This window comes from Ranitomeya variabilis, chromosome 5 (assembly GCF_051348905.1).
Source record: "Ranitomeya variabilis isolate aRanVar5 chromosome 5, aRanVar5.hap1, whole genome shotgun sequence".
NCBI lineage: Eukaryota > Metazoa > Chordata > Amphibia > Anura > Dendrobatidae > Ranitomeya > Ranitomeya variabilis.
The window spans coordinates 69,361,612-69,478,559 of NC_135236.1; the positions used below are offsets into that span (position 1 = coordinate 69,361,612).

The 116,948-nt window shown below is 45.5% G+C and overlaps 3 protein-coding genes across 4 annotated transcripts in view; 2 read left to right on the top strand and 1 right to left on the bottom strand.

The window, feature by feature from the left end:
* The window catches only part of PBDC1 (polysaccharide biosynthesis domain containing 1), a 10,566-nt gene extending 6,383 nt beyond the window's left edge, over positions 1 to 4,183 (bottom strand). Inside the window, exons 1-4 of the mRNA XM_077262139.1 lie at positions 3,945 to 4,183; positions 1,702 to 1,767; positions 625 to 684; positions 66 to 206 (exon numbers count right to left, since the gene is read on the bottom strand). Of these exons, the coding sequence (XP_077118254.1) occupies positions 66 to 206; positions 625 to 684; positions 1,702 to 1,767; positions 3,945 to 3,983 (306 nt within the window). The 5' untranslated portion in view covers positions 3,984 to 4,183. The remainder of the gene's footprint in view (positions 1 to 65; positions 207 to 624; positions 685 to 1,701; positions 1,768 to 3,944) is intronic.
* Positions 4,184 to 31,958: 27,775 nt separating this feature from the next.
* NPM2 (nucleophosmin/nucleoplasmin 2) lies at positions 31,959 to 36,428 on the top strand. 2 transcript variants are annotated; one of them, XM_077260789.1, is made up of 10 exons: positions 31,959 to 32,084; positions 32,408 to 32,477; positions 33,098 to 33,183; positions 33,302 to 33,424; positions 33,500 to 33,593; positions 34,843 to 34,976; positions 35,587 to 35,621; positions 35,898 to 35,928; positions 36,103 to 36,155; positions 36,228 to 36,428. In XM_077260789.1, exons 1-9 carry the CDS (start codon positions 31,974 to 31,976, stop codon positions 36,145 to 36,147), a joined length of 729 nt encoding a protein of 242 aa, XP_077116904.1. In that variant the 5' UTR covers positions 31,959 to 31,973; the 3' UTR covers positions 36,148 to 36,155; positions 36,228 to 36,428. The 2 variants fall into 2 exon arrangements, with proteins under 2 accessions (XP_077116904.1, XP_077116905.1); XM_077260790.1 differs by having other exon boundaries at positions 35,590 to 35,621.
* A 17,711-nt stretch (positions 36,429 to 54,139) lies between these two features.
* On the top strand, positions 54,140 to 115,327 carry DMTN (dematin actin binding protein). Its single transcript, XM_077262140.1, has 17 exons — positions 54,140 to 54,297; positions 76,432 to 76,482; positions 95,325 to 95,383; positions 98,895 to 98,969; positions 99,239 to 99,394; positions 103,290 to 103,334; positions 105,891 to 106,002; positions 106,091 to 106,147; positions 106,230 to 106,370; positions 106,453 to 106,556; positions 106,637 to 106,742; positions 107,413 to 107,450; positions 107,549 to 107,597; positions 108,362 to 108,369; positions 108,456 to 108,521; positions 110,189 to 110,269; positions 114,218 to 115,327. The coding sequence occupies exons 3-17, from the start codon at positions 95,366 to 95,368 to the stop codon at positions 114,329 to 114,331; spliced, it is 1,170 nt and encodes a 389-aa protein (XP_077118255.1). The 5' UTR covers positions 54,140 to 54,297; positions 76,432 to 76,482; positions 95,325 to 95,365; the 3' UTR covers positions 114,332 to 115,327.
* Positions 115,328 to 116,948: the final 1,621 nt, after the last annotated feature.

Here is a 116,948-nt window from a genome sequence, read left to right on the forward strand (position 1 = left end):
GTCATAGTCATGCAGGAAAGAAAAGGAAGAAAAAAAAAAACCCATGGCAGATGTTACTCATTTACCTCTTTGGCTGCAGGAGACTTCAGATCTTCGGGGTCGATCACGTCAATACGCAGATCAGGAAATTCTGTTCGGAAAGCTGTGTAGATCCCGTCATCTAAACGGGTCAGTTTCAAGAGGCGAGGGTCAACGGAAGATATCAGCTGGGGGCGACAATGTAAGAGCACGACTACTACCTGGGATTATGGCTACTGCTCATTATTCATTTCATGCATCAAGCGGGAACTGACCCTCATTAAGAAAAAAAAAAAACGATCTACCCGTTTTATGCAGTGATTTAGACAGGCCAAGAAACACTCGTCTCCTAATTATCTGTCTGTCTAAATGGGAAATCATTGTTCTGCTGAGAAGTGCTGTCAGTCGCTCCAAACAGGCCATCAAAGGGGATATCCAGGACTTTGTGAAAAAAATGTGTTCAAGCACGGCCAGGTAGTTGCCTGTTATGCCTGGCCAACTATTCGCCAGCACAGACCGCTCCTGCCGCTGGATTCTGCTGACGTCACGTCAACAGAGCAGCAGCTTCTCTACCGCTCCGTCGACAGGACGTGACAGCTGACTTACATTGAAGTACACCTCTGCGTGCTGATACGCCTTCATGGCCCAGACCATCTCCACGTTGGGCTGCAAAATAAAAGACAGGTATTATTTATGGAGCCCCAGATTTTTCTGCACCACTTGCAGTAACTCATTGTTCATGGGTAGACTACATGTTTTGGTTTTTTTCCGATAGTTTTATATATGTTTGATGGTATCAAGCCGGGCACAAGGCCAGCAACTTATTAAAGAGAACAGTCATGTAGAATAACTAAGATCGCTATTATCCACAGGTCCAGCACTAACTCTCCACTGCTGCTAATGTCTGTGTTACGGCTGCAGTGGTGGCGCCACATCACCTCTGCGACGTATCACTGTGCTCAGCTCAGCAGCCTTACTAAGGAAGTATGTTAAAGGGGTTGTCCATCCCTAGGCTGCATTATGCGCTGTGAAAATTCTCCATGATCACAAGTGTGCGATTTGCATACATGCAGTCACGTGCAGACTAGACGTGGCCATTGAGCGAGGCAGGACATGTCTAGTTGGAATGTGACTGGAAGTATACAAATCGATTACCTGTGGTCACATGACCGGCTGACCGCCAGCACCAAAAAATCCTCACAACACGCAGTGCGCACCCTGTTAGGATTCACAAGTCTCCAGTCACATAAAGTGACTGCAGACTTGTACCTGGGGCCAGACAACCTATATAACAGGTCCTAACTAGTGATGCGCGAACATGCTGGGATAAGGTGTTGTCGGAGCATGCACTGGTGCTAACAGAGTGACTTTGGCGTGCTCGAATAATATGTTCAAATCCTCGCGGTTGGATGTCTTGCGAGTGTTTGACATCCACAACACATGCAGGGATTGTCTAACAAACAGGCTTACCATGCATGGGTGGTGGCTGTTGAACAGCTGTGAGGACTAGAACATAGTTTTCGAGCATGCTGAAAACACTGTTAGCACTTGAGCATGCTCAGATAACACCATATTCCAGCACGTTTGCTCATCACTAGTCCTAACCAACATAAAAGTAAGACCACGATAAACTAGCAAATCCGTCCCCTGTACAGAAGCATGTCCTGATTACTACACACTTACGTCATTGCCATAAGATTCTGCAGGAAGAGATAGCGCCTCCGCCACGGACATCGCTTCTGCTGCTCCCTGGAAAACAAAAGAAAAAATAAGACGTGCAAGATACTTTCCTAATGTCGGTTATTTTTGTTATGAGTTTATACAGTGAATCCAGTGTAAAGTATGAGCACCCTCCTCCCCAAATGAACAAGAAGAAAAAAAAAGTGCACTTATGGCGGATGTCACCCTGCTTTGTGACGAGTGAAATCTGCAGCAAAAAACCTGCCCCAGTCCCGGGTCTCACATCCACATCTCCGGACCGGTGCAGATGAAAATTTTTATTTATTTTCCATCTCATCTCTGAGGCAAGTACAGTAATACGTTACAGATCACACACCAGGGTAAGTCCGCAGCGCCTCCGCCCCGTGTCAACATACACTGGTCCTTGCACACAGCCAGGGATAAACTTTCAGCCCAACTTACAACCCAGGACATTTTTGGGAGGTTCCATTTTATATTAAATGAGGCATCTGCTAACATTTTTTGTGCTTCCCGTTATGATATTTCAAGCATATATTATTTATTGTTTTTCATTCAGTGACTTTTTATTAACATTTTGCTTCTTTTTTCATTTTTTTTTATAACGGCTCTTGAGATTTTTTGTGTTTTCCAGACTTGTGGGGTTTTTTTTAAAATCTATTAATCAGTGAATAAAACGCTAGCGGTATTTTGTTTGTTTTTTTCCTATAATTAAAAAATGCTGAGAAAACACTCAAACGAATACTTTTAGCCATCCCATTGACTTGTACTGTAAAGTACAGAGCGTCTTCAGTTAGGGGAAACCACGAACAACGGTCGGGCACTTCTGTTAGACGCTTGGCGTCTCTGAAAGACTGAAGATATGAACAGCAGTGTCATTTTCCCATACAAATTCCTACACAAGGAAGATGATAATATTTTGTTACCACCATTTTTTTTTTAACTAAGCTGGCAGAGAGGGAGGGCGGCCCGCAGAGAGGGAGGGCGGCCCGCAGAGAGGGAGGGCGGCCCGCAGAGAGGGAGGGCGGCCCGCAGAGAGGGAGGGCGGCCCGCAGAGAGGGAGGGCGGCCCGCAGAGAGGGAGGGCGGCCCGCAGAGAGGGAGGGCGGCCCGCAGAGAGGGAGGGCGGCCCGCAGAGAGGGAGGGCGGCCCGCAGAGAGGGAGGGCGGCCCGCAGAGAGGGAGGGCGGCCCGCAGAGAGGGAGGGCGGCCCGCAGAGTGGGAGGGCGGCCCGCAGAGTGGGAGGGCGGCCCGCAGAGTGGGAGGGCGGCCCGCAGAGAGGGAGGGCGGCCCGCAGAGTGGGAGGGCGGCCCGCAGAGAGGGAGGGGGGCCCGCAGAGAGGGAGGGGGGCCCGCAGAGAGGGAGGGCGGCCCGCAGAGAGGGAGGGCGGCCCGCAGAGAGGGAGGGCGGCCCGCAGAGAGGGAGGGCGGCCCGCAGAGAGGGAGGGCGGCCCGCAGAGAGGGAGGGCGGCCCGCAGAGAGGGAGGGCGGCCCGCAGAGAGGGAGGGGGGCCCGCAGAGAGGGAGGGGGGCCCGCAGAGAGGGAGGGGGGCCCGCAGAGAGGGAGGGGGGCCCGCAGAGAGGGAGGGCGGCCCGCAGGGAGGGAGGGCGGCCCGCAGGGAGGGAGGGCGGCCCGCAGAGTGGGAGGGCGGCCCGCAGAGTGGGAGGGCGGCCCGCAGAGTGGGAGGGCGGCCCGCAGAGTGGGAGGGCGGCCCGCAGAGTGGGAGGGCGGCCCGCAGAGTGGGAGGGCGGCCCGCAGAGTGGGAGGGCGGCCCGCAGACAGGGAGGGCGGCTCGGTACAAGGCCAAAAATCAACCTCTCATTGTGAACAGAGGGGTTTTGTTTGCTGGATTCATGAAATAAATCCTAGATCACCGATAACTTGTGGCGCCTTTATTGTCTGCACTATATGGCAGCACTCTGCCCCATCATGGCGAAATACAGAGGAGACGGCACCCAGCGCAGATTCCTGGGGTCTCAGCATTTTTGATCCCCACAGAAAACTATGGCAGCGATACTACACAACCAGTGTGAATACTCTGCTCCTGTGCATTTCTATAGGGTTCACGTCTCCTGGGGAACAACAAGTGTCAGAATAGCACTGGGGGAACACGTGTTTCTGATCACCCCAGCATGGCTGCGGTACAGCTATGACACACGTCACAATGATGCCCTCTGCAGAGACGCCAGGCTACGAGAACAAATGACCATAACAAAGTTATACATTCTCACCAGCGAGCTCAGGCCACCCAGTTCTCCCGGCGCCGCCATATTGGTACTCTCTGTGCAGTGTTCTGCCCTTTCCTCTCTCAACCGGAAGTGATTCTCTTCTCATTACGCTGAAGCCTGTTCCGCCATCGATACTCTTCCATGCGTAGTACGCATGCGCACGGGTAGTTCACTGGTAGGCTCGCCGCTGAAAACTTGTGACAATCGGCCCAGCCAATGATAGTCCAAGCAATTGAGCGGTTGCTGTGGAAACCAGGGCAGTTTTTCTTTGTAGAGTCAGTGGGGCGGTCACGTGACGAGGAGCGGAGTTTTCCCGCCTTTTGTGCGCCTTTTACCTCACGCGTTGTGATTGACGCTTAAACTGAGGCGACGATAAAACATAAATGGCGCTATTTTAGTGGCAATGGTTTATGCTGGGAACACATTGTTTTTTTTATAAGCATCATATATGGCCTCGATCACACGTTTTTTGGTGCATTTTTCTTAAGTCTGTATAAAAAGACATACATTTTACGAGATTTGCAAGGCTTTTTAGTTATTTGTTTAGTTATATATATGCATAAATCACCCCTGGTCTCGTTCTGTGACATTTGATATCCCTGAGTCTGTAAAAATCCCACTGTTTATTTTAGAGCATTACGATTCCTACATGGGAAACTCAATATACATTTTTTAATAAAATAATAAAATTGAGTTTTTTTGTCACTTTATGATCAAAACGCTGTACGCAGTCTTAGCTTCTTCTGTAGCAATTCTGAAGCATTTTTTCTGCACGTCTTTTTGTGCTTGAAAAATGCAACATTTTTCAGCGTCCGTGTTGCTTAATTTTTTCCCTATTTTATATTAGTTTTTTCAAGACGCAACCTATTCATTATTTCGGCATATCTGCAGCGATTTTACTGAATTTTTTACTCATTGCGATCTCCATGTGTAAAAAGGCGCACTTATATAGCGCCATTAACTCCACAAGCGCTTTACAGACGTCCCAATTGGGGCTCACAACCTAAATTCCCTGTCAGTATGGCTTTGGAGTGTGGGAGGAAACTGGAGAAACCCATGCAAGCTTGGGGAGAAAATACAAACTCCTTGCAGATGTTGTCCTTGGTGGTATCTGAGCCCAGGACCCCAGAGTTGCAAGGCTGCAGTGCTAACCACTGAGCCACCATGCCACATAATGCGGGTCTTAGCCCCTTCACGACCTCGGATGTGTAGGTATGGAGATCATGATTTATGCTACACAGCCCTGCTATGTGTAGCACAGGCGATCGAATGATCCCAGCTTCAAGTCTCCTAAGGAGACTATTGAAGTAAGCAAAAAAAAAGTTCAAATCACCCCCCTTTTGCCCCATTCAAAATAAAACAATTAAAAAGAATGCACACATTTGGTATTGCTGCATTCAGAAACACCAGATCCTTTAAAATATAAAGTAAATTAATTCGATAGGTAAATGGCCTAATGAAAAAAATATATAGATGCCAGAATTAAGTTTTTTTTGGTCACTGCAACATTGCAATAAAAGGCGATCAAAACATCATATCTACCCCAAAATGGTATCACTAGACAACGTTTTAAAAAAATAAGTCATCAACCAGATCCTGAAACATAGAGACATTTTACATTTTTTTTTTTTTTTTACAAACATTGGATAGTTCATCGCTTAACCCCTTTCCAAATTTGGGCGTAATAATACGCCGATGTCGGACAACCTCCCTTTGATTTGGGCTCAGGCACTGAGCCCACATCTTTCCCGGCACATGTCAGCTGTTTTGTACAGCTGACATGTGCCTCTAAGGCTAAGTACACATTAGTGTTTTCTGTGCGCAGCGTATCATCTGCATGAGCAAACGCATGCCAAAACGCATGCTTACGCTGCATTTTTTATCCACATCATCTTACGCATGATGCAAAAAAACCACTGCATGTGCTTGCAGTTCTATGCGTTTTGGCATGTGTTTGCGTTGTTTATGCGCATGCGTTCGATATTTCCAGGAGAACGGACAATGCGTTTCCAGTAGAATTTCCTTGACATAAGCCACACACAATGGGCGTGTCTCATGGGATTTCTATATACACTCTGCACAGATGCAATCCTCATCTTTTGGTGCTGTATCCAGCTGCAAGATGGATTTTAGCGTGGAGAGCTGCAATTTTAATCTTGATTTATCATTGAAATTGGCTTTTGCATTTGCTGTGGTGTCACGTACCCACTTCTCAGCACGCGACTTGGGGTTGCACCTGCAAGGGTTAGTCTATCTCCCCTCTCTCAGTCCAGCATTCAACCTCTGTCCTATGCTGTAATGGGAGCATAAATCACACACTGACCCAGGCCACACACCCGCTCATACACGCTGCCACCACTCACTGAACACACGGGCGATGAGTCCCGGAAATATTACTACTACTGTCTGCCAATCATAAGGCTATGGATTCTTTAGAACATGCAAGGCTCAACTTATTAAAGTTTTAATCTTTAATAGAAAAGGTACAGTGCTTACAATAAAAAGGGTATATAAATATGGAAATAAAATGTGACATACAAATATGCAAAACAGTTATAAAATAAACGGGAGAAAACTTACAGAAATATCTAACTTTGTAGTCTGCATTCTGCTCCCTGAGGGGGGACGAATATGGAATGGAACGCATCAGCTTGGCTGTCCCTCAATCTGTGAACCTCAGTTCTATGTGTACAGGCCTAATTTATAGAGTTACCTCGGAGGTCAGATTTCTAGACGAGCCTCTCATGTTGGTATTATAATTGCTTGTTTTTCCACTGGACCATGGCCACTCCACCAATGAATATATTATTTTCTCTGAAATTCTTAGGGTACCGTCACACAGTACCATTTTGATCGCTACGACGGCACGATCCGTGACGTCGCAGCGATCGTATGAATATCGCTCCAGCGTCGTAGACTGCGGTCACACGTTGCAATCACGGCGCTGGAGCGATGCCGAAGTCCCCGGTAACCAGGGTAAACATCGGGTAACTAAGCGCAGGGCCGCGCTTAGTAATCCGATGTTTACCCTGGTTACCAGCGTAAACGTAAAAAAACAAACCGTACATACTCACCCGTCGGTGTCCTTCAGGTCCCTTGCCGTCTGCTTCCTGCTCTGAGTGCAGCCGTACAGTGAGAGCAGAGCGCAGCACCGCTGTGATCTGCTCTCACTTTCCGGCCGGCACTCAGAGCAGGAAGCAGACGGCAAGGGACCTGAAGGACACCGACGGGTGAGTATGCACGGTTTGTTTTTTTACGTTTACGCTTGTAACCAGGGTAAACATCGGGTTACTAAGCGCGGCCCTGCGCTTAGTTACCCGATGTTTACCCTGGTTACAAGCGAAGACATCGCTGGATCGCTGTCACACACAACGATCCAGCGATGTCAGCGGGTGATCAAGCGACAAAAGAAAGTTCCAAACGATGTGCTACGACGTACGATTCTCAGCAGGGTGTCTGATCGCAGTAGCGTGTCAGACACTGCGATATCGTAACGATATCGCTAGAACGTCACGAATCGTACCGTCGTAGCGATGGAAATTTCAATGTGTGACGGTACCCTTAGTGTAAGTTCTCACAGATAGATAGTACATAGAAGTTGTCAGGCTGTACACGGTCCCATTTGTTATCTGCCCTTTGAGGCCTCAGAGGTGTTAAATGTTTCCAATTCTGTCTTTTCATGACTCCATCTAAGCAATTTCCCATTGTCCCCAACTACTCTGTTGAGCCAACTCAGTGGGTTATGATCTGTTATCACAGTGAAGTTGCACCCATAGAGGCATGGTTGCAGCTTCTGCAGAGCCCACACAATTGATAAACATTCCTTTTCAATGGTGGCATAAGCCACTTCTCTGGGGAGGAGTTTCCTGCTTTGGTAGAGAATTGGGTGCTCCTCACCTTGCTGGTTCAGCATCTCGTCTACCTGTTCCCTCATATGTGCCTTCACCTCTGCTGACACATGGTATGCAGACTGCCGTACTGGGGGATTAGTACCAGTGTCCACATGGTGAGCTGCTAAGTGCATCCTCCCTGTGAAAACTTCGGTGAATTCGCTGAGCACCCCCGTCAGCTCAGACCTCTTACTGTGGGATATCTCAGGGTTAAACTCTGCTGACTCCAGGGAATCCATGTTCTGAGTCCCAGCCCCTACATCTAGTAACAGATCAGCCTCCCCCTCTTCAGGCAGACTACAGACCGGTAAGACACAGGTCTCCCTGTCATGATGAGCCTTCAACATATTTACATGGAATACTTTGTGACGCTTTGCATGCTCATCTAGAGTCACCACATAATTAACATAATTTAGCTGCTTGTGTACAGTGTATGGTCCCTCCCATGCGGCCTGTAATTTATTCTGTAACATAGGGACCAACACCCAAACCTTCTGCCCCTCCTCGTAGGCCCTCAGTCTGGCATTACGGTCGTACCAGACCTTCTGGTTGATTTGGGCCTGGGTCACGTTCTCATGGGCCAGGTTGCTCAGTTTTTGCATTTTTTCTCTGAGCCTCAGTACATATTCAACCACTGAGACTCCCGTAGTTTTGGGGTCGTCCTCCCAACAGTCCTTAATCAAATCAAGTAGCCCCTTGCCCATCCTCCCATAAACCAGTTCAAAAGGGGAGAATCCTGTAGACACCTGGGGTTCCTCTCTGTACGCAAACAACAGATGGGGGAGGTACCGCTCCCAGTCTCTCCCTTCAGTCTCCACTAGCATTTTCAGTATTTGTTTTAATGTCCGCAGAGTCCATTGGTTTGGGGATGATAGACGCTGGCCACAAAATGCTGCACTTGTATTTTCTTACAGAGGCTTTCCATGAGACTGGACATGAATTGGGTTCCCTGATCAGTTAACATTTCCCTGGGAAACCCACACGAGAGAAAACAGTCATTAAAGCATCCGCCACTTTGCTCGGATGGAGGACAGTGCCATAGCTTCTGGGTATCGTGTAGCATAGTGCATCACTGTGTGGATGTACTTTTTGCCAGAGCTGCCAGGGATTGCAAGTGGCCCTATGATATCCACAGCCACTCGCTGGAAAGACTCATCGATCACAGGCAGTGGTATCAATGGAGCTTTCTGTATATTCCCGGACTTTCCAACTCTCTGACAAACTACGCAGGATCGACAGTAATTGGCAATATCTGTCCCCATCTTGGGCCAATAGAAGTTGTGTGTCAGGCGAGCTTTAGTCTTTTGTATTCCAAAGTGTCCGGCCAAAGGAATTTCTTGAACAATTCTCAATAATTGTTCCCTAAATAGATAAGGAACGACCAGCCGCTTTTCACAGTCCCAAGGTTCTGTAGTATCCGTGGGGAGTGTCTCTTTATACAGTCTGCCCTGGTCCCAGTATACTCTCTCTTTGTCAGAAGCAGTAAGGGGTCGGTCTGCAAGACATCTGAGCTCTTCCAGACTGACATCGGTCCACAGGGCTCTGAGTGTCAGTCTGCAGCCCCTGGCCTAGTGTGACTGCCAGGCCCTGGTCTGAAGCTGAGTCCAGTGTCGATTATCAGGGACCTTGGTGGGTCTGCCATGTGAGGAGGCTCTGGGGCCACAGTATGGGCCTCCCGTTTGGGCAGTTCTGTCTGAGACTCATCCTCTAATCTCTGGGGTTGATTCTGTGCCGCAGCCTGACTCCGGGTCACAGCTGCCACATACGGACATTCCTGTGCATTGGTACATTTTCCCTCCTCGCACGGGATCTCAGGTGGGTCACTTGCTTCCACCTTCTCTGTAGCATTTACTTGCAAGGGAGAAATATAGTGGGACACCATCCTCCCCAGGTCTGTACCTAGCAACACATTGGTGGGAATAGCCACTGATACTCCCACTTCTCTCAGTCCTTTCCCTGCTCCCCAGTCCAGGTACACATGGGCCATGGGCACAGCAGGGCTGACCCCTCCAATCCCGGTTATAGATATAGTCTTTCCTGGTATGATATCAGCAGGGGTTACCATTGCTGGAAGCATCAGAGTCACCTCTGCCCCAGTGTCTCTGAGACCAATGGTGACTTTATTGCCAACAGTGATAGATTGACAGTTCTCATTAGCCCTCACATCAGAGCCGGCCACAAAGAGGACAGACGGTGGGGACACAGACGGCTTTGTGGTTGGGCGTTTCTCCCTATCAGGCCAACAGCGCTAACATGTCCCACTTTGTTGCAGGAGAAACATTGGCGTGCATCGCCTAGAGAATGTCTAGTCCCCGGGACCCCATAGGAGGTGGGCTTGGACAGCACTGGTGATCGGCCGGCAGAGGGAGAAGGGTCCCCGTTTGGCTTTCCTCCCTTCCAGCTGAATCCCAGTGGCTTCCACATCTCAGGAATCCTGTTAGCCACATAGCAGTCAGCAATCTTTGCAGCCTGATCTGCAGTTTGTGGCTATCGATCACACACAAATTGTCGTACATCCGTGGGGCACATGTGAAGAAATTGATCCTTGACCATAAGATCCGTTAAGTCCTCAAAGCTGTTAACAGAAAGTCCCCTGATCCATTGGTGGAACGTGGTCCTCAAGGTGCTCACAACATCCGCATAGCTGTCAGTTGATCCACATTATAGGTTTCGGAACTTTCTCCGATACACTTCTGGGGTTAGGTTGTATTTCCTGATCAGGGCCTCTTTTATGGCCTCATAGTTCCCATCTAGTTCTGGTGGGAGGCCAGCAAAAGCTTCCAGGGTTTTGCCTCTCAACCCTGGGGTTAGATACTGTGCCCACTGTTCGCAGGGTAGATGTTATTGCCTGCAGGTTTTTTCAAACCCCCAAAGGAAAGTTTCTAAGTCCGTATCCTTCTCCATCACAGGGAAGTTTTCGAGACATGGTCTCCTTGGATTTATGTCCTAGGAGGGGGTTAGCTGAGGACTGATACCCCTCTCTATTTGAGCCATCTGAAGCTTGAAAGCTCTCTCCTCCCAGCGTTCTGCTGCAGCAGCTTCTCGGTACTGTAGAATAAGCTCCATGCGTAGATTGGGATCAATTGTTCCCAGCTCTTTGTTACGATTCATACTCACCGCTCCGTTCCTGGCTCCCGGCATGTTGCTTCCGCTGCCGCCTCTGGTCACTGCGCCCGCTCCTCTTCCGGGTCCCGGCGCACTGTCTCTTCCTCCTCCTGGGCTGCGTCACCTTCCTCCATCGCCGCACTTCCTCGCGCTCCTGCTTCCGGTCGGTGCCACGCTCCTCCTCGGCGCGCGCCTCCTCCTCACTGTGGGATGTCTGCTTCTGCGCAGGCTTCGGCGCTAGATCCTCCTCCCGGTCCCGGATTCCTGCGCCGGATGTTTTCCTCCACGTGGGCTTCCAGCAACCTATCCCTGTGGAGAGCACGGTATTTCAGGCCACCTCCCCTGCTAGGAGGTGCCTGAGTGTCTTTAACTCTTAGCTCTTGTTCTCCGGCCGCCTTCGTCTCTGAGCTCTGTAACTCCGTACTGGTTCTGCGCTCGTTTCCTCTTTGCCTTGTGCTCATTCTCCAGCTCCTACTTGGTTAACCTTCTCTTCCTTTTTTCCTACAGTATCGTCCCCGTCTCTGGTCATCTTCAGCTCATTCCAATTCCCGTTACTCCTGGTTTTCGTCTCCCTCGTTTCCTGGATTCCTGCTTTGCCCCCTCCTCTGTTTATCCTCCTATCAAGAGCCGTCTCTCCTGGTATCTGCTACCGTGGTTAGGTAGTCTCCGGGCCTGCTCCTAAACAGTCCCTGTATAGGGGTTGGTTAACACCGGGTCTGCTCGTCTGGAGGGTCGCCTTCCATGGTCCAGAGGGTCCACTCTTGTTCCTGCCTCTGTAATCGTTACAGCACACTCAGGCCATGGACCCCGCAGGTGCCCCGTTCTCTGCTCAGAAGGAATTGGCGCACTTGCGCGACAATCAACAGCGCATTATGTCCTTCATGAAAAACATGGAGTCCCGCCTGACTTCTATACAGACCGCCGACCCGGTTAATGCTAACCAAATTGCGGGTCTGCAGCAAGAACTTTCCCAACAGCGCGATACGCAGGCGCGTATGCTATCTTACATGGCTTCCATAGACGATCGCTTATTTAATTTGCAGTCTGTCTCCGCGGCTACCGCTCAGGTCCCGCAGGACTCTAATTCTTCGCCTCATCCGCCGCCTCGCCTTGGCAAGCCTCCTAGGTTTAACGGGGATCCCAAACTCTGTAGGGGATTTCTGAACCAATGTCGTCTCCACTTTGAGCTTCTTCCCCAGCAATATCCCACTGACCGAGCCAAAGTGGCTTTTATTGTGTCTCATTTGGAAGGAGAGGCTTTGGCCTGGGTCAATCCCCTGTGGGAGCGGGATGATCCTGTAGTCTCTCAATTGGCCTCTTTTTTAGAGACTTTCCGCAGAGTTTTCGACGAGCCCGGACGCTTAGCTTCTACAACTGAGTCGCTTTTCAATCTTCAGCAGGGCTCTCTATCTGTTGGCCAATATGCCATTCGCTTCCGTACCCTGGCTTCTGAGTTAGGGTGGAATAACGAGGCCTTGGTTGGCGCCTTCTGGCGAGGTCTGTCCAGTCGTATTAAGGATGAGTTGGCTGGACGAGATACCCCAACCTCTTTAGAGGACCTCATATCCCTCTCCACGCGCATTGATCTACGCTTTCAAGAGCGATCTCGTGACTGAGTCCGCTAGAGAGAGGAGGTCTGTTCGCTCTCTACCACCCCTCCGCAGGTCAGGGAGTCCCAGGCCCTCGTCGTCACCTACAGCATCTGTACCGGAACCTATGCAGGTCGACCGAGTCAAGATGGCAGAGCAACGTCGTCGGGAGAGACGTTCCCAGGGACTCTGCTTTTACTGCGGTAGCGCTTCACACTTACTACGGGCATGTCCTGAGAGGCCGGAAAACTCCTCCGCCTAGGACAGGTAAGAGAGGCCTCCCTAGGTGATTCTGACTCCTCTCAACCTTTGTTCTTGTCTGTTTTGCTTGTTCTCAATCAAAAGCGCTTTTCTGAGCTCGCGTATGTGGATTCGGGCGCGGCAGGCAATTTTATCAGTCTTGAGGCGGTTCGGAGGCTTTGCGTTCCAGTTCTTTCTTTGGACCCCCCTCGTCTGATTACCTCCGTGGATGGGAGACCCTTGCAAGACGCCATTACCATGGTTACGGAAGAGATTGAACTGCGTATCGGGGCTCTTCATCGTGAGAAGATTACTCTCTATGTCTTACCTAATCTAACTCATGCTCTGCTTCTAGGTCTACCTTGGCTCCGTACGCACGAACCTACTCTGGACTGGCGTTCGGGTGATGTGCTCCGTTGGGGATCTACATGTCAAAGACAATGTCTTCTTCCCGTTTGTCCTGTAGTTCCGCTTCCAACTGATTCCATTCCCTCCGGACTACCTATGCCATACTGTTCGTATATGGATGTCTTTGATAAAAAAGAAGCCGAGAGTCTTCCTCCGCATCGGGCCTATGATTGCCCGATCGAGCTTCTTCCCGGCTCCACTCCTCCCAGAGGGAGAATCTTCCCGTTATCTCCTGCCGAGACCAAAGCTATGTCCGAATACGTCCAAGAAAATTTATCTAGAGGATTCATTCGAAAATCTTCTTCCCCCGCTGGTGCGGGATTCTTCTTTGTCAAGAAGAAGGACGGATCTCTTCGACCCTGCATCAATTACCGGGGCTTGAACAACATTACGGTCAAGAATAAGTATCCTCTGCCTCTTATTCCTGAGCTCTTCGATCGACTAAGGGGGGCGCAAATCTTTACGAAGCTAGATCTTCGGGGTGCTTACAACCTTGTTCGAATCCGCTCTGGCGATGAATGGAAGACTGCCTTTAACACCCGGGACGGGCATTACGAATACCTAGTCATGCCATTCGGCCTCTGCAATGCGCCCGCAGTCTTCCAAGAATTTGTGAATGACATCTTTCGGGACCTTCTTTATTCCTGTGTTGTGGTGTATTTAGACCACATCTTGATTTTTTCAGCTGATCTACCTTCTCACAGAAGAAGCGTCCGTCTGGTTCTGCAACGTTTAAGAGAGAATCGTCTTTACGCCAAGTATGAGAAGTGCCTCTTCGAACAAGCTTCCTTGCCCTTTTTGGGATACATCATTTCGGATACTGGTCTCAAAATGGATCCTGAGAAGGTGAGCGCCATTCTGAATTGGCCACGTCCCTGCAGCGCCCCAGAGTCCTGGTCGTTGCAGTACTGATGCTCCGCCGCTAAGGGGGGCTATGGTACGTCTGATGGCACTGAAGGAGTTCTTCTGACCAGGTATCACAGTCACCAATCCACTTCACAGTCTGGCCTCCAGGGGGAGCTAAGGGTGCTATGTATTAGGCCACTCCTCTCAATCTGGTAAAACTGGGGGTTAGGCAGAAAGTTAGACAGAAGCTGACTGGGAATCGAACAGGCAACACCCTGTGGCAGAGGGTGTTGCGGGGAGAGACTCAGGGGGGTCCCTGTCAGGGGTGGGATCCTGACAGAGGCCTAGCGAACAGAGAGAACGTTACGGGACCGCGCCTGCACTTGATCGCGGCGGTACCCTAAGAAAGGACAAGAAGCGAGGTATATTGTGCTGAGTGAGAAACGAGATCAACGCAACTAGGAGAAATACCAGTAGGAGTCGTGCTGTAAGACGAGGCAACATCCTACTGAGGCGCGTAGCCGGTGGCCGGAACGCCGAGGAAGTATTAGGCTCCAAGCAATACTTCAAACCTACGGCAGGACAGTCAGCTATAGGCGGGCTGTCTCACACAAATCACCTACGAAGACATAGGGGGCAACAACAGGAGAGGGGCGACGCTAGGGTCCCGGAAGAACTCCGAGCCTACCCGTCATACGGGTGCGTCCTAGCCATATCATCTGGGGGACGAAGCAGAACATCATAATCGAGTTGTGAGGGAACTTCAGAAACAGACACAACAGTTGTGAGGACTATCCCGTAAGCACAGCAGGGGAGGACCACAACACACAAGCGCTAGAAGGAAGGCACAGATTTCCACCTGCAAAGGGAACTCTGGAGGTGCCATCGGACCGGCTGGACTTGCGCAGCCCGGTTAACCGTATTCCGGACTGAGGACCCTGGGACCTTCAGTAAAGAGGTAAAGAGACTGCAACCTGGTGTCCTCGTTATTTACTGCGACCTGCACCGCACCACCACAACATCATCACCATTCCCTCCACCTTCATTGTACGCCCCTCAGCAGGGTCACGGACCAGGTCTAGCCACCGTGACAACCCCAGCACAGAGACTCAGAGGCCCGGTACCGGGTACCCCTCGGCCCTGCGACAGTTGGGGCGCTACATCCCTATGGAACAAAAGCCATCCAGCGGTTTCTAGGGTTCGCCAACTACTATAGGCAATTTATTTCACACTTCTCCTCTGTAGTGCGGCCTCTTACTGCCCTCACCCATAAAGGTTCCAACCTGAAGACATGGACTCCGGAGGCTGAAAAAGCCTTTATGCTTCTGAAACAGTCCTTCTCCGCCCCAGTATTACACCATCCTGAAATCAATAAACCATTCGTTCTCGAGGTGGATGCCTCTGCCACAGGTGCCGGAGCGGTGCTTTCCCAAAAAACCTCTACGGGTCATCTGGTTCCCTGCGGCTTCTTTTCCAAGACGTTTTCAGCTTCGGAACGTAATTACACCATTGGGGACCGAGAACTCTTAGCCATAAAGCTGGCTCTGGGGGAGTGGAGACATCTTCTTGAAGGAGCCGTTCATCCTTTTGTGATTTTTTCTGACCTCAAGAACTTGGCCTATCTTCAAACCGCGCACAGACTCAATCCTCGGCAAGCTCGATGGTCCCTGTTCTTTGCCCGATTCGACTTCGAGCTTCGTTTTCGGCCTGGTGACAAAAATGTCAAAGCAGACGCTCTGTCCAGACTTTCGCAGCCAGAGGACTTCGATGAGGAGCCAGCGCATATCATGGATCCCAGTAAGATCGTTACTGTAGCCCCTTTAGGGGTGATCTGTCCTCCTCCGGGTAAGACTTTAGTCACTGAAAATGACAGAGAAACAGTGCTGCGTTAGGGACATTCCTCTAAATTAGCAGGTCATGCCGGAGTTAAGAAAACTCTCCTTCTCGTCTCCCGCTACTATTGGTGGCCTTCATTACGACAGGATATCGAAGAATTTGTTGCCTCATGTCCCTCTTGTGCGAAGTGCAAAGTACCAAGACAGTTACCTCGTGGAGGGTTGCTTCCTCTTCCAGTGCCTTCTAGTCCGTGGCAACACATCGCCATGGACTTCATTACCGACTTACCGAAATCCTCAAGTTGTACAGTCATCCTTACTGTGGTAGATCGGTTCTCCAAGATGGCCCATTTCATTCCCTTGCCTGGACTTCCCTCAGCTCCGGAATTGGCGAAGATCTTCATTTCAACTATCTTCAAACTTCATGGTTTTCCTCAAAACATCGTGTCAGACCGAGGAGTTCAGTTTACGTCTCGTTTTTGGAGGGCGCTATGCAAGCTTTTGAAGGTGTCTCTAGATTTTTCTTCTGCCTATCACCCTCAAACTAATGGTCAAGCTGAACGAACGAATCAGATTGTGGCGGCCTATCTTCGTCACTTCACCAATTCCCACCAAGATGATTGGGTAAGCCTTCTGCCTTGGGCCGAATTCGCCTATAACAATCACTCTAATGAGTCTTCAGCTAAATCTCCTTTTTTTGTCGTCTTTGGTCAACATCCGAATATGCCTCTTCCGATTTCTTCCACAACAGGAGTTCCAGCCGCAGACTCTTTGACTTCAAATTTCTCAGCAATATGGGGTGAGGTTAAGAAGGCTCTTGAGATGGCGTCTGTTAAAATGAAGAAACATGCTGACAAGAGACGTTTAGACTCTTCTCCATTCTTGCCTGGCGATAAGGTTTGGCTTGCCTCACGTTACATAAGGCTCAAGATTCCTTCCTATAAACTTGGTCCTCGTTTCATCGGTCCCTTTGAGGTTCTGAGTCGGGTCAACGAAATCGCCTACAAGCTGAAGTTGCCTGCCTCGCTCCGTATTCCCAATACTTTTCATGTCTCTCTGCTCAAACCTGTTATCCTTAACCGCTTCCATCCTTATTCCTGTACCTCTCCTCAGCCTCTCCATGCCGATAACATTTTTGAGGTGAGGGATATTTTAGCCATGAAGAGGGTTCGTGGGAGAGAGTTTTTCCTGGTGGATTGGAAGGGTTTCGGTCCTGAGGAGAGATCGTGGGAACCTCGAGAGAATATCAATGCACCTCGTCTTCTTAACAAATTTCTCGCTAAATTTAAGAGAGGGGATTTTAAAGAGGGGGGTACTGTTACGATTCATACTCACCTCTCCGTTCCTGGCTCCCGGCATGTTGCTTCCGCTGACGCCTCTGGTCACCGCGCCCGCTCCTCTTCCGGGTCCCGGCGCACTGTCTGTTCCTCCTCCTGGGCTGCGTCACCTTCCTCCATCGCCGCACTTCCTCGCGCTCCTGCTTCCGGTCGGTGCCACGCTCCTCCTCGGCGCGCGCCTCCTCCTCACTGTGGGATGTCTGCTTCTGCGCAGGCGCGCAGGTTTCGGCGCTAGATCCTCCTCCCGGTCCCGGATTCCTGCGCTGGATGTTTTCCTCCACGTGGGCTTCCAGCAACCTATCCCTGTGGAGAGCACGGTATTTCAGGCCACCTCCCCTGCTAGGAGGTGCCTGAGTGTCTTTAGCTCTTAGCTCTTGTTCTCCGGCCGCCTTCGTCTCTGAGCTCTGTAACTCCGTACTGGTTCTGCGCTCGTTTCCTCTTTGCCTTGTGCTCATTCTCCAGCTCCTACTTGGTTAACCTTCTCTTCCTTTTTTCCTACAGTATCGTCCCCGTCTCTGGTCATCTTCAGCTCATTCCAATTCCCGTTACTCCTGGTTTTCGTCTCCCTCGTTTCCTGGATTCCTGCTTTGCCCCCTCCTCTGTTTATCCTCCTATCAAGAGCCGTCTCTCCTGGTATCTGCTACCGTGGTTAGGTAGTCTCCGGGCCTGCTCCTAATCAGTCCCTGTATAGGGGTTGGTTAACACCGGGTCTGCTCGTCCGGAGGGTCGCCTTCCACGGTCCAGAGGGTCCACTCTTGTTCCTGCCTCAGTAATCGTTACACTCTTGTAAGGCCATTTGTAAAGTAAAGTCCATAGGCTCCTCAGCACTGGCATTGCTGGCACTTCCATCAGGTATCTCCGGTGCAAGAGCTGGCATTGCTCGGTTTCTCTGAGAAGGACTCTCTCCAAACTGGTGCACTCCTCTCAAGGATACCAATTCTTTAGTACAGGGCTGTGGCTTGTGAAGAAAAAGAGAAAGACGGAGAAGATGTTGTTGTCGCTATTGGCAACACCCCATCATTGAATTACGAGCGAGCCGTGGAGCCTACCACTTGCATACCTCCCAACTTTTGAAGATGGGAAAGAGGGACAAAGTTTGCGGCGCTTAACGCGTGCCGCGGCAAGTTTTAGGCCACACCTCTGACCACACCCATTTATAATTATTCACACCCATATCCACATCCCAACCACACCCATTTAGCACTGCTGATCACACTGTTTCATATACAATAATTATAAACAAAAAAATATGGCCACATAGTGCTCCATACTGTATAATGGCCGCACATGATGCTCCATGCGTGGGAAAAGTTCCCAGGCTCGAGTTCATATGAGGACATCCAGCAGAGGGCGCATCACCGCGACTCAAGGTAACTACAGGACATTCCCCTGCTTTCCATCCATTCCCCAGGGTTTTACAGACAGGAGCGACTGCATTAGCACAGCTCCTGGCTGTAAAATGATTTAACCCCTTCAGATGGATTTACAGCGTGGGACTGACGGAACGACGGAAGGTATGGGATATTGTTGATTTTTTATGTTACCTTTTTTACAGGACGAGGGTCTTCAGGTGGATTACGAGTATAATAAAATATTAAAACACCCTATGTCTTTATTTCATTAAAATACTTTTAAATAATGTGTGTGTGTTTTATTAACCATTTCGTACTATTGGATTAATAATGGATAGGTGTCATAATTGACGCCTCTCCATTATTAATCTGGCTTAATGTCACCTTACAATAGCAAGGTGACATTAACCCTTCATTACCCTACATCCCACTGCTACACGGGAGTGGGAATAGAGTGGCGGCCAAGTGCCAGAATAGGCGCATCTTCCAGATATGCCTTTTCTGGGGTGACTGGGGGCAGATGTTTTTAGCCAGGGGGGTCCTATAACCATGGTACCTCCCTAGGCTATTAATATCTGCCCTCAGTCACTGGCTTTACCACTCTGGCGGAGAAAATTGCGCTGGAGCCCACGCCAATTTTTTTCCGCGATTTAACCCTTTATCTTACAAGCTGTAGCCCAAATTTTGCACATACACACTACTAACAGTAGTGTGGAATATGCAAAAAAAAAAAAGGGATATGAGATGGTTTACTGTATGTAAACCATGTCTCATATCCTGTCGGGTTTGTGAAGGAGAAATGAAAAGCCGGCAATTGAATTACCGGCTTTTCTGTAATCTAGAGCTGAATTAAATATAAATACAGTATATATATATATATATATATATATATATATATATATATGTGTGTGTGTCTCAATGACATATATATATATATATATATATATATATATATATATATATATATACACACACTCACTGGCCACTTTATTAGGTACACCTGTCCAACTTCTTGTTAACACTTAATTTCTAATCAGCCAATCACATGGCGGCAACTCAGTGCATTTAGGCATGTAGACATGGTCAAGACAATCTCCTGCAGTTCAAACCGAGCATCAGTATGGGGAAGAAAGGTGATTTGAGTGCCTTTGAACGTGGCATGGTTGTTGGTGCCAGAAGGGCTGGTCTGAGTATTTCAGAAACTGCTGATCTACTGGGATTTTCACGCACAACCATCTCTAGGGTTTACAGAGAATGGTCCGAAAAAGAAAAAAAATCCAGTGAGCGGCAGTTCTGTGGGCGGAAATGCCTTGTTGATGCCAGAGGTCAGAGGAGAATGGGCAGACTGGTTCGAGCTGATAGAAAGGCAACAGTGACTCAAATCGCCACCCGTTACAACCAAGGTAGGCCTAAGAGCATCTCTGAACGCACAGTGCGTCGAACTTTGAGGCAGATGGGCTACAGCAGCAGAAGACCACACCGGGTACCACTCCTTTCAGCTAAGAACAGGAAACTGAGGCTACAATTTGTACAAGCTCATCGAAATTGGACAGTAGAAGATTGGAAAAACGTTGCTTGGTCTGATGAGTCTCGATTTCTGCTGCGACATTCGGATGGTAGGGTCAGAATTTGGCGTAAACAACATGAAAGCATGGATCCATCCTGCCTTGTATGGAGCATCTTTGGGATGTGCAGCCGACAAATCTGCGGCAACTGTGTGATGCCATCATGTCAATATGGACCAAAATCTCTGAGGAATGCTTCCAGCACCTTGTTGAATCTATGCCACGAAGAATTGAGGCAGTTCTGAAGGCAAAAGGGGTCCAACCCGTTACTAGCATGGTGTACCTAATAAAGTGGCCGGTGAGTGTATATATATATATATATATATATATATATATATATATACACTTTATATATGTTTTAACGAACATTTGAGCCCATAAATCCATTAGATGTCGGTTTTGCAAGCTTGCGAGAAAATATCGCAGTACGGATGCCATACGGATTACATACGGAGGATGCCATGCGCAAAATACGCTACCACACCCTGCCTACGGATGACATACGGATCACTATTTTTGGAACATTTCTGCGTATTACGGCCGTAATATTATTTTCATACACTGAGTGTATGGGGCAGAGGGACGCCGAGGAGAAGCCACATCACATCGCTCTGGTAAAGTGTTTTGTCTATTTGACTTTGTAGGAGCTTAATTGTTACTAAAATTGTCTCAGCAATTAGTTCGTACACCTCATCTATGCTGTCATTACTGCTACACAAGATAGTCTATATTTTAGACATCGGTTTATTACGTTGTCAGCGTAGCCTAGGGGGTTTTTTTCAATTTGACTTAGTATTAGAGCAGGAAGTCAATTCATTTGCAATTAGCTCCTCTCAACAATTGCATACACTATTATACCGCAGTGCTATAGTAAATTGGTGGCTTCCCTATGGTTGTTTTGTCCCTCTTTTAATGGTATCTTCACTTTTTTTCGTTAATTTATGTTATATGTTAAATTAGTTTTTACTTTTTTTGTTCAATAAATTATATTTTATATAAAAAGCACCACCTGTTTTGGAGTTTACTATTTAGTGGAATTTCCAAAAAAAAAGTGATCTATGTATTATATATTTAGTGGTACTTGTTTCCCCGGCTTAGGGGTATCATACTGAGGGCAAACTTTTGTGAGTTATCCTTCCTATATTTGTATTTATTTTGCCCTGCACATTTATAGTGTATTCCTGAGTGACTGCGGCGTGGTGTATATTTTCCGTTATCCTTGTCTGTTCTAACTGAGGGTATTGGAATATTACCTCTTCACTGGGTGGAGGGCGGTGGTATCAGCCTAGGGTTAAAACAGGAGTCAGGGTGAGGTTCGAGGCCTGGACATGCACACCATCAGTGTAAACTCCAGGTAGAGGGTCAGTCAGGATTTCCCTAGTCTGAGGGAAACTGCAGGGGCCCGGGTTATTAGCTCTCGCTCACCTAGTCTCCCCGTGACACTTCCGTTGTTATGTCCCACGATGTCCTCATATGAACTCGAGCGTGGGAACTTTTCCAAGGCTCCAGTTCATGAGGACATCCAGCAGAGGGCGCATCACCGCAACTCAAGGTAACTACAGATCACCCAGCTTTCCTTTCAGTACACGGGGTTTACAGGCACGAGCGAGTGCATTAGCACAGCTCCTGGCTGTAAAATGATTTAACTCCTTCAGATGGATTTACATCGTGGGACATAACGACGGAAGGTATGGAATATTGTTGTTTGTTTTTTTGACTTTGCTTCAGGACGATGGTCTTCAGGTGGATTAAGAGTCTAATAAAATATTACAACAACATGTGTCTTTATTTCATTAAAATACTTTGTAATCATGTGTGTGTGTTTTATTAACCATTTAGTACTATTGGATTAATAATGGATAGGTGTCATAATTGATGCCTCTCCATTATTAATCTGGCTTAATGTCACCTTACAATTGCAAGGTGACATTAACCCTTCATTACCCCATATCCCACCGCTACACGGGAGTGGGAAGAGAGTGGCCAAGTGCCAGAATAGGCGCATCTTCCAGATGTGCCTTTTCTGGGGTGGCTGGGGGCAGATGTTTGTAGCCAGGGGGGGGCCAATAACCATGGACCCTCTCTAGGCTATTAATATCTGCCCTCAGTCACTGGCTTTACCACTCTGGCGGAGAAAATTGCGCGGGAGCCCACGCCAATTTTTTCCGCAATTTAACCCTTTATTTTAGCAGCTACAGCGCCAAAATTTTGCACATACACGCTACTAACATTAGTAGTGTGGAATATGCAAAAAAAAAAGGGATATGAGATGGTTTACTGTATGTAAACCATGTCTCATATCCTGTCGGGTTTGGGAAGGAGAAATGAAAAGCCGGCAATTGAATTACTGGCTTTTCTCTCTAACACCGGTGCGTATTTCTCGCAGGTCACACTGCTGGTCCGTGTGTAATCCGTATTTTTTTCGCCCCCATAGACTTTCATTGGCAATTTTTTTTGCGCAATACGGTGACAAACGCAGCATGCTGCGATTTTGTACGGCCGTACAAGACCGTATAATATGGATCAGTAAAATACGGCTGATAGGAGCTGGGACATAGGGAATCATTGGGCCGTGTGTTATGCGTATTTTACGGACGTAGTTTATGCGCTCACACGCTAGTGTGAGGCCGGCCTAAGAAAGAATAAAGAGCCTACAATTCCCAATTAGCTACTAATATCAAATAAATAACAAATGCTATGAAAATATTTTTTGGGAAAAATTTTATACAAAGCTTTATTAGCACATCAAATACAAAAAACAGGCAAATAAGTATACACAATAAAACCCAATAATACTGGACAGGTAGATTAAATGATGATGCATACAAGCAGTGATAGGCTATCCATAACACAGGGGTTCTCAACCAATACTATCATATACTAAAGTTAGAAAAATGTACCTGTGAGTAACCTCAAAAAGTATCCAAGTGGGTGAGCTCCATATAGTAGCAATCAGCCCATCCCTTATTCAGTACATATAATGTGGTATAGTAACCACAACATCAAACCGTAACATGTGAACAAGTATGGAAGCAAAAAAGGACGCTGAGAATGTAAATGCTCACCCATAGGACAGCACTAAGGACTGCACAGATACCCCAACACGTGTTTCGCTGCCGCTTCTTCTTTCAATCGGTGGCGTGATGGGTGCTGCAAGCTGGAGGGGTGCTGCACTCGGCTGCGTGGTGTGTGCTGCAAGCTGGAGGGGTGTTACACTCGGCTGCGTGGTGGGTGCTGCAAGCTGGAGGGGTGCTGCACTCGGCTGCGTGGTGTAGCTGGGAACTGTAGGAGGTGCAAGCTGAAGGGGTGCTGCACTCAGCTGCGTGGTGGGTGCTGCAAGCTGGAGGGGTGCTACACTCGGCTGCATGGTGGGTGCTGCAAGCTGGAGGGGTGCTGCACTCGGCTGCGTGGTGTAGCTGGGAACTGTAGGAGGATAGGTCACTTGCCACTGGTGCTGTGCTGGCTCTTGTGGCTGCTGAAATCTTGACTGCAGTTGGGACTGCTGCATGTGTAACACCCCAGGTAACCAGTTGTTACAGTGGTGTTGCCTTCCTCACTGGGAGGGTGATGCCATGCTTGGAAGCGAGGAAGGATCCCTTTAAGGGCTCCTTCTCACTTGCGAGAAATACATCTTAGTCTCGCAGGTTAAAACACTGCTCTCGCGCCGGCACTCCAGAGCGGAGTGTGAGGCTCCATGTATTGCTGTTCGGCCGCATGCTCCGCTCTGGAGTGCCGATGCCAGAGCAGTGTTTTAACATGCGAGACTCGGACGTATATCTCGCAAGTGAGAAGGAGCCTTAACAGGTATTCAGCACATGTAACACTGTTCTGACTCCAGGCCAGAAAGGGGATCTCGAGACCCAGTTTCGGGGGAACTTCCCTATATAATCTGGCTGGAGGAGGAGTTAGAGAGTAAGTCTGAGGAGAGAAGGAGCAGACAGAGAGAGTCTGAGAGTGGAAAGCTGGGGCCGTGCAGACAAGTGGTGGTTCTGCAGCTCCTGGAAGGAGAAAGAAACAGAGCAGCCTGTAGGAGACTGATAGGGGAAGAGAAGCAAAGGAGAGTAAAGAGCTAGAAGGAAGCTGCGACTGAGCTTCCTCCATGCTGAAGAGCAGAATACCGGTAGCCGAAAGACCAAGGTTGTGGGGGTAACTGTATGCCCCACGGCAGAAACACACGGACAGGATTGCAGGTCGCCTGTCCACCATTAACACCCAAAGGCACAATAACACATAGAGCCCGGAGTCATCACGAGAGACCCCTGTAAAGGGGCTCGCGTTACCTGCCATGCCGGTAGTGTCCTACTAAAAGGGACAGAGAGCAAGTGAGGACCTTGTGTAAGGCCTAAGGCAGCAAGGGACTACACCACAGTGCTGAGAGGAAGGCTTCCAACCCCACCTGGCTAGGGGGATTCCTGAATCGCTTTCAAGCCGGCCGGACCACACCAGTACCTGTGATCCGGTAAAGCGACTGCATCCTTGTGTCCTCTAGTTCTTTCTGGCACTGCATCATCTTTATCTACTACACCGGGAGCCCTGGAGACCCAGCTTCACCTGTGGGAAGCCATAACATCCCTGCTGCCATAACATCACCCCAGTGGACCCCTTTAAGCAGCGTCGGTCATCCCTGACCGAATACCACAGGTGGCGTCACAAACAAACTTTATTCAGCAACCCCTTTAAAGACCTTCCCTTTTACTTAGACGCCCAGGGCCACGGACCGGGTCACTGCCACCGTGACCTCCCCTTTAACAACGGACCAAGTACCGAGTAACCCCTAGGCCCTGGTGGACGTTCCACATGGCCTTGCTGTAAGCAGCCTGATAGGCCTTCATTACATAGAGCTGGAGATCAGGCGGCAGGTTTTCCAACACGCTCAGTACTATTGCGGAAAAAAAATGTTGCGCCGGTCTCTGAAGGTCGGCTTCCAGGCGGTCTAGGCATCTGTGAACTTCCTGGAAAAGTGTGTTCATCTGAGTGAATTCACTATCCAGTCTTTCTTCAACTGCCCTCATCCTTTCCTGGAAGATCGAGCTTAAGTGAATAACCTCGGGCATGATTGACCTCTCCCAGGCCCTCTGCTGCTGACGAGAAGACCCAAGAAAACCAGTGGCAGAGGGCTGGGAGATGGGAAAACCTGATGGACTGGCTGCCTGTTCCCCAACCTGTGAAGCCTGTCTGGTTGCTCCATCGCTGGTGGATGACTGGGACTGTACGGTGGCTGTTCGATTAGGGTCCGCTCCAACTGAGGACGATCCAGGTTGTGTGGTGCTGCTCCAGGTTCTGTGTGGAAAAGAAATTACAAACATTACTAAAAAAAATAAAATAGTTTAGATAATAGTAACAACACAAAAGATACTCACGTTCGCTGAGCAACCGCAGGCCTCAGGAAAGCAAGCACGCGATGGTATTTGTATTTTGATATCTTTGGCGCAGCACCACTTTTAACACGAATCTCCTCTCTCATTTCCTTGTTGAAACGATCCTTCATCGGATGCCAACGGACTTTGACTCTCTTCACTGTGAAGGGGGAAGAAAAAAAATTAATAAATCAATTGAAAAAAAAGGCACCTACATTTACAGGAAAACAGACGCATCAGACCACATTGCAATACTTACGAAAATCCTTTCAGTCTTGTGGGGTGGCATGGTCACATTTTCAAAGCTTCTATACTTACATACAGAGTCTTCCCATCCACAGTCTTGAGAGTTCTGGACTTGTGCCTACACCCCCTTTTATACACCTGGGATTTGGGAGGTGAAGAATCATCATTTCCTGGACATGCTGTCTGAAGTATGCATGCGTATCGAACGCATCCATGCTCATATCCATGTGTACCAATGCGTTCCCATAGACAGTAATGCGTTGTTTTGACGCACTCATGCACATGCCTGCACATATTTGACGGATCAAAAAATGCAACATGTTGCGTTCGGCGGGTGCGGCGAAACGACGAATGCGCACGCATCCGCACCCAAACTGATGCAAGCGCATGTCCCTGTGTACACAATGTTAAACATAGGTACGCAAGACGCATGCAAGTCTATGTGGATCTGTACGCAGGCATACCCTGCACACACATACGCTAATGTCTACCCGGCCTAACAGCCGCCGGTGGAGTCGCGATCCACACGTGGCTGTTAATCTGTTAAATGCCGCTGTCAATCTCTGACAGCAGCATTTAACTCGCGCTTCCGGTAAACGCGCCGGAAATTACGCCCATCAGTGACCCCGTCACGTGATCGCGGGTCACCGATGGGTTGGCATGTCTCCAGCATACCTCTATGGTTGTCATAGCCAGATTGCTATAAGCGCCGCTCGTTGCATTTTCTCAGGCTGAAGAGTTCATTTGAGATCATGCCCACGTCGTTTTTTTCTTTCATCACTCCTCACTTCATCACATGGCTGCCGCACGTGTGCCACACGGATGTGTCACATGGACATGGATTTCTCCGTTACCGTGTTTACTGGTTTTGGAAATGTCAGGACCTGTGAAACCGGCCTAACTTCCTAACAAAAAAATGATATTTCATAAAATCGCGCTGGTGTAAAGTAGATATGTGGAAAATTATATTTATTAACTAGTTTTTGTGACATAACTCCCTGATATAAAGGCAAAAAAAAAATAAAGTTTGAAAATTGCACAATTTTTCAAATTTTGGCCAAATTTCTTTTTTTTCACATATAAACGCAACTTATATCAAACAAATTTTACAACTATCAAGAAGTACAATATGTCACAAAAAACTTTCTCAGAATCAGTGGGATTCGTTGAAGCGTTCCAGAGTTATTAGGCTACGTTCACATTTGCGTTGTGCGCCGCAGCGTCGGCGCCGCAGCGCACAACGCAAACGAAAATGCGGCAAAACGCACGCTAAAACGCTGCGTTTTGCGCCGCATGCGTCGTTTTTGGCCGCAAGTTGGACGCAAAAAAAATGCAACTTGATGCGTTTCTTGCATCCAACGCTTGCGGCCATGCGGCGCTAAACGCAGCACAACGCATGTCCATGCGCCCCCATGTTAAATATAGGGGCGCATGACGCATGCGGCGCCGCTGCGGCGCCCGACGCTGCGGCGCTGACCGCAAATGTGAACGTAGCCTTACCTCATAAAGTGACAGTGGTCAGAATTTAAGGGTATGTGCACATGTTCAGGAATTTTCGCGTTTTTTGCGCTTGTTTTCGCGATAAAAACGCTATAAAAACGCATAAAAAACGCTTAGATATGCATCCTATCATTTAGAATGCATTACGCAATTTTTGTGCACATGATGCGTTTCTTTCCACAAAAAAAACACATTGCGGGAAAAGAAGCATCATGTTCATTCTTTTTGCAGATTTTTTTGCGGATTTCCCATTGTTTTGGAGTGTCAGGGAAAAAATGCAAAAAATCCACATAAAATCCGAAAAAAAAAACAAAACGCGTCAAATCCGCTCAAAAAAAAAAACGCAAAAAAAACGCATGAAGAATTCCTGCGGAAAACCTCAGGTTTATGTCAGGAAAATTCTGCATGCATTCCGGACGTGTGCACATACCCTTAAAATACGTAGGTTTTTTTATGAACACTTAATTGGATCCACTCTAAAATACACATCAAAGAGAATCAGCAGTGCAAATCTATGGGTCAATGATAAAAACCTGACCGTATTTGGATGCCATCCAGGAGCTGTCCATTTTAGGCTGCCGTCACACTAGCAGTATTTGGTCAGTATTTTACCTCAGTATTTGTGAGCCAAAACCAGGAGTGGGTGATAAATGCAGAAGTGGTGCATATGTTTCTATCATACTTTTCCTCTAAGGGTATGTTTCCACGTTCAGGAAACGCTGCGTTTTTGACGCAGTGTTCAGCCGCAGCGTCAAAAACGCAGCGTCCAGATGTTACAGCATAGTGGAGGGGATTTAATGAAATCCCGTCTCCACTGTGCATCAAAAAACGCATGCGTTTTTCCCGCAAAGACGCACATGCGTTGCGTTTTTTCAGAACGCAGCATGTTGCTACAATGAGCAAAACACGCAGGAACACCGCAGGTGACCTGCCAGTGACCTCAGGTGCATTTTTGGTCACGATTTTACCTGCATAAGGCCATGTTCACACTTTGCGGTGTGCTCTGCAGGTTTATCCCGCAGCGGAATTGATAAATCTGCAGGGCAAAACCGCTGCGGTTATCCCTGCAGATTTATCGCGGTTTGTTCCGCGGTTTCCGCTGCGGGATTACTCCTGTACTATTGATGCTGCATATGCAGCAATATGCAGCATCAATAGTAATGATAAAAATAATAAAAATTGGTTATACTCACCCTCTGATGTCCGGATCTCCTGGGCGCTGCACCCGGCGGTCCGGTTCCAAAGATGCTGTGCCGAGAAGGACCTTCGTGACGTCACGGTCATGTGACCGAGGCGTCATCACGGTCATGTGACCGCGACGTCACCACAGGTCCTGCTCGCACAGCAAACCGAAGACCGGACGGCCGCGGGCAGCGCTGAGAGGTGAGTATAGCATCATTTTTTATTTTAATTCTTTTTTTTTACACTATTTATGCTTCCCAGGGGCTGGAGGAGGGTACCACCCGCACAGTAACCGCTTACTTCCCGCAACGTGGGCACAGCCCCATGCGGGAAGTAAGCGGTTCAATGCATTTCTATGGGTGCAGAATCGCTGCAATTCTGCACAAAGAAGTGACATGCTGCGGGTTTTAAACCGCTGCGTTTCTGCGTGGTTTTTCCCGCAGCATGTGCACAGCGGTTTGCGGTTTCCATAGGGTTTACATGTTAATGTAAATGCTATGGAAACTGCTGCGGACCCGCAGCATCAAAATCGGCGCGGATCTGCGGTAAAAACCGCAAAGTGTGAACATGGCCTAAAATCCCGACCAAAGCCTGAAGCAAACCTGACCGTGGACACATACCTAATTGTTCCACTCCTGGTTTTGGCTTACAAATACAGATGTAAAATACTGACCAAATACTGCTAGTGTGACGGCAGCCTCATAAGCAAAGGTGGGGATACTTTTATTAAAACATTTTTTTTCTCATCAGGGAAAAAAACTGATGAAAAGTATGAAACTTGGTCAGTTTTTCTCACATGTCAAAAAAACCTGACGTCTGAACAAGGCCTAACTGCTCAATCACACATATGATTTTTATGTATGAGTGCTGTCCGTTTTGTTCATGGATTACACTCATACCTATGGCAGTCTATGGGGCTGTTCACATGCCAGACTGAGAGGCTCATGCAAAATCATGGAGACATAGCCGATATTGATCCAGGTATCGGAACTAAATCTACGATGCAGGTCTGTGGGTCCGTGAAAATAATCTGAAAGCATCTGGATGCCCTCCGTGTGCTGTCTATTTTTCCTGACTAATAGGAGAAGGTGGAAGAATCCTTTTTCTTATCAATGAAAAAATCTGACAAAATTTATGAAAATCACTGATAAAACTCAGTCTGCTTTTCTCGTACCTCAAAAAACTGATGCCTGAATGAGGCCTAAGGGTATGCGGCGTTTTTTTCCGCGCAGATACGCTGCCGATCTGCAAGTGACTTAGGCTATGTGCACACGTTGCGGATTTTGCTGCGGATCCGCAGTGGATTGGCCGCTGCGGATTTGCAGCTGTTTTCAATGCGGTTTACAGTACCATGTAAACCTATGGAAAACCAAATCCGCCTTGCCCATGCTGCGGAAAATACCACGCGGAAACGCTGCGTTGTATTTTCTACAGTATGTCAATTCTTTTTGCGAATAGCGCAGCGGTTTACACCTGCTCCACAATAGGAATCCACAGGTGTCAAACCGCAGGTGGAATCCGCACAAAACCCGCAGGAATTCCGCGGTAAATCCGCAGGTAAAATGCAGTGCTTTTTACCTGCGGATTTTGCAAAACAGGTGTGGAAAAATCCGCACACGATTCCGCAACGTGGGCCCATAGCCTTAGGCTGTGTGCACACGTTGTGGAGTTTGATGCATTTCCGCAGCATTTTTGGACGCACGTAATTGCATCAAATTGGCAGTGTAGTACAGTAACAATGATAGTAAATGGGAATTTGAGAATTGCTGTGCACATGCTGTGGAAAAATCCGCGCTGATTCGCTGCAGGGTTTTTTCTGTCAATTCTTTGTGCGGAAACGCTGCGTTTCTGCACCCATTGACTACACATTGAATAAGGCAAATCTGCACATCAAAAAAACGCATGACAAATCACAACAAATCCGCAAGTAATCTGCAAGAAATCTGCATAAATTCCGCATTAAATCCACAAGCATTTTGGCCTGCATTTTCTGCTAACAGATGCAGATTCTGTGCGGAAAATTCTGCAGGCCAATCCGCAACATGTGCACATACCCTTACTGTACAATGTAAATCAATGGGAAAAAAAATGCTGTGCTAATGGTGTGGAAAAATCCGCACGGAAAACGCAGCAGATTCAAAAAAGGACCATGTCAATTCTTTTTGCGGATCTTCAGCGTTTCTGTACCCATTCCATAATAGAAATACGCAGGGGTAAAACTGTAAGAAATTCGCACAGAATCTTCAGCAAATCCGCCAAAAAAATGCACAAAATCCATAAAAAAAACACGCAGATTTTGACCTGCGTTTTCTTCCAAGAAGCGCGGAATCTGCACAGAAAATTCCACAGTCTAATCCGCAACGTGTGCATATAGCCTAAGACTGCAGGAGTTTTTAATTCTGCACATTTTTTCACGTTTTAAAATTGATGGATTAAGGCTATGTTCACACGTTGGGTTTTTCCAGCGTTTAATGTCAGGGTACATTTGCCTCTTGTGCATGCTGATAAAGTTTAGTGCATAAAAAAAAATCTGAATTATTTAACTTCATCAGGTTTTGGCACCAAAACCTGCAATTTTTGTAGCCTTTTTGCACTATCCATTGCTTACAATGGGTGAAAAATGCTGAACAAAAACACTGACAGGAGTGACATGCTGCATTTTGCAAAAGCACAACGCTTTGACAAAACAGGAAAAAAACAAACTGTGTGTATGAGATTTTTGAACTCTCATAGACTTTGCTGGGACTGTGAAACGTAGCTGGAAATGTGCATAAAAAAGCCACTGCAAAAACACAACGTGTGAACATAGCCTAAGGCTACTTTCACACTAGCGTCGGGCTCGGCCCGTCGCCGTGCGTCGGGCCGAGGTCCCCGACGCTAGCGTTGTCCCCTCCGCACAACGGGGGCAGCGGATGCATTTTTCCAGCGCATCCGCTGCCCCATTGTGAGGTGCGGGGAAGTGCGGGGAGGTGGGGGCGGAGTTCCGGCCGCGCATGCGCGGTCGGAAAAAGCGGACCGTCGGGAGCAAAAAACGTTACATGTAACGTTTTTTGCTCCCGACGGTCCGCCACAGCACGGCGCAACCGTCGCAGGACGGTTGCGACGTGTGTCATTGCGTCGCTAATGTTAGTCAATGCAGAAAAAACGCATCCTGCAAGAACTTTTGCAGGATGCGTTTTTTCGGCAAAACGACGCATTTGCGACGTAATGCAGTTAACGCTAGTGTGAAAGTAGCCTAAAGGTTATTTTCCCATTTTGTGGTTGCTGAAACTTCTAGTACTAAGGACTATATCTGATATAGCTGAGACCCAGCTCAGTGTGCTATCTATCCCAGTGCAGGATACTACCTTCTGGATACTCGTTTTGGCACAGTGAACTGTTTTTCATATACTTTAGATTTGTCAAGTATTTGAAGCAGTTTTTGACATGGATTTTTGGAGCAGATGCCTTCAGAATTCAATCTCCCCTCCCTCCAAAAAATAAATGTCTGTGTGCACATACTTTAATACAAAGCAAATTTCTTTTTATGAGTTTGACTGAAATTTGTGCAAGGACAGAGTTAATTTATTTTACAGCAATAATGTCTGATCAGGGTCAGGTGGCTGCCATTAGATATATACAGCTGCAGGTGCTGCCTGATATCCTCTGGTCTCACTCCTTTAGTCCTGCAGTTTGTTGTGGCATCAAGAGGGTATGTTCACATGGGGATGTGCATGTTCTTTACTGATTTTCTAGGTGGAAAAATCTGCGGCGTATAGCACACGACTGATCATTGAGATCTGCCCTGTGTCAGTCCATGATTCGGGTGGAATCCGCACTAATTCTGGAACCAAGTTCTGCCAGACTTGGTGTAACTTTTGCTGCTGCAGCTTTTCCATTGCGGAAAATCTGCACCTTTTTATAAGTTTCTGTGGATGTACCCTACGACTAGGGGAACGCCTAAAGCCTTCCTGTCTTGGAGGGTATGAAAGGTGCAATGTGACTAAAAAAAAAATACATGTATGTGTTCTACAGACTGCTGTAACAATGGCCTCTACACTAAGTAACACCAGCAAGCTGGAGAAACCAGTGTCTCTCATATGGGGTAAGTGTGAAAACTTTAACTTTGACTTCTTTTTTTTTTTTTTTTTTTCTCATCACATTTCTGAAAATATGGCAGGCAGGGAACTGTCCTTTTTCAGTAGCTTACAAGCTCAGGTGCCCCTTCCTCCTCAGTGCGTCAACTACACATGCCCCAGTGTGACTAATGGGGTCGTACCACGTTTTTGGGTCCTGTTAGACTGACGTCATTCCTCAGAGCTTGTGACCAAAAAATTAAAGGTAGTAACTGCGAGAAATGTATGTGCAATGCACACCATAAGATGTGATTCTTGTGCCAAATTACTTTTTTTTTTTTTTTTTTTTTTTTTTTCATGGTACAGAAGTAGATGTTTAAACTGTTTGTTAAAACTTTTTTTTTTATAATTAGTGAACTTTGTAAACTTTCTTAAAGTAAAATAATTTCTTAGTATGATTTTCCTATATGAAAACTGGGGTCCCTTGGACCTCACATGACTAGTAGTCACACCAAAATAGTTACACTAACTTGAGGTTAATAGGAACAATACGTAAGGGCCTATAGTCAAATATCATCATTCCTTTATTACATTGTATCAGCACTCCCCTATAATATGGCAGCGCTCGGCCTTCTGCTTGCCTTCGCAGGGTGTGAACTGAATGAACAGAAAAGGACCTTTGTGTTTAAAGTGTCAGATGACGACAAGAGTGAGCACCAGCTGGCCCTGAGAACTGTGAGTACTCATGGATTGTGTGGGTGGCCACAGTTGCGTTGATTGACTCGAGGTGTCTTTATTAAAATGTTGAATCCCAATTAAGCTGTATCGCCTTAATGATGACCCATTCTTTAAGGTATGTCTAGGGGACAAGGCCAAAGATGAATTTCATGTAGTGGAAATAGTCCCTCAAGCAGTGGAAGGGAGTGATGCCCAACCAGTTCCCATAGCCACCCTAAAGCCAGCTATTCTGCCCATGGTAAGTAGCTTATGGAGAATCCTTACAGGAATCCTCTTCGCCAATGTCTAATTATAAAATGGATCTTGGTTGCAGGCTACTATGATGGGCATTGAGTTAACTCCTCCAATCACTTTCCGCCTGAAAGCTGGATCTGGACCTGTATATATTAGTGGTCAACATATTGCATGTAGGTATCTTATCATGGACCACTGTCATCGTTCTAGCTTCTCTGGTACATTTGGAGGCGTAGCAAGAATGGCGCAGTCATATGGCTGTATAAATCGGACGGGCTGGCTGCTCTCCCGACCAGAGCATGACGTGTCAGGAGAGCTTCCAGCCAGTCTATGCACTGCATTTCAACTGTTGTCCAATTTATGACTGACTGTGCCCTAATAGACAGTTGCATCCTGTAGCCCAAAAATCAATTTCCCCTACATGAGGAGACCGAAAATATTAAAGATGTGCAATAGTTGAAGCTGGTGGGCCACAATGAAGTCTATGGGTTGTGCCATTGAACTGGTCTGTGTATAAACTTTTGATCCCAAATTACAGTACCTCCTTTTCTGACTGGACAGGTGATGACTTGTGAGTGTTCAACTACTGAGACCTCAGAATTACTAGACTAGGGCTTTAAAACTCCCCTGATATAATGGGATAGCAATACTAAAGGGTCTCCATATCAGTCTGTAAGCTGAAAGATCATTCAACTGATGTCTCTCTGCCCCTCATACAACCCCATATATACAAACACTTGGCCGAGCGCTCCTATCTCAGATCTGAAACCAGAATCCTGAGTGACTTCTGGAGAGTGACTTCAGCTGTTGGAAATCTGACATGCTGATCCTTCTCTCCCCTGACATTTGTCAGGAGGCCACCATACACATCGGACTGTCAGCTAGTATCTGTATATTTGTGGTGCCTGATATCATGAGGGCAACACAGGAAAACAGACAGCACATCTGTGCCTAAACCAGGGGACTTGTCTCTCCTGATATGGCTCCATTTATTGTAAAGAAGATATTGATAGATAATTTGATCACCCCCGTTCATGCCAGTTTCTCCCAGCTGGGATGAAGACTGCAACAATTCCAAAATTTAGGCCCAAATCGGAGTTGCACTTAGATTTTGCAACTGTTTGAAGCCTTTACTCCTGAATTCGGGCGTGAAAAGCTTTGAAGGTGCCCATAGGTTTTGTTTGTTTTTTTTTTCTGTTTATGGGGATTTCATAAAGTTTATAATTCAGATGTCTCTGCATGGAATGGGTCAGTTTGTTTTGCTATTCCATATAGCAAAACTAAAGCCTATACCATCCAGGTGATGTGCTTCACCCACCAAAAAAAAACCCTCATGGACTCTAGTCTAACATGTACACTGCAGGCTTCTTGCCCCTAAGGCTCTTTTAACACTGTTTGACAAACACTGAAATGTGTTCCTAGTGGAAGAAGACTACACATGGGCAGAAGAAGAACAGGAGGAGGAAGAGATTGAAGAGGAAGAGGAGGAAGATCCTGAATCTCCCCCAAAAGCAGTAAAAAGGCCAGCAGCCTCTAAGAAGGGGAGCCAGGCTAAGGTAACCTGCCTTGGTAGTATCACTTGTCTAGAAATGCGTGTGCTCATGACTCGCTAGCCAGCATGGTCATGACTCGAAGGGCTCAATGCTCCACTGCCTCCTGCCTTGCTGGGGAGGTTAGGTGGGGCTTTTTTTTATTTATTTTTTTTTGGCTTTGATTGTGCCACTTAAATTCCTTGTATGGAATATCTTGTGATTTGAAATGATGCAAAAATGAACTTGGACCATTGTTGCTTTCGGGAGTTTCTTTTTTTTTATGGTGTTTGCTGAGTGGCAAAAATGATCTAGTAACTTTATTCTGCAGGACAGTATGGGGATATGAAAAATACCTTGTTGAAATCCACTTTCCTATTAAATAAATTGGTTTTGAGACTGAAAAAGAGCATGACTAGTTCTGAACCCTGACACTGGAGGCATATTCCAACTGTACACCACCTGCACCCACCATGTATAGTGCAGGTTCAGTTCCTGAGCCTGCTCAATACATTAGGACTTGATGTGATATACATGGAAATATTCAGTGGGAATGTGTGGTTTTTTTTTTGTTTTTTTTTTAAATTAAATTGTACAATGGTCTTATTGCTTGTTGCTAACTTTGTTTTTGTCCTAGAAGAAGAAAATGGACAAAGATGACAAGGAGGATGAGTAAGTATAGTATTATGGTGCTACAGCTTGGATCTGAATAGGTGCTGGTTTGTAAGGCTGTATTCACACTACAATGTCCCACAGACTCCAAACATATCCACAAGATAGAAGTTAATCTTTTCTATAACTTATTTAATGTGGGAACCTATGGGCATCCTATACACTGAGGTATATATGGAAATCCTCCTGGCTGAATTTGGTGTGAACAGAGCCTAACATGGTTTACTATACTGGTAAATGGTACATATAGGAATGTGACTTTTTTTCTTGTTTCAGAAGCTCTGAAGAAGACAGTCCAGCAAAAAAGGTACATGTGCACTCCCTGTCTTGGCTGGCATCTGTGCCAGGCAAGGCCTGGGTGAAAAGATAATGTAGATATAGGATAGTCCTGTGAGGTGGGGGAATGGCTCAGTCCTTTACGACTTATCAAGTGCGTAGAGAAGCCTTGTTTTCCTCTTAAGTGACAATCCGTATTTTTCAGGGCAAAGGAGCCGGACGGGGCAGAAAGCCAGCAGCTAAGAAATGAGACGCCGGGTAATGTTTAACATGTTACGATAAGGAATTGGTCCACACTGCTGTAGGCTAACTATCCCCTCGTCTCTGCAGGTGCCGGATGCCTTTTTGTCTTGTCCATTGTATTTTACTATCCAGACCTCCATCCAGTGCAGATATCAACGTTTGCAGAACAATCAGAGCCTCCTTCTTACCCCTTGGACACTGGCAGGCTGGATATAGTCGTAATGTAATATTTACACCCGTCTTGTAACCTGTAAAATAAAAAGTCCCTTTGCTATGGGAAGAAACCTGCCTGTTTGTGGAATTAATATTTTTTTCGCTCTGTTGGGGTGGGCAGTGTGTGCTGAAGATTAAGTCCATGCTGGCGCCATGAAACTTAAATTGTCGTTCTTACCTTGGGCTAGGCCATCAAAATCAAACATGCAGTGCTGGAACCCCTACCCACTCTGCTGTTCTGAGTGGTGGCAGGGAGTGATCAGTTAGAGCAGAACTATAGTCCTGTCAACTATCGGGGCAGCAGGGTGATACTGCTGATCAACCCCCACCAATCTGCAATTAATGACCTAGCCTAAGGGTACTGTCACACAGTGCAATTTTCGTCGCTACGACGGCACGATCCGTGACGTCGCAGCGTCGTATGATTATCGCTCCAGCCTCGTAGACTGCGGTCACACTTTGCAATCACGGCGCTGGAGCGATGCCGTAGTCCCCGGGTAACCAGGGTAAACATCGAGTTACTAAGCGCAGGGCTGCGCTTAGTAACCCGATGTTTACCCTGGTTACCAGCGTAAACGTAAAAAAACCAAACAGTACATACTCACATTCCGGTGTCTGTCCTCCGGCGTCTCAGCTTCTCTGCACTGTGTAAGCACCATAGCCGGAAAGCAGAGCGGTGACTTCACCGCTGTGCTCGCTTTCCGCCCGGCAGGCGCTCACACAGTGCAGAGAAGCTGAGACGCCAGGGGACAGACACCGGAATGCGAGTATGTACTGTTTGTTTTTTTTAACGTTTACGCTTGTAACCAGGATAAACATCAGGTTACGAAGCGTGGCCCTGCACTTAGTTACCCGATGTTTACCCTGGTTACAAGCGAACACATCGCTGGATTGCTGTCGCACACAACGATCCAGCGATGTCAGCGGGTGATCAAGCGACGAAAAAGTTCCAAACGATCTGCTACGACGTACGATTCTCAGCAGGGTCCCTGATCGCTGCTGCGTGTCAGACACTGCGATATCGCTAGAACGTCACAAATTCTGCCGTCGTAGCGATCAAAATTGCACTGTGTGACAGTAAGGTTTGGCCATCAATATAAAGTACCAGATAATCCCTTTAATGAGTGCTTCCCTTCCAGTACATAAGTGTAATTCCAGTGTTAACCACAGGGTGGCAGAGCTGTAATGTTCCACAGATGGTTACTGTAGTACAGATGCTATACCTAGTACATAGTGTGCAGTGACATTCTCCAGAAGAGATGCTATATTATGCTTCCATACATGTGGAGACTGATGGGCATGCACAGTTGTGGTGCCTTGATAAATGATGGAGAACCGCTCAGGAGAAAATTAGATGCTCGTTCTACAACATGACGGCACTATGCTGTGGGACAACCCCCCCCCCCCCCCCCCCCCCCCACTTGAGACTACACGCATTAAAGAACTGTGCAGTCATAAGGTAAATTGTGATGTAACTGTGCAGTCTTTCTATGCGACTGCAAAATAATTTCAGGTTTTCTTCATGCCAATGGCAAGACAAGCGGTCATGTGACTGCAAGGATGCAATTTCTATACTTCAGCCACATTCAGACTAGACATGAAGTTTTGCTCAAAACAAGTGAATAGAGCAAAGCATGCCTAGTTGGCATGTGACCTTAGACTCGCACTGCCTGCATCAGAATATCCTGATGGCATGCAATGCGAGCACGGTGAAGATTCACAGCTGCAGCCACGTAGAATGACTGCAGACATTCACAACGACTTTTTTTTTTTTTTTTTAGCATTCTTATGTTAAAAAAATAAATAAATAAAAATAACATTGGATAGGACAACAACCCCTTTAATGCTCCTAAACAAAGACAAATGTAGTAACCCTAACTTGTCAGATGGTGTGGTACTTGGCCATGTTCTTAAAAGTTATGAATTGTTACAGGTGTTCATGATCAGAACCATTAACATAGGAATACAGCGCCATCAGTAGAAAAAAAAAAAACACATCACCAGAACAACCATTAGTACATGAATACATCACCAAACTTGGTAAAGTGATCAATCATAATGTCAGGGCAGCCCTATATGCAATTGCTGTATAATGCATAAAACTACAATTCCGGTATGTCCTTAATGGTAAGTTGATATTTGAGCTGTTAAGATCAAGCGGTGGACCATACAGAAACCACAGTACTGATGAGATACAGCCAGTATTACATTTACATCCATGTAATCTTATAGATGACATTTTCTCCAATTAGTCAGTATTTTCTTTATCTTGACCAGATGCCACGATGACTTTTCACATTCACAACTCATCTTGGTAGACTTCTCTTCTCTAAGCTGCTGCAGCACATCCTGACAGTGCCCTTACACTGTTATTTTTGACTATAATGCTCCTGAACAAAAATATCTACCCTATGCTGTGCCCTTGAATAATTGTCGCTCAATATGTTCCCTGCATAAAGTGTGACCACACTGTCCCTTTTATTTACAGTGCAAAGCATCCACACTTCCTCCTTTCCATACTGGAGTTGCCTCCTCTGCATGCTGCCTCCTCTCCATACTGTCCCCTCCATGTTGCGTCCCTCCCAAATTACTGTTCCCTCGTACGAGCACCCCCTGCCCCCCATGTTCAATACAAGTCCTTACAACTGCAGCTCCGTAAAGTGCTTACCTTACCCTCCTTCATTGCCACCTCTATGGTGCAGTGGTGACGACAGCAGCGTGATTAGTTCAGCATCGTGATGACCTCATGACATGCTTGTCGGGGTGGGGAGCAGATTAGTGTTCCTCTGCTACTGTCTCAGAGCTTTTGTCTTAAAAAAATGTGTCTATGGCTACTTTCACATTAGCGTCGTGCACTGCACGTCGCAATGCGATGTTGCGGCGCACCGACGCATACTGTGGAAGCGCCGCACAACGGGGGCAGCGGATGCTGTTTTTCAACGCATCCGCTGCCCCATTGTGAGGTGCGGGGAGGAGGGGGCGGAGTTCCGGCCGCGCGTGTGCGGTCGGAAATGCTGGACACAACGCACCAAAAAACGTTACATGCAACGTTTTTTGGTGGCGACGGTCCGACGCAACCGTCGCACGATGGTTGCGACGTGTGGCAATGCGTCGCTAATGCAAGTCAATGGTGAACAAATGCATCCTGCAAGCACTTTTGCAGGATGCATTTTTTCTACAAAACGACGCATAGCGACGTGCAGTGCACGACGCTACTGTGAAAGTAGCCTAAAGGATGCAGCTTCAATTGAATCCAGAAAGAAGGGAACCAGCGTTCTCACAATTCTGAGCCGGCTGTCAGTTTAACAATCTGTTTGGAGAACCATACCCATCCCACTCATCTTCTGGAGGCGTCTAAATGCTGCCCTCTGCATGTCCCCTCAGATCTCTACCTGAGGCAAGATACTCATCTCACCTTACAACAAAAGATGCCCTGGCTATAATGCAAGGCCAAGAATGTGATGATGAAACTGCAGAAGACACTCTTTTTGATGCATATGGCAGAAGATAATCCTCTATCATATGAATCAAAAAGAGCAGTAATTGCGGTATCAAATCATGAATTTGTCAGTAGCTGGCATCAAACACAGTTTAGCTTATGTCAGTTACACTGGACGCCAGCTAATATCAATGATGTAAAAAATACTCATGCAGCTTTGCTGATATAGATGCCAAAAGATAAAATTGGGCTGACAGACTACTTTACAGGTCTATACAGTGTATGCTAAACGTACAGTGCTGTGCAAATTAATTGGGACAAAGCATTTTTTAAGTAAAATCGCAAGTTGGTTACCAGTCAGTGATTCAAACCAGTTAAATATATAATAAATACATCTTGGTCAACTAGCCAGTGGAAAAGGTAATTTTCAGAATTAGTATGTAACAGTGCATTGTAACATTTTATTTTTTTACTTTGTCTCAATTAATTTGCACAGCACTGTAGAATAAGCTTGATGATGTGCCAAATGCAGCTCAGCTGAGCATAGTAGAGCTGTGCTGGAAGCCTGTGTAACTTTACATTTTAATTAGCCAGCCAGCGTCCAGCAAAGCTCTGATTCTTCAATTCAGAGAAGGTTAATCAAGAGCACACAGGAGAGGAAGGGGTCTGCAGCACTGAGGAGAAGAAGGGTGCTGCTGGGAAATGTAGTTTTAGCATTGCAAGAATAGGACTGTGCATTCAGCTATGTGAAGCTGGTTGCACAGAGCGCAATAGGGGCAGATAGAGATGAAAAAAAAATACAGAATTTTTATGTTAGGTTTAATCTATACAGTATATTAATAACTACGGTACGCATTTACTGTGTTCCGTGTAAAAATATGGTAATTGTGGAAATAACTAGGGATGAGCAGACTCATGTAAGTTTGGGTTCTCATACTTGACCCCAACTTCATTCCAAAGTTCGGTTCGGGTACCAGAACCAGAATCCCATTGACATTTTTCTCTCGATCTCTCTCGTTTGGGCTCACTCGTCTCTAGAAATTATCTGATAACGAGATTGCTGAGAAATCTAATATACAGAACAAAGTATGAGTCTAATATTAGGCCTAGTGGCAAGATTTCTAATTATTTTTATTTAAATATAAATACTAATAAGAATGTTAAAAAAAAAAAAAATGTAGAAAATACAGTATATACTCAAGTATAAGCCGACCCGAGTATAAGCCGAGACCCCTAATGTTGCCACAAAAAACTGGGAAAACTTAATGACTCGAGTAGAAGCCTAGGGTGGAAAATGCAGCAGCTACTGGTAAATGTCAAAAATAAAAAGATACCAATAAAAGTAAAATTAATTGAGACATCAGTAGGTTAAGTGTTTTTGAATATCCATGTTGAATCAGGCGCCTCATATAATGCTTCATACAGTTCATGATGGGCCCCATTAGATGCTCCATATTAAAATATGCCCCATACAATGCTGCACAAAGGTTAATAATGGCCCCATAAGATGCTCCAGAGAAACATTTGCCCCATACAATGCTGTATAAAGGTTGATTATAGCCCCATAAGATGCTCCATAGAAACATTTGCCCCATACAATGCGACATAAGGGTTGATGGCCCCATAAGATGCTCCATAGATTATGCCCTATATGCTGTTGCTGCGATTAAAAAAAAAAAAATCACATACTCGCCTCTCGTCGCTCTGTCTTCGGCTCTCTGACTGTTCAGGCAGAGGGCGCACACTAGACATGTCATCGCGCCCTCTGACCTGAACGTCACGGCTGGAGGACGCGGAAGACGGAGCGGTGCCCGGCGGTGGAATGGGGACAGATGAACATCGCATGGCTCACCCTCCCCCGTCATACTCACCCTCCCGGCGCGGTCCCTGGCAGCTTCTCACTGACAGATGGTCTCTGGGCACCGGCAGCTTCTTCCTATGTTCAGCGGTCACATCGTACGGCTTATTAAAGTAATGAATATACAGCTCCACCCATATGGGAGTGGAGTCGCATCCATATTCATTACTTTAATGTGTGGTACGATGTGACCGCCGAACATAGGAAGAAGCTGCCGGGGACCATCAGAGATGCAGGGACCGCGCCAAGAGCAGGTGAGTATGTGACAGCCGCAGCTCCACCTCCCCTGCCGACCCCCTGGGACAATGACTCGAGTATAAGCCGAGAGGGGCACTTTCAGCCTAAAAAAATGGGCTGAAAATCTCGGCTTATACTCGAGTATATACGGTAAATATACATTTTATATATATATATATATATATATATATATATATCTCTGAATCAAACAATCGGTCATTTTCTGGCACCACCTGCTCGGACGCATTTGTCTTGTGATCACCATTTGGCGCTCAGATCCTTAGGGTAAGTTCACACAGGGCGTTTCAGCTGCTTTTTACAGTACCAGCAAAGCCTATGAGATTTCAGAAATCTCATGCACACACATTGGTTTTTTGTGTGATCAGTATTTTGTGCTTTGCTGCGTTTTTTTGACATAGGGCATGTCACTTCTTTCCGCATTTTTTTCAGCGTTGTCCACCCATTGACTTGAATGGGTGTTGCAAAAACGCAGGTATCATTATTTACTGCGTATTTGCTGCTGAAAATTCAAGGACATTAGCATGGCCAAAGAGAGAAAAAAAAGGCACCTAAACCTGCATTTTTGACGCAGCTTCTTTCCTGCCAAGAAGATCAGGTTTTGCTGCAGAAAAAAAAAGCCGCAAAAACGCCCTGTGTGAACTTACCCTTACACTTGCCTATTTTTTTTTTTTTTTTAGTTTTTAACACAGTAGTTTTAAGAAATGACTGGTCGCTTGCGGTCTAATATATTGTCTGCTGACAAGCGCCAGATTACCAATGTTATTCACTCTTCCTACTGGTGGTTCTAACATTATATCTGATCTGTGTATATACTTGGGGTAATGACTGCGGCTCTGTCAGATGCACAGCTCACACTATTACAGGGCTCGGGTCACTTTAATAAATACAGATACATTTCCAAAGGTTTCACATGCGGTTATCCATTTCGCAATCCATTTGTTATAGGATCCGTCTTGGGGGAATTCATCTCCAGCTAGAACTACCTTCTCAGTGCTTACTGACTGACTATGGTTTCCTCACAATTGCCCTTGAAGAAAATGGAAAGTTAGAAACTGATCTTCTACTGTGACCTGATCTACATTTACACTAATGGTCTATATTTTCCCATATAAGATCATACTGGTTCCAGACTGAATCCCTTGAAGCTTCAGCTCTGGAGCCCGCTCTATTATTCCTTTTCAAGGAGTTTTCCGATTTCAGAAGATGTGTTTCAAGTTCCAGTTTGGATTAAATAAATAAATAAATAAAAATATGGCTTTAATCACCTTCCCCGGGTCCAAAGCTGAGTTTTTCATTACTGTTCCTGGTTTTATGTTGTTGTTTGCAGCGCTGGCATCATGTCTACAGCGCAGCTGTAAATCAGTGACCTCCGCGGCTCGCACTGTCTACACGGACGGAGCTGCTGTGCTCACTTATTAGCTGCAGCGCTGTCGATGTGATATCAAACAACAAACACCATGAGCATCGGCAGAGACTCCGTACTGGACCCAGAGAGGGTGAGTAAAGCACAGGGATTTTTTTTTTTTTTTCTTAAAAACAAACTGTATTTAGGAAACAGAGGTTTTTCTAACCCTTTAACTGCTATTAAACAACTATATGTGTCAAGAGTTCTGAAAAGTTTTTGAATCGTCAACATAATAATGTCTGGTTTTTATATAAAATTCTAAAACTGGTAGGAAAGAACTAACTCTTCTAAATGTACAAAACAGAATAACATACTCCAAGTCTGAAAAGCCCTAGTGAAATCCACTGCAGGAAATCGGCTTCTTCTGGTTCTGGACATGTGTTCTTCATACAGTCAGGATGGAGCTCCTTTCATGTTAATGACTGAATTCTCCTATAACTATTCTACTTGCCTGGTTAATATTTAAGTCTCCTTGCTTGCGGTCACTTTTAGTACAAGTGGTAGACACATACTGGTCTACACTACTAAAGGAAAACGATGATATCCTGAGCAGGTAATTCAGTGCAGTCATGTACATAGATGTGATTATTGTCTGTTATAAGGGGACTGTCCTCTGGTTTTTCCACCAGTGTATAGGACGATTTCCACGGTGTGTGTATGTACCGTATTTATAGTTACAACTTTCCATTAATATGCTTGGATACAGCACTCTGAACAGCCAGCTTCTTTAGCAATGACCTTTTGTGGCTTACCCTCCTTGTGGAGTGTGTCAGTGACTGCCTTCTGGACATCTGTCACGTCAGCAGTCTTCCCCATGATTGTGGAGCCTACTGAAACATACTAAGGGGCCTTTTTAAATGCTTAGGAAGCCTTTGCAGGTTTTCTCTGTCCCCCATGATGGCACCATGGAGAGAGGGGATCCGCCCACCAAGGACAGGAAACCTACAGATAAAAAGGCGGTAACTCTCTCCCGCATCAGATTGGTTTCCTGTCCTTGATGGGAGACCCACAGAAGCCTACCTCGATTCGTTGTGGGATTCTGGGGCCAATCAGTCCGATCCAGGCAATGGGGGTCCCCTTGCCTCGGCTGGTGTGGTGACCCGAGGCACCACCGCTGGGGCTAGTAGGCCTCTAGGGTGCGTGGGGAGAGGTGGCATGGAGGAGTCAAGCGGAGTACCTGTCCCGGGGAAAGTCAAAGCGCACTCAACGAGAGCAGTGGCAACCTCCTGGGCGGAAAGGGCCAGTGCTTCAATTGATCAGATATGTAGAGCCGCTACCTGGTCTTCACCCTCTACATTCTATAAGCACTATAGATTGGACCTTATCTCTTCTTCAGACCTTACATTTGGTAAAAGGGTTCTGGAAGCTGTGGTCCCTCCCTAATGTACAGTCTCTGCAATTCTCTCGGTGGTGCCGTCATGGGGGACAGAGAAAAATATAGTTACTTACCGATAACGGTATTTCTCTGAGCCCATGACGGCACCCGTACATTCCTTCCCTTCACATATAGGTGTGCTAATGCTAATACCTTAATTAAATAGCCATGCGGTATCTCGGTTAAGACTTCGAGTAATGTTGAATTATATGTTATTATTAACTTAATCTCCCATCATGCTCTGTAAACAACTGATGCGGGAGGGAGGTACCGTCTTTTTATATGTAGGTTTCCTGTCCTTGGCTTAGAGAAATACCGCTATCAGTAAGTAACTATATATTTTTTTGTTAATTATTCTAATTTACTGAGACAATGACTTTTGGGTTTTCATTGGCTGTAAGCCATAATCATCAACATTAACAGAAATAAACACTTGAAATACATCACTCTGTTTGTAATGTCTCTATATAATATAGGAGTTTCACTTTTTGTATTGAAGAACTGAAAAAAATTCATTTTTTGATGATATTCTAATTTAGTGAGCAGTACTTGTATACCGTATGTATATATATATATACTGTACACATATAATAGGACTGTGTCTGGTCTGTATATTAGTTTAGTGTATAGGACGCCACATCCAGTATGTGTACATATACATATATATTAGGTCTGCTCTGGCATGTCCCTGTGGTGGTGTCCATGTTCCTCTTCCCCCACCTCCCGCTTTCTCCTGCTTTCTCGTTGTCTCGCTGGTATTTGCTGACTTTGTGCATCCCCAGTTTTCCATTTAGCAGCTCCAAATTCTGTTTTGTATGTGTCGTCATGTCAGGTTTCTTTCTATGTAAGCAGGTTTGTGAAGAAGGTTTTACCATTTCCTCTAAAAGGGAAATCTGAGATTTCTACTATTTATATGTAATTTGCCGACGCTGGTGGCGGCCTCTTCAAGGACCGTGATACGTGCACAGCAATTGATTCTTTTCACAGATCAGTACAACAGATCAATAGATCTTTAGTCCCTGTCACAATAAGTCACCAGAGTGTCAGGACAGAGATGATCTGTCATTACTGACAACTCTCTCGGCGTTTGGTTTAAGGCTGTGTTCACATGTCCAGTTTGTCATCCGCTGTAAAAGATCAAGTATTTAAAAGAAAAATTGGATGCATTACAAACAGATGAAAAAATTGATGCATGCCTTGGTTTCCGTTTTAGATCTGTTTTTGTTCCATTTGTAATGGATCCGTTCTTATTAGAGATGTCTCTGATCACTTTTACTGTTCTGGGCGGTTCTAAAAAATGGAACCGTTAACAGATGACATATCAGATGACCGCCCGTAAGGATCTGTTTCCAATAGACTTCAATATTAATGAAAAAAAAAATGGATCCAGTCACTTACCTTTTTTTCGGCCAGACACAATGTTTTCTTTTTATCCAGCTACTAAACTAATTGCAGCTGGAAGGAGGCAAATAGAATACATTTTAGGACATATAATTTCCCTTCTAAATGAATGGATCCTTTACTGGATCATTTTATTGTTTTCATTTCAAAACAGATCCAAAACAGAAATAACTACTGATCATGTGAACAGACACTAAGGTGCCCACACAATATCTTTTGAGTGCAGCATACACATTAGGGGGTCGACCAGTCACATCGAAAATGGAAAGTCCTGACTTTGTTTATCTAATGTGTATAGGGGTCCTTCAGAGGGGGCTCTCATTGCTCAGTCAGAGTTGCAAGAAGGCTGCAAAGAGAGGACCTTTGGTTGACCCAACATTCATTTCTATTACATTTCAATGGTTTCTGCGCAATGCCTCCTTTACCCTGATGTGGCACAATAGATAGATAATTGTCAGTGGATCCCACCAAAATTAATGGCATTGACCAACAGGAATTCTGGCCATGCACCACAGACAGCTGTTGGCCAAAGGAGTTAGCTATCCCTACACTATTCCATACACATGTAGTGGTGACTGAACGACACCGCCGGGCAGGACTCAAATACGTACGGCTCAGTAGACGAGGAGCCAGAAACAAAACGCCGGCTTTATTGAAAGACAGAGGATTATATGCTGGAAAATAAGACTAACAGTTCTTTTAATGATAATAGCAATAGTGGATACAAGGAGAGATAGCTGGAGCGTGTCACACAAGCTACACTCCAGTTATGGTAAGGAAAAGTTCAATACAAACAGTATAAACAATTTCTGCAAACTACTTTTCTACCTAGCTTCCGATAATCAGGCCGCACTGCTACTGTGCCGTAGCTAAAGAATCCTGCTCTACACCCTAACACAGTTGAACACTGGTGTCACCCACAGTTCTGTAGCACTTAGGAAAAAGTCTGATAGCTTCTGCTTGGTCCCGATTAAATGGAGCCAAGTTTGTTGTGTTGAGCTCTTCTTTCACGTTAACGGATCTGTCTTCTTCCGGGTCCTAACAAGTCTCGTTCCCACTTTCAATGCTGAGGGATTACTGATACCACAGCATTGATTTCTCTCTCAGGTTGCAGGTGCTCCATAAGAACTATCTTTGCTGTGTGATGCGACTCTTTCCTTCTGGCATGGTCCTGGTGATTGATCCGGTGGCACTAGCTTGAATCCATTAGTTTATTCACCAGTCTCTCAGTGTCAGGACACACTTATTGTCCTGTCTTTGTCACGCAGGCAGCAAGAGTTCCTCTCTTCACTTCCAGATCAGACACTTCCTGCTTCTTTTTCAAACCAGCATACAGTAAGCTGCAGAGGGGGAAGTAGAGGACTAATCCAAGTACATACAAATCAGAGGGGATCATAGTCTCTAAAAAGTCACAGTGTAATTCAGGTTTTGACAAGGGCTGACTCCCTACCCACATGCAAGCTGAGTCGGGCTGAGCATGCATGTACCCTCAATAGGGAGATGGAGATATGCTGCTTCCATTCACTACTTCCATAAGAACAAAAGATCAGACATGTCAAAGTCCTGATTCTCTTTCATTCCTAGATATAATCTGTTGTTGCCTTTCGTCTGCTTTAAGACTTTTGTTAGAGGTCTCTTTGGAGGCTAAAGTTCCCTCATACACATTTGTCAAAACCTGTCGATATCGATATTCCACCAACAATCTAATGTCTGTGGGGGTCCCTGACAGTTGACTTATTATTATCGTTATTATGCGTTTCTTACATAGCGCCATCCTATTCCTCAGCGTTTTACAAACATTATCATGGCTGTCCCCATTGGGGCTCATAATCTAAATTCCCTGTCAGTATGTCTTTGGAATGTGGGAGAAAACCAGAGAACCCAGAGGAAACCCACGCAAACACGGGGAGAACATACAAACTCCTTGCAGATGGGTCCGGCATGTGCCATTTTGGATTGCCGGTACTTTTGTTCTAGAAGAGATAATCCGTACTTAGAGATGTCTAGCGGCGTCTCTATCATAGAGAACATAAAACTGCTCGGCAAATAAATGTGGGCATATTGGTCGGCCAAATCATGGCTTTGCCGACTTCTACCTAACGTGTATGTAGGAGTTATTCTCATACTTGATATGGTTTCCTAGGGCAGTGATGGCGAACCTATGACACGCGTGTCAGTGCTGACACGCGTAGTCATTTTCAGTGACACGCCGGCCGCCGGCCGCGGCCCCATAGAAATTGCTTCTTTCCCAGGGTCTGAAGGAGAGGAAACTCTCCTTCAGGCCCTGGGAACCATATTAATATGTAAAATAAAGAATTAAAATAAAAAATATTGCTATACTCACCTGTCCGACGCAGCCTGGACGTCCGCGAGGGAACCGGCAGCGTTGTTTGCTTAAAAATCGCGGTTTTCCTTCCTTCCTTGAAGTCCCGGCTTGTGATTGGTTGCGTGCCGCCCATGTGACCGAGACGCGACCAATCACAGCAAGCCGTGACGTAATTTTAGGTCCTTCAGGATTTTAAAATTACGTTCCGGTGTTGTGATTGGTTGCGTCGCCCATGTGACCGCACGCAACCAATCACAACGCCGGAACGTAATTTTAAAATCCTGAAGGACCTAAAATTACGTCACGGCTTGCTGTGATTGGTCGCGTCTCGGTCACATGGGCGGCACGCAACCAATCACAAGCCGGGACTTCAAGTAAGGAAGGAAAACCGCGATTTTTAAGCAAACAACGCTGCCGGTTCCCTCGCGGACGTCCAGGCTGCGTCGGACAGGTGAGTATAGCAATATTTTTTATTTTAATTCTTTATTTTACACACATTAATGTTGTTTCGATACCGATACCCGATACCACAAAAGTATCGGATCTCGGTATCGGAATTCCGATACAGCAAATATCGGCCGATACCCGATACTTGCGGTATCGGAATGCTAAAGTAAACAATGGCATCCGATCCGATTTTTTATCGGATCGGATGCCATGCAGGAGGTCTGTGGGTCCAAACAACAGAGCTCCGGTGCAGAGCGTCTAGGCCTGGGACTTCCGGTAGGCCAGGCGCAGCTCCCGGAAGTCCCAGGCCTCTGCGTCGGATCTGTGTTGTTTGGGCGACATTGCGCTGCTCCCTGCTGCGCCGACCAGAAGTCCCAGGCTGCACCGACCAGAAGTCCCAGGCTGCACTTCTGAGGCCTGAGGAGATAGCTGTCTGGACTCAGGCCCTGTGATTGCTGTCTGGACTCAGGCCCTGTGATAGCTGTCTGGACTCAGGCCCTGTGATTGCTGTCTGGACTCAGGCCCTGTGATTGCTGTCTGGACTCAGGCCCTGTGATAGCTGTCTGGACTCAGGCCCTGTGATAGCTGTCTGGACTCAGGCCCTGTGATTGCTGTCTGGACTCAGGCCCTGTGATTGCTGTCTGGACTCAGGCCCTGTGATAGCTGTCTGGACTCAGGCCCTGTGATTGCTGTCTGGACTCAGGCCCTGTGATAGCTGTCTGGACTCAGGCCCTGTGATAGCTGTCTGGACTCAGGCCCTGTGATTGCTGTCTGGACTCAGGCCCTGTGATTGCTGTCTGGACTCAGGCCCTGTGATAGCTGTCTGGACTCAGGCCCTGTGATAGCTGTCTGGAGGCCCTGTGATAGCTGTCTGGACTCAGGCCCTGTGATTGCTGTCTGGACTCAGGCCCTGTGATTGCTGTCTGGACTCAGGCCCTGTGATTGCTGTCTGGACTCAGGCCCTGTGATAGCTGTCTGGACTCAGGCCCTGTGATTGCTGTCTGGACTCAGGCCCTGTGATAGCTGTCTGGACTCAGGCCCTGTGATAGCTGTCTGGACTCAGGCCCTGTGATTGCTGTCTGGACTCAGGCCCTGTGATTGCTGTCTGGACTCAGGCCCTGTGATAGCTGTCTGGACTCAGGCCCTGTGATTGCTGTCTGGACTCAGGCCCTGTGATAGCTGTCTGGACTCAGGCCCTGTGATTGCTGTCTGGACTCAGGCCCTGTGATTGCTGTCTGGACTCAGGCCCTGTGATTGCTGTCTGGACTCAGGCCCTGTGATTGCTGTCTGGACTCAGGCCCTGTGATTGCTGTCTGGACTCAGGCCCTGTGATTGCTGTCTGGACTCAGGCCCTGTGATTGCTGTCTGGACTCAGGCCCTGTGATTGCTGTCTGGACTCAGGCCCTGTGATTGCTGTCTGGACTCAGGCCCTGTGATTGCTGTCTGGACTCAGGCCCTGTGATTGCTGTCTGGAGGCCCTGTGACTACTACAGCAACCATCATCCAGTGAACTGTGGGGTGTCATTGGCCATTACTGAGATAAGTGAGAGGGAGGCATCAGTGATGGCGAACCTGTGGCAGTCCAGCTGTTGCAAAACTACAATTCCCATCATGGCTGGCCATTCAAAGCAAAGGCTTTGGCTGTAAAGACATGATGGGAATTGTAGTTTTGCAACAGCTGGAGTGCCACAGGTTCGCCATCACTGGAAGAATTCCCCCTCCCCCTCACTTATCTTAGTTCACGGCACCCCACACAAGTTAAATAATAGCAAGACCAACAAAAGAAACCAACTGACAGATGAACAAAGAAGTCACTAAGCAGGTAAGTTAATTCTAATTATACATATTTGTTATTTAAACTATACATGTCGCAAAATTATGTTTTTTTATCAAAGTGACACACCACCCAAGTTATGCTCGGTTTTTTGGCGAATTTTGACACACCGAGCTCAAAAGGTTGCCCATCACTGTCCTAGGGCGATCCACCTTTGTGTCATACTTGTGAATTTAGGAGTCCCCATCAGTACTGAGTACCTAAAATGAGCTGGAATACAAGTATATTCTTCTGTCTTGTTCACTGTTCAGGAAAACAGGGGCTTCATTGTACACAAGAGAATGGCGTCTGCATTGTTTTCCAAGTAACGTACAAATCCCCCATTATTCGCTCCATCCACAGTTTTCAGAGTGCACAGTAGCACTTCATCAGTCCAGGAAAACATCATTTATCCAGGCACCGGACACAAATAAGCTTCTAGCTCTTAATTCCAGCCTATTAGTGGTGAATCCATACTCTTATGTCCTCTGGAGGTCCTTTGTGTCACTGGAGGTCCGCTAGCCCAGATAATGGAATAAGTTGGCATCTTGCAGTTTGTAAAGTGGTTCCATGTGACTAAACAGCCACATGGCTCAGAGATATACAGTGTGCTTTGGTGCAGAACCCTAAATGAGCGATCAAGAAATCACACAAAAGGGGAATAGAGTCACCCGCTGGCTTCTCACCAATACCAAGAATGAGCCAGAAGAGAGCAGGTCACATACTCATGGTCTCCTCCTCAGATACTACAGTAGCAAGCTCTGATAGGGCTCTTACTGCATAACGTATAATAGTGCCCCCATAAGGGAAAGCCATGAGCACATCTGTGCTGGACGCTCTGTTTAAGATAGATGTATTCCCATTTTAAAAAGGACCTATCACTTGCCATTAATGTTTATTTGTTTGTTTTTTTTAACCCGATGTAAATATCGTTGTTTTCCTGAATCTGGCATTGTCTTCCTTTTGTTCCTGCACCACTCCGTTCCTGAGATACGGCCCTCCATTACTTGCATGTAAATCTAGTCTTGTGAGTCAAGTGGGCGTGGCTCTCAAGTAGATGCCTACAACAAAAGAATTGATACCAATCTCTGAGAGTGGCATTTAAAGAGGATCTGTCCCTTGCTAAAAATAATTGAGTCAAATACCTTGTAGAAATCCCTGAGCTCCCCTGATTTTGCCGCTGTTTTCCGTTTTGAGCTGTGTCACTGTATTGCAGAGATATTCACATTTATTGCTTTTGGAGCGCAGTATGTGAAATCTCTGCTTGTACTACAACTGGGCGTTTCTTCAGAGTCTTCTCTGTGGGCATGTGCTTTTACCCATCCCTCACTGGCACTGCCAATCACAGCATCTAGGAGGGTGGGTTGAAAGCACATGCCCCCAGAGAGGACTCTGAAGAAACATCCAGCTGTACTACAAGCAGAGATTTCACATTCTGCACTCCAAAAGCAACAACTGTGAATATCTCTGCAATACAGCAACGCAGCTCAAAACGGAAAAGAGCATCAAAATCAGGGGAGTTCAGTGATTTTTGCAAGGTATTTACCTTATCTTTTTTAGCAAGTGATATGTCCTTTTTAAGGCACATAATCCAGATGGTCCATTACCTTGGGTTCCCAACCCTCTCCTGATGACTTGTTCAAGGGTTGTCCTTAGAGTGTCAAGGCAGCCGGGGGAGGGCCAGCTGAAGGCCTCCATAGCTGTCACCATGGTACTTCTTTGAAGCCCAGCTACTTGTTTAGCATTGGCTTGATCTATAAAAATATATATATATTATATATATATATATATACAGTACAGACCAAAAGTTTGGACACACCTTCTCATTTAAAGATTTTTCTGTATTTTCATGACTATGAAAATTGTACTGAAGGCATCAAGAGAATGCCAAGAGTGTGCAGAGCAGTCATCAAAGCAATAGGTGGCTACTTTGAAGAACCTAGAATATAAGACACAATTTCATTTGTTTCACACTTTTTTGTTAAGTATATAATTCCACATGTGTTAATTCATAGTTTTGATGCCTTCAGTGTGAATGTACAATTTTCATAGTCATGAAAATACAGAAAAACCTTTAAATGAGAAGGTGTGTCCAAACTTTGTTGTCTGTACTGTGTGTGTATATATATATATATATATATATATATATATATATATATATATATATATATATATATATATATATATATATATATATATTTAATTTTTTTTCTCACCACTTAACCTATACAAGTTTGGTATCACTATAACCACATCATTTTTATGCCAAAATGAACATAGTAAAAAAAAACAAAACATAAAACAATGATGGGATTGCATTTTATTTTTTTGCGTTTTTGCTGCAGATTTATCATGGATTTACCGTGTTTTTTTTGCGGATCTCACTGCGGTTTTACAACTGAAGTTTTCTATTATGGAGCAGGTGTAAAACCGCTACGGAATCCGCAGAAAGAAGTGACATGCTGCGGAATGTAAACCGCTGCGTTTCCGCACGTTTTTTTCCGCAGCATGTGCACAGCGTTTTCTGTTTCCCATAGGTTTACATTGTAATGTAAACTCATGGGAAACTGCTGCGGACCCGCAGCTGCGGAAACGCTGCGGATCCGCAGCGTTTTCCGCATCGTGTGCACATAGCCTTATAGCTATTGGAAAAATGGGAGGAAAAAAAAGAGAGCGCAAAAAAAAAAAATAATTGGACGCGGCGGGAGGTTTTATGGTGACAGATCCCCTTTAGGGCGTTACACTGGGCCCTATAACCTGACGTAGCCCCCATTCATAGGTATGTACGCCTATTACAGCAGAAGTCCTGATATTCCTTATCCTTTGCCTACAAATCAATATTACATCTGCCATATTGCTCCCGGGGGTCCTTGATGTGGACAAGCGCCCATCTATGTGATTTATGGCTGCAATGTTCGAATAGGAAGCTATTAAAATGAACTCAGCGGTCAATGATGGTGGTGGGGGGCTCGTATTTTATATTTATCCCACACGTCGACTTAAAATGGCTGATAACAGAGAATAATAGATAGCGCTAAAAATATATAATTTACTTATCTGATTTTTTTAATGTTTTATATCTTTTTTACGTTGGTGTCTGTATTTTTACACATGGTTCTGCGGCTAGTGTGGGCGGCGGGCTAGTCACAGAACAAGATGGCAGGCAATGCTATCTCCGTTGCCTACTGATACAGTGACAGGAGACAAGGTGAAACAATGGCTCCGCAGACAGATGTTCTGCTCCTGTCTGGGAGGAAGGGGTGGCGATGTGCTGCAGGCAGGGAGGGGCGGCTGCTGCTCTGCAGGCAGGGAGGGGACCATCCGTCCTCCCCCGGTGATGCTGAGGATTAGCCGTTGCCATAGTTACAGGAGTCAGGAACAGCGGATGATGCTGACACTGTCTGTACGGCCCGGGAACCCACGGTAACACCACGGTGGGAGGTGGCGGTGAGGAAAGGTGTGCGACAGGACCAGGAGGGTAGAGGAGGGGGCATGGGGAAGTGCGAAAGGAGTTTAGGGTGTGTGTAAAGGGGCAATATGGGGGAGGAGGAGGACCTGTGACTGTGCATCTTGTGACTGCGTAACAGGGAGCTGGGCCTGGTCATTGTGTACGTATTTCTAGGTACGTGCCGGTGGGGTGTGTACCTGTACATATGTGTGGTGTAACGTGACGCATGCTTATATGGCGGTGTAGGCAATGTCATGCTTGTGCCATATGGGAATATTGCCGGTGCATCGTCAGCGGCGAGCACATGTGGAAGACTTTCCATCTTCTTCCCCGTCATGTTTCTAGCTGCTCATGTCGCCGGGTATTTGTCTCATGAGACAGATCAGTCAGACAGTAATGCTGAACAGAAATGTCTTTATGTGTCCTGTGCTGGGGACAAAGGGGAGAGGGTCAGCGAGGGGCGCGCAGGAATGGCACACGCATGCCAGAGCATGAAGGACGGCATGCAACTTTTGGCGTCTTAATGGGAAGGGAAAAGCGGATTGATGGAAATATGAGGGGATATGCAGGGAGTAGTGTATGGTGGGCCTCATATACCGGATGCTATTGTATGTCTACTGTACCCTATATAATCAAGTGTATGTGAATTCTATATGTGGCGGAATATATGTCGTAACTGTAGAATTTATTTGCACAAAAGCTGAGTCACTCTTATTAAATTACATTATTAATTCTGTGCTGATCCTGAGTTACATCCTGTATAATACCCCAGAGCTGCACTCACTATTCTGCTGGTGCAGTCACTGTGTACATACATTACATTACTGATCCTGAGTTACATCCTGTATTATACTCTAGAGCTGCACTCACTATTCTGCTAGTGGAGTCACTGTGTACATACATTACTAATCCTGTACTGATCCTGAGTTACATTCTGTATTATACCCCAGAGCTGCACTCACTATTCTGTTGGTGGAGTCAGTTAAATATATGACATTATTTATCTCATTGAGTACTGACCTTGTGTTACAGCTTATGCTTTAGTCCGTATATGTACAGTATGTACAAGAGTGCCAAGAGTGTGCAAATCAGTCATCAAAGCAAAAGGTGGCTACTTTGAAGAACCTAGAATATAAGACATAATTTCAGTTGTTTCACATTTTTTTGTTAAGTATATAATTCCACATGTGTTAATTCATAGTTTTGATGCCTTCAGTGTGAATGTACAATTTTCATAGTCATGAAAATACAGAAAAACCTTTAAATGAGAAGGTGTGTCCAAACTTTTGGTCTGTACTGTATATATATTTATTTACTAATTTGCTATCTATAACTAATATAAGGCGTTGATTAATGTTAGTTACTTACCGTATTTTTCGGACTATAAGACGCACTTTTTTCCTCCAAATTTGGGAGGAAAGTGTGGGTGCGTCTTATAGTACGGATATAGCATGTGGGGAGGGGGGCAGCAGCGAGTGGGATCGCACTGTTGTCCCACTTCAGGATGCCCCCGCTGCCCGGAATCAGCTGCTGGGGAAAGCACATGGCCCCGCTGATTAAGTGCAGTGAATATTTATTAGCTGCTCCCCGCCCACCGATCAGCTGAGCGGTGAGCCGAGCAGCAAATGAATGCTGCACTTAAGCAGGGACACACAGTTTCCCCAGCACTGATTTCGGGGAGAATCTGTGTGTCCGGGGGAGGAGGAGGCAGCAGCAGGGGCCAGGAGATCGCTGTCTACCTGCCTGTGCTGGACGCTGAGCTGTCTGGTGCACAGGGAGGACCTGTGTGATGTCAGAAGTGGGCGGGCTGGAGCATCACATGGCAGCTCAGAGCCCTCCCTCTTCTGACATCATCACAGGTCCTTCAGACTCCCACCTAGAATCTGCAGCTTCCTCTTATGTCCTGCGCTGTGGAAAGGCAACAGCAACAGGGAGGGCTCTGTGTGTGTGCAGCCATGGGATGCTCCAGCTTTTACCTCACAACAGTGTGGCTGGCTGCCACAATTAAGAGGTCACAAAACACAATAAAGCACTCTGCCACCCCTTTGGTGAACTATAACTCCCAGCATGTCATAGGATCTGCAGGACATGCTGGGAGTTATAGTTCTCCCATGGGATTTTAAAGCAGCACTCCAGTGTTATTTTGCAGTGCTGGAGTGGTGCTTTCACTATAAGCCCTGTGCCCCCATTCTTAGGGCTCATTTCCACATGTGAGGCACACGTCCATATCTCGCATGTGGTAACCAGGCTGTGGAGCCGGCACTCCAGAGCGGAGCGTGCGGCCGCATAGGAACACATGGAGCTGCACAGCTCCGCTCCAAAGTGCCAGAGCTTGGTTTCCACATGCGAGATACGGACGTGTGCCTCGCATGTGGAAATGAGCCCTTATACTCACCCTCCAGCGTCTTCATATCGTACTTCACAGACACCACACTGGTCCCGCAGCTTCCAACATAATAACATACTATTATATATAATAACACCACATATAATAGTATGTTATTTATGTAATTAAATATTTTACCACATTTTTTTTGCTTCAAATATTTTTTTCCCTATTTTCCACCTCTAAAACCTGGGTGCGCCTTATAGTCCGGTGCGTCTTATAGTCCGAAAAATATGGTACATTGCTTTACTTATTTCATATCGGTCCCAAGTAACCTTCTGAGCTGTAATCATAATTCTGCTGGTCTGTCTCTTCTCATGCACCCTTTATAAGTTATTTGCGCTTCATCGTTTTTCAAACATCCTGTTATTTTGTTAGGATCTTAAAATGGATAAAACGTAGCAGCAATTTTTCTTTTTTTTGTTATTTCAAGAAAATTTCTGAATCTTATTTTTTTAAGGACCTAATAAATTTTGAAGGGGCTTTGATGGTTCTATAATATATCAGAAATTCCCCCCCCCCCCCCCCGAGGTGATACCATTTTAAAAACTGCACCCCTCAAATTATTCAATATTGCTGTCAGGAAATTTGTTAACCCTTCAGATGCTTCAGTGGAATTGATGCAAAACAGAATTAAAAAGTGGAAAGAATAAATTAAAAAAAAAACATTTTTTGGGACGCTTTGCAGGACATGGAAAGAAAGGAGCACTTTTTGGAGCAGGAGTCAGCTATAATATAAACCTGACAACCACCATATTTTTACCCTTCAGGGGGCGCTACTTCCTCATCGATACCTTTTTACAGCTATGAGGAATAAGGCCCCTTAATAACCGCAGAAAAAAGGTAAAAAAGGTATATACAGTTAGGTCCATATATATTTGGACAGAGACAACATTTTTCTAATTTTAGTTATAGACATTACCACAATGAATTTTAAACAAAACAATTCAGATGCAGTTGAAGTTTAGACTTTCAGCTTTCATTTGAGGGTATCCACATTAAAATTGGATGAAGGGTTTAGGAGTTTCAGCTCCTTAACATGTGCCACCCTGTTTTTAAAGGGACCAAAAGTAATTGGACAATTGACTCCAAGGCTATTTCATGGATAGGTGTTGGCAATCCCTTCGTTATGTCATTCTCAATTAAGCAGATAAAAGGCCTGGAGTTGATTTGAGGTGTTGTGCTTGCATTTGGAAGGTTTTGCTGTGAAGTAAACATGCGGTCAAAGGAGCTCTCCATGTAGGTGAAACAAGCCATCCTTAAGCTGCGAAAACAGAAAAAACCCATCTGAGAAATTGCTACAATATTAGGAGTGGCAAAATGTACAGTTTGGTAAATCCTGAGAAAGAAAGAAAGCACTGGTGAACTCATCAATGCAAAAAGACCTGGGCGCCCACGGAAGACAACAGTGGTGGATGATCGCAGAATAATCTCCATGGTGAAGAGAAACTCCTTCATAACAGCCAACCAAGTGAACAACACTCTCCAGGAGGTCGGCGTATCAATATCCAAATCTGCCAGAAAGAGAAGACTGCATGAAAGTAAATACAGAGGGTTCACTGCACGGTGCAAGCCAATCATAAGCATCAAGAATAAAAAGGCTAGACTGGACTTTGCTAAAAAACATCTAAAAAAGCCAGCACAGTTCTGGAAGAACATTCTTTGGACAGATGAAACCAAGATCAACCTCTACCAGAATGATGGAAAGAGAAAAGTATGGCGAAGGCGTGGTACAGCTCATGAACCAAAGCATACCACATCATCTGTAAAACATGGCGGAGGCAGTGTGATGGCTTGGGCATGCATGGCTGCCAGTGGCACTGGGTCACTAGTGTTTATTGATGATATGACACAGGACAGAAGCAGCCAAATGAATTCTGAGGTATTCAGAGCCGCCATACTGTGTGCTCAGATACAGCCAAATGCCGCCAAACTGATTGGTCGTCGTTTCATACTACAGATGGACAATGACCCAAAACATAAAGCCAAAGCAACCCAGGAGTTTATTAAAGCAAAGAAGTGGAATATTCTTGAATGGCCAAGTCAGTCACCTGATCTCAGCCCAATTGAGCATGCATTTCACTTGTTAAAGGCTAAACTTCAGACAGAATGGCCCACAAACAAACAGCAACTGAAAACCACCACAGTGAAGGCCTGGCAGAGCATCAAAAAGGATGAAGCACAGCGTCTGTTGATGTCCATGAGTTCAAGACTTCAGGAAGTCATTGCCAACAAAGGGTTTTCAACCAAGTACTAAAAATGAACATTTTATTTAAAATTATTGAATCTGTCCAATTACTTTTGGTCCCTTTAAAAACAGGGTGGCACATGTTAAGGAGCTGAAACTCCTAAACCCTTCATCCAATTTTAATGTGGATACCCTCAAATGAAAGCTGAAAGTCTGAACTTCAACTGCATCTGAATTGTTTTGTTTAAAATTCATTGTGGTAATGTCTGTAACCAAAATTAGAAAAATGTTGTCTCTGTCCAAATACATATGGACCTAACTGTAGGTACTCATTAGAGAATTAAATAAAAGCCATAAAGCATAAATAACATACACATTTGGTCATCCAATAAGGCTGCATTCAGGTCTGTTTTTCTCTCGTATGGAAAAAAAATTATTTAATAGACCTAAGTCACCAAAGAAAAATCTTACTAGCGTAAGGCCAGGTTCACACAATGGTATAAATAATTCATCCAGAAAACTTGGCCAATTTTTTTTTCTCAGAGGATGCAGCTTCTCACTCAGTCTCTCGGCATTAGGGCTCGTTCACACAACGGTATTTTCGGTCCGAGTGTTATCTATAGAAAAAAAACATACCGCATGGACCAATTTTATTCCATGGTGATTGCAGGTAAGCGATTTTTTTTTTCACAGACCGAATCTGCGTGTGTAAAAAATGTCAGCATACGCTAGTTTCTCCTCTAAATTGGATGAGACTCCTCCATTCAAGTCCATGGGTGCGCAAAAAACATCGGATGCCGTACTGAGCCTCTGTATAGACTCCGATTTTTACGGATAAATTGCAATTCTGTAACATAGGAAACTGTAAATGTTCCTGTAAATTATTAATAGATGCTGCTGTAAAAATCACAGGTAAGTGTGAAAAAAAAAATAATTTCTAGATCATTTTTTATACGCTCAAGTGAAACTAGCCTCTCAGGCCACATTCACACTGTCAGTATTTTACCTCAGTATTTTACCTCAGTATTTTACCTCAGTATTTTACCTCAGTTTTTTACCTCAGTATTTGTAAGCCAAAATCAGGAGTGGAACAATCAGAGGAAAAGTATAATAGAAACACGTCACCACTTCTGCATTTATCACCCACTCCTGGTTTTGGCTTACAAATACTGAGGTAAAATACTGACCAAATACTGATAGAATTAACGTGGCCTTAGGCTACATTCACACATCTGCATACTGTCCGTTTATTTTGCTTGCATTCATACTGATCCGTTGCGTTTCATTGATTCATTCACCCATAGGTTTTAAAAACAGGTCGGTGTGTATTATACCCCAGAACTGTGTCCGGCAGACTCGGAGCAGGGCCTGTTCTCATCTGGCCTTCAAAGTCTATGGGATCTGTAAGATGTGGATGGAACTATGAAGACATATTTGTTCTCTGAGTTTTATCTGTTTTTAACTTCTCCATTGTTGAAAATAAATGTGCAAAATAAGATCGATCAGACAGTCGGCCTGCTTCAGTGAAAAAAAAGGGATGACACCTGAGGAAAAAAATCAGTCTATTTTTCAGTCTAATGTGTATGGGGCCTTCTTCAGATACAAAAAATAAATCCAATTTCTGTCTATTGTTCTCGGGAGATAAGCCACCAACAGAGATGTCTGACAGCGGCTCCCTCGTTGAGAACACATGAGAAATCGGCAGAGTGTGCGCTGCGGTGTGGGAATGGTGGCGCGCATGTGTCACCGCTTTTGGCTTTTCCAGTCACCCCATTAAGACGACCACCACTCCATTTTGTAAGTAAGTTATCACCTATACTACAGATAGTAAATAGTAAGGACCCCAGCACCCAAGTTTCCAAGAGATTATTCGGAATGTATTTCTACAAAGCCGTAATACATGTGACGCGTTTCGGCTCCCACTGATCCTTTTGTTTGAAAAACGCTCGGTGTGAGCCGAAACGTATCTACATAAATGATGGTTTTGTTGGAATAAATTCCGAATATTTTCTTGGAATGTCAGTGCTTTGGTATTTACTACTTACTACAAAGTGAGACGCCATCTCTGGACTCGAGCACCTTGCTACATCCCAGTGCTGACTGGATTGCTCTTCGACGACTATACTGCCGATAGATGATAACTTGTTTTCACAGTAATTTAACCCCTCAGCAATACGCATTAAAACGGTGGCCGCTAAGGGAACTTATTCTCTCACCGCCATTTTAAAACGGTGACCGTGAATAAGGCTGCAGCGCCCCCCAGAGTCGGAAAATCTCCAGGGTCTCAGATACCGGGGGTAGCTGAGACCCCAGAAAACATGATCAGGGCTGGATTTTCCAGTGCCCAGTCACATGACCGCCATTATTCTCTTTTCTGTCATGACACACGTCAGAGGAGAGAGAAATGATGCCCCTGAAAACCCCCGATGCCTCCACCATCCTCGGTCACCCATGCTCCGTCCCCCGTCTGGCGCCATCTTCCTGGAAAAAAATATGGTGGGCGCATGCGCAGTACCCAGCAACAATAGGAAATTTTTCCTATTGGTTCCTTTTGATCAATGTGATAGATCCTATCACAGTGTTCAAAATAAAAAAAAATTATAAATCAAATCCCCCTTTGTCACCCCCTTAATTATATAAAAATAATAAAATACATATATATTTTTTTCTATTCTTTGCAGTTGTGCTTAGGGTTGGGTTGAGAACTGTGTTAGGGTTCTGTTAGGGTTGGGGATAGGGTTGGGTTTGGGTTAAAACTGGGGGTTTTCAAAAGTAAAAAGAAATTACGGCTAGTGTTGAGCACAAGTGCTCGCTGCTAGTGATGAGCGAAACTACTCGTTACTCGAGATTTCCCGAGCACGCTCGGGTGACCTCCGAGTATTTTTTAGTGCTTGGAGATTTAGTTTTTATTGCCGCAGCTGAATGATTTCCATCTGTTAGCCAGCATAAGTACATGTGGGGATTCCCTAGCAACCAGGCAACCCCCACATGTACTTATGCTGGCTAACAGATGTAAATCAATCAGCTGCGGCAATAAAAACTAAATCTCCGAGCCCTAAAAAATACTCGGAGGACACCCGAGCATGCTCGAGAAATCTCGAGTAACGAGTATATTCACTCATCACTACTCGCTACTCTAGTTTGCATAAGGTGTTTGGGTATGCACAGAGTATCACAGATCCCCGCATGTTTTTTTTTGGAGTGTCTAAGCCGTGAGACATGCGGGGCAGGGACTCGAGAATGTCACTCGATCACCTACGATATTTAGTGCCTACCTGAGCACCCAATGATGTCTGGAGTAGCGAGCCCTTGCGCTCAACACTAATATGGACATATTCAATAAGACGACCTAATGTTGTAAATTCTGTGTCGTCCCTGTGGGTTGAAAATGCTCACTATACCCCTGGATAAAATCCTTGAGGGGTGTGGTTTCCAAAATGGTGTAACTTGTAGGAGGTTTCCACTGTTTAGGCACATCGGAGGCTCTCCAAACTCAACATGGTGTCCGCCAATTGTTCCAGCAAATTTTGCATTCAAAAAGTCAAACAGCGCTCCTTCCCTTCTGAGCTCTACCGTGCTCCCAAAGGCCTGTTTCACACGTCAGTGGCTCCGGTACGTGTGGTGACAGTTTCCTCACGTACCGGAGACACTGACACTTGTAGACACATTAAAATCAATGTGTCTCTGCAGATGTCAGTGATTTTTCGCAGACCGTGTGTCCGTGTGCAAAACACGGAGACATGTCCACGTTTCTCTGGCAGCACGGTCCGCAAAACGTCCACACGTGCACACGGAGAACAGTGTGCACTCTCCTCCGTGTGCACGTACCGCCACAGAAGAAACAGCACTAGAGTTAAGCTCTGTCCCCTGCTTTTGGTGCTGAAGCCGGCATTCATTCCTTCTCCCCAGCAGCGTTCGCTGGAGAGAAGTAATGAAAAATCAAGGTTTTTTTATTTTTTTTTGTTAAGAATAAAGTTCGGGGTCACCTCCCGCCTCCCACCCTCTGTGCGCCTGCCCGTTTGCATTAATATACTCACCCAGCTCCCGCGATGTCTCCTCTCAGCGCCGACAGCTTGTCCTGTGTGAGCGGTCACGTGGTACCGCTCATTACAGGGATGAATATGCGGCTCCACCTCCCATAGGGGTGGAGCCGCATATTCATCCCTGTAATGAGCGGTACCACATGACCGCTCACACAGGACAAGCTGCCGGCGCTGAGAGGAGACATCGCGGGAGCTGGGTATTTTAATGCAAACGGGCGGGCGCACAGGGGGTGGGAGGTGACCCCGAACTTTATTCTTAACAAAAAAAAATAAAAAAAACCTTGATTTTTCATTCTTTCTCTCCAAGCGAACGCTGCTGGGGAGAAGGAATGAATGCCGGCTTCAGCACCAAAAGCAGGGGATAGCGCTTAACTCTAGCGCTGTCTCCTGCACGGTCCGTTTGGTCCTCAGTCGGCCCACGGACGGCACATGGCTGCCGCACGTGTGCCACACTGATGTGCCACTTGAGCACACGGACACGGATAACTCCGGTATCGATTTCTCCGGTACCGGAATTATCTGGACGTGTGAGACTGGCCAAACGGTGATTTTTCCCCAAATATGGGGTATCGGTATGCTCAGGAGAAATTGCATAACAAATTTTTGGGTCGATTTTTTTCCTGTTACCCTTGTGAAAATGAAAAAAAAAAATTGGTCTAAATTAAATTTTTTGTGCAAAAAAGGTAAATGTTCATTTTTTTTTCCACATTCCAAAAAGTCCTGTGAAGCACTTGAAGGGTTAATAAACTTTTTGAATGTGGTTTTGAGCACCTTGAGGGGTGCAGTTTTTATAATGGTGTCACTTTTAGGTATTTTCTATCGTATAGACCCCTCAAAGTCACTTCAAATGTGAGGTGGTCCCTAAAAAAATAGTTTTGTAAATTATGTTGGAAACATTAGAAATCGCTGGTCAACTTTTAGCCCTTATAACTTCCTAACATAAAAAAAATTTTGTGTGACATATCTCTCTGATTTAAGGGCATAAGAATTTAAACTTTGAAAGCTTCAACATTTTCTTCAAATTTCCATTTTTTCACAAATAAACGCAAGTTATATCGAAGAAATGTTACCACAATATGTCAAAAAACAATCTCAGAATCAGTGGGATCCATTGAAGCGTTCCAGAGTTATAACCTCATATAAGGACACTGGTCAGAATTGTAAAATTTGGTCTGGTCAGGAAGGTCAAAATGGCTCGGTCATTAATGGGTTAAGTGTCTAATGGTGCCAATGTCGGGAATGCTCCACTGTAACATGGAAGTCCGCAGTGATAAGACCTATACCGTTGTACCGTTCAGCAGTGTACACAGTTTCTGGTGGGGTCCACAATGAGAACGCTTCACACCTATTCATGTAGCACTGTCTCAGCAACGTGGAAGGTCCTGACCCACTGAGCTGACTCTTTGTATCCTGGGTGGGGCAGGAGGTTCCTCGCCCTGTGCTGGAATCTACTGCTCGTCATTCCAGACTGTGCGGAATAAGACTCGAGAAAAACATCCCATATCTGAACTGCTGCACAGTAACAAAGCTGCAGTAAGATTCACAACAACCCTGTACCATCGCATCTAATGACGTCCCATGGTGTCACATTGCAATTCTCCGCGACCACGGCAAAGAGTCGCAGATGTTTACAATTATATGTGATCTTCTGTCACTGATCGCAAGTCGTAGACGACTCACTCGCCTTAGACTTCAATGCCGTTATATATTAACGTGTCAGTCAGACCAATCGGTAGAGTACATTGGTGGAGGAAGAAGGGAGAATCAGATTTTGTGAGCCTCCGAGAATCTTTTCCGGCAGACTAAGGCCCTATGATCGCCCTATTTAGTGTGCCTGTAATGGAGCTGACGTTGCCCTTCCCAATGAAATCACATGTACGGTTACTACAGTCATGGGGGTACTGTCATGGGGGTTCAGACAACCCCAGGGATGTGGACATCGATGAGGTTAGTGAGGATTAGAGTTGTTTCACACTGTGTTTAGGCACTGATTCAGTGGCCCGTCAGAGCTTGCAACCGAAAAACAGGATTCGGATATATGTGCCAACAGACCTATAGACTATAATGGCGCTGACAGAGCGAACGTGCGCTCTTTTGAGCACCATTTTCGAATGTATACGCCTTCTGAAGGCAGATACCATGACACAGTCTACTACATCTGAGTGTCCACCTCCAGTAGGCGTACACGCCCGAATATTATGCAGGGCAGAGCGCACCTTCATTCTGTCAGTGCATACATACTGTACAAGTACCGGTTCTTTTATTTTTTAAAGTTTTTGTTTTTTCCTCTCCTTCTTCTGAGTCCTATTCTTCCACAGGCATATGAGAATTTGTGTTTTTCGAGATGATTTATCGTTTTGAAAGACACCATTCACTAAAATACAATTCAGCCATCGTGGTGATTGGGTTTTTTTTTACGTTCATTATGCAGTAAAAGTGCCGGTGCTAGAATCTATTTAAGAAGTTAATTTCCTTCTCCTGGGATAGCAAAAATTGTTGGCAATTAACATTATAGGTCAGATATTGGAATCCTATCATTTTCATCTTTGTAATTTGTGTATGGGATTCGTCAGCCCATACAAAATTCAGAAACTTTGGAAAAGTTGAACATTTTCTTTAAATTTTGCTTAATTCTTCCCCTAAATATAAAACGATGCCAGTCAAGAGCAGAATTGCATTTTTTCAAAATTTCACTACACTTGGAATATTTTTTGCCATTTTCCAGTATAGTATATGGGGCAATAAACGGTGTAGTTGAAAAAGTACAACTCGTCCCTCAAAACAAGCCCTCGTACAGCTATGTAGACAGAAAAATAAAAAAGTTGCGTCTCTTGGAAGAAGGGGAGGTAAAAACGCCAAAATGGAAATTGGCCATATCGGGACAGGGTTAAAGGAAACTTGTGTTATACACATTGGGGATACTGAGAAGCAGCTTAATAATGGGTTGGGGGTGGTATAGAGCGTGAAAAGTACTACACCTTTCTCCCTTCACCCGGATTTCAGACACCTTGTAATACCACTCATGGCCACTACTGAGTGACTGGCGCTGTTCCAGTTCTTCTGCCCCGCTAACCCCTCAATCAGCTGATCATTATGAATGGCAGGAGTGAACCCCCACGATTGGTTGGGTCATCAAAAGTCCAGGAAGGTCACCAAAATTGGCATTTAGAGGCGTAAACTAAACAAAATAAAAATAAATAAAATTTGGCACAGGAATTCAGTTTTGGATAAGGGGATCATCTTTTGGTAATGTTTCATTTCATATTAAAAAGCTAACCTTATTTTTATATTCCTCAGATTATTGGAAAACCCCTTTGAATCTTCTTAAGTGATCTGATTAATGATCTCAGCAGCCGTCCTCTCCCGCCCAGACCCATTTATTGCTCTACTTTCCATTAGACAAGCACTCAGTCGTCCTCAAATCCCAATAGTCTGACATCCCAAAGCACATTTTTATTGGTGTGGAGGTAGACAGGAAGAAGGCTTTGTGTGACCATCTAGGAATAGTGGGAAGGTGTAGAACATCACTTGCCAAAATATGACCTATACCGACCCGGCCTCTGTAGTCTGGACAGAGTTTTTCCTTATTATTGGATTTTGGCTTGGACATTAATATCTCATACTGACTTGGACGTAGTGGTGCAGCTGCAGAATTAATAATGTGTTCCTATGCTATGAGTTCCTAAGCAACAAGATCATCACTAATATTTGTGTTAGGAAGAGACCTGTCAATCAAGCTGAGTCGGGCAGGAAGCGGCTGACAGGAAGCCGCCCTCTTGACTTTTCTCCCGGTTCTCAGGCACAATTTTAAATAAGGATTTCTCTGAACTGTTCCCTCTTCAGAGTGATTGCAATAAGGGAAGCTGTATGACCGACGTCCTTCAAGAATGCAACTATTATCAGGATCTAATGGCACAATTTTGTATTCCTGGTGATCAAGTGTCTTCACAACTTTTATCTGTAGGATAGATGAAAACTTGCTGATCGATCGGGGAACCAGCACTGGGACCCCCTCTGATCCGGAGAACTATCTGGATGGAGTGGTGGCCAGACGCACAAACCCCTCTAGGCCCGTTCTCAGGATCAGTGGAGGTCCCGGAAGTTGGACCTCCATCAAACCAGTTATCACCTATTGTTTTGATAGGTGAGAACATCTAAAGATGGGAATTAACCCTTCAAACCACTGAGAGTAGAAGGCATACACATATCGTGTAATTTTCTTGAAGGAATTTGCCCTGTTCTCCGATATTCTTGGGTAACTCGTGTCAGAAGAGCCCAGTTAGTAAATAGAAACTGTTGACTTGGTTGGCCAAGATTATTATAGAAAAATTCCTATTCAGCAAAAGTAGATTCAAATATCATAAATAGGGTTGAGCGAAACGGATCTGACATTTTCAAAAATCGCCGACTTTCAGCAAAGTCGGGTTTCATGAAACCCGACCCGATCCCACTGTGGGATCGGCCATGCGGTCGGCGATCTTCGCGCCAAAGTCGAGTTTCATATGACGCTTTCCTCGCCATTTTTCAGCCAATGAAGGAGTGTGGGCAGCGTGATGACATAGGTTCCGGCTTGCTTTCTGTGGCGTCACAGGGGGTAAAACCGCCATCTTACTGTTTGGGATGTAGAGATTTCCACAGTCCAACACAACCTCTGCTTTGCAGGGACGAGAGAGAGAAAGAGAGACAGAGAGAGACTTTGCTCCCCCATTGACTTACATTGGGTTTCGTGTTTCGATCGATCTCCGACTTTGCGCGATAATCAGACGATTTGACTTGACTCGACTTTTGACAAACTCGGTTTTCGCGAAACCCGACTCGATCCTAAAAAAGTTAAAGTCGCTCAACCCTAATCATAAATATTCTACTTACTTATCCTGTTTTGTTTGACATGTGCTAGCCATCCATCTAAAAAGCAGCACTTTCCTATAAGTTCCATGTCGGGAAAAATAAAAAAATGTCAATCATCAATTTGGGGTCCTGATGAAGGAGTTAGTTCTAGTCATCACTCGCCGTAACGTTTCCTCTTTTTCAATGAAAACTACGTTTAGATGAGAATTTGAGGCCCCCATTTTGGTATCAGTTGGGTCCCAGAAGTCAGACTCTAAGGCTGGGGTCACACTAGCGTATTGCATCCAATGCGATAGCATCGTATGCGGTATGCTTATGACCCTCGGCTTCTGCTCTGCTGCGAGTTGTCATGAGTCTGTGCTCAAAGCCTCTCGCAGAGAAGCAGATCGGAGCACAGCTGTGGAGGAGGCGGAGAAATGAATTTCTCCATCTCCTCCATTGCCGGGGTCAGCGTATATCGCACCGCACTTGGAAAAAAGCGGTGATGGGAGCTGCCCCATAGGGGAATACTGGTCCGAGTGCTATGCGATGTTTTATCGCATAGCACTCGTCCGTATTCCTCGCTAGTGTGACTCCGGCCTTAATGTAACATTTGTGCCCGTTCCTATCTCCTCTGGTTCCGCTTCAGGCCGGGCCACACCTTTGTTGCAGGCAACATTTGACGAGAGTCCTGTTTTATTCCTGGGAATTTTAGTGCCACTAAATCAGGGAGCTATGGGGTTAATTTTTGTCTGGTTTTGTCCCCTACCTGAGAGCCTTGGACGGGGCTGTTGGCTATTTAAATCCCTCAACCTCTGACGTCCGCTGTCTAATAAGATGGTGGGTGTTATTATTCGCTTTTGCGGTAGCTTACCTGGTGGTGGAGCAGGGTCCCATGTGGCAGGGTCGCTGCTGGTGGAGGTAGCAGCTGCTGCAGGCTTCAGGCTGGTAGAACTGGGTGTTCAGTGGTGGCAGCATTTGGGCCATCGCTGCGGGCCTCAGCTTGGTATGATGAGGTGTTCAATGGTGTGGGGGCTCCGCCAACATTTTGTGATAGCCTGGAGCCCTGTACTTCCATACTTTCTAATGTGGTGGATATTGGCCGCTGGATGCGATGCATGTCCAATTGAGATCCCAATTTTCCGGCAGCCATTTTCCCGGAGTCCGCCACATAGCAGAGTGTGGAAATTTGTGGGGCTTCGGACTTTCAGAAAATATTGGTAGAGCCCCCGCACTGCCGCACACCTTGTCGTACCAGCCTGGGGCCCGCAGCCATCGACCGACTCCTGCCGCTGTCAGAAGCTTCCAGCAGCAGCGACCCTGGAATACAGCTCCACCGCAGCTACAATTCGGATTATAAGACGCACCCTCATTTTCCCCTCAAATTTGTGGGGAAAAATTGCGTCTTATATTATGCAAAATACAGTACTTATTTCATGCAATAAAATGCAATTAATTATGTGATTTTCTGGTTTTTATCTTTAGATTCTGTCTCTCACAGGTGAAGTGTACCTACGATAAAAATGTCAGACCTCTCCATTCTTTGTAGGTGGGAAAACTTGCAAAATCAGCAGCGTATCTTATACTTATTTTCCACACTGTAAGTGGAGGAAAAAAAAGCTAATTTCTGTGATACGATATAATATAACATGTTTTAGATTTACATGTACTACTACGCCAACTACGGCCCAAGTAATCCATGAGTCGTAAGAGGCCATGATGACCACTCGTTATAGGCAACAATGACACTTTTTGTACATCCCATAAAGATGAGAACCTTTAGGCCGTTCTAATACCCATGACTTGTCCCCGGGAGACGCAGCGTGTCCCATTAGTATATCTCTTTCATCATTCTCATCATTGAAGGTTGTTTCCTCTTCTCCACTCCTCCCTCCCGTTATCTCGCCTCTCTCCATCGAATTCTCTCCGCTGACCTCCGCCGCTTTCTCTTTCTCTCTTCCTTTCTCACACATCTGTTGCACTTTCTTCAATGCCATCGCCATGAAAATTTCCGAAGCTTGCCATTCTTTCCCCTTAATCTGACGGGACACACCATGCTCCTCGTGAATCCCCTCCCTGGACAGGACGGTGGTTCTGTGCAGAATGTTCACAGCTTCTGAGTACAGGGAGGGGCGCTGAGACACTGCCTGGATATCTGCAAGCACAGACCAGACCCTACAAAGAGACTGCACCTGCAAGAGACATCAAACCACTTGACTAAGGTGCACCATGCTTGGGAGGACGGGGTGGGCTACAAGGACAGGAAACCACAGAGGACTGCAGGTGGGATGGGGTCTATATTTCTACAGGGGGGTGCGCAGGGATTCTTGGAATAGGAGGATATCATGCTAAATCATTGAGACTGCAAATATTAATAAAGGACGAGTAGAAATTATATTTATCATAGGGTATTAATACTAATGCACAAGAACATGTATGATACATATATATGCGTATAAGCGTGTGATTGGAAAAAAAATAGAGTAAATCGATATATAATGTCAGATCTGTCTTATAAGTGTGTTCGGGGGGAAGCAAATGTGACAACATAAAGTGCGAGAGATACATAGATGACCTCCCCATTGCCGCAAATGAGAGATATATTTGTAAGCCTTTAGCCCTGTTTCTCCTCTCTGTATCTAACCCCTGTGCACAGTTTTCTTTTATTGATGGATGGAAATTGTGACTTTATTCCATATTAATTATTCATCGCCGGATTCCTGCCTATATTATTAACCCCCCCAATCCACTACCATAGGGTTTGTAACATAGAGGTCCACAGCAAATATTACAATGTACAGCAAAGGTGTGCATAACCCAAATAATTAACCCCTTGTGTCTTAAGGAAGCTTCGTTTTAGCCTTTTAAGGTCACTTTTTTTTTTGGGCACAATAATCTGATTACATGTTACTGTTTATCGTACTTAAGATATAATTTTTTTTATTTATTATTTTTTTTAATGTATTTGTCATGTAAGGATTCCACAGATGGGCTGAGATGATAGTTTTACAGGACATGTGACCTGCTTGGGTGGGGCGCCCCGTGGTGTGCGGAGATAAGGGGCAGAAATGTGTTATGGCCACGTGTAACCCATCAGCATGCATGGACACAGGCTTCATGTACTGCTGTAACCCTATACTGGAAAAATCCCGAAAAAATAATGTATGAAATAGGAAATTGTGTTTTATCTCATTTCAGTTTACATAATAGGACTGTTATCGGGGCTGTACATCAGTGTATATAAGGCAATGTTATATCATATATATATATATATATATATATATATATATATATATATATATATATAAAATATATCTATCTACATATCTATCTAGAAATATAGAGATAGCTATATAGATATAGATGTTTCTTTTATATATATATATATATATATATATATATATATATATATATATATGTATATACAATATGTGTATCAATATATACATATAGCACGGATATACGGTCCCCATAACAATAATAAGGCTGTGTTTAATTAGTGCTGGATCCTTCCTGCCCTTTATATTTGAAGGCTTTTAGCCAAGGAAAGGCATGACTGATAAATATTCAGTTTCTGGTCCCATCAAAGAAGGGTCACCTTGTTGTGGCTGGTGGGCTCTCTCGAATTGGCCAATTTGTACATTAAGTGCTTTAATTTATTTACGTATATTTTATATAGCAGTAAAGCAGTCCAAATATCCTATAATCAGTGTTTGCATACATCTCAGCGCTTACAGAGTGCTGCTGCATGCTTTTGTTTGTGTATTATGCAGTCATAGCAGCTTGCACCTGATCACACTTGCTTTGTCTTGTGCTGAAGTATTAAGATTTCCCTCCACTTGAACCCTAAAAAACATGCCCATAGTATTATCCATATGCCACTAAACTTTACAGGGGGCACAATGCAGGAGGAGCCGGATGTTATACACCGCGGGGCTGGATGCTATACCCCAGGGGCAGGGTGGATGAATGAAGCACCTGAATTCGGGGATTAAGACATGCTGCCCATTATTTTTCTCCATATAGTTTTAATATTTTAGAACTGTATCTTTTTTTTTCACCTCATTTATACTCTTTTTAGTCTTATTTAATCCCTCCCTCCCAATTTTCGTTTTTGCTCTTCATCTTGTTCCCCAAGAGCCATACCTGTCTTATTTTTTCTGCCAACATAGCTGTACGAGGGCTTGGTTTTTTTTTGGGATGAGTTGTAGTTCTGAATAACAAAATTCACAATGTACTACAAAAGATTCTACGTGTGGCTGAATGGTAAAAAACTGCAATTGCAGCATAGTTTTTTTTTTTTGTTGGGGGGGGGGGGGTTGATTAAATTGTACAAAACACTTGGAAAAATGATTTCCCAGGTTAGTGTGATTATAGAAATACCAAACTTATATAGTTGCTTTTCTTTTATTTATGTGTAGAAAAATAATTTGTAAATTTGTAGAAATGTAAATATAAATTTGAGTCGACATTTTTTGACAACTCTACATTTATTTTATTTTTTTATTGTCAATGGAGCAGTGTTTGTTTTTTGGTTGCAGAGCTGGCATTTATATTGGTAAAAAAAAAATGCAATTCTGGCTTTTTAATTTTTTTATTTAATCGTACAGGTTAATTAATTTTATATTTTCATAGATTATACTTGAAAGTATGTGGCAACACCAATTTTTATTTTTTTTATTTTTTTTTCTTTATTTTAAAATTGGTAATAAGGGGTGTTTTTAAATGAATACTCATTTTTTACTGTGTTTATATTTTTTAAAAAACATTTTTTTTAATTTGAGTGTTTAGTCCCCTTAGGGGACTTGCACCTGTGATAGTCAAAATGCACATGACCGCCCACTCAATCTGAGAATAGAGCCAATCTACAGTCACATACAGCGGGTACCTCAAGCCCGCATAAACCCCTTTAATTTCCCCTATGACGGGCGCTGAAGGGAAATTAAACACTTTCTTCTGGGTTCTCCCACAAATTACTGCTGACGACTAGATCTCCTGTTTTTAATTTTTAGATTTTTTTTTACATAATCTGGATATGTCAGAAATGAAAAGTGGTCATCAAGTCACTTCCTCCATAGAACTAATGTTGTACATGAAGTGTGCAGAAAAAAACATGCCGATCATATAGTAGCTGAAGTATAACTGAAGCAATGTGGCTCCATTTCCCATGCTTTGGTCCATGGTTACCATCATGTCTATTTACTTTCCTTGTTTCCTCCCTTTACCCTGATATCTCCTCCTCATTGTCCCATACACTGGGAGAGGAAGTGCAGTGCGTCCTGTATGGTCTGCGCTCCGGGAAGGGAAACAAGTGTATGGGATAGGGAAGGGGAGAAAAAACAGCCCTCGGAAAAAGAGCAAGAGGTCAGACAGCAGCACAGGTGGCGTTCTCACTTTCCCCATGTAACCTGTCATTCTCTCCTCTCTCAATGATAACATATCCGCTGCTGAGAATCTACAGTTGATAAATCGAGGGAAAATGTTGTGTATTTTGATGCAAAAATGCTGCTAATTTAGAAATGCTGTTAAAGAGGTGGTATAAAAGGGAAACTTCACTACTGACGCCAGTGGTACGGCTGTATAGGTCTTAAAACAACAATAAAAATGATACCGGTCTTGTAGTAATCCGATGTTCCAGCGCTGAGAAATCAAACTTTGAAGCCACATGCAAGTTAGCCTGGAAGTGCATTGGAGAGGCGTGTCAATGTGCACTGAGTCATAGACACGCCCCCAAAGCACTTCCAAGCTAATTTACATGTGGCTTCAAAGCTTGATTTCTCAGCGCTGGAACATCGGATTACTACAAGACCGGTATCATTTTTATTGTTGTTTTAAGACCTATGCAGCCCTACTGCTGGTGAAATCATCCTGAAAGATTGCTTTTGAAGTTTTTAAATGGGTCAAATTGCTAAGTGCTTGTAAAAACTAACAACTTTTCAATGCTTTTTGTTCTCAATAATGAAGGATTTTTAATACTTTAGTTTACTGCTCATTGCTTAGGTTACCGGCCACCTCTGCATATTGCTAGCATCACATTTCACGTTCACACCAGGCGATGTGCCGCCCTCAACATTCACCAATTCTAAGCTAATTATAAAGGGCCATTAGTTAAAGAAGTGGATAATATATGTAAAATAATAAACACTGGGGCCCAATTTACATATTTTCAAGTCACTTTTACTCCTTGTTTTGGGGTATTCATTAACGTTTTTGCACCTAATTGTTCCAAATGGCGCATGGGGGTTCATGAATATTAAAGTGCGCTTTGCTTTTTTCTTTAACCTTTTTTTGTGCCCTTTTAAAGCAAAACAAATCGCATGTTCTGTTAAAATGTCACAAGCATCTCTAACATTTGCTTAAAAATTTCTGCAGTGCAAAAAAAATCTTGCCGCAGGGGACTGGAGTTGATTTGCACAAAAATGTTGAGACTTTTTTTAAAAGTCGAAATTGTTGATTCGGCCGTAAACATCTAAAAAACAAAAACCATGTTTAAAAAAAACAAAAATAAACCAAAAAAGTCGTAAATAAAAGAAAAATTTGTCACAATAAAAACAGTAAAAAAGAAAAAACTGGTGAAAAACACTAAAAAGTAGACAAAAACAGGTGCAAAAAAAAATAATGAATGAGTCCCTTGAACTTTTTTGGGGCTCCAAAGAGAACCTATCACCTTTTAAATCCTGTGTACTCCAAGGGCAAGAAGGATATAGGGAATAAGAACAAACGGATATTGTGGGTCTGGACTCCTAACCCTAGAATGAGTTGTTAATTGAATAATTTACTAGTAATGATGGGCGAGTATGCTCAATACTTGAGATTTCCCGAGTGGTCTCTTAGTATTTTGGTGAGCTCAGAGATTATGTTTGAGTCGCAGCAGCTGCGTGATTTGCGGCTGTTAGGCTACGTTCACATTTGCGGTCGGCGCCGCAGCGTCGGGCGCCGCAGCGTCGCCGCATGCGTCATGCGCCCCTATATTTAACATGGGGGCGCATGGACATGCGTCGCACTTGCGTTTTGAGCCGCATGCGTCCCTGCGGCGCCCGCGTCCCGAGTAACGAGCACACGCGCTCATCACTATTTACTAGTAAAATACTTCATTTTTGTCCCAGAAAGCTGTATATGAATCTGATCAGCTCCTTGGCTTCTTTACAGTGTGCAGATCAGACAGTGTGTTCAGCAAGACAGGTTCCCCTTAAGTTCAACAGGAAGGACAGAGTTCACTAATCACAAAGTGCTTGAAGGATCAGGATCTGGTGCCACTAGGAAAGAATGAGAAGTCACGCCGGCTGAGCAGACTGCATAGTCCCTGTGGCTATGGGCTGCGGTGGCTTAAGCACTACTGTATGGTAACGGGCTGCGTTACTGATTATCCTCTCTTAGGAGTAATGATTCTGCAGGGGAAAAGCGTAATACAACATCCAAAGGAGCATGGCGCCAGCTTTTTTTATTGCTGGATTTTGTATAAATCAGGGGTAGGCCGAGTTCACACATAGGTGTGATTTCATGGATCAGACTCATCTGCAAATTTTGTTTGTCTGCATCATGGATGGGTGAAGAAGGCATGGGTCAACAATCCAAATGTAGGGAGGGAAAAATTCACTGCTCACCTGTTTCCGTTGCGCTCAGAGTACAACACGATAGATTGCCTGATATGTATGGAATACCACTTCTGCGATTCCTGCTGTCCAATCCCAACTTCGACTCCTGCTGTCCAATCTCAATTGCGACTCCTGCTGCCCAATCCCAACTGCGACTCCTGCTGCCCAATCCCAACTGTGACTCCTGCTGCCCAATCCCAACTGTGACTCCTGCTGCCCAATCCCAACTGTGACTCCTGCTGCCCAATCCCAACTGCAACTCCTGCTGCCCAATTTCAACTGTGACTCCTGCTGCCCAATCCCAACTGCGACTCCGGCTGCCCAATCTCAACTGCTACTCCTGCTGCCCAATCTAAACTGTGACTCCTGCTGCCCAATCCCAACTGCTACTCCTGCTGCCCAATCCCAACTGCGACTCCTGCTGCCCAATCTAAACTGCGACTCCTGCTGCCCAATCTAAACTGCGACTCCTGCTGCCCAATCCCAACTGCGACTCCTGCTGCCCAATCTCAACTGCGACTCCTGCTGCCCAATCTCAAGGTCCAAATTCCCAACATCAAGTTTAGAAACATCAAAATAATGGAAAAGGTTGTAGGACTCAAGAATAAGGGGCGTTGTACAGACGTTGTGGTTTTGTGGGACCTTGGTGGCTTAAAATCCACAGATCCTCTTGTGACTAACAAAACAACTTTATTGAGTGTTTCTACCTCAGGCTTGAGGTCTTTGTTAGGGTCCATAAAAACATACTACTGAGAACATCATCAGATACCATTTATTTCCGGTGTCTTTACGTATAAGTAATTAACATCATGAGATTACATCGTAAAATCCACCATGTCTAACACGACACCATCAAAAAAGCATTCAATACACTACAAGGTGCTTGAAACGCGTGGGTGTCACTATCCGCAAAAGAGATGAAAATGTTGCTTTCCTCATGGACCTTCAGCCCGGGTATAAATTTACTAATATGCAGAAGCACATTGACTTACATTGGTCAGTTTGCTGTTGGTGGGTGGACTGATGTGCCCACTGACCGAAAATAGTTTCTTCTGAACCTAGCTGTACAGTAGATCACCAGTGAAGTCTGTGGGTGCCACAATATGGCTGCATACCACTCGGAGGTTTATGTACCATAGTACAATCCATAGTATAATCACCCAAATACCCCAATTATCATTCAATTGCAGATGTAGCTCTAATTTAGGTCAAATTTCAGAATACTTTGTACTTATTTTCTCCATTTGTTGAAATTTTTCTCTCGAGCAGAGCCAAAGTCGAACTTAGGAGGACACGTGATGCAGAGCGACACACTATCTGGTAAGAACTAAGTGTCAAACTCATATTTTGGCCAAAACCAAAAATAGAACCTACATGTTTTGGATCTGCTCCTGGTCTCAGTTGTCTAATCACAGAATCACAGAATTGCTTCAAATAGATGGAGGTTGTAGCCACAAAATGTGCGTGATGCAGGTCCAAAGGGGGTGACAGCTTGGAAAGTTGACGGTCAGTCAATAAAATAGATTGGTTATCAAACCGCCGAAACTGGTCTATGGTGACGTCCCGTAATTGAGTTCTGGCACCCAATATTCGATGAGAGATGGACCTGGATAACATGATTATCTCTGGAAATCTCTGCTTTTTAGAGGTGACTAAAAATATCTCCATTACTTAAAGGATATGAACACCTTTGGGTGCCTTTTTTTTTACTTTAATCTGTATATTTGTGGTTAAAAAATAAAGCTTTAGATAATTTTCGACCACTGGTATAACAGTGCATAGCAGAGTTCATCTGAAAGCAGTGTAACCCTTATCTTTCCTCCTCAAACATCTTCTTAGCTGGTTTATGACCAAAGCCAATTTCAACTTTCAAGTGGTCATAAATGAGCTTAGAATATTCCTTAAGTTCTGAAGAAGAGAGATAAGGGTTACACTGCTGTCAGATGACATTATTGCCTTTTATTCAAAATACATGTAAGAAAAAAAGAAAAACTCCAATGTCAATATCCTTCAACCACCACCACTTTGAACAGTTGGCCAGGGGAGTATGCAGATGACTATGGCCTCTTTCACACTTCCGTCTTTCTTTTTCCATCACAATGTGTCGTTTTGTGAAAAAAACGGATCCAACAAATGTTTCTGCTGGATCTGTTTTTTTCTCATAGACTTGTATTAGCGACGGATTGTGATGGATGGCCTTCCGTTTCATCCATTGTGCGCTGGATCCGTCGTAAAATTGCTGTCCGTCGGGCGGAGACAACGCACATAGAAACGTTTTTGTGTACGTTGGAAAATCACTCAGTGACGGATCCTGCGCTGTCCGTCGTTGGCTATAATGGAAGCCTCGCTGACTGTCAAAAGCAGGAATCCAGCAACTGATGCCATCTTTTGAAACTGAGCATGCGCGGAAGAATTTCCCGTCAATTTCTCTCTCGCTCTCTCTCTCTTTTTACTATTGATGCTGCCTATGCAGCATCAATAGTAAAAAGATCTAATGTTAAAAATAATAAAAAAATTAAAAAATTGTGATATTCTCACTTTCCGGTGTCCCCCGCAGCATTCCCGATGCTCGCGATGTTCCCGGCAGCTCCCGTTCCCAGTGATGCCTGGCGAAATGACCCCGCTACGTCATCATAGGTCATTGTCTCGCAAGACATTACTGGGAACGGGAGCTGCCGGCAGCATTGCAAGCATCGGGAAGGCTGCAAGGGCCACAGGAAGGCTGCAGGGGACGCCGGAAGGTAAGAATATGAAATTTATTTATTTTTTATTATTTTTAACATGGGTTGTGTTGTGCATGATTTTTCACAGCGGAAAAACACGGCGAAGATGCATACACAACGTGTGCACATAGCCTCGACGGATCCGTCAAAAAAACGGACCCAGTGCATCCGTTTTTAACAAGCTGCACAGGATCCGTCTTTTCAACATTTTGACGGATTGTGACTGATTGTAAAAAACAGAAGTGTGAAAGAGGCCTATTCCGAGGCAGGTCCCCAGTGGACTCTCCCTGGCTTCTCCCCATGACTATCAGGTGTTTCCTATGTGTTAGTGCAGTGCCCCAGAGTCCTGGTCGTTGCAGTACTGATGCTCCGCCGCTAAGGGGGGCTATGGTACATCTGATGGCACTGAAGGAGTTCACCTGACCAGGTATCACAGACACCAATACACATCACAGTCTGGCCTCCAGGGGGAGCTAAGGGTGCTATGTATTAGGCCACTCCTCACAATCTGGTAAAACTGGGGGTTGGATAGGAAGTTAGGAAGAAGCTGACTGAGAATCGAACAGGCAACATCCTGTGGCAGAGGGTGTTGCGGGGAGAGACTCAGGGGGGTCACTGTCAGGGGTGGGATCCTGACAGAGACCTAGCGAACAGAGAGAACATTACGGGACCGCGCCTGCACGAGATAGCGGCGGTGCCCTAAGAAAGGACAAGGTTTATTGTGCTGAGTGAGAAACGAGATCAACGCAACAAGGAGAAATACCAGTAGGAGTCGTGCTGTAAGACGAGGCAACATCCTACTGAGGCGTGCAGCCGGTGGCCGGAACGCCGAGGAAGTACTAGGCTCCAAGCAATACTTCAAACCTACGGCAGGACAGTCAGTTATAGGCGGGCTGTCTCACACAAATCACCTACGAAGACATAGGGGGCAACATTAGGAGAGGGGCGACTCTTGGGTCCCGGAAGAACTCCGAGCCTACCCGTCATACGGGTGCGTCCTAACCATACAATCTGGGGGACGAAGAAGAACATCAGAATCGAGTTGTGAGGGAACTTCAGAAACAGACACAACAGTTGTGGGGACTATCCCGTAAGCACAGCAGGGGAGGACCACAACACACAAGCGCTAGAAGGTAGGCACAGATTTCCACCTGCAAAGGGAACTCTGGAGGTGCCATCGGACCGGCCGGACTTGCGCAGCCCGGTTAACCGTATTCCGGACCGAGGATCCTGAGCCTTCAGTAAAGAGGTAAAGAGACTGCAACCTGGTGTCCTCGTTATTTACTGCGACCGGCACTCCACCGCACTACCACCGCTTTCCACACCCCTTTATTGGGCGCCCCTCAGCAGGGTCACGGGCTGGGTCTAGCCACCGTGACAATCCCAGCGCAGAGACTCAGAGGCCCGGTACCGGGTACCCCTCGGCCCTGCGGCAGTGGGGGCGCTACAACTTGGCGTCACGAACAGGATCTACTTAAGCCTGAAGAATCAGGTCATGTGTGCCTTGGAACTGTGATTTATTGTGACTGGACTGTGACTTATTGCAAAGGCTGTGTGTTGCCACTTGCCGCTAAAAGTTCCCGCCAAAAGCCGCCGCCATTGCAGCGCCACAGGGAGCGCAGAGGAAGAAGAAGGGCGTGCCATGGGAGGAGACTACCAAAGCGGCGCCAAAAGCAGTGACCGCCCCCTCCGACTTCTGCTGCGAGATGATGACCTGCCCGGAAGCAGAGGAGAACCACCCCCTGATTTGCAACGGCGGGAATGAGGCGAAGAGGGAGCTCGACCTTGGAGAAATGGCGGGGCCAGGTGTATGCGTTGCCGCCGAATGCCGGACAGCGATGACGATCAGCAAGTGCCCGAGCGACGGCGAAGAGATACCGGCTTGCCTTCACCCACCAGAGGCGGACCCGCATCCACTGCAGCTGAAGGATCTGAACTCCTTGGAGCCACTGGCGGCGGAGCCGAGCCTACCTATCCCGACCACGGAGCCAGCAGGTGCGGAGCCATGGAGAGCGGAGCCACATCGAGAGGCCACCTTGGAGGAGCCGCGGTCCAGGCTGCAGCCGATTCCAGTGTCCTTGTCAGCGGAACGGATCGACATCGGTGGAATCACATCAGGCGCAGGTATGGAAAGCGCCCCTACTCCCCCGGCCGATTCTGCTCCCCCGACCGATCCTGCTCCCCTGACCGATCCCGCTTCCGCGACCGCTCCTCACCCCAACAATAACTGTTTCCTCTCGGCGGGGCTGGTGGTGCTCAACCCCGACACGATGGGGAAGCTGGTACCTCCACTACCGACCACGATGGGGGAACCCATAGATGTGAGCCCAGAAGGGGTGATCCTCCAGTGGGACACCCCCTGGACCGGGCCAGAAGGAGCTCGGGAGGAAGGCCTCACCCTTGCTGTGCTCACCTGGGAACAATATAAACAATGCCTGATCCTACATTGGAAAAATCGAAAAGACACAGAACAAACTAATGCGCCAAAAGTACAACGCCCGAAGCCTGCGTGCGGCAGGAAAGACGTGGTAAAGCGGGGAACTGTGCTGGCCTTTCACCCAAAGCGGGATTGGGGCTCCATACAGGAACCGGGACTACCGACTGACGTCTTCGTTACCAGTTATAACGTGAAGACTCCCTGCCACAACCAATATGGTGACCCACTATTGCAAAGGGGGGATCAGTGTTGTGAACTCTGTTTTTGGGCTCCCTCTTGTGGTCACAACTGGTACTGTGTGAGTGCTGTCTTTGGGCTTCCTCTGGTGGTTCTTTTTGTCATTCTGCAGGTCTGAGGCAGGATCAGCTGTCTCGTTATCTCTTAGCTGGTTTCCTATTTAGTTCACCTGGACTCTCAGTTGTTGCCTGCTGTCAATGTCTTCAGTGCTATTTTGGAGCTCTCCTGCAGTCCTTCATTATGAGTCTCTTCAAGAGAAGCTAAGTTTTGCTTGGTTCATTTTTTGACCATCAGTGGTCACATGTTTCTTGGTTTATTTTTGTCCATCTTGCTAATATGTGATTTCCTTGCTTGCTGGTAGCTCTAGGGGGCTGAGTTTCTCCCCTCACACCGTTAGTTGGTGTGGGGGTTCTTGTATTCTCAGCGTGGATATTTTGCATAGGGTTTTTTTACTGACCGCACAGTTCCCTATCTGTCTTCTGCTATCTAGTATTAGCGGGACTCATTTGCTTAATCTGTTTTCATTTCTACGTTTGTGTTTTCCCCTTACCTCACCGTTATTATTTGTTGGGGGCTTCCTATATCTTTGGGGTGATTTCTCTTGAGGCAAGTGAGGTCTTACTTTCCCTCCAGGAGTAGATAGTTTCTCAGGCTGCGTCGAGACGTCCAGGAATTTAGGCACGTTCACCGGCTGCCTTTAGTGTGTTTTGGTTAGGATCAGGTTTGCGGTCAGTCCAGTTACCACCTCCCTAGAGCTCGTGTCTATGTTCATAAACTTAGCTAGTCCGTTTTGTGATCCTCAGCCACTAGGATCATAACAGTACAGCAGGCCAAAAAAGTGTTTAATGCATCGCAGAAGTGGGATAAGAGAAGCCCTGAGTACAATTTTTTTTTTCCTCTCTATCTTTGCTGCAGTCTGTCCAGCTTCTCTCATCCCCTTAATGTCTGTGTGGTTTTGTGTTCAGCTGCAGACATGGATATTCAGAGTCTGACTTCTAGTGTGGATCATCTTGCTGCAAGGGTGCAAAGCATTCAGGATTTTGTTGTTCATAGCCCTATGTCAGAGCCAAAAATACCTATTCCTGAGTTGTTTTCTGGAGATAGATCTAGGTTTCTGAATTTTAAGAATAATTGTAAATTATTTCTATCTTTGGGACCTCGTTCCTCTGGTGATTCCGCTCAGCAAGTTAAAATTGTTATCTCCTTGTTATGTGGCGACCCTCAAGATTGGGCCTTCTCTCTGGTGCCAGGAGATCCTGCATTGCTGAATGTGGATGCGTTTTTTCTGGCGCTTGGACTGCTTTATGAGGAACCTAATCTTGAGAACCAGGCAGAAAAGGCCTTGCTGGCTCTTTCTCAGGGCCAGGATGAAGCTGAGGTGTATTGTCAAAAATTTCGGAAATGGTCGGTGCTTACTCAATGGAATGAGTGTGCCCTGGCTGCAAATTTCAGAGAAGGTCTTTCTGAAGCCATTAAGAATGTTATGGTGGGGTTCCCCACTCCTGCAAGTCTGAATGACTCAATGGCTTTGGCCATTCAGATTGATAGGCGTTTGCGGGAGCGCAAATCTGCGCACCATCTGGCGGTGTTTTCTGAACAGAGACCTGAGTCTATGCAATGTGACCGAGTTCTGACCAGAATTGAGCGGCAAAATCATAGACGTCAAAATGGGTTGTGCTTTTACTGTGGTGATTCAACTCATGTTATCTCAGCATGCTCTAAGCGCGTTAAAAAAATCGCTAAACCTGTCACCATTGGTACTATACAGCCTAAATTCATTTTGTCTGTTACTTTAATTTGTTCTCTGTCATCCTACTCGGTTATGGCTTTTGTGGATTCAGGTGCTGCCCTGAATCTGATGGATTTGTCATTTGCCAGGCGCTGTGGTTTTGTCCTGGAGCCTTTGGAATTCCCTATTCCACTGAGGGGAATTGATGCTACACCATTGGCTGAGAATAAGCCTCAATATTGGACTCAAGTGACCATGTGCATGACTCCTGTACATCAGGAGGTGATTCGCTTTCTTGTGCTGCATAATTTGCATGATGTTGTCGTGTTGGGTCTGCCATGGTTGCAGGCCCATAATCCAGTTCTGGATTGGAAAGCTATGTCTGTGTCAAGTTGGGGTTGCCAGGATATTCATGGCGATGCTCCTTTGGTATCAATTGCTTCTTCCACTCCTTCTGAGGTCCCTGAGTTTTTGTCGGACTACCAGGATGTATTTGATGAGCCCAGATCCGGTGCCCTGCCTCCTCACAGGGATTGTGATTGTGCTATAAATTTGATTCCTGGTAGTAAGTTCCCTAAGGGACGACTTTTTAATTTGTCTGCACCAGAACATGCCGCAATGCGGAGCTATATAAAGGAGTCTTTAGAGAAGGGACATATTCGCCGTCCTCCTCCCCTCTTGGTGCAGGATTCTTTTTTGTGGCCAAGAAGGATGGTTCTCTGAGACCTTGTATAGATTATCGTCTTCTAAATAAAATCACGGTCAAATTTCAGTATCCTTTGCCATTATTGTCTGATCTGATTGCTCGGATTAAGGGGTCCAGTTGGTTCACCAAGATAGATCTTCGTGGTGCGTATAACCTTGTGCACATTAAGCAGGGGGATGAATGGAAAACAGCATTTAATACGCCCGAAGGCCATTTTGAGTACTTGGTGATGCCTTTTGGACTCTCTAATGCTCCTTCTGTGTTCCAGTCCTTCATGCATGACATCTTCCGAGAATATCTGGATAAATTTATGATTGTGTATCTGGATGACATTTTGGTCTTTTCTGAGGACTGGGAGTCCCATGTGAAGCAGGTCAGGATGGTATTTCAGGTCCTGCGTGCTAATGCCTTATTTGTGAAGGGCTCTAAATGTCTCTTCGGAGTACAGAAGGTTTCCTTTTTGGGTTTTATTTTTTCTCCTTCTACTATTGAGATGGACCCAGTCAAGGTCCAGGCTATTCATGACTGGACTCAGCCTACATCTGTTAAGAGTCTTCAGAAGTTCTTGGGTTTTGCTAATTTTTACCGTCGCTTCATTGCTAATTTTTCTGGCGTGGTTAAACCCTTGACGGATTTGACCAAGAAGGGTTCTGATGTGACTAATTGGTCTCCTGCGGCCGTGGAAGCCTTTCGGGAGCTGAAGCGCCGGTTTTCTTCGGCTCCAGTTTTGTGTCAGCCTGATGTCTCTCTTCCTTTTCAGGTCAAGGTTGATGCTTCTGAGATTGGAGCAGGGGCTGTTTTGTCACAGAGAAGCTCTGATTGCTCTGTGATGAAGCCTTGTGCTTTCTTTTCAAGAAAGTTTTCGCCTGCCGAGCGAAATTATGATGTTGGTAATCGGGAGTTGTTGGCTATGAAGTGGGCATTTGAGGAGTGGCGACATTGGCTTGAGGGAGCTAAGCATCGTGTAGTGGTCTTAACTGATCACAAAAATCTGATTTATCTCGAGTCTGCCAAGCGGCTGAATCCTAGACAGGCTCGTTGGTCGTTGTTTTTCTCCCGTTTCGATTTCGTGGTCTCGTACCTGCCTGGTTCGAAGAACGTGAAAGCTGATGCTCTTTCTAGGACTTTTGTGCCTGACTCTCCGGGAGTTTCGGAGCCGGCTGGTATCCTCAGAGAGGGAGTGATTTTGTCTGCCATTTCCCCAGATTTGCGACGAGTGCTGCAGAAATTTCAGGCGGATAGACCGGACCGTTGCCCACCAGAGAGACTGTTTGTCCCAGATAGATGGACCAGCAGAGTTATTTCCGAGGTTCATTCTTCGGTGTTGGCAGGACATCCTGGGATTTTTGGTACCAGAGATTTGGTGGCTAGGTCCTTCTGGTGGCCTTCCTTGTCGCGGGATGTGCGTTCCTTTGTGCAGTCCTGTGGGATTTGTGCTCGGGCTAAGCCTTGCTGTTCTCGTGCCAGCGGTTTGCTTTTGCCTTTGCCTGTCCCGAAGAGGCCTTGGACGCACATTTCCATGGATTTTATTTCGGATCTTCCAGTCTCTCAGAGAATGTCTGTCATCTGGGTGGTGTGTGATCGTTTTTCCAAAATGGTCCATTTGGTGCCCTTGCCTAAGTTGCCTTCCTCCTCCGATTTGGTTCCTCTATTTTTTCAGAATCTGGTTCGCTTGCACGGCATCCCTGAAAATATTGTGTCTGACAGAGGATCCCAGTTTGTGTCCAGATTTTGGCGGATCTTTTGTGCTAAGATGGGCATTGATTTGTCTTTTTCGTCGGCCTTCCATCCTCAGACGAATGGTCAAACCGAGCGAACTAATCAGACCTTGGAAACTTATTTAAGATGTTTTGTTTCTGCTGATCAGGATGATTGGGTGACTTTTTTGCCATTGGCCGAGTTTGCCCTTAATAATCGGGCTAGTTCTGCTACTTTGGTTTCGCCTTTTTTCTGCAATTCTGGTTTTCATCCTCGTTTTTCCTCGGGTCAGGTTGAGCCTTCTGACTGTCCTGGGGTGGATTCTGTGGTGGATAGGTTGCAGCAGATTTGGAACCATGTGGTGGACAATTTGAAGTTGTCACAGGAGAAGGCTCAGCGCTTTGCCAACCGCCGTCGAGGTGTGGGTCCCCGACTTCTTGTTGGGGATTTGGTATGGCTGTCTTCTCGGTATGTTCCTATGAAGGTTTCCTCTCCTAAATTCAAGCCTCGCTTCATCGGTCCTTATAAGATTTTGGAAATCCTTAACCCGGTGTCATTTCGTTTGGACCTCCCAGCGTCGTTTGCCATTCATAACGTGTTCCATAGGTCTTTGTTGCGGAGGTATGTGGTGCCTGTAGTTCCTTCTGTTGAACCCCCTGCTCCGGTGCTGGTTGAGGGCGAATTGGAGTACGTGGTGGAGAAGATCTTGGATTCTCGTATTTCTAGACGGAGGCTTCAGTATTTGGTTAAGTGGAAGGGCTATGGTCAGGAGGATAATTCCTGGGTTGTCGCCTCTGATGTTCATGCGGCCGATTTGGTTCATGCCTTCCATGTGGCTCATCCTGATCGCCCTGGGGGTTTTGATGAGGGTTCGGTGACCCCTCCTAAAGGGGGGGTACTGTTGTGAACTCTGTTTTTGGGCTCCCTCTTGTGGTCACAACTGGTACTGTGTGAGTGCTGTCTTTGGGCTCCCTCTGGTGGTTCTTTTTGTCATTCTGCAGGTCTGAGGCAGGATCAGCTGTCTCGTTATCTCTTAGCTGGTTTCCTATTTAGTTCACCTGGACTCTCAGTTGTTGCCTGCTGTCAATGTCTTCAGTGCTATTTTGGAGCTCTCCTGCAGTCCTTCATTATCAGTCTCTTCAAGAGAAGCTAAGTTTTGCTTGGTTCATTTTTTGACCATCAGTGGTCACATGTTTCTTGGTTTATTTTTGTCCATCTTGCTAATATGTGATTTCCTTGCTTGCTGGTAGCTCTAGGGGGCTGAGTTTCTCCCCTCACACCGTTAGTTGGTGTGGGGGTTCTTGTATTCTCAGCGTGGATATTTTGCATAGGGTTTTTTTACTGACCGCACAGTTCCCTATCTGTCTTCTGCTATCTAGTATTAGCGGGCCTCATTTGCTTAATCTGTTTTCATTTCTACGTTTGTGTTTTCCCCTTACCTCACCGTTATTATTTGTTGGGGGCTTCCTATATCTTTGGGGTGATTTCTCTTGAGGCAAGTGAGGTGTTACTTTCCCTCCAGGAGTAGATAGTTTCTCAGGCTGCGTCGAGACGTCCAGGAATTTAGGCACGTTCACTGGCTGCCTTTAGTGTGTTTTGGTTAGGATCAGGTTTGCGGTCAGTCCAATTACCACCTCCCTAGAGCTCGTGTCAATGTTCATAAACTTAGCTAGTCCGTTTTGTGATCCTCAGCCACTAGGATCATAACAGATCAGGTGACCTACACCCGCCACCGGAGTGCGCAAGGATGGTGCGCTCGGAACGTCCAGCGATGTGGGCCTGGGGGGGGTGTCACCTGTTGCCCCGATTATGACCGGTCCGGGCTTGACAGATCTTGTTACTATCGCCACTGTACGCCTTGTTGCGGCTACCGAGCTTGCAGCCAGGGTTAGCCTTCGAATCCAGACACCGGGTGACCTAACTGCACCCGAGAGACCAACCATTGACACTGACACTACATCAGCCGCAGACCAGGGGCCGAAGCCTGAACGGTCGAGGTGTCCACCATCGGCTGATGTCTTGCAACTTACTATGAAGCTCTAGATGCCTTATAAAATGTAAATAGTTAACTGTTTGTCTTCTTGCTGCTACAACCAGATCAGGGTAACTCTTAAAGGGATCCCTTTGTTTACCCGGGATCCCTTCCTCTGCTTTTGCTTTTGTTTCCTGTTTTATCATTGTTGAAAGAACTGCTGGATCATGAACACTGCATGATTACAAACTCCTTGTAAATAGTTTGCACCTTCTTAAAGGTGCCCTCTACTGGTTTTACAAAAGAAAGGACTCTTTGCGAAGAAACTGTTCCTGGAAACAGCACCAGAGTCCTTACTGCATACGGACTTGCAGCTTGAGAAGTTGCACTACCTCATAGAGACTTGGTCCCTTCTTAAAGGGGACGTTCATCGATAACACTTAGAGAATGATGATACTTTAACAGAAGAAGTAATAATGCTGACATGTAGCAGTTATATGTAGTTAGCTAGTTAATTGTAAGGAATGTTTAATAATGTGTTAGAGAATGAGGACAGGAAGTGAACCCGTACGGGGTTAGTTGGTGAGTCCTCCTAGGAGCCATACAGAGATGGCTCGGTGATCCTGAACTGAGAGATGGATGATACTTTCTATACTGTGTATAGTAGCAGAAAGGCAGTAGGCCCGGGCGGAAAGGGGCGGTCCTGCAACAGAACGAGAGGCAGTAGGCCTGGGGCAGATAGACAGGGGGTCCTGCAGATGTAAAGATGGAAAATGAAGAAAAGTTGATTAGCCTTATAGTGTTTTATAAGAAGGTCTTTAGTGGATTCAGTGTGTACGTCCTTAAAGGCAATGTTAAATTATTGTTCAAAAATTTGCACTTAGTAGAATACCCGGTTGGGTCAGAAAGGTTATTTATAGTATGTTATTTAAAGTATTTAACCATGTTTGTAACGTTCAAGTGTCCTCACCTCCCATAAAGGGAAGCTCTGTTCAAAGTTGCTTATTATTATTGCATTTCAAAATTGTATGTCTTTTTGCTGACATGTATTGTTGTTTTCTTCCCAGTCCAGGAGTACTGGATTTAACCGGGGGGGAGTGCAGCGCCCCAGAGTCCTGGTCGTTGCAGTACTGATGCTCCACCGCTAAGGGGTGCTATGGTACGTCTGATGGCACTGAAGGAGTTCACCTGACCAGGTATCACAGACACCAATACACTTCACAGTCTGGCCTCCAGGGGGAGCTAAGGGTGCTATGTATTAGGCCACTCCTCACAATCTGGTAAAACTGGGGGTTGGATAGGAAGTTAGGAAGAAGCTGACTGGGAATCGAACAGGCAACATCCTGTGGCAGAGGGTGTTGCAGGGAGAGACTCAGGGGGGTCATTGTCAGGGGTGGGATCCTGACAGAGGCCTAGTGAACAGAGAGAACGTTATGGGACCGCGCCTGCACGAGATAGCGGCGGTGCCCTAAGAAAGGACAAGAAGCGAGGTTTATTGTGCTGAGTGAGAAACGAGATCAACGCAACAAGGAGAAATACCAGTAGGAGTCGTGCTGTAAGACGAGGCAACATCCTACTGAGGCGCGCAGCCGGTGGCCGGAACGCCGAGGAAGTACTAGGCTCCAAGCAATACTTCAAACCTACGGCAGGACAGTCAGTTATAGGCGGGCTGTCTCACACAAATCACCTACGAAGACATAGGGGGCAACATTAGGAGAGGGGCGACTCTAGGGTCCCGGAAGAACTCCGAGCTTACCCGTCATACGGGTGCGTCCTAACCATACAATCTGGGGGACGAAGAAGAACATCAGAATCGAGTTGTGAGGGAACTTCAGAAACAGACACAACAGTTGTGGGAACTATCCCGTAAGCACAGCAGGGGAGGACCACAACACACAAGCGCTAGAAGGTAGGCACAGATTTCCACCTGCACAGGGAACTCTGGAGGTGCCATCGGACCGGCCGGACTTGCGCAGCCCGGTTAACCGTATTCCGGACCGAGGATCCTGAGCCTTCAGTAAAGAGGTAAAGAGACTGCAACCTGGTGTCCTCGTTATTTACTGCGACCGGCACTCCACCGCACTACCACCGCTTTCCACACCTATTATTGGGCGCCCCTCAGCAGGGTCACGGGCCGGGTCTAGCCACCGTGACAATCCCAGCGCAGAGACTCAGAGGCCCGGTACCGGGTACCCCTCGGCCCTGCGGCAGTGGGGGCGCTACATTTGTGTGTAGGAAAAGAACTGTCAGTCTAAGGGAGTAGGTCATGGAGAAACTACCTGGGACCTGCTTTGGACTAGTCAGCTGAGATGCGTAGCCTCGATTGCAGAGTTTCAAAGTAAAATGTACAAGACTGCAATAATGCAGTCAGTGTTTGATTCATGCTGCTCATAGTTCTGGCAACATGAATACACTGACAAGTTCCTTTTAAGTGATGAGGATTGGTCTACACCATCAGCATGACATGTTAATAGGTCCACATTAGCATCCTGAGATTTTGAGAATGGCTCCCCACCAACTGTCTGAAATGATTAGGATGGGTCCACATCACCAGCCTGAAATGATGAGTATGGGTCCCCACCAACTGTCAGAGATTATGAGGATGGGTCATAGAATCATTAAACGTTAGAGTTGGAAGGGACCTCCAGGGTCATTGTGTCCAACCCCCTGCTCAATGCAGGATTCACTAAACCATCCCAGACAAATGTCTGTCCAGCCTCTGTTTGAAGACTTCCATTAAAGGAGAACTCACCACTTCTCATGGCAGCCTGTTCCACTCATTGATCACCCTCACTGTCAAAAAGTTTTCTAGTATCCACACCACAAGCTTGAAATGATGAGGATAGATCCATATCACCAGCCTGAAATGATGAGGATGGGTCCATATCACCAGTCTGAAATGATGAGGACGAGTACACATGACCAGCCTGAAATGATGAGGATGAGTACAAACCACCATCCTGAAATGATGAGGACGAGTCCACATAATCAGCCTGAAATGATGAGGACGAGTCCACACCACCAGCCTGAAATTATGAGGACGAGTGCTCACCATCAGCCTGAAATGATGAGGATGAGTTCACATGACCAACCTGAAATGATGAGCACGAGCCCACACCACCAGCCTGAAATGATGAGGATTAGTCCCCATGACCAGCCTAATGATGAGGACGAGTACACATGACCAGCCTGAAATGATGAGGACGAGTCCACACCACCTGCCTGAAATGATGAGGATGAGTCCACACAACCAGCCTGAAATGATGAGGATGAGACCACACCACGAGCCTGAAATGATGAGGACGAGTTCACACCATCAGCCTGAAATGATGTGGACGAGTCCACACAACCAGCCTGAAATGATGAAGATGAGTACACACCACCAACCTGAAATGATGAGGACGAGTACACATGACCAGCTTGAAATGATGAGAACGAGTCCACATGACCAGCCTGAAATGATGAGAAGTACACATGACCAGCCTGAAATGATGAGGACGAGTCCACATGACAAGCCTGAAATGATGAGGACGAGTACACATGACCAGCCTACAATGATGAGGACGAGTACACACCACCAACCTGAAATGTTGAGGCTGGGCTTACACCAAGGGTGAGGAATCTTTTTTCTGCCATGGGCCAGAGAAGAGCAAATAAAAAAAAATTGTATTAGCGCCCTATGGAATAGGTGACATTGTAGTATTAGCGGCATAATTACTGATCGGCCATAACAAAAAACAAACACCGGCCTAATACCCTCCTGCCACCAAAATAACTCTTGACCCTTCAAGACATGGGACGTGCGTCATCATTTGTGATTTGTCACTTATTTTATCTTCTGGAATTTTCTGGTGTTTTTCTGCTCCAAATTATTATTATATTTATTTACATAGCACCATTAATTCCATGGTGCTGTACATGAGACGGTGTTACATCAAAATACAAATATCACTTACAGTAAACAAAACTTACAATGAGAGACTGATACAGAGGGGAGATGACCCTGCCCTTGCGGACTTACATTCTTCAGGATTATGGGGAAGGAGACAGTAGGTCGGGGGTTGCAGTAGCTCCAATGGTGTTGAGGTGGTCGTGTGGTCATTGCAGGTTGTAAGCTTCTTTGAAGAGATGGGTTTTCAGGTTCCATTTGAAAGATCCAAATGTGGTGGATAACCGGACGTGTTAGGGCACAGAATTCCAGATGATGGGGAATATTCCGAAGAAGTCTTGGAGGCGATTGAGTGAGGAGCGAATAAGAATGGAGGAAGGAAGGAGGTCTTGGGAGGACCAGAGATTACGTGAGGGAAGATACTGAGAGATTAGTTTGGAAATATACGGAGGAGAAAGGTTATGGATGGCTTTGCAGGTCAGTGTTAGTAGTTTAAACTGGATATGCTGAGAAATTGGGAGCCAGTGAAGGGATTTGCAAAGAGGGGAAGCAGGAGTGTAGCGAAGAGAGAGATTAATTAGTCGGGAAGCAGAGTTAAGGACGGACTGGAGGGGTGCGAGAGTGTTAGAAGGTAGGAGGATGTTGCAGTAGTCGAGGCAGGAGGTGATTAGGGCATGCACAAGCATTTTGGTAGAGTGAGGGTTGAGGACAGGACGGATTCTGGAAATATTTTTAAGCTAGAGGATACAGGAGGTGGCGAGAGCTTGGATGTGGGGTTTAAAGGACAGGGCAGAGTCAAGGGTCATTCCGAGGCAGCGGATTACCGGGACGGGGGAAAGTGTGAATTCATTTATTGTTATAGATAGATCAGGTAGGGAAGGTGTGCGAGATGGAGGAAAGATAATTAGTTTGGTTTTGTCCACACTGAGTTTGAGGAAGCGAGAGGAGAAGGAGGAGGATATGGCTGATAGACACTCTGGGATTCTGGAGAGCAGAGAGGTGACATCTGGGCCAGATAAGTAGATCTGAGTGTCATTGGCATATAGATGGTACAGGAAGCCATAGAACTTTATGAGTTGTTGCAGGCCAAGGGTATAGATTGAAAAGAGTAGGGGTCTGTTATGACCCCAATGGCAGAGGGTCTCAGAAATAGTTTCTAAGTCTGCAAAACACAAAAACCAGCTCATAGGGCAGTGGTAACTGATCTAACCATATATCTAATCCTAGCACCACAAATAACAGTAGCCGGGGAACGTACCTACGTTGGTTCTAGACGTCTCGCGCCAGCCGGAGAACTAACTAACCCTAGAAGGGAAAAGAAAGACCTTTCTTGCCTCCAGAGAAAAGACCCCAAAAGTTGGATACAAGCCCCCAACAAATAATAACGGTGAGGTAAGAGGAAAAGACAAACGTAAGGATGAGCTAGGTATTTAGCAAAGAGAGGCCCACTAGCTAATAGCAGAATATAGTAAGATAACTTATATGGTCAGCAAAAACCCTATCAAAAATATCCACGCTGGATATTCAAGAACCCCCGAACCGTCTAACGGCCCGGGGGGAGAACACCAGCCCCCTAGAGCTTCCAGCAAGGTCAGGAATCACATTTAGTACAAGCTGGACAAAAATGAGAGCAAGCAAATAACCCAAAAAACAAAGAAGCAGGACTTAGCTTAATTTTGCACGAACCAGGACCAGCAGATAGGAGCAAACAAAAAGGATCTGATTACAACGATGCCAGGCACTGGACTAAGGATCCAGGAGGTTTATATAGCAACACCCCTGGACTAACGACCCAGGTGGGTGCAAACTGAGGAAAGAAAATCCCAGAGTCATATCACTAATAACCACCAGAGGGAGCCAAGAAGTCTAATTCACAACAGGGGTCCAAGGACAGAGCCTTGAGGGGCACCAACAGAGAGGGGCGAGATGAAGAGTTAGTATGGGAGTAGGAAACGCTAAATGTGCAGTTGGTGAGGTATGAGGAGATCCAGGATAGGGCAAGGTCTTTGACACCAAAGGAAGAGAGGATCTGTAGTAGGAAGCAGTTGTCAACTGTGTCGAAGGCAGAGGACAGGTCTAGAAGAAGGAGTATAGAGAATTGTCTGTTAGCTTTGACTGTAAGTCGTTCGTAAGTTTGGTCAGGGCAGTCTCAGTGGAATGGCGGGGAAGGAAGCCAGATTGTAGTTTGTCGAAGAGAGAGTTAGATGCAAGGTGAGAGGAAAGTTCAGCATGGACGTGCTGCTCAAGTAGTTTGGGAGCAAATGGGAGCAAAGATATGGGGCGGTAGCTGGACCTAGCGCTCAGGTCAAGGGAAGGCTTTTTGAGAATAGATGTGATTGTGGCATGTTTGAAAGCAGAGGGGAAGGTACCAGAAGTTAGTGATAGGTTGAAGAGATGGGGTAGGGATGGGATTAGTGTAGTGGTGAGGTTGGGGAGGAGGTGGGATGGGGTCAAGTGCACAAGTGGTGAGGTGTGATTAGGAGAGTTGAGCAAGCTGTCCTTCAGTGATTTTGGAGAGGGGTTATAGGGTTAAGGCATTGGTCTGGCATACAAAGGGGTTGAATGTGAGTGTTGCTTGTTTGAGTGCAGTGAAATCATCTTGTGAATGCGTTTTCTTCCAACGCCGTTCTGCAATTCTGGATACTTGCCGAAGCTTTTTAGTGATGTTATTGTGACAGGGTTGTCTGTTAATTCATCGCACTCTGCTATGCATGACAAGGGCGAACGAGTCGATGGCTGATGACAGAGTGGCATTGTAGAAACTAGTGGCAGTGTCTGTGTCGTGGAGTGAAGCTATGGAGGACAGTGGCTGAATACGTAGAGTGAGAGAGTGTGCGAGGGTCTAGATGTGCAAGGTTTCTGCGTTGGGGCACATGTTGCTGAACATGGGTGACAGGTGTGGAGCACAGTGATGAGAAAGTGAGTAGATGGTGTTCAGACAGAGGGAGAGGGGAGGTTGTGAAGTTAGATAGGGAGCAGAAACAGGTGAAGACCAGGTCTAATGTATGTCGGTCTGTGTGGGTGGCTGAGGATGACCACTGAGTAAGTCCAAAAGATGAAATAAGGGACAGGAGTTTGGAGGCTGCTGACTGGTGGGTGTCAATGGGGATGTTGGAGTCACCCATGATGATGGTGGGAATGTTAGCAGACAGAAAATGAAGGAGCCAGGTGGAGAAATGGTCAATAAAGGCAGTGGTTGGGCCCGGAGGTCGGTATATGACGGCTAGTTGGAGGCTGGAGGGAGAGTAGATGCGGACAGAGTGGACTTCAAAAGAGGGGAGGATAAGGGAGGGTAGAGGTGGAATTGGGTTAAAGGTAGTTGGAAGAAAGGAGAAGGCCCACTCCTCCACCATATCTGTTGCCAGGGCGAGGAGTGTGGGTGAAGTGGAGGCCGCCATAACATAGCGCAGCAGGAGAGGCTGTGTCAGAGGGAGTCAGCCATGTTTCAGTGAGGCCCAGGAGTGAAAGATTATGAGAGGTAAAGAGGTTGTGAATCACATGCAGTTTATGGCAGACGGAGCGGGCATTCCAGAGTGATCCAGAGAGAGGGAGCAGGGTGGTGGACATCAAGGGCACAGATTTGAGGAGGGCAAGATTTCAGGGGTTTATGTTGGGTTGGGAGTGATAGAAGGAGGTAATAATGGGAGGTATGAGCTGTGGGGGTCCAGGATTGAGAGATATGTTGCCAGCAGTGAGAAGCAGAGAAAGGCAGAGCAGGTGGGAGGAGAGTGGGCGGCTTGTTTTGTGTTTTATTATGAGAGATCTGAGGTTAAGGAGCAAGTCAGCGGAGGAGGTCAGATGGGGAGGCAGGAGGGAAGGAGAGATTATTACTTGGCTAAAGGGTGCTGGGGTTTGGGGATAGCAAAGGAGAGTGAGGAGTAATGGAGCCAAAACTGTTAGAGCGTATGTCAGCATGATGAGTAAGTGTGGCGGAAAGGGAAATAAATTTAGTACATTTATTAACAGTGGTTAGTCGTACCTTCTGTTCACTTCTGACTCATTTCTGACATATTTCTGCAGTTATCCTTTTAGAGCCATCCTTATAGAAACAGACCACGGTCAAGACCATGGATTTATACCATCTTTCGGGAGCAATACAAAATCCTGCTATATTTTGTCAAACAATGGACTTACCCCTAAAGTGTTTGCGTGGGATTCTTCCCACACTTAGAAACATATATAATTTAGATTGTGATCCCCACTGAGGACCATGATGACAATGTCTGTAAAGTGCTGTGGATAGTTGAGTAATGCTACTTGTGCCACAAAAAAGGAACTGTGATTCCTCAGGTGGGACCAGCAGTACCGTAACCAAAACTACTAGGAAATGTGATTTTTATTGCAGTCACATCATTCAGTGGAATGACGGAGTCATGAAATAATAGTGAATGCCATGTCCGAGATGGCATTGCCGTCTCCTGGTGGGCTTACGACTAGGTACATATACATGTATAAAATGTGGTGTCTCCCGCCATTTGTGATGCCCTTTTTAAATGTGACCCAATTCTTGACTGTCAATCCTGAAGATCATTACTCCAGAAATCATTGTTCTAATAACCAAGGATTAATCCAGATTATCACTATTTAATCCAGGGTAACCTCCGAATAATTACTCACGCAATGTTGATACCCTCTGTTGTACCAAATAAATGTGCACCAGATCCATGACTACTGCATCAAGCACCCAGCGACGAGAAGTAAATGAAATATATGAAACAGTTCACACAATGAACGAGTCCTGTGAATGAATCCTGTTCTTTCTCATCTCTAGATCTCCGGTATACACACACAACACTGAAACTCAACAGCTGAATGGAAAAGTTTCATAAGGTAACATCAATGAGTCCGTACTATACTGACATGGCAGAAGACAAGTCTACAAATACAAATTCTACATCATGATTTTGTTTTATATGAGGTTTAAAGGGAGTCTGTAATTATGATCACCCCCTCCCCCCCAAATCTCACACCTTATATATGGGTATGCAGGTCTTTGAAATGTAGATCTATCCACACCTTTACATCTTCTATCTGTTGCTGCTTTCCTGAGAAATCAGTGTTTTAATTCATATACAAATAATGCATTAAGTGCTCTGGGCGTGAAAAAGCACTTCCCAGCTTCGGCCCTCCTTGGTTGTTTCAGTGCCCAGTACCAGCCCCTTTACCGTAATTGATAGCCTACGCTCTGATTTCCTTGCCTGACTCCTCACATCACCCAGCGTGCTATCAATAAAGCGAAAGAGGCTGGTGCTGGGCAGGGAAACAAGATGGGGAGGCAGTAGCTTGGAAGTGCTCTGTCACGCCCATAGCACTATGCCTCATTTTCATCTTAATTAAAATGCTAATTTCTGGGCGATTTTGTACTATATAATGCAAAACTTTAGTGTTGCAGACAATATATAGTAAAAATAAAAGTATTCAATAAAGCCCAAACACAGGTTGAAAACTCCAGATTGAGACCATAAACTTTAGACAGAAATCAGCTGGCAGATATTTTCTAGTGGAGGCCTAATCAGACCATATGGTCTTTTCCTACTAATAACCAACCATGTTTCCAAGTGATAGTTTGTTGTGAGAGTATTCTGGTATTGTTCCTGGCAGTCTAGAGTTGTCAAACTGTTAATCACTAACTTTATTTGAGGTTTAAACTGGTTATATCTATGGTAGACCATGGTAGTAAATAATGCATACCAAGTGGTCTAGTGCGGTTACAGGTCAACTCTGGCTCACGGGCCAAATCTGACCCCCAGGATTAGTATATTTGGCCCATGATGCCTGCTGGGTGGGCCCCCCATGTGGTATCACATTGCACTTTTAACTGTATTGGCATCTTGGATGGAGACACAGTAGAAAGCGTCAGCTGCCGCTCCATTTGCCATCATTATCCCTCTGCATCTGACGTCTCAGAACAGCGGGCGCGATTACCTATTACAACGTACCCGCTGTACCAAGCAGTAAAGAGCTTCAGAGCACTTGTTGCTGAGACCAGAGCAGCGGGGGAATGAAGAGAGGTGAGCATTTTTTTTTTAAATATGGGGCCCATTATTCTGTATTGAGGACAACACAGGGCCCCATTATACTGTATGGAGCACTTTGTGGTGTCCATTATACTGTATGGAGCACTATGTGGGGCCATTATACTGTATGGAGGACTATGTGGGACCCATTATACTGTGTGGAGGACTATGTGGGGTCCATTATAATGTATGGAAGGCAACTCAGGGCCCATTATACTGTATGGTGCTCTATGTGGGGTCCATTATACTGTATAGAAGGCATCTCAGGGCCCATTATACTGTATGGAGTACTACGTGGGGTCCATTATACTGTGTAGAGTGCTGTGTGAGCATTACAGTTGGGGAATGATACTGTGATGGGGTCACCATACTTTGCTGGGGGGATTGAAGGAGGGGGTACAGTAGGGACATCACACTGTTCATGTGGAAGAATTCACTGTGGGGGTTTTATTGTGTTTGGGGGCACTTTTTTGCATCACACTTTATCTGCATTATTCAAGGTTTTTTATCCTTTGTTATTACATATTTAAATTAGGCCATTGGGCCATATGCTTTTTACTGCTCTTACATAACATATTTTTTATTTTCCAATATTTTATTCTAAGATGCACTTTGTCCATGGGACAACCCCTTTAAGTTTGTTTCGATATGAAAAGGCTCAATTTTATATTTGATAATAAGGAACAACTTCCTCAATTAGGCTAGCATATCGAAAGGATTGTAAAAACTCTCCACGAATAGCAAATGAAGTGCAATTACGACATTTCGGACCACACGTCAGGTATATAGCAATGTAATGAGAACATCATTGATGTGCCGAGGTAGTGAAGAGGTTTAGAGATCCCACATCCCTGGTGGTCTAGGGTGAATGGTTTATCTAGGATGATGGACAAACCAATCGTGAGCATTGCATAGTGCATGGCTTTGACAAGAAACATCAGTACAAGGCAGATGATTGAGGAGATCATTTAGCTCTCCCTAGAGTGCTAGGAATTTTAAGATACAAGACACCCCTCTAGATGACGCCCTAGAAGGGTTTACCACTAGACTCACTGGGGCTATGCATGTAGTCCTTATTGATGGAAGTACAGTGCATATCCCGCACTCTCATGGTACATGTTCCATATTATTATTCCTGGAAATGACATGTCCGGAGACGCACAGACGGGAGGTTATAGTGGGGGATAATCACATCAGAAATGTACGCAGCTCATACGGCGAGTGAGTTTGGACTGTAATGCTTTACATGAAAACATAGCTCCATTTTTTAGTTACTTTGGCCCAAAATTCAAGACATTCTAGACAGCATTGCCCCGGGAAACTCGGGACTGTTGGCAAGTATGATAGATGGCACCATTATGGAGACATCGTGTGACTGGAAACTTAAAGGGAACCTGTCACGTTGTACATGCAGTCTGATCTGATGACAGTCCGGCGTAGAGAAAATGAAGCTGAGCAGAATAATAGATTAATTTGTGGGAAAAGATTCAGTGTAACTTGTATTTTAGTCATTGAAATCCTTGGTGTTTGTACATAAGAGTCCAGTGGGCGGTCCTACTAATGATTGACAGCTGTCTCTGCCTATACAGTAATAAGAGAAGGCTGTCAATCATTAGTAGGCCCGCCCACTGGACTCTTGTGCATACAATCAGCAGGGATTTTAATAAATAAAATGAAAGTTTAATGAAACTTTTCTAAAAATGTCTATCAATCTGATCAGCTCCTCCTGCTCCATAATATCCTGCTGTCTTATTCCATTTTCATCATGATAGAGACTGTTTAGATAAAATGGTGATTGCTAGGCTAAATACATACTTGCCAATATTTTAAGGTTCACTTCCATTAGTTTTTTGCCCAAATTTTTGGGGCCACACCCTCTCAATGACTGTCCTCCACCTCCTTGGTTACATCACCTTTGCCTCCCGTAGACATCAAAACGCAATAAATGATCGAGATTTCCCAACTCTAAGAGTCCGTCAGGTCTCCCCTTTGTCAGGGGATCTCCAGGACATTACGGAACACTTAGCCAAATTTTGGTAAATGTTTGAAAAGTGGAAGTTCCACCTCAGGGAGAATTACGGTGGCTTGATTCTTGTTTGTATTTGGGACTTCTGAATCTTGGCTGTTTCACTGTTTATCCCCTTACCTACTATATGTCTCTATGCCGTAAGTGTCTCTGTACCCCATGACATTTTAAATGGCCCTTGAGAGCGTTTTAATCTAACAGTGTGGCCCTTGGACCAGATAAAGCGTGACACCGCTTCTGGCCACAGGAGCCTGATTTTGGAAGTTTCATCCATGTATGAGAATTGTTCTATTAACAGGTCCCTCTTACGACCCCTGGAAGTGTCACCTCGTCTAGAGGGTCCAGTATACCAGGCTCTCCCTCTACTATCACTGTAAGTAATGCCCCCGTTCATTTACCCTATTAAGCGCATGTTTCTATATTTGTAAATGTTCATTTATTGTATTTCCTAATGGGCTTTAGACATAAAGGTAAATGGGTCAAAAGGTAACGGGATTGTATTCACACAAGGCTCAATCATAATGCAAAAATTACATTAATGATATTGAATGAGATCATACTTATTGATTATATGGGACAGATTCACTTTAATGGCTACTATGCCTTTCACTGTTATTCCCATATTCATATATCTCTTTTCAGGCTCGGATGGACAGTCGCGTCCTGGGTTACAAGGACCTTGCTGCTCTCCCGCGCGATAAAGCTATACTGGATATAGAGCGTCCAGATCTAATGATTTATGAACCACATTTCACATACACCCTTTTGGAGAATACTGAGACTCTGCGGAGCCGAGAGGTAATGGACATATATATATATATATATATATATATATATATATATATATATATATATAAAACTAGACAGTATAGATCAATAGTATATAAAAAAAAATTACAACCCCCTCCCCACAGAAAAAGATAAATACAAATACAAACAAGAAATCCCTCTCGTTATAGTCGTATTCAAGTAGAAAAAAAGTATTATAAATGTCATTAGAACTAAATTCCTAAATATTGTACCTTTAAGTCGCAAATAAGACTTATTTTGTTTAGGGAAATGACCTGAGTGGCTGCTGTGACCAGATGATAGCATGACAGTATATAGGATGGATTATATACAGGTCACAGCAGTTGCTCAGGATTCAGAAAAGCAGCGTGGACAGCAGTGAGAGCAGCCTCTTCTTACCTCAGCACCCCTGGTATCTCCATTTTTAGATTAGATGAACAGCAGTGAGAGCAGCCTCTTCTTACCTCAGCACCCATAGTATCCCCAGTATTAGATCAGATAGACAGGGAGGACAGTAGTGTGAGCAGCCTCTTCTTACCTCAGCACTCATGGTATCTCCAGTATTAGATCAGATACAGGGTGGACAGCAGTGTGAGCAGCCTCTTCTTACCTCAGCACCTCTGGAATCTCCAGTATTAGATCAGATAGACAGGGTGGACAGCAGTGTGAGCAGACTCTTCTTACCTCAGCACCCATAGTATCCCCAGTATTAGATCAGATAGACAGGCTGGACAGCAGTGTGAGCAGACTCTTCTTACCTCAGCACCCATAGTATCTCCAGTATTAGATCAGATAGGCAGGGTAAGTTGCAGTGTGAGAGGCCTCTTCTTACCTCAGCACTTGTAGTATCCCCAGTATTAGATCAGATAGACAGGGTGGACAGCAGTGTGAGCAGCCTCTTCTTACTTCAGCACCCGTAGTATCCCCAGTATTAGATCAGATAGACAGGGAGGACAGCAGTGTGTGCAGCCTCTTCTTACTTCAGCACCTATGGTATCTCCAGTATTAGATCAGAAAAACAGGAAGAACAGCAGTGTGAGCAACCTCTACTTACCTCTGTACCTTTGCTATCCCCAGTATTAGATCAGATAGACAGTGTGGAAAGCGTTGTGAGCAGCCTCTTCTTACCTCAGCACCCCTGGTATCTCCAGTATTATATCAGATATATACGGGAAGGACAGCAGTGTGAGCAGCCTCTTCTTACTTCAGCACCTGTAGTATCTCCAGTATTAGATCAGATAGGCAGGGTAATCTGCAGTATGAGAGGCCTCTTACGTCAGCACCTCTGGTATCTCCAGTTTTAGATCAGAAAGACAGGTTGGACAGCAGTGTGAGCAGCCTCTACTTACCTCTGTACCTCTGCTATCCCAAGTATTAGATCAGATAGACAGGGAGGACAGCAGTGTGAGCAGCCTCTTCTTACCTCAGCACCCCTGGTATCTCCAGTATTAGATCAGATAAACAGGGAGCACAGCAGTGTGAGCAGCCTCTTACCTCAGCACCCCTGATATCTCTAGTATTAGATGAGACAGACAGGGTGGACATCAGTGTGAGCAGCCTCTCCCTATCTCAGCACCCCTGGTATCTCCAGTATTAGATCAGATAGGAAGGGTAATCTGCAGTGTGAGCAGCCTCTTCTGACGTTAGCACGTCTGCTATCTCCAGTATTAGATCAGAAAGACAGGGTGAAGAGTAATGTGAGCAGCCTTTTCTTACCTCAGTACCCCTGGTATGCCCAGTATTAGATCAGATAGACAGGGTGGACAGCAGTGTGAGCAGCCTCTTCTTACCTCAGCACCCCTGGTATCTCCAGTATTATATCAGATATATACGGGAAGGACAGCAGTGTGAGCAGCCTCTTGTTACTTCAGCACCTGTAGTATCTCCAGTATTAGATCAGATAGGCAGGGTAATCTGCAGTATGAGAGGCCTCTTACGTCAGCACCTCTGGTATCTCCAGTTTTAGATCAGAAAGACAGGTTGGACAGCAGTGTGAGCAGCCTCTACTTACCTCTGTACCTCTGCTATCCCAAGTATTAGATCAGATAGACAGGGAGGACAGCAGTGTGAGCAGCCTCTTCTTACCTCAGCACCCCTGGTATCTCCAGTATTAGATCAGATAAACAGGGAGGACAGCAGTGTGAGCAGCCTCTTACCTCAGCACCCCTGATATCTCTAGTATTAGATGAGACAGACAGGGTGGACATCAGTGTGAGCAGCCTCTCCCTATCTCAGCACCCCTGGTATCTCCAGTATTAGATCAGATAGGAAGGGTAATCTGCAGTGTGAGCAGCCTCTTCTGACGTTAGCACGTCTGCTATCTCCAGTATTAGATCAGAAAGACAGGGTGAAGAGTAATGTGAGCAGCCTTTTCTTACCTCAGTACCCCTGGTATGCCCAGTATTAGATCAGATAGACAGGGTGGACAGCAGTGTGAGCAGCCTCTTCCTACCTCAGCAACCCCTGGTATCTCCAGTATTAGATCAGAAAGACACTGTGGACAGCAGTGTGAGTAGCCTCTTCCTACCTCAGCACCCCTGGTATCTCCAGTATTAGATCAGATAGGCAGGGTAATCTGCAGTGTGAGCAGCCTCTTCTTATGTTAGCTCCTCTGGTATCTCCAGTATTAGATCAGATAGACAGGGTTGACAGCAGTGTGAGCAGCCTCTTCTTACCTCAGCTCCTCTGGTATCTCCAGTATTAGATCAGATAGACAGGGTTGACAGCAGTGTGAGCAGCCTCTTCTTACCACTTAATATCCACTGGGAACACATCTTCAAACACATTAATTGAGTCGACGGGCTTCCTACTGCACATTTTCACAGGCATTGGACCTTTTAGAATTTTTCTGTCAGTTTAACAAGACAGGGGCCATTTTAATGTACTATTGTGATTGCCTCCTTAAACAAAATAAGTGTAATTTGCTAATTAATGACGTGTTGAAAATTATTTATAGTGACACATTTTTTTCTATTGGTGGAGAACCCCTCTAATACACTTTTTACCATTGATCATATTTTGCCTCATATTGCAAAGCTAAGGAATATTTGAACAATTATTCGATTCCCAGGACACCACACATTTGCCCCTCCTGCTTCTCACAGTCCTCAGACTCCACCCATTTGTTTCAGACCTGCTCCCTCTCTTGTATAGTTTTAGCAGTAATAAATAGGTATAGTGTACCTTTTAAATACGATATTCTGCAGATATTTGCAAAAATAGTTGAGGTGGAGAACCTGTTGGAGGGGTAGGTTTTCCTTGATGCATATTTCACACTTAAAGGGCTTGTCCCACACCTAGGTCATCCATATCAAATTAGTCGGGGTCCGGTACTTGGCAATCCCACCAGATGATGTTTGCTGCTGGCTCAGCAACCATATAGCCAGTGTAGAGAGCCATAACAGCACAGTTCCATACACTGAATGGGGTCTTTTTATTGAGTACTGTAGCTCAGCTTTTTTTGAAGTGAATGGCAGCTGAGCTACAGGATACTAAACCATCCATTAGGGCCTGTTCACACTACATTCGGCAGTGCATTCATGTTTCCGTCTAAGGCTTCTGTGGCAGTGGCTGAAAAACTATATTCAGATATGCCCCTGACAGAGTTATTGAGTTATTACGCAAACAGACCCAAAGTATAATACATTGGCCTCTGTTTGTCCTTCTTCCTGTTACCGCTTCAGATAAGCACAAGATTTTTCAGATGGAATCCCCAGATGAAGCAAATACAGCGAAACACAGTATATACAGGGCTGTGCATGTTCATATTAGCTGGAAACAGCTGATCAGTTGTGATGACTTCTCTAATATGATGGGACACTTTTAACACCTCCTATAGTTCATGGTCAAGATGATGTTCAGTGGTGCAAAAAAGATTCACAGAGTACACTTGTTTGTTTTCCAGCGATCGCTGTCACCCAAGTCAATATCTCCACCTCCATCACCCGAGGTAAACAGCTAAACATTTGTAGGGTTATGGTAGGGGGCATGAGCAGGTGAGTTTTTTTCGACCCCTTTAACTAGAGTTTTGGTCCTAAAGTACTAGACACATTTTTGTGATTTTGCTCACTTGATGATGCCTTGGTCCTAACTTTTATTTAAATTCTTTGTCTACCAAAATAAAAATAATTTTTTTTTTGGCTGTATTTTTGTGACATATAAGGCCGCATGTACTAAGTTTTTATACATTTTTTAAAAACATTTATTTACAGTAATGTATATCATAAGTAGATTTTTCTTTTTGTTTTAATTTATACATTTATTGTAAAATAGAGCATTAGAATGGACTTGCTTCTTTATTTTGGACTTTTTGGTCTACAGTGCACAAAAAAAATTAAGGGAACACTTAAACAACACAATGTAACTCCAAGTCAATCAGACTTCTGTGAAATCAACCTGTCCAGTTATGAAGCAACACTGATTGTGAATCAATTTCTCCTGTTGTGCAAATCGAACAGACAACAGGTAGAGATGATAGGCAATTAGCTAGACACCCCCCTATAATGGAGTGATTCTTCAGGGGGTGACCACTGACCATTTCTCTGTTCTCATCCTTTTTGGCTGTTATGGTCACTTTTGCATTTCTCTCACCCTAGAGGTACAGTAGCATGAGGCGTTGTCTACAACCCACAGAAGGTAGTGCAGCTCATCCAGGATGGCACATTAATGCGAGCTGTGGCAAGAAGGGTAGCTGTGTCTGTCAGCAGACGTGGAGGGGGGCATAAAAGGGCAACAACCCAGCAGCAGGACAGCTACCTTTGTGCAAGGAGGAACAGGAGCATTGCCAGAGCCCTGCAAAAATGACCTCCATGTGTCTGCTCAAACTGTCAGAAACAGACTCTATGAGGGAGGTATGAGGGCCCAACGTCCACAAGTGGGTGTGGTGCTTATAGCCCAACACCGTGAAGGGCGATTGGCATTTGCTAGAGAACACCAAGATTGGCAGATTCCACATTGTGCTCGTCACGGATTACAGCAGGTTCACACTGAGCACATGTGAGAGTCTGGAGATGCTGTGGAGAGCGATCTGCTGCCTGCAACATCCTTCAGCATGACTGGTTTGGCAGTGGGTCAGTAATGGTGTGGGGTGGCATTTCTTTGGAGGGCCGCACAGCCCTCCATGTGCTCGCCAGAGGTAGCCTGACTGCCATTAGGTACCGAGATGAGATCCTCAGACCCCTTGTGAGACCATATGCTGGTGCCCTGGGTTCCTTTTGATGCATGACAATGCTAGGCCTCGTGTGGCTGTAGTGTGTCAACAGTTCCTGCATGATGAAGGCACTGGTGATATGGACTAGCCTGTGCATTCCCCAGACCTGAATCCAACCAAGCACATCTGGGAGATCATGTCTCGTTCTATCCACCAATGCCATCTTGCACCACAGACTGTCCAGGAGTTGAGTAATCTTTTAATCCATGTGTGGGAAGAGATCTTTCAGGAGAACATTTGCAGCCTCACCAGGAGCATGCCCAGGCATTGTAGGGAGGTCATACAGGCACGTGGAGGCCACACACACTACTGAGCATCATTTCCTTGTCTTGAGGCATTTCCACTGAAGTTGGATCAGCCTGTAATTTGATTTTAAGTATCATTCCAAATCCAAACCTCCATGGGAGATTAATTTTGATTTACATTGATCATTTTTATGATTTATTGTTCTCAACACATTCCACTATGCAATGAATATAGATTTACAACTGGAATATTTCATTCAATGATATCTAGGATGTGGTATTTTAGTGTTCCCTTTATTTTTTGAATAGTGTATGATATGTAAAGTCTCAGGTTACGTGATTTGGCTGCGTTCACACATTGCACTACGTCCCACCTGCAGGGAAGAATGAACACACAAGTGTGCAGGTAGCCCCTCAGTGTTCCCACAAACTCATGCACTAATTGGTGGACACAGGCGGGAAAGGCTGTCGGCTGAACGATGTTGTTGAGAAATGCCAGTCTGTATGTTGGGGTGGGTGGTTTAGTTTTTTTTATATTTCTGAATTTTATTTAAATTATTTTCCCTAACATTTTTTTCACCTAAGCGGTAATAATTGGCTTCTGTGTTCTCCAGTGTCCAGAATTCAGGAGCAATAAACCCGTACCATACATTTACAATGGCGTACATGTATAATGTTTAAGTGGTATTAGGTTACGTCCACCTTATACATTAGAGCAAAATTGGGCGTTCACACTGATATTGATGGGGCTGGCCGACTAACTTATGTTTATATCCTCCAACAAATGAGGTTGGAAGAAAGGAGGATTGGGCATGTTGGATTTCAATGCCCAATCATTTTTTGATCCCATGGAAGATAAATCACCAGTAGAGGTATCTGACAACGGATTACTCCCCTCTTTTCAATGATTCCCCCCCTGGTAAACTGAATGTGCATGTGTGGGGGGAAGGGGATGGAAGGTCCCATTGGAATAGTAGGTGGGTAGTTTTGGGCCAAACAAGCAGTTATGGGCACTTTATAGTGGTCTTGCTTACGGTTTCTTTTTACACAGGTCACTGCACTCTGGGCAGACAACAAGTCTATAGTAAGTGGCTCAACTCCACCAGGTACCCGTGGAGGAACCAATTCTCCCAGAGGAGGACTGCAACATTTCCACTGCCCAGGTAAAATTGAGGTTTTGTGGTACCATGGATTTCACATCACTTACCACGTTTTCTCATGTGCCACTCACTCTGTGCTCTGTTTCTTCAGAGATTTCTCAGGCTGAGCCAAATCTCTACAAGAAGCCACCAATCTACAGGCAGAGAGGTGAGAAGACCCCGCTGACCATGCCGGTACCCTCTGGCACTTGCCTCTTATCTCAGCCTTGATTTTAATACTCTTCTTCTAGAATCGGCGCTCTCCCACAGACTATCCGATGACCCCATAGTAGAGTCCTCTAAATTCCCAGCTGCGAAACCTCCAGACCCAAATCAGCCAGCGAAGATCGAAACCGATTACTGGCCATGTCCGCCTTCCTTGGCCGTTGTAGGTGAGCGAGATCAGCCATTCTGCATGAGATGCAAGCCCCAAGACGAGGACATGCCGCCTAACGCCACCTATTCTTTCCTTAGAGTCAGAGAGACGACACCGCAGGGAATCCAAAGGAGACGAGGAGGGTGAGGAAAGTGAGGAGGTGAGAGAACTGAAAGAACGGCACGTAGTGGAGCTGACCAAGGTAAAGCACGGTATTTTATAAAAAAAGAATGTATAAATCACCAAGGAACACATTCACACCGATTACCTTTCACTGTATAGATCCAGTCTAACCTAGGAAGACTCATCCTAAAAGAAGAAATGCAGAAGGGAGGGACCCCGCGAAGAAAAACTCGTTCTCTGCCGGACCGGACTCCAATCTACACACGTAAGTATCAAGGTAGGTGCAGATGAGAAAAACAGTCCAGATATTCTCATCAGTCTTTGATCAGGGTGGCATTGGTTTTTCTTGGAGGTGGAGAGAAGAAAAAAATTTCTTCGCCTTCTCCGTTCTGTCAGTCCGTGAAATTCTGACCACAATTGGGTATCATCCGAGTACGAGCCACTGTTTTTCATGGACCCATAGACTTGCATTGCCGATTTTGACACTCATTTCAGAATAGGACATGCCTCTGATCTTTGCCTCGGACCAGAGGAAAAAAAAAATCGGACATGTGCACAGTCCCATAGAATATCATGGATAGCACTAGTCTGATATAATCGGTCATGTACATGAGCCCTCAGTGGACCCTTCGTCCCTCCATTATCTGCCATCAGGAGTCGGGACACCCTCATACATAACATAGTTGAATGGTTCCGTGAATCAGTATGGGCATCCCAACATGGCTTCCACCTACTATGCGCCATTTATACTGGTGTTCTGTATGGTACAGGGAGCCTATGGTAACCTCAGGGACCAAGGCCATTTTGTGACTGCCATTCATGAAGCCCCTATAGCGAGCTAGTCCTTTTCTTCACGATTCCACCCCCAATAAATAAAGCTGGAGGTCCAGGATCTACTATGCTATTTCTGACATGTCAGAGCTCTTTCTCCACAGCCATTCACTCTGGATATGGAAGGAGCAGCTTATCGAGGGTAGGTGTTTACGGCACTGTCTGCTCAATATGCTCCTATACCGATTGCTACCTATGGCCGCTGCGCTATGTAATAACTATGATGTTCTCCGTCTTTAGCTGCAGTCTGCAGAATTTCATCACCCGGACCGGCAGAGGGAGAGCACAGGTTAGGAGGAAATGCTTTACAATTTGTTTATTCCTAAATCTCCAGAGACCACCATCCATGGGCTCGTACCTTACCACCATTAAAGGGGCTGTGAGGTACTGATTGTTTGAGGTCTGACCACTGGGACACGCACCATTCAACAGAATGTGTTGGGGTTTTTTTACCCGTTACAAAATAGTGTGTCAAGTTGGATGCCCAACTCCGCTCCATTCGTTTTCTAGGGGGCTTCTGGAAAAAGGGCAGCTGTCGCACCACCATAGGGATTGAATGGAGCGGCAGTCAATCGTGCGCACTGCCCCGCTATTCTAAAAAAAAAGTTCCCTGCTCTGCCGATCGGTGCGGGCCCAGAGGTCGGACCTCCACTAATCAACATATCATTAATCCCATAGTTAGGTGATAATTTGTTTTTACCGGGTCTCTGGGGTCTCCATTAGACTTTGTTGCCAAGCAGATGGCTTCTGTGAAGTCCCTCCCCTGCTTAGCGGAATTTGCATATGAACACAAAAAAAAGTTTTCTCTAAAAACGAGAAAATTTATAATTAAATCATGGCTCCTTTCAGCACAAGGTGCCCTACAAGGATCGGCGCTTAGTTTGGATTTTGGAGCCAGCAGACTCTCTTTTTTTACCTCCTTGGCTTTGCCTTGACATGTTAGAGACTACACCAGGGAATGAGTCTTACTTAGGTCACACCCTGTATTATTAGTAATATTTTTTTAATTATAATGAATATTTTGGGTTACCTAATTACTTCTTTGTTTTTCAGGGCTTCAGGTAAGCATTCATAGGGAAGGGATGGGGAAGATGGATTCACATGGTCAGGACCCAGTGCATCCAGAAATGTCTTCTATGTCCTGCAGAACGGTGAAGGGCAGAGGACCAGGATGGATCGGGGAAACTCTCTCCCCAGCATGCTGGAGCAGAAGGTATGTAATGAGGAATAATTAGGATATGTTCTCATGGAGTTTTTCACGTAAATTTTGACGCTGATCTGCTTCAAAATCCACATCAAAAAGTATTCATATGGTAAGTGAAGTGATTTTCAATGTTGATTTTAAAGCGGATCCACTTCTAAATCCACATAAAAAGATTCCATGTAAACATACTCTGTTTGTTTTGCCATTCAAATAAAAGGGAAGCCTGAATTTTGACACATAATCAGCACCAAAACCATGGCAAAGGCCTCTGTGTGATCACAACCTTTGACGTAACAGTGGCTATGTGCACACAACGTCTTTTTCAGGCGGAAACCACCAGCGAAACCTATCAAAAACTTTCAAAAGAATTAACAGAAGCGTCTTTTAACCACTTCAGGTTTCTAAAAATGACAAGAAGTTAAAAGAAGACATAAAGAACAAAAAGACAGCGCCACAATGGATGGTGAAAAAAATAAGAGCTTACATTTATTCTGCCTCCTGTAGCGACGTTTCGGTCAACAGACGTTTATCAAGACCTTTATTTATGGTGCTTGATAAAGGTCTGTTGACCGAAACGTCGCTACAGGAGGCAGAATAAATGTAAGCTCCTATTTTTTCACCATCTATTGTGGCGCTGTCTTTTTGTTCTTTATGGTCTTGGTACTGTCCGGCATGGGCTCCCTGTTTTTGGACGTGCGCCCCTGTGTCCGCTGAGACCTTCAATCTATATAAGAAAGGGTGCGGTTTTGACTTTCTTTTGTTTTGACGTTAAAAGAAGACATGTCCACTCCTCTGGTGTTTTCTGCTGAGATGACGCTCAATTTTGCAATACAGGTTAATGGGAAAACTCAAAAGATGTCCAGAAGACAACCGGATGTTTTTTGGGCCATTTTGCCATCAATTTTGCTTTTTTTAAAAAAAAATTATAATAATAATAATAATAAGAATAATAAAGGCTAGGGAAAAAAACACGAGAAAACCCAGAAAAAAAAACTGCCTGCATCCAAACACACGAAGTGACCCATCAGTTCTTTGATGCGGATTCTGCTTGAAATCCCGTCCAAACATGACAACTGAAAAGATGGCAACAACAACAAAATAAAACATGGTAAAACTGATTAGGAAACAGATCTGAAAACATCATTAAAAAAAGCGTGGATTTCTCTTGAAAATCATGTCAGACAGTAAAATGGTCTGGTAAACCAAAATAACAGAAACTTGGAATATTTAGGCTTTATTTAGGGTGGGATGTCCTTTCTATATTCCTCTTACTGGATATGTTACATATAAGACCACTGGCTACTTTCCACCAACTGCTTTTCCTAGGGCTTATTCACACGTAGCTTTTTTTTTTCTGTGAGCTTTTTCATGTAAAAAAAAAAAACAATAGCGTTTTACAGTAGCAGCAAAATTAAATGAGATTTCTAAAATCTCATTCACACAGTGCGTTTTTTGTTGGATTTTTTTTTTTTTTTTTTTTTTAAAGCTGCGGTTCCTAAAATTCACAGTGTTTTTGCTGTGGTTTTTTTCCTGCAATGTGTGACTGTGATTTTGAAAAAAAAACATTTATTTGTACTGTTCACAGAATCTACACCGCAAATCCTCGACGTCTGAATTTGGCCTAAGAGACATTTATTTTTAACTAATATTTTATTTTTCCAATTTTTCTTTTGCAGATATTTCCTTATGAAATGTTAATAGTAACAAATAGGGGGCGCCAGAAACTACCTCCTGGGGTGGATAAGACTCAGCTAGAGGTAAGGAGAAAATGGGTTTGTTCCTCTGGAGTATATGTAATACCACACATCCATCAGCCATAACCTTAAAATAATGGCACCTGTAAAAGAGGGATAACTTAGGTGGCAAGTGACTAGGTAGCTCTTGAAGTTGATGTGTTGGAAGCAGGAAAAATGGGCAAGTGCACGTCAAGACGTGTCTCCGATCCCCCAAATCTCAGCCCAATCAATTGTAGGAGTGGTGGGCTATTGTGTTCCTACCCCTGAAGACACCGGACAAGCAGCGCGACCGCCCCTGGGTGAGTATAATCTAACCTCTTTTTCTTATCTTTCAGGATACATCGGGGGCTTATCTACAGCATTACAGAATGCTGTAGATAAGTCCCTGATGCCGGTGGGCTTACCTCACCCTCGATTTTGGGGCTGACAGCTTCCCTTTAAAGCCTAGTAACTGTATTGAGCTGAAGGTATAGAATAAGATTGTTAATCTTTGGGACTAGCCCAGAGTGGCAGGTCAGTAAGGTTAGAAGAGGCACTCACTTCCTGATGGTTATCATATAGGGAAGTACAGTAACAAGGTCAAGTTCAAGTACAGTGGGCTGCTAGAGCCAGCATGTACCTATCATTCGAGGAAGTGGGAGGCCGTACTAGAATCCTGTGCGGACATTCCGGTAACATCAGGAGCTCAAGGTCCGGCATAAGGGCTAAAGGGCGCATCGGGTCCTTTGGCGCACAGGAGAAGATGGACGTTGAACCGTGTGAAGGTTATGGATTCAGGATACACTGCGGAACTGGTTATGAAATCTCTGGGGCTGAGGGAGCCAGTGGGCGCAGGGATAGTCCAGGAGGAATAAATGGTAAGGTTGAAGATGTATCGTGCTAAGGAAGGAAGGAACCAGAAGTGTTGTGCCCGATCCCACATGCTGCTGGAGCGCCCCCACACCGCCGCAGGGCCGAGGGGTACCCGGAGCCGGGCCTCTAGTACTCAGTCCTGGGGTTGTCACGGTGGCTAGACCCGGTCCGTGGCCCTGTCTGTCAGTGGGGGACGTCCGGTGAAATAAGTGGTGTTGTAACGGTGCAGTTGTGGGGTGCAGGTCGCGGTAAATAACGAGGACACCAGGTTGCAGTCTCTTTACCTCTTTACTGAAGATCTCTGAGTCCTCAGTCCAGAATACGGTTCACCAGGCTGCGCAAGTCCGGCCGGTCCAATGGCACTTCCAGAGTTCTCTTCACAGGAGGAAATCTGTGCCTTCCCCCTAGCGCTATGTGTTGTAGTCCTTCCCTGCTGTGCTTACGGAAAGTACCCCACAACTGTTGTGTCTGTTTCTGATGTTCCCTCACAACTCGATTAGATGATGTTCTGCTAATCTTCCGTCCCTTCCTGATGTTACAGTTAGAACGGCACCCGTTTGTCGGATAGGCCTGGAGTTCTTCCGGGACCCTAGAGACGCCCCTCTCCCGCAATTGCCTCCCAAGACTTCATAGGTGATTTGAGTTAGACAGCCCGCCTGAGACTAACTGCCCTGCCGCTGTTTGGAGTATTGCTTGAAGCTGAATGTTATTCTACTCCCTCGGCGTTCCGGCCACCGGTAGTGCGCCTCAGTAGGATGTTGCTTCGATCTTACAGCACGACTCCTACTGGTATTTCTCCTTTTTGCGTGATCCCGTTTCTCACTCAGCACAATCTATCTCGCTTCTAGTCCTTTCTTGGGTGCAGGCGCGGACCCGTTACGTTCTTTTCAATGCCAAGCCTCTGTCAGGATCCCACCCCTGACAGAGACCCTACTGTCTCTTCCTCCACAACACCCTCTGCCACTAGGTGTTGCTTCGTCCAATCCAGTCAGCTTTCTGATCTAACTTCCTGCCTGACCCCCAGTTTACCCACTATGGTGGGGAGTGGCCTAATGAATAGCACCCTTAGCTCCCCCCGGAGGCCCAGCTGTGAAATGTATTGGTGTCTGTGATACCTGGTCAGATGAACTCCTTCAGTGCCATCGGACGCACCATAGCTCCCCATAGTGGCGGAGCCACAGTACTGCAACGACCAGGACTCTGGGGCGCTGCACTGCCATCTGATGAACACGAACTGACTAGTAAACGTTTGCTTGTTGCAATGAACTTGGTGTCCCCGGAGTTGTGTGCGGTGGCTCCTAAGGACAGAGTTACTTTTATTATTATACTTTTTGTTTTTCAACACTTACTTTTTTTTTGTTTGTTTGTTCCTTTTTTTCCCCTCAACAACTTTCCTTATTGAGATGTTTTAGACAGATTCTTGAAATGCAACTTTCACCAAATGTCCCAGGAGGCATCTCACTCCCATTTCCTCCCCTCTCGAGTAATGTTTTGGGGAAAATTATCAGTTTGGTGCATGTTGATGACATTTTATAGGATTTGGGAGTTTTCAGGATAAAAAAAAGTCAAACAAAAAAACAGACGACTTTAAAAATGCTTTTAATTTTTCTTTTTGTGACAAATTTGTGAACCTCAATCAATTCAAAGACCTCGCCCTGTCCTGGATCTCCTCATACCTTTCCAACCGCACATTCAGCATCTCCCACACTACCACCTCATCCCACCCTCTCTCTGTTGGAGTCCCCCAAGGCTCTGTTCTAGGACCCCTACTCTTCTCTATCTATGCACTTGGCCTGGGACAACTCAAAGTCCCATGGCTTCCAGTACCATCTATATGCTGATGACACTCAGATCTACCTCTCTGGCCCAGATGTCACCTCTCTGCTCTCCAGAATCCCAGAGTGTCTATCAGCCATATTCTCCTTCTTCTCCTCTCGCTTCCTCAAACTCAATGTGGAAAAATCTTATCTCTTCATCTTTCCTCCATCTCATAGATCTTCCTTAACTGACCTATCGCAATTAACGACCTCACGCTTTCCCCCGTATCGGAAGTCTGCTGCCTCGGAGTAACCCTTGACTCTGTCCTTCAAACTGCACATCCAAGCTCTTTCCGCCTCCAGCTCAAAAATATCTCCAGAATCCATCCTTTCCTCAACCGTCAATCTACTAAAATGCTTGTGCATGCCTTCATCATCTCCCGCCTTGACTACTGCAACATCCTTTTCTGTGGCCTCCCTGCTAACACCCTTGCACCTCTCCAGTCCATCCTGAACTCTGCTGCCCGATTAATTCATCTCTCTCTTCCCTTCTCCTCCGCTTCTCCCCTCTGCAAATCTCTTCACTGGCTCCCATTCCCTCAGCGTATCCAGTTCAAATTACTAATACTACAAAACCATCCATAACCTGTCTCCTCCATATATCTCCCGATATCTTCCCTCACGTAATCTCCGGTCCTCCCAAGACCTCCTTCTCTCCTCCACACTTATCCGCTCCTTACGCAACCCCCTCCAAGACTTCTCACGAATATCCCCCATCATCTAGAATTCTTTGCCCCAACACATCCGACTATCAACCACATTCGGATCCTGAAAACCCACCTCTTCAGGAAAGCCTACAGCCTGCACTGACCCCACTGCGTCCACACCACTACTGATGCTACCCCCTCACCACTACCGGAGCTCCTACAACCCTCAACCTACTGTCTCCTTCCCCACCATCCTGTAGAATGTAAGCCCGCAAGGGCAGGGTCCTCGCCCCTCTGTATCAGTCTGTCATTGTTAGTTTGCTTTCTGTAAGTGATATCTGTAATTTGTATGTAACCCATTCTCATGTACAGCACCATGGAATCAATGGTGCTATATAAATAAATAATAATAATAATAATAATTTGGAGCAGAAAAACACCAGCAAATTCCAGAAGATGAAATAAGTGACAAATCACAAATGATGACGCACGCCCCATGTCTTGAAGGGTCAAGAGTTATTTTGGTGGCAGGAGGGTATTAGGCCGGTGTTTGTTTTTTGTTATGGCCGATCGGTAATTATGCCACAGATACTACAATGTCACCTATTCCATAGGATGCTAATACAATTTTTTTATTTGGTTCTTCTCTACAGAGATATCTCTCCCCTGAGGACTTTCAGCGGGTCTTCTCCATGACATTGGATGAGTTTGTAAGGATGCCATTGTGGAGAAGAAATGAGCTCAAGCGGAAACTGCTCCTCTTCTAGGGGCGACAACTGCGCCGTCACCACTAGGGAAGAGCGGGGTACATGGGGTGACCCGAGGAGATGGACTCTACAGAGTGTGACCAGCATGTCTGATAGGAGTGACCTCGCGGGGCCAGAGAACCCACCTAAACATGTCAATCATCCCATGTCAATCGAGAACCCCTACCTCCCCATTACTTAGGACACCTCAGATTCCTGTAGGACCAAAATGAAGATATACATTAGACACCCCCTAATTATGCAATGCCGATCTATTCCACTAGTCTGTATGAAGGACCACAAGTACAATAATCTCCGGCAGACGACGTATCCTCAACACAACCCTATGTAGACAAGTCCTCACACACCGGATAGCAGAACCTATTCTGATAACCCTCCTGTATTAGGCGACATTCACACTTATTTATGGACATATCAGATTGCACATAGCTTCTAGGGTCTTTTTTTTGCACATATTACAGCATTCACCCCCACATTAAACCCCAAACCTATAATTACAATGGAATTAGTGAGTAGGGGGGCGGAGGTGCTACTACCCCGGTATTATATGCTGCCAGCGCTGTGTGTGTGCAATATGGGTGAGTGCTTTCAGTTTACCGCATTCCCATGTTCTTCTTCAGGACAACCTGACACTTATCTCTCTCCCAAAAAATGGCAGATTTTGACCCCTCTCTTCTGCTGTGTGTGGTTTGTGATATGCTGACTTTTTTGGTACATCTGTGTGTCATACCATTCACCTGCCTGTTCCATCCCATACCGCGTCACACGTAGTCTCACCCCCGTCACTCCGGTATCTCCTAAACTTCTCTACTCATCCTCATGACTATTCGCTTTTCCACTACTCTTTTCCCGACCCTTTTCTTTCGCTCATGACTTCGACCTTCTACATACGTGTCCTGTGTCCACTCTTGGTGTTAAAGCTTTTTCTTTTTCAATTCTGGCTTCTGATGTATAATTAATATTATTATTATAATTATTAAAGGTTACTGAATATTGTGACTCGGGTATTATTACACAGGTTTAGGTAATGGTATGAACTTCATGTACATTTCCATAAGATCGATCCTTGATGTCAATGATGAACGCTAAACTTGAGAACAGAAAGTGATGTCATCGGAGTAAACATTTTTTTTTTTTTACAAGCTTTCCCCTCTGCGGTCTCTGTTTCCAAGTTGGTTGGTGAAGACTAGCTGCTATGATGTCTTCTATACACAGCTATAAGTAGCATAAAGGAAATTATACAACAGTACTGAGCAGTGTAGATGTGAATCCATCTCTGGTGTGAGACTTGTTAGAAAGCTCAGCACGCTTCGATCTAAAAAGAATTATAGGAGATGTAACCTAAAACTGCTTGTATAAAGACCCACTAACGGCCCTTTTGAATTATCAGATTTTCAGCCCCTAAGTGTTGATCACCCTTACAGCATGTTAACTATCGCACATTGAATGGGCCACATAAACGATAACTGTGCTTTCAAGTGACTTTTCAGAATAAGCTGTTATTGGTCTGTACATGAGGGATTCCACTATTTATGACCATTGTATGACTGGTACCCTGCATTTTTTTTTACCAGTTTTCCCCTCTACAGCCACTGTCTCTGAATTGGTTGAAGACTAGCTGCTATGATACATCTCCCATACACAGCTCAGCACACAGATAGAAGCAGCATAAAATAAATTATACAGCAGTTTTGAGCAGTATAGATGTGAATCCAGCTCTGAAGTAAGAGACTTGTTAGAAAGCTCCTCGCGATCATTCTGTGTCTCTTTTTTTTTTTGCTCTATTCCACACTTCTTATCTAAAGAGAATAATGGAAGATGTAACCTGACACCTCACTGTGCTGGCAGTCAGTCTTGTTAGTTATTGGAAAAACGAACAGACGGATGACACATGGATGGAAAACACTGACACTGGTACCGTTTTTCACGTACTTGTGTTATCAGCCAGAATATAAGTACAGGTGCCAAGTGATACTGGGTGCATGGAGGATGTGGACACAGAAGATCATGACTCATGAGTGACCAGATTCTGAAAAAAAAAAAAAAATAAGAGGGAACAGCAAAAGTTAGATAAGTGAGGTGATAGGCTAGTCCACAGCGATGTGTTTCTAGATAATACTTAAAAATGAGGAGGCTAAGTATTTGTCAGATCATCCAGGGTAGTGCATTTCGGAAAATTGGCGCAGCACGAGAGAAGTCTTGGAGACAAAGTTTCAGGGTTTGGATTATGGAGGATGTTAGTCATAGATCAGTTGCAGAATGATGGGCACGAGTAGGGTGATAGAGTTGAGGGAGGAGATGTAGGGTGGTGCAGAACTGTGGAGAACTTTGTGGGTGAATCAATCATCTTGGCTTGCAAACTTTAAGAGATTGAACGACCATTGGTCGATTGTTTGCCCCGTACAGTTGGCCAAACCTTCCTTGTGTACACGGTAGCAGACAAATGATCATTTTCAGGACTGCAAAAATGACACCTCCATTGTCAATGGGACCCCTGGAGATAGCCAGCTGGTCTTCAGCACTCCCATTAAAGGTGTTGTCTGGTCTAAATAGACAAGTCTGTGTTTGCAGTCTTGCGAATCCTCACATCGCGCGCACTGCATGCTTTGAATATTCT

What these genes read in the sequence shown, in the direction of transcription:
- NPM2 (XM_077260789.1), top strand. Translation starts at nt 31,974, where the DNA reads ATGTCTGATCAGGGTCAGGTGGCTGCCATTAGATATATACAGCTGCAG. An exon ending in AGCCAGCTATTCTGCCCATG is followed by an intron (nt 33,425 to 33,499) that starts GTAAGTAGCTTA and finishes TCTTGGTTGCAG; the next exon opens with GCTACTATGATGGGCATTGA. An exon ending in AAAGATGACAAGGAGGATGA is followed by an intron (nt 35,622 to 35,897) that starts GTAAGTATAGTA and finishes TTCTTGTTTCAG; the next exon opens with AAGCTCTGAAGAAGACAGTC.
- DMTN (XM_077262140.1), top strand. An exon ending in GCAACATTTCCACTGCCCAG is followed by an intron (nt 106,003 to 106,090) that starts GTAAAATTGAGG and finishes CTGTTTCTTCAG; the next exon opens with AGATTTCTCAGGCTGAGCCA. An exon ending in TGGATAAGACTCAGCTAGAG is followed by an intron (nt 110,270 to 114,217) that starts GTAAGGAGAAAA and finishes TCTTCTCTACAG; the next exon opens with AGATATCTCTCCCCTGAGGA.